The sequence below is a fragment of the Bactrocera dorsalis genome, chromosome 3, assembly GCF_023373825.1.
Source record: "Bactrocera dorsalis isolate Fly_Bdor chromosome 3, ASM2337382v1, whole genome shotgun sequence".
Taxonomy (NCBI): domain Eukaryota; kingdom Metazoa; phylum Arthropoda; class Insecta; order Diptera; family Tephritidae; genus Bactrocera; species Bactrocera dorsalis.
In genome coordinates, this window is record NC_064305.1 from 29,315,103 (window position 1) to 29,459,281 (window position 144,179).

Genomic DNA, 144,179 nt, shown 5'->3' on the forward strand with positions numbered 1-144,179 from the left:
AGTCTCCCGGAATTTGACTTTAAATCTTTCAGTTGAAGTCAAAAACATCGGTATTTTTGGCAGCTAACATTGCACGTGCACTTAAGGAATCGTAGTTACGATAATTCGGCCAATGTCCGAACATTTGTGATGAGTTCATCTTTCGTGAATTGATAAAGGGAAGATGGAATTGATATCAAACCACCGGAAGTATCAACCGTTATTGTACCATTTCCAATTTTTTAGCGAAGACGATGTAGAATGTCTTTGGCAATGTCGATGTTTATATCGAAAAGTATGCGAACGTCATTTTCATTCCAGTGATTAACGTGTTCCAGCATTTGTAATTGCAGGATTACTTCTCCAAAACTTTAACATATTACCATATACCATTCACAGTAAACAATGACTCAAATAAATTTGAACCGCGTACATTAATCAATAGCTAACGAAGATAGAAACAATGGTCGTTTTTCGGGTGGATTGTGTAAATTCGTCCTAATGCATTAGTTGATAAGACACCTGCAGGTCAATCTACTGGTTGGCCTTGCTTTCTGCGTAACTATTCGACGATGCATTCCATGTATAATACCAAGGTATTTTCGAATAGAGCAATGTTCTCACAAACGAATCACTGACGAAAGTTGAGAAAAAACTCGTCAATGTTAATTTTGTTGCTCTCGATGTTTTCCACTGGCTATACTGTATTCTCTGGGTTGAAATACACTCTTTGGCCATTCTCCAAATTAACTGCGAGACGCACAACAGTCGGAAAACGTTCATGAATTGTAAAAGTAAATATCCTACAAAGCGCTTTATTGCCGTTCACGTATCGACCGTATCGTTCAAGACCAATAATCGCCATGTTGCTTCCCTTGGTGAATGTATTTTATAGATTACACCAAACTGCAATACTAAACATTGATATGAGTTTTGAATGTGAATTAGACAACAGTGGAGAATATAGTACGATCCATGTGTTGTCAACTTCGATACTCCCGCCTCTTAATTGAATGCTAAATGTTCTGCCGTTGTCGTCTGGTGAGCGACATCGATAGAGTGGATATCCATCATTTCTAGTTTGTGTTTCCGAAAGAAAAATACGTGGATACTGTTTCGTGCATTTATTGACATGAATCTTATTGGTTTTCATCACTTCGTATAATACTGGATCTTTCTTTGCATCAGGAATTGCCGCATGATTGAATGATTTCATCAATTTGATCTGATGTAATCACCTTCCACCATCCAGAGAAGAATGTGTGCGTGCGGCAAACCTCTCTTTTGCCACTCAACAGGGTACATCTAGCATCTAACAGCACCATAGTACATGCGTTGCTTCAAGTTAATGTCCATCGAAGCTGTTGCTTGAAAAGTCTTGCTGTGACATCGTGACGATCGCTTTTTGATTGATCGCGACCCATAATACCGTACGAATGTCATCGCATCCTGGGAGCACTCGTTCATGTGCCTTGGGCTGCTAGTGTGTTGATGCCAAAAAGAACGCCGACCGATATTAGCGCGACCTCTTCATGGCATCGTGACATATTTCAATCTATAATTGATCACTTTATGTGAAAAACACATAACATTTCACTGTATAATTTTAAAAATTTTTGAAGCAAACGCCAAATTTGAAAGATTTAAATAATTGAAAACCAAAACAAAAAAATTGAATAAAAAATTTGTATGGAAAAAATTAACTTTTTGGAATTGTTCAATTTTCCGACTTTTCCTCATGAATGACATACAGGTTTTTTTATTTCTAAACCTTCCCCAAACCACGCAGAACATTCTCTGCAAATTTCATCAAGATTGGTTCAGTCGTTCCCTTAGCGTTGCTAATAAACAAACATCCATTCGTTTCTATGGGAAAAAGAAAAGGGCCGCTTTTAGGGATTTTCCGGCAATTTTTCGAGTTTTTTTCTCCGCATAAACCATCCCTGAACCTCAACGAACATTTTAAAAAAAGAATTATCAAATTTGGTTCAGTCGTATGAAAGTGATGCGCGTACATACATTTTGGCGATTCATTTTTATTTATATAGATACGTCAGTAACCACATTAATATTGAATACGAAATAAATACAGGAAGAGATATTGACGAAAGTATAAGAGAAGTCAATGATATAATAACCAGCGCAGCTGTCTTAGCAACACCAAACAAAAGCTATAAGCCGCTTGGTTTCAGAAAAATCTCTAATAGAGAAATAGAAATGCTTGTAAATGTAAAAAGGCGTGCAAGACGTGAATGGCAGATAAATCGTTCCCCTTCCACTCAGCTTCAATTAAAATATGCTGTACGTAAATTAAAAAACGCGCTTAAACGTGAGGAAGAATTGAACACCGAAATGTATATAAAGAAGCTGTGTCCGAATTCAAACAAGCAAAATTCCCTTTGGAAAGCCCAAAAGTCCGTGAAGCCACTAACTGACTCCAACATGCCTATACGAGACTTGGGAGGAAATTGGGCTCGAAGTGACGAGGAAAAGGCTAATTGCTTTGCAAATCACCTAGAAAAGGTATTTCAACCCAATTTGCCAAAGAACAACTTTAAGCTGTCAATCTTACCCAACACAGCTAAAGAGTCGCTCGAGCCTCTTATGACTTCACCTTCTGAAATCATTGGTATCATCAAAGAACTTAATCCAAAAAAGTCGCCGGGACATGATAAAATTTTCCCAAAAATGCTAATTGAGTTACCAATTATTGCTGTAGAGGTGCTCTCTTTGCTCTTCAATACAATTAGTTTCGGATACTATCCAATTTCATGGAAAAAGTCGCAGATTATCTTGATAGATAAACCTGGGAAAGAATTAACACAGCCGTCTTCATCAGTCTTCTACCCTGTCTTTCAAAAGTTTTTGAAAAAGTATTACTATCAAAGATGTCTCCTTTCCTCCACGAAAATAACACAATACCAATGCATCAATTCGGATTTCGTAACGAAACATGGCACAAAAGAACAAGTAAATAGAATTACGAACGAGATAAGGAAAGCATTTGAGCACAGGGAGTACTACCCAGCAATATTTCTAGATGTAGTTCAGGCGTTTGATAAGGTATGGCATGAGGGCCTTTTATATAAGATTAAAAATATTCTACCTTCAGAATTATATAAAACATTGGAATCGTATTTAAAAAATAGAAAATTTATGGTAAAAGTGGGAGATTTCATATCTGATGAACGTCAGATAAGGGCTGGTGTACCCCAGGGCAGTGTTTTAGGCCCAACACTATACATCATATATACAGCAGATCTTCCAACAGCTAACAATGTATTAACTTCAACTTTTGCGGACGATACAGCAATAGTGAGCCGTAACAAATGCCACATTTTAGCATCAAGAATATTAACGGAGCATTTAAGTTCTGTCGAAGAATGGCTAGCGAACTGGCGTATAAATGTGAATGAACAGAAGTGTAAGCATGTTACATTTTCGCTTAGACCAAAGATGTGCCCGGCAGTAAAAATAAACAATATCTTAGTACCCCAAGCGAACGAAGTAACATATCTTGGTATTCACCTAGATAGAAGGCTCACGTGGAGAAAACACGTATCTAGTAGAATAACATGTATGAAGATTAGAGCTGCAAATTTAAATTGGCTTTTAAATAAAAACTCCAAACTTAGCCTAGACAACAAAGTGCTCTTATATAATGCGGTCATAAAGCCGATTTGGATGTATGGCATTCAACTGTGGGGTACGACCTGTGCAACTAATATTGATCTAATACAAAGGTTCCAATCAAAAATGCTTAGAACAATCACGTGTTCACCATGGTACATGCGTAACGAAAATATCCATAAAGACCTTGGTATTCCTATGGTAAAAAAAGAAGTAGAAGACAGCAGAATTAAATATATATCTAAACTCCGAGATCACCCAAACCCTTTGGCTAATGCTTTGGTACATTCCTGCGATCAAACACGACTTAAAAGAAGAGATATGCCTGCGTATTAAAGAGCGACGTAACACCAAAACAGCTCAATCACTTGCTTGAGTCTGTCTAGTTTTTAAATAGATTTAAGATTTCATTACTTATTCTTAGGCTTTAAGAAAAAGCAGATTCAATAAATAAAATAATTTTTGGAAAAAAAAAAAAAAGAAAAAAACTACCGAACAGCGACTGACGAATTAACAAGGCTGGTCTGAATACCCCTATTATACATGGAATGCATCGTCGAAGAAATAGTTACGCAGAAAGCAAGGCCAACCAGTAGATTGACATCCAGGTGTCTTATCAACTAATGCATTAGGACGAATTTACACAATCCACCCGAAAAACGACGATTGTTTCTACCTTCGGTTGCTATTGATTAATGTACGCGGTTCATTGCTTACTCTGAATGGTTCGATGTGTGCAAGTTTTGGAGAAGTAAGCCAGCAATTACAATTGCTGGAACACGTTAATCACTGGAATGAAAATGAAGTTCGCATACTTTTCGATATAAACATCGACATTGCCAAAGACATTCTACATCGTCTTCACTAAAAATTGGAAATGGTACAATTTCGGTTGATACTTCCGGTGGTTCGGTATGAATTCCATCTTCCCTTTATCAATTCGCGAAAGATGAACTCATCATAAATTTTCGGACATTGGCCATATTATCGTAACTACGATTCCTTAAGTGCACGCGCAATGTTAGCTGCCAAAAATACCGATGTTGTTGACTTAAACTGGAAGATTCAAAGTCAAATTCCGGGAGACTTGCGCTCATACAAATCGATCGATCATCTTGACAATGAAGAAACGCCGTGAATTATCCACTGGAATTTCTAAATTCTTTGGAGAGGATTGGTATGCCATCGCATTATTTGCGTCTCAAAGTTGGATCTATCGTTATTGTGTTTCGCAGTCTTCATGTGCCGAAACTGTGTAATGGAACCCTACACATTGTGATGCACCTATCGAATACCAGGGGGAGAATGCTTGATTCTACGAACTCCTTTGATGTCTAATGATTTCTCATTTAAGTTCAAACGTATTCCATTTCCAGTGAAAATTGCATTTGAAATGTCAATCAACAGGACCTAAAGATAGTCGCATAGTGTGAGGTATAAATTAGGAAATGCTATGTTTTTCACACGGCCGTGGCGTGCTCAGGAGTTGGAAAACCATTCTTTCTGTACATTCTTTTTGTACACATATTATGAACATTTGAATAAGTTTTCGGTGTGCTCTTTTGACTCTATTTTTTGATACTAGTTACCTCAGTTATTCATCACCTATCAGCCGTTTATTTTGGCTCTACTTTTATCCCTTTAATGAAGTTTTAATTTTATTGGGATTTCTAAATCTCGTAAATATGATCTCTCTTTTCTATAATTCCATGCGGTAATATAATTTCAGAACTATGTAAGTCTCTCTTTGGCTCAACATGGGCTATAATTTGTTTAATTGACAAAGTCTGGCGCTTTATCTCATGCTTTTCATCTAAGAAAGGGAAAACCTATCATCGGGTTTTAGAGAAATATTTCGAAGTAATTGCTTGTTTATGAACTGATTAGAAAAGTTTTTTTTATCGTTTACAATGTTATTTCAAAAACAAAGCCAAATTTTCTCATTTCTTGTTTAACGAGTTTGGTAAAAGGGTGCACTTAAGTTTTTGTGAAGCCATAAACTAGAATTTACGATCTTGTGTTTATTAACACTGTGAGGTATTTTTAAAGTGTTTCAAAAACTTTGAATTCCGACTCTGAATTATAATAACTCTATTTCTGCCCAAATAGTATAGTTTTATCACCAGAACACCAGAAAATGGTAAAGCTTTTCTTCATAACCAAATTCCTTAGTGTATTTCCTCCACCTGTTTTATGCAGTTAAAGAGTTATCATACATTTTTTATCCCACATTTTCTGTGTAATTTTTGATATTTCCGGTTTCATTGTATACCCTTTCTTTTTCTTTGCAACATACTTGTATATATTGAAAGTTACATCTTTTTAAATGAAAGGTATGTATGAGTTCCTTAAGGGTTGCAAAACCTGTTAAACTGCTCATCGGAAACGTGTATTCAGCATGCCTTCAGAAAAGTTAGGTCGGTCGGCAGTGAGCTTTTTCATGGATGAATCGCAAGTAAAAAAAAAAAGATCAGGTGGTGAAGTCCCCCATATGTACTGTAGCATATTTAAAGTAGATGTACTGCCTCGAATTGCAGCTTCCTTCAAAGATGTGTGCGTTGACTATATTTAGAGAGGGCCTATATGAAAAGGTGTCATGAGATACCTGTACCAGTCGGTTCTACGTCACCTATAGACCTTTAAGGTCTTACGCTATTTGAATGATCTGGGATAGCTTAAAGGAATTGTGATTCCAGCTGCCTCCTAGTGAGCCAAATCAGCTGCCTTTTTTACTTCTTTCTATTCCTATGTGACCGGGTATCCAAATAATATTAGCCGAGTTACCTTCTCAGAGTCTATTGATTGCCTACTTGCACAAGCTAACGAAAGAGACTTAGCAGTGGCGCTACCTTTTGCTATGCCCATAATTTTGGCCTGTTGAACTGAATTGTAATAATTTAAGAACGCGCTCCTGTTGCTAATTCACCCTTTGATCCGTCCGTGAATGTGTCAGTTTCTCCGTTGGAACAGTCGATTACAAAGCATTATTTTATATTGGGAATGAAACTTCATGTTAAATTACACATTGATTTCCTTTTCTTGGTCACATTGCCAATTTTTCAATAAAAAAATCAAGTATAATACCATGCCCGTTGTGCCACCACGTCTAGCTACAATGATCTAATATCTTGAGCTGGACGTAAGAATTGCCTCATAGTTCACTTGTAAGCATATTGACCGGATGTCGAGGATAACCTCCAAAGCCTTTGTTGACGCAGCAGGCCGGGCCAATGCACCTGTTTCAGGGGCTTAATACGATAATTTTTCGATAATGTCACCATCATACCCCCGCTTCATGCAATAGTATCGGTCTCTGACGTTTCCTTTTGGATGCTACAAAATTCTTAGCAAGCTTAATGTTCAGTTCATTCAACAATACGAGTAGAAGAATTACCATCAAAGCAACATGATACAATATTTGTTTCAGCTAAAGAATACTAGATAGGTTGTCGTACAACAAGATATATATTTTATAGCCTTTGTTTATTAAAGTATGTTTTGCACTTTAAGCTCATTATATTGGCTCTCGTCACTATTTCCGCACTATTAAAAATTTCGGCTCAAACTCGAACAGAGAGCAACCCGACTCAAACTCTCTTACAAATCTTAGCAAGTGTCTTATTCAATAAAATTCGAAGAAAATGTGAATCTAGAATTAAAGTATTTCTATCTATCACACTGAAACGCCTCAGCCGATTAAACCATTTGTTAACACAAAAAACTAAATCCAAATCATGAAAACTCGAAGAGACCGAAGGAAATTCAAGTTTAAAAACAAAACAAAAAAAATCAAACTGAAATTTGAGACCAGCAAGTGAAAGAGTGTGCTTAGAGCTTCAATTGTATAAAAAGAGATATATGATAGATATGTACGTGTGTGTGTGTCTGTTCACTTCATTTGTAATTTTAGATGCCAAGTGAGCAATGCAAGTGTAAACTTTGAATGGATTGGCCGAGGCGAACGCATGGAAAGGATAAGCAAACATTGGCGAGACGGGCGTGTGCGAGAGTGTTTGGCGCTTTGTCGAATTTGAGCGTTAACGCTAGCTTAAAAATTTATTGAAACTGGTAGCGAAAACTAATATTTATACAAAAAAAAGAGCGGAAAAAATTCAAAATGAATGATAAGAAAACAACCAAAGCGAGCAAAAATGAAAAGTCAGACATTTGAAAAGGAAAGAATGAATTATATTGGCAGGATATAGACCAAATGATGGAGCATACGCACGCATTCACACATACACAAATACGTAGCGGCCTCAACATCCAAAGAAATAGCAAACAAGATAAATAACACACGCAAACAATCAAACAAACAACAATACAAATACAAAAGCAACTGTGTAAATGGACGTGCGAAAAGCAGCAACAGATAGAGCGTGTTGCAAGTACAAGGTAAGGATGCAAACAATTCGGGCGAAAATCCACATTGTGGCTAAGCTAAAGCTTAGAGAGGCGGAAGAAGAATTAAATTCATAAAAAACAAGAAAAAAGGTTGACTTTGGTTGTAATCGAAGCAATACTCTTGACAAATACAAAAGTTGCCATACAAAAACTTTTTTTTCGCCCAATTTGTATTGCAGACTATGCTATAATGATTCGATCTGAACTATTTCTTTGGCGATTTTGCCGGTGTCTTGGGTAAAAATCAGTGCCAAATTTCGTGAAGTTATCTCATCAAATAAAAAAGTTTTAAATACAAGTATTTTATTCCGATCGTTCCTTTTGTATGGTAGCTATATCCTATAGCTAATCAATCTGAACCATTTCTTCAGAAATTGCACCTTTGTTTTAGATAATTACCCAAAATTTGCGAGTCTTCAAATGAAAATGTTTTCCCTGTAACCGGAGAACTTTGAGGCTCGTTTCCTGGAAATTAACTTTTTTCATCCGGCCGTCTGACTTGTAATCTTAGTCAAATTTCGTGAAAATATCTTTGCAAATAAAAAAGTTTGGTTTACAAGATATGGATTTTAATCGATCAATGTACTAAAGTGGTCTGATATGAACAACTGTCTTCTAAAACAATCTGTGCCAAATTTCGTAAAGATAATTTCTAAAAAAACATTTCCATACAAGGTAGTAGATGAAATATCAAAATTATATAAATATATTAAGTCATTTTTGAAGTTCGCAAAACGCGTTGATGTCCTATGATGTTACTAAGGTTTATGTACAGCGTGACATCCGGGCAGCATAACCTAACCTAACCTAATACATCTACCACAACAAACCGATAATACCTCAATATTAAATATTTCTCTGGTAGAAAAAAAGAAGAAAAGGATAGGCAGTTAAGTTAGAAGTACTACTCGTAGCAAGCTAGTTTAGCTAGTAAATAAGAGTAGATAAGAGTCGTTTGGTCGAGGGTCTTGTGTAAATATGCACTCTTTGATTGAGCATATTATTATGTGAGTTCATGAATAATTGAAGAATTGATAACTTAAGCGTTTCATTGACCCTTATGGTGTGAGGAATTGCCTGCAATTTACTTGTATATGCTGATGACGGACGGCTGTTGTGCAAGCGACTCTTAAGAGCTGAAAAATGGGGGAGAGGAAAATATGTTCCTATTTAAAAAATTGTTAAACCAAGTTGCAGAAATTTAAGTAGTCATGCTGTTTTGGTCGTGGTATTTCATTCAGACTTGCAGTGCTGTTGAGCAGAGCTCGTTTCGCCTTGCTTTATACGATACAACTCAAGTGAAGTGCGTACTTAAAATTAATAACACTCGGAAATATTTTTTCTTTAGTCAAAGACACAAGACATGTCGCTCGGTAAACACATACTCACCGCTAATTTCAGAAAACGCTCTATTTTCGTCAAAAGTTCTGTTGTAATTTCATTCGAAGCATCGCTGGGAATAAAGACACAACTCAGCATTTCTGCTTTCTTTTATTTGCTTTTCTTAAACGCTGGTTGTCAAATCAAATTAATCAAAGGGAATGTTACTAGTTATACTCTTGCAACCAACTGCTACAAAGTATTATAGTTTTGTGCACCTAACGGTTGTACACATCATCTATAAATAATCGATCGAATCGAGTTATATAGCATATATACATATATATAAGTGATCAGGATGACGAGAAAAGTTTAAATCCGCTTGACTGTCTGACTACCAGTCCGTCAGTTCGTACAGCCTGTAACTTGAGCGAAAATTGAGATATTTTGATAAAACTTGGTATGCGGTTCCATAGTACAAAACAAAATCGAGTTCGTAGATGAGCGAAATCGAACTACTGCCACGTCTACAAACCGTCGTAAACCGAAAACATATTAAAGGCCATAACTAAGCACGAAATTAAGATATTGGGTTGTCAAAAAAGTCTTGCGCTTTTTTTTGTTAGTTGGCGCTGAGAGCGCGTAGTTCTAGTTTTATTCCTCGCATCGGGTCATGCTATACCTTTTTGGAAAGCTCATTTCACGCGCTAACACGTGTTTGATTGATTGTCGTTTCTTTTAAGTCGTTCGTGAGTTATAGCGTCGCAAACATGGAGCAAAATAAAGAGAAAATACGGCATATTTTACAGTACTATTACGATAAAGGCAAAAATGCATCTCAAGCCGCCAATAAAATTTGTGCAGTTTATGGACCCGATACAGTTTCCATTTCCACCGCACAACGATGGTTTCAACGTTTTCGTACTGGTGTAGAGGTGGTCGAAGATGCGCCACGCTCCGGAAGGCCTGTCGTCGAAAATTGCGATAAAATCGGTGAATTGGTCGAAAGAGACCGGCATAGTAGTCATCAAACCGTTATAAACCATTTTAGGAAGCTTGGAGTCACTAAGAAGCTCGATGTCTGAGTGCCATACTAATTGATTCAATAAAAATACCGCAAAACTTTTTTGACAACCCAATATAAGACTGTAATTCAGCACAGTGTGCTTTAGTATGTGGTATTTCTATTTCCCATTATAAAGATAGACGAAATCCGACAACAACCACCCCTACTTCAGTTCAGTTTCCAGTACACAAATCAAAAAGAAATTAATATGGGTAAACGATGTTTTCACATGGCAGTGTATCTTTGTGTAGCAAAATTTTCAAACATCCGGCTAACTTTACTCTATATGATTGGTTTTACACCGAAAGGTATTTCCCTGCATATAATTCTCACAAGTTGCAAGAGCATAAAATGTTCGACTTGGACCCGAACTTAGCCCTTGTTTTAAGTATAACCTTTTGTACTATTGTTGAAACCTCTAGTATCAGTATTGTGTGCTATTGGAAAAAAATTTGTTAAACTGAATTAAATATTAAATGTTTGTAAATGAAATTTCGATTTCGGCAGAATTGTCAAATAAAATATCATCACAACCTAATGTTTTCGAATAAATAGTACATTTGTTTGTATTCGCCTTAGTTATAGGCTGGAAATATTATCAGATTAGGAAACAAATCGACTGGATAATATTTATATGAATATTAAAAGAAGAGAATAAGATTGCTCCGTCAGAATCGGAGAGGACTTCTCCGAGCCGTTCGATATCAAACGAGGTTTCAGACAAGGCTACGCTCTTTCGTGGGACTTCAAACCAAAAAAAGTTTCTATTTTTTCAATGGTTGATTTGGTTGTGCAAATAACTTAAATCATTTTTTTTTGCAGAATGAACATTATTGTACAAAAAAAAATTTATAAGTTGTGCAACGAGTTCGAGGAGGACCGAGATCGCGTTGAGGACAAACCGTGCTCTGGACGATCAACGATCTTTACTGACGAGGGCCACTCTAAAAAAATTCAATACTTGGTGCTTGACAACTAGAAACCTCACTGATAGTGACAAAATTACGTTATTGCACCAAGTCATACGGAATTGGTTCTTCGCGACTTTTTTTTACCAAAACCTGTATTCGCCTGAATTGGCTCCGTGCGATTTCTACTTTCGATTGTCGATAAAATCTGAATCCAAAATGACGGAAAACGACTATTCCGACTATTTGGAGGACTGAAACACGCGTTTTAGCGGACGAGGATTACTTTCAAGGAAATGAAATTGATTCGAAAGGACAAATAAAGAATTTACATTTCATAAACAAATTCACGTTACTTTTTTGTCTCATTGGTATGTGGAAATGAGGAGCTGTGGCGAAGTTCTCAAGATTATTATTTGAAAAAAAAGTCGATTTTTCTGCACTAAAGTGGTGCGCTAATGACTAGAAATGGTCAATGAAAAAATCAGCCAAGGGAGCGCGCGCGCCAGCAAAGAAGAGCCGTGACGACAATTGGGCGCTGATATGGTTGCCAATGACAGTAATTAACCCAGAAACGACCAAGTGGCGCAAACGAAGCAACGGATGCAGCAACACAGTGTGCATACCCAAAACACGGTGATCACAATGCATACATATATTTGCTTGCTTGCAACAGTGGCAACAACAATAAAAAACTAGTAATAAAAACGGGCTGCTAATGAAAAAAGTGAGAGAGTGATCAAAAACTACAACAAAAAGTAAAAAAAAAAATTTCATAAAAACTGTAGATGTTTGCGAAAAGTTAAACAAAAGCCAAGTTAACTGTTAATAACAACAACAAAAGTGCGTTTAAACAATGTGCGACAACAACAAGAGCAACAATCGAAGCGCAGCAAAGAATTCTTAACTGAAAAACCATGCAAAAAACTTGACAATAATATCAGCATATAGTAACTACAACACCAACAACAAAGGCATTAGCAACAATATCAGCCAATGAGTTGATAACACAAGGTGAACGAGCGAGTACCCCCATTCACACTGCCGCGTCAAAGAGTCCTCCGCAAGTTACTATTGCATACACTTAGGCGCATATGCCCCGGCACTTCGCTGGTGACTTCGTTACAGCTTAAGCGCGTCTGCATAAAAGCTGCATACACACTCAATCTTTGTAGTTGCATAAAAAGCACTAATTTCATTAACAATGCCTTTGTTTCACTACAACAAAACAATTTTAATTAGTTAATCACTTTAGACCGTTATTTAAGCCCTGGCATTGTTGGGTTGCAAGGAACGATTGCAAAAGTTCACGGATGTCAGTGTGTTAATATAGAATACAACAACCATTGACCGTTGTCTTTGTTCCCAAATCGCTCTTGAACGGAAAGGCTGGAGTCTCATTTGAGTTACACTAATACCAGAAGGTTAAGTCTATAACATGTCGAAACCACACCATTCGCTCGGATTTCGAAATTATGACAAGTTAATCGCTAATCTAAGACAAATTTTAAAATAGAAACACACTTCTCTCTATTTTCGGTTATTAGAAAAGCTTTTTAGCCAATCGTTTGAACTTCTACTAGTTATATTACTCAAGAGATTGGAAGGACAGAGTTGAGGCTACCGGCTTCTCTATATTTCCAAACAGGTGAGTGTTCGCTATCCCTTCCTTACCTCTCACCAAAAGTTCCTCGCCTCAATTCTCACTTAACTGACTCAATACTAAAAACCTAGCATGGCAAACAGCTACGCCAAACCGCCGCAAAATTGCTTGGAGTGCTTGGTGTCTCAATTTCATGCAACATGTTGCAATCTGTTGCATGTTTACACATACACATATCTACACATGTGGCTATTATATATATATACTTCAGTAAGCAGTCTCGTTGGTGTTTTTTAAATATTCTTTCTCTTACTATTTTTCGGTATTTTTTTTTTATAACAACCTTTTTTTGTTGGCACAATTTTGTGGTATTCTGCTGTAGCTGGTAGCGCCACCAGCGTTGGTTGTGATTGTTATGTACATTTCGACGAAAAATTCATGAAATGTTTTTCGCGGTATATCTATATGCATATATGCAGAATAACAACAAAAAATTTGTAACAAACAACAACAAAATGTGACAACAAAAACAATGTTATGGCGGGGCTACATTTCTCTGTTGTTGTACCTTTTTGCATGTCTTTTGTTGTTGTGCATAGTTAATGAACGAAATATATCGTAAAAGCAAAAACAAAGTTGGGAAAAAGCGTGGCTATAAAGAAATCGGGTAAAGTATCAGTTGACACAAAGAAGCATGTGATGAAAAAGTTGTTAAACGCTGCAAGTTGTCAGGGAGCGAATGCTCGTCGAGCCACAAGGGGATTCGAGTGATTACAGAGGCGAGTTGACACACACATAAAATAGATTACCGTTTAACAGTTACTTTCGGTTGCACAAAATTGAGCTGTGTGCACCCAAATTGGTGGAGTGGCAAAGGGGGGCGACGTTAACGCATAAAATTTAAAAATCTGTTCCATAACGAGTCCGCAAGTAATGGTAAGAACAATGCTCTCATGGTTTTGAAATGCAATCTAAAATTCTTGTTATGTTTTAAAGAAGACTGTAGACTGGAAAAAAGTCTTGCATACACGACTTAAGATCTATTGCGCCCTCCCCTATGTAATCACGACTGGCATAGGTCCAGGACACTAAAAATTCCCGAATCTTGCTGAATGCTATTGAGGCCAGTGATTCCTATTCAAATGCATAGATCCAAAGGCATTGATCCTGCGTCTACAGATTACCATGCAGTTTAGCATCAGGTGCTTGGGCGTTAACGCCGCCATGTCGCAGAATCGGCAGTTTGCACAAGACTCTAGGCCCTTATAAAATAGGTCCGAATTTGTCACTCGGAAGTTTACTATCACTGATTTTGCTTGGCGCATGCCTGGACACACCGACTTATAACAAAAGCTTCTGCATGGAAAATGCTTTGAAAACGTCCCATAAGTATGGAAAGTTTGGTACGCGATTCTGCGATCCCTGTACCATTCCTTTCGAAGTTATCGAGCCGTCGGTATACCACTAAAGAGTGCTATCCCTAACCAATAAATCAATCATAGAGTCATTTCATTCATTCTTACTGCCATGGGTAACTTTAAACTTCTTTATGAAGTTTACCTTTAGGTAATGCTGTCCCTCGTGTGAAAAGCCAGTGGTATGGTATCACTTAGGGCCTTCATTTGTTGGGACGAGAAAACCTTCCCTCTGTCAAACTCTACTGCTGTCATTTGAAGCAAAGCCTTATTAGATCAATAATTAAATATATATTCTTTGCCCCCCCACTTGGTCGGGGTAGCTTATTTAGGTGTGAGTCTCCTGGCACAACTCTGTCCAAGCTCCAACTAATACAATATCAAAACAATATTTAATTAATGTTTGCATTCTACTTTTTGCGGTTTTAATCTGCTATTAGATCAGCGTTGGTTGCTTGTGTAATTATTTAATAATTAATATTAATATTGTAAAATAAAAGAGGGTCGCTAACTTTATACTAAGAGCTCTTAGGTTCTTGTTATTTTTACTTTTTCTTTGCTGATAAAACCCTCGTACTTTTGACGTTATTGACAACATTTTTAGGCTTGGTAATTACCTTTTCCCTAACGAAACCGCAACAAACAAAAAACTAATGACGATGAAAGGCAGAACTGAAGACTAAAGGGCAATGAGGAGTAAATTAATTAAATCGAAGGCGAGATGGTGACAAGAAGCCGACAAGCGATAGGAAAAACATGTTGGAAGGGAAATGCAAATTAATGAAAAAAGGAGAGATGGAAAGAGCGAAGAAGACTGCTATTGAGAGCGTGAGAGAGCATGTCAGCAACAAGAGTTGTAGAGAAACACAAACCATAGTACCAGAAGTGACAATATTTACGTCGAATGAGCTGACAGCTGGCTACCTGCCCTTGACGTAACAACACTTTAGCGACCACTAATGCTGAAGCAACTTGCAACTTGACTTCATGCTGCTGCCACTTAGAACTGTGGAACTATCTGCCACTTTTTAGTGACAACTACTTTGAAACTTTAAACGCGTGCAGCTGTTGGCGTAACGATGCACCGATAAAGCAGGAAGGAGTTGCAAATACTACGACATAGGGACGCCATGCTGATTGACAACGTTTTGTCGCTATTTTTCAACAACAAAATTGTTGTTGTTTTGTTGTTGCCTGGGTACGTTGTTGCCGTCGTTGCAAGGCAATATAGGTTTGATTAAGTTAGCCAGATTAAAATTTGTGTGGCAAGTAACAAAAACAAAGCAGCTGTGGTAATGAGTGCGAAAGGGTATAGTTAAGGGGGAGCTTTTACTCCAGTACAACAGGAATAATAATAACGGAGAGTTTAACTAATCTATACCGTATGGAGAAAACAAAGCTACTTTTCTAAACTGGAGGTCATTCAACTGTAACTATGTCTTTGAACCATGTGCAACAGCTTTCCTATGCTGATCTGTGATCTTGCGGAATCAAAAAAACCCATGAGAACATGGTAGCACTGGTATTAGTTTTTTGAGCGTACAGTGCCGTTACAGGTAGGTCTGCATCCGTTTTATTTACATGACTCGGCTGTATAACTCAACGCAAAAATTTCCTATTAAACTCTCGAAACCTTCAACATATTCACTATATGTATTTTTTTCTTAAAATTTTAAAGAGAACAGATTTCGTTTCCAGCTGACACCTTTTTTCATGGCCAACTTTATTTACTTAAGCCAAATACGTCTTAAGAGTCAATTATCAAAACTCAAAAGCGTAAATTACCTTGACGAATTTGGTAAAAGGAAGAAAATACTTGCTCCAATACTATTTAGCTAAACCCTTTGTATAGATAAATATAAAGCCGAGTTCCCAGTTGGTTCTATCTTGCACATGAAGAGCCCGCCTGGAAAGGAAGTGAACAAAGAGCTTTTGTTACTTTTCTGATCTTTTTTAGCAGTTATTGATATACTGCTGAGTTACGTTGTAGGGATTATTATAGAACATATTTTTCTGAGATCTCAACTTCAGAAACTAAGTAAGGTAGCAAGATAGAAGCTATTGATGTTCAGCTATTCGAATAAACTCGGAAATTTCTCATGCAGCTTGGTACCGTTTTAAACCTCGCTCCACCACAATATATTCATTGCCTTCTGCTACAGCAGCCACCTAAAGTCATGACCATAGCAACCACATCAAACATCGAAATCAACAAAAAAACAGCACTTCGTCAACAATAGTGTGCAACTGTGCAACTAAATGGCAAACAAGCAACAAGAACTGGCAGTTGTCATCCAACGGCCAACTGTGAGCCATCAGCCATTAAACGACTACCGACAAGCGCCAGCTGCTAGTCGTCAGCGTCCGAACAGCGAAACTTTAAACTTCGTCAACGTTACTCTACACTATCCCTAAGTTCACTAAATACTCGTGATATTCTTTCTTTGTTTGCCACTTGCAGCCAATTGCAAGTGTTCGGCAATAGTTTCCAGGCGACTCAAGTTCCTCTTTGGGGATATTAACTTTTGTTGACGCGCTTGAATGTTGGTGCAGTAAGCAGTGAGCGTGTGGGTAAAATGAACAGCAGGTGAATGGTTTGAGAAATGCAAGATCGGGTAAGGGATGTTAAAATGTTAATAATTTTGTTATGGTGAAGGAAGGAAGCATTGGAAGAACTTTGTCAGAAATTCGGAAAAGATCGACGTTTAGTTTTTTATTTTACCTACAGTTAACGCATAAATAGAGAGCCGTCTTAGTTGATCTTTTTTCTCATGCGCTTTTAGTGCGAAGCTTATTAGCTACCATCCGAATACCGTCCAATCTTAAAGAGACTGGAAGTGTTTCCGCTATGTCATTGCTTTAGATAAAGAAAATATCTCGGTCTTCAAATGAAAACTATGTTTACTTCAGTTCCCTTTCGTGACTGAAACTCGTATTGAAAGTAGCCTCACTACGAAAATCAAAATTCGATTTCAGCAGCGTGAGCAAGGAGAGTGTTCTTCGATTAAAAGTAAGGTTCTCGAGTTGTCTTTGTAAGTGCAGGGAGCTCAACTTATGCAAGTTTTATTACAACCCATGCCTAACGTCTCCACGCAAATATCACTTGCACTTTCACTAGTATAAATTACACCTCTTATTTCCTAGCCATACCAAAATCTTAAAGTGTCCCAATAAGACCACTTCATTCCATTCCATCTCCAAATTTTCCAATTGCGCTTTACTGTGCCATTTTCTCGCGTCGTTAGCGCCCGCCACCATTGTCACGTGATTTCCGCTACTGTGGTAAATCATTGTTATAGAAAGTTATTGCTACTGTGTTTGCGCATTTAAGCACGAACGACCAACGAAGTGCGCACTTTACAAAGTGTTAATGTTATTTTCAGAGTGCGAGTGTGGATTTTCGCCAGTGACCAGTAAAAGTTTGCGAAAGATTCTCTACAAATTTCATTACAATTAATAATTAAGAAAACAACAACTTTTTGGGGAAAAGTGCGGCTAATTTTTGATGACGTTGGCGAAGAAGTTGCAATAGAGAATATAAAGTTTAAACTTGTAAAGTAAATTTTTTGAGAACACCTCAAGTTCTAACACACTTGGTCTTTGCTTTAAAAAAAGGAAAGTTTTAAGCTTCGTTGCATCGCGCAAATATAGTTTCGACGTATTTAAAATATTCTTCCTATATATGCCTATAAATTCGGGCTCCCGTATGATAGCTACGGATATCTTTTATCCTTATTATTATCTCGAATATTCTTTTCAAGATCTAGCCAACGACCCTGATTATACCACTGGAAGAAACTTAACTTTATTGATTGATATTCATTAAAGTTTCAAAATGTGGATCTATTTAATGTGAGAAACTTTTAAAACTAACTCGTTTTCCATCGAAAGATCGTCATAGTATAAGCCGACTATTACTATGATTATAGTTTTAAGCAGAATGATTACCTCGCGTCCACCTTCTTCAATATAATGCTGGAAAACATGATACACTCCGCTAATCTGGAGATCAAGTGCAAATTAAATCATGCCAATAGATGCTACTTGTAAAATGGTAAGCAATTGAAAAGCATACTCTGTTCTACAGTATCAAAAATTACGCCCTATAAGTCTCTTACCATTCCCGTTCTGTTGTGCGGAAAAAAACTTGGTGGATTCGAGAGAACTTCTCTCGGTAAGGCCTTTGGAGACGTCCGCGTAATCGATGAGTAACGAAGAAGATGGAATCTCGAATTGTATGAGCTCTACTGCTACGTGGATTTAGAAAAAACAATGCTGGTTAGACCATGTTAAATGCATTTCGATTCGGGAGCCAACTGATGCAATTGTAATGGACAATCCACGTTACCTCGGAAAGAATAGAGACGACTGGCTATATTTTGTGTTCTCAGCCCAGACCTACCCACGGTTGTTGCCAAAAAACAAATTTAGTTATATTATTGATTGTACACTATTCATCATTTTCGCATCATTGAAAACTTAGGATTTTTTCAAGCTGAAACTCTAACAGGTATCCTGGCGCTGTATGCTGAAATTATTTCTCTCTCCCTGCTCTCTCAAGCTCGCATATCAAAGTCACTTCTTACACTCATCTTAATACTTTGGCTTGTCTGGATTCTCTAAGTAATTATTTTTAATTGGAAGTAAGAAAAACGTGCCAACATCGGTCTTTTATCGGGCAGGTGAACTTCTAATGAGCCCAGCGAGCAACTGTCAGTGCTATGAATGTTCAATTAAGCCATGCTCATACACACTTATTTCTAAAAAAAATCGGTTTTTCTAAGATTTTTTTTTGCGAAGGCGGGATTTTTTAATAATAATTGAACACTGTTGATATGTTTATATATGTTTAAAGTTGTTTAATTTAATTTTTCAGTTAAAAATGTGCCCATTTATTGGCACTACAACTGTTGTGTCGATACACTTTTTTTCTGTGACGCTTTGCGGTGAGCATGATAAGTAGGTAATGGTTCATCTGCAATCAAATAAAAGAAGAGTTTTCTTTAGCTTATATTATAACGCCGTACTTGAACGAAGGATTTGGCGAAATAAACATTTTTACGCAAGTGGTGATGATTTTACTGAAAAGATCGATTTTTGTGTGTCTAAAAATTCATTTTTTTCATTCCCAAAAAAAAACTCTTGTTTCAAATAAAAAATCCTTCGTTCAAGTACGAGATATTGTAGTTTTCAAGTAGCTAGCAAAAAATTAGACCGATAGGTCGCATGGTTCTTTAGAAACCTTGCTCACCGCAACGGTACTTTTTAAAAAACATCATTTCGAGATAATCGCGTTTAAAGTTTTGGCACGTACTTGGGGGCATATGGGAGGAGCGCGCTGTTGACAGCTGTAACTTTGGTTCTAGTGCTCAGATCTCTATGAAATTTACAAGAAATAATCTTAAAGGGATATACTTTAAGAAAATGCAATAAAAAAAATATCGATTTTTCCAGCCAACACAAGTGTATATAACCCCTTAAGCCATGCTCAGACAATCCGCTGCCTTTGCGTATGGAACTTAGCGTTGCTCCGAGATCTTCTTCTTCTGCAATGTAACGGGTGATTTTTTTGAGGTTAGGATTTTCATGCATTAGTATTTGACAGATCACGTGGGATTTCAGACATGGTGTCAAAGAGAAAGATGCTCAGTATGCTTTGACATTTCATCATGAATAGACTTACTAACGAGCAACGCTTGCAAATCATTGAATTTTATTACCAAAATCAGTGTTCGGTTCGAAATGTGTTTCGCGCGCGTGTTTTGTTCAGCGATGAGGCTCATTTCTGGTTGAATGGCTACGTAAATAAGCAAAATTGCCGCATTTGGGGTGAAGAGCAACCAGAAGCCGTTCAAGAACTGCCCATGCATCCCGAAAAATGCACTGTTTGGTGTGGTTTGTACGCTGGTGGAATCATTGGACCGTATTTTTTCAAAGATGCTGTTGGACGCAACGTTACGGTGAATGGCGATCGCTATCGTTCGATGCTAACAAACTTTTTGTTGCCAAAAATGGAAGAACTGAACTTGGTTGACATGTGGTTTCAACAAGATGGCGCTACATGCCACACAGCTCGCGATTCTATGGCCATTTTGAGGGAAAACTTCGGACAACAATTCATCTCAAGAAATGGACCCGTAAGTTGGCCACCAAGATCATGCGATTTAACGCCTTTAGACTATTTTTTGTGGGGCTACGTCAAGTCTAAAGTCTACAGAAATAAGCCAGCAACTATTCCAGCTTTGGAAGACAACATTTCCGAAGAAATTCGGGCTATTCCGGCCGAAATGCTCGAAAAAGTTGCCCAAAATTGGACTTTCCGAATGGACCACCTAAGACGCAGCCGCGGTCAACATTTAAATGAAATTATCTTCAAAAAGTAAATGTCATGAACCAATCTAACGTTTCAAATAAAGAACCGATGAGATTTTGCAAATTTTATGCATTTTTTTTTTAAAAAAGTTATCAAGCTCTTAAAAAATCACCCTTTACAAATTTGTATTACCAATACTATACTAGGTCTCCCTCGATTTCAGCTTAAGTACATTGAAATAAGTTTTCCATTACCTTAGATAAAAGAACTTTATTGAAATTTTAATTATAAGCAAATAGCCTTCAATACAACTTAAGTGTATACGCTTTAAGAATACTTAATTAAAATAGCCTTCTTAAGCTCAAAAGCCCCATTTAAGTTCATGTTCCTTTAATATTTAATTTACCTACATTTTCATACTATATGTATCGCCACATATACCCCTGTGACTAACAAATTTATACATATGTATATTAGGGTGATTCAAAAAAAAAATTTTTTTGTTTTTTTTTATTGGTACTCGGAAAAATGGGTTCCTAGACACCTCTAAGAAATCATCTCCAAATATGAGTTTTTAATTGTAACGGGAAGGTCCTCCGCCTAACGGTTTTCTATTTTTTCTTATTATCAGATAGAAAAATTTATATCTCGCTTCCAACTACTTGAAAAAATATCTTGTTAATTAGGTTTTGTAGGAAATTGAATGCTCTAAAATATGGTCTCTTATGATTTTTTCGTAAACCCAACCGTTTAAAAGATATTAACGGTTGAAATTTGACTATTTTTGGAAAAATTCTTTATTTCTTATTTATGTTTTATAACTCAATGAAAAAAAATTATTATGAATGATGAAACACATAGTTTTGTAGGAAATTTACTGCTCTATAAAAATGGTCTACTATGATTTTTCGATTAAGTTAAGCGTTTACGAGATATTCATCGTCAAACATCAATGCATATTAGGGTGGATCAAAAAAAAAAAATTTTTTTTTCGTTTGGTTCTGTGAAAAATAGGTTCCTAAGCACCTCTAAGAAATCCTCTCCAAAAACCTATTCATAATAATTTTTTTTCATTGAGTTATAAAATTAATAAGAAATAAAGAATTTTTCCAAAAATAGTCAAATTTCAACCGTTAATATCTTTTAAACGGTTGGGTTTACGAAAAAATCATAAGAGACCATATTTTAGAGCATTCAATTTCCTACAAAACCTAATTAACAAGATATTTTTTCAAGTAGTTGGAAGCGAGATATAAATTTTTCTATCTGATAATAAGAAAAAATAGAAAACCGTTAGGCGGAGGACCTTCCCGTTACAATTAAAAACTCATATTTGGAGAGGATTTCTTAGAGGTGTCTAGGAACCCATTTTTCCGAGTACCAATAAAAAAAAACAAAAAATTTTTTTTTTGAATCACCCTAATGTATATACATTCCGTTATCTTTAAATGATATGACCCTCATGCATCGCTTAATCCAGCACAGCCAATGCCTACGCGGTAAAAGTAATTAGACTTTATGGGCCAACAATGAGGCAAAAACACGACAAAGAGTTAAATGGGAAAAGATAAACAAGCAAATAGTTAAGGGAAATTATTGGAAAATTGAGGTAAAGCGTAAAAACCAATAAAATTGCTGCGGCGCTTTAAGGTAGACTAAGATGGACAGCTGTTTGTTGGTTAGTGTGTAGTATAAGACTGAGCGCATGGCGGTGCAGAGAGATCAGTGGTTAGTTGGCTGATAAATGAAGGCAAATTCAATACACTAAAAAAACTTATGAAGCAAGAAGAAAATATTGAGGGTCCATCCAAGACAAATTTAAAATTTTGTAATAAGAAACTAAGCGCCGCTTTCATTAGTATAATAAATTACGTCGGAAAACTGTTGTTACTGCGACAGAAAGCATCTAGATACAATTAGGAATACTTCTTTGAAAAAAGAAACGATAGTTTTTATTATTATTGTTGTATTATTGTTAGAATATGCCAAAATTGCTAGGAAAAAATGGGCCTGTGCTCTAGGAACTAGCTCAGTTAGCCTCAGCTGAGACAATCCTGGCAGCGACGTCCATTTCCCAATTAATATGGAGGATGTATTTACAAAAGATTTCCGCCAAAAGGACTGCCTCAGTTAAAATAAACAACAATCAGTAATATGAAGGACAGTTATGGAAAAATAGCCGCAAGACGGTTAAAGGTTTCATCGAGTTTTTGTAAAAACGCAAAAAAACTTAAGCTGAAAGTTAATCACATAAATAAATGTATGGTTAAAATGTTATTGCAGAACCATGAGCTTTAAAGCTAGCTTCTAATGAACCATAAGAATTATGCATGGTCTTTTCTAATTAAAAAAATGCTCCGAACTTTACTGTTGGCTACCAAACAGCGAATCGCTTAGGAAAAACATTGTTCCAATCCGCCACATATCTTCATTGCTAACATCCTAACAGCTTTAATAGCTTAATATTGAAGGCATTTTATGTACTAAAGTTTTACCATTGGAAATCGATGGCTCATTAAATAAACACGAGTTTCACAGCGATATGCACGTGCACAATCGCACAAAGGACGCAGCAAGCACGCATAAGTGCTGCGAGAGCAAAGCAGAAGGCTCGTGTGTCTTACGCCAAACTCTTCAAGGTGCAATAAATAATCAGCAAATCGTTTGGCAGAGTCTATGAGACCGAAGGCAAGATGGGTTTGCAAAAGTAAAATGCGCGCATGTACTATGTGTGTGGTTAAGTAAATCGTACCTTAAAGAGTTATCTCGACGTACAAAACCAATTTCAGGAATTGATTTGGAAATGAAGAAAGGTTTATAGAATTGCGAAAATGAAGATGAAAAGAGGAAACGTGGTTCAATGGTAAGATCAAAAGAAACAAGAAAGACGTAACAGGAATAAATCAAAATGTTACAATATGAATCTTCAAAGTATTACCCAACTGAAATTTGAACATTTCTCCGACTTCCTGACAATATGTGGACTCTATCCCAAAAAAACCTTGTCTGCCAAGAAAGATTGAAGTCAATTTTTTACATCTGTTTGATTTTGCTTAAGGCTGGGCCTCTTTTTTGCGAACCGGTTTTAACCGGTTCTGCAAAAAGAGACTGAGAGTTGACATGATGTAAAATTATTTTAATTTGATTAATTGTTATCGGTTCCCTATTTCCCATTAATGGATTCATCCGGTTTTAAATGCATTCCCTTCTGAATTCACCAATTATAGAATATTATCAGACGTCATGGATTATCGGCTTTGTCTTATTTTGGCTGATTGTCCACAAATGATTTTTTGCCTCTGGAGTTATCGTAATGGATTCATATTTCATTACCAGTCACAGTCCAATGCAAACACGACTTCGTTTTGTAGCGTACAACGGCATTCTGACTTGTCTTCTTTTCTTATATTATTATGGCATCTATTTTCTTTGCTTTTGAATTAATCCGGCTACTTTTGAACGCATTGAAAAGCTGCTTGCAGTAACTCCTATTCATCTATTTTTTGCCGCCGAGTACGTTCCTTATCTTCTAATTAGTTAGTCACCACTTATAGCGCGTGCAAACCACTTTTAACATGTTCACCTTCAGTAGGTGTGTCTTCACTCTAACTTTCAACAAATTACGATGACTTGTGACATAGGTTCTTCCCATTTTAAAATAAATAAGAATATTCCCTCAAAAATATTTTTTCAGACACAAAACTCGCTATTTTTGAGTGAAAAATTATAGCTGTTCATATTTCAAATCAATTACGTAAGTATACTGAAAACGAACAATGGAATAATAATCAATTAAGACATCTTTTGGAAAAACACAAAAGCACAATCATAGTTCCAAAAGGTAAGGAAGGTAGAAACTGTGTATAGATTATACAATTTTTCTTCATGATTACAGTTAAGAATTTTCAATAGAAAATGTTTTCGAAGCAGTTGCCAAAGTGAAGCACCGCCTTTTTATTTTTCATTAATCATATATTTAACAGATTCCAACTTATACGGCAAATCACCTGATGTAGGCTCTCATAGAAAATGTAATTCATATGCCAAGTTGTAATTTACTGCTCACAGTAAATATCATTCATCGCACTACACATTTTAAAAATGTTGGATTATCACTAATTTTAAGTATTGAAAATAATAAAAATCGGTGCAATTTTTATTAAAATTTAGTATATTCAAAGGTACAGTGATTGTTTTTCAATGGTTGCAAGTAAACATGGAAACTTTCCTCCAGTTTTCTTTCGACATTTTATGAAACAACATTGATAGAAAATTAAAAAATAATAAAGCAAAACTATTTTAGTTTTGTTTCAAAAGCTCGATTTATTTTGAATATTATTATCACTCACAGACGCAACTTTTGTTAAATGTATGTAACTCATACGCCACGTTACACTTACATCGTACAATATGAAAATATAACTCATACGGCAAATAGATGCATATTTCACATTATCGGCAATTGGTCTAATACGCCATGTTACACATCCCACTTTGAACACACATCTCTACGCAGGCAACTGGAAACTTCATAAAAGGATTATACTACAAATGAAGGCCAAATAAAACGAACATTAGAGTGGTAAAATTCTTGAAATACATTTACTGTTGTTGTTCGTGTGGTTCAAATTACTTGTGTTTTTGTAGTTGCCTGAAGTCAATTTTAGGAGGCTCATTAGTCCTTTATCCTTTTTACTGCGTCTTCAGCTTCTACTTTTGTCATTGGTTGCTGTTTCTGCTCACATCACCCACTATATTGTAGTTGTTTGGATTTTAATGACACAATGACGCGCCAACATTATTAAGCCGAAGACAGTGTTGCCATCAAAGCAGTTGTTCTTGTTGTTTGCTGTAATGACAACTTTACCGAGCCCCAGCTATCCACTGGGTTCACGTACTAAGTGCAAAAAGGTCCTTTACAAAAAAAGGGATATGTAGTAATAAAGTAAGCACACTCAAGTGGAATTATGGCCAACTAAATGGATAACGTTCTCATATATTATATGTATACATGTGTTAGTGTTGTTGTTACGGTTACTTAAAGACAATGAGGACCGCTTGAAGATTGCGTGAAACCTGTAGATAAGGCATTGCAAAACGAATAAGTACTGAAGAATTGATTGATGTTTATGTTCAGAATTAGGATTGGATCAAAAAAGCGGGGCTAGTGGCACGATTACACTTGTAGAAACCCAGATCAATATTTTAGATATTCATAAAATAATACATATTTTTCCACAGCTCACAATAGATACTATATACTATAATTTTTAAATAGAACGGTCACATTAAAATTGTTTCCTCTCCACATCATTTTTTAACGTTCGAAGATATTAAAGCAGAACAGCTGCGAACGCTGATCCTTTGTGTTACTAAACTAATAAAGGAAAAAGTGTCAAGTGATTCCATCTTGCGATCCTGCATTCTTCTGTGGCCTAACTCGTACGAAAGCATGTCGTATTTAGCCATAACGCGTGTAGGCCTGAACAGTGTCCAGACAGGAAACTAAGTTAGGCAAATTGCTAAAAGTAAGCAGTTCTGAGCACCTTTTAAGTTCCACTCTGGTTCAGAACGATGATACAATCACATAAGGTCTTAGATTCATTTCCAGAGTGTAAAAGTGCAATGGAGTACCGGAGATTGAAATGAGATTATGAGTTACGGTGAAATGAAGAACAAAGAACAAAGTGGAGTGTATAAAATTTGTTTAGGAAGAAAGATGCAAGTTTGGTTACAAAGCAGAGAGACCTATTCAAGTTTTCAACGAATACGTTATGCAATAGATTCCAAAGAGACATAGAGGGCGCTTAAACGTCTACTAATAAGAAAAGTATAAATAATCGTAAAACGGCCGGGTATAAAACCAGATGCCGTTCGACTAAGAGGTTATGCTTCCCATGTTCAAAGATTGTCAGTTCTCAACTATAGTTCGAAATTTTATCTTCGTCTAATGACTAATTTGAATTTGGATGGACCCTGGGCTGTGGATATACCAAGGTATTCCGTTACGTAGAGGTGACACTCTGCAGAAATTGTTGGTGTACTCATACTATGTCTGCCTTTGTTGAAATTTTAGGAGTTCTCGAAGTACACTCCCCTTTCGTATTTTTTAAGTTGGCGTGGCAGGTGATGGCAGGTGAATAGACTACAAAGAGATGACGATAATCTTAACCAGGATTCTCTTGGACGAAACGGCATACATTTTCTTTTCCATTTCTCCACTCACCGTCTCCAGGGAGAGATAGAGAAAGTAATATCACCTAGAAGATTATTTATATTCAATTTCCAATATAAATTTTCAGATTCGCAGTCTCCTTTTAATAAAAATCATTCGCCAAAGCGAAACTAACAAAATACAATCCACTGCCTCTGCAATAATTATTTTTTAAATATTCCTCTCGTTATTGTTGTTGTTGACACAAATTAAACGCACTTAAAAACTTTGTTGTGAGTGAAGCTGCAGCAGCCATTTCGCACACCTTACATAAATGAGCAAGTCAAGGAATAGAAGAATTGGAGCGTGATGCTCAGCGTAAACATACATGCGTGTTTGTGTGTTTGCATGCTAGCACTGGAACGTGACAGAAATTTTTAATTAAGTTTATTACTCGGATGTACGTACTCCAAATCGAAAAAGTTTTAGCCACTACGCAAGAGCGGATAGGAGGCAGGGACGTGGGGTTTGGATGAATACAGCGAAAATAAAAGTAGGAAAAGTAGAATCTTTTGTTTTTATGTTTGTTGTAATATAGCGCCTATAAGGTAGTGAATTCTAAAAGAATGTGGCAACTGGTCATAATAATCATGCGAACTTAACAGGATGTGTCTACAAGTTGTACCAAAAATGAATGCCGGTGCGCCATTATTGACAATTTTGTGGAAAGATAAATTGATAAAAATTATCGGAAAGGTTTGTTGAAGTATAGAAAAAGGTAGATATAAGGATAACAAATCAAGATCCGAAATCGGAAATTTATACTTTATTATTACGTACATATCTCATAAAAGTCCAGAGATGGGGTTTATCTCATCAAAGAAACACCGAAAGTTTATATATTTTGTTCTTCGCTCAGAGCTCTGAAAGTTAAGATTTAAGTACATTGAACTTCCTTGAGTAAACAATGAATCCCAGAATCACAATTTGTACCGTCAATTTGAACTTGTCGAATCCATTTAATTGTCAGTCGACCCTGATGATTCCTTATTGTGAAATACAAATTTCTTTTAAAAAATTATCAGTTCTCGGCTGAGGACATAGAACTTCAGGGGTTATCTATGAAATAAAGAATCACAAAATTATAATTTTAGCCATTAATTTTACTTGGGTTCTCAAAGTTTGAAGTTTCTCATTCGATCCTGACAGTTCATCATATATAATATTATTTTATACTCCAAATTGCCTACATTTGGTTAGTCTAAAAAGCAAAGAACAGCTGTGGTCTTATGTGTGAATAGTCTAAAAACGAGGAACGACCAATCTGGTTCATTATTTTCCAAGAAGGTATCAGAACATTATTTTGGTCGAAAAACAAAATAGTGGAAAAAGTCGAAACGAATACGATATCGTTGCCACAAATTATTTACATTCGTTTTTCTTCCGTAAGAAAAAATAAATATTTGAAATTCAGAATTATGTGGTCTCATTTTAAACATACTCGTTTCTCGAATATATTTGCTAAGCAAAGCTAAACTAAATGTATATCGAATGTCTTTTATCAGGATCTCCACACTTTTATTTTGAAACCAAATAAGGAAACTTTTGAGTCGAACTCTTCCGAGAAACCCCGAACCACGATATTGAAAGACTTAGAAGGCTAAACGAGTTTCTCTGTTTTCTGTCTCACTCCTTTTTTGAGGATAGAAAATTCCCTTCCCTACACTCTTACCGCTGTTATGTTTTGTGAAATGCCGCGTTTGGAAAACAGCCATCTGCAGATTGTAGATACGATGAAGTATTTAGGGGTGAATAAGAGCCTTTGAAAAGTGTCACCGGCTATGACTTTATACTGGGGAGAATAGCAGCGGAGAGTGACAATGAGCTTCTTTATGGATCAGTCAAAGCGTGTGCTGAAACGTTTGTGGGGGGATATATTGTCAGATGCTCTCTATCAACTTCAGTTTCACACTTCCTTACTCTTTAGTGTTTTTAAGTTATAGGTTGCTGCCAGCAGCAAATTTGTATGTGCCACTGGTCACTGTCCTCACATATAATTTCGAATTAAAAGAGTGAAGGTATAAGGCTTCACACCTATGCAGTCTGTTTCCAAGTGCGACCTTTTCGTCAATCGTGAACATAACCTAACATATGCTGCTGATAATATCTAAGATTTCTCTTAAATCGCATCTTCATCTACGGTTTCAACTACATGTACTTTTCCGATCCAGTCTCATGGTCTGCTGCACTAAGTATAATAACTATTATTAAATGCATATAAGACAATGACTCTATCCTGTTTCTTTACAAAAAGTTCTGCTTATATCCGTCCTTCAAATGCTCTCAGCTAAATCACAAAGCACGGGCACGTCCCAAAACAGACACTGCGTGCGAGTTGGAGCAAATATTCATCGTCATTACAAAACACAACATTCACAAATGACATCCCGACAAATTACGAGAAAAAGACTGAGCTGCTGTTCGAAGCGCTACGGCTATTTATTTACAACCTCCGGAGGCGGCAAGCGTACGCGGGCACCAGGGACGTGATGTGATATGCAGAAAAAATTTATTTAATTCATTGAAGAAAAAGAACGTGTTTCGGGTATGGCCAGGAAACAGAGAATAGACATAGGCGGTGTAAAGAAGCCGATGATTGAGATAAATGAATGCAAACGAGTGCATGTGAGACATAGCGAATAGGAAATGTATAAAAGTGCAGGCATACTCGTACATTTATCGCTCATGGTGCTTACTAGCTAGAAGTGAATCTGTGACATACGGTACAGTGGGCTGAAATAAGGAAAATGTTGAAAATGTGTAATAACTGTGCGCCTTGTGTAATAACAAAATCCAACTCAGCCAATTTAGTGACAGCTGTGCTCCTTACAATGGAATTGATTAAGCTGCTGTTGCTTCAGACATTTCTCTCACTCTCTTCCTCTCTGGTGACTTTTTCTGCCTCAACTGTCACTGTTGAGAGTTGACATTTAGTAGCATAAGTCTAATACTCGTAGGAAATTAAATTATTTATTTATGAAGTCAATGCCGAGACGGACGAAAGAACAAACAAGTGAGTTTATTAAAATGTAAGCAAGCGATGTCGACTAAAAAAGATGACAAATCGTAGCAATCAAAAAATGTAGATAAAAGGGAGTAGACGGAATACTACTACTGACGGTATACAGTAGCGGTCAAATATCAGTGGCCAAACAAACACCAATAACTAAATGTAGTTATCCTAATAAAATATATGTATTAAAGCAGTTAACAATGTTACGATAAATAAAGTATTTATAAATAAGTGGCAACGCTGTAATTTCGTTTTAGTTTTTCTGAATAATTATGAAAGCAGTTTTTGTGGAAAATTAGAGTGAACAGATTTAACCAAAATAGTATGCAATTTTTGTAAAAAAATATATGGCTATACTATTAAAATATTTCTAAATAATTAAACTATAATCTTTTCCGCATCAATATTTAAACATTTAAATAGTTAAAAATTATTTACTTTCCAAAAATACGACTGAATTTTCTAATTTCTCTGGTTAACAACATCTTAATATTATTTGCAAAATTAGTGTGTAAATCTCGGACAAAAATAGTAAGATTGTTTTGTAAAAAAAATATGGCGACACTATTTTTCTTCACTTAACTTTAATCTTTTGTTTGCCACATTAATTTTTTAACAGTCAATTATTAAAATGATTTTAATTAAAAATATGATTTGGCAACTCTAAAATTTTAATTAATGAGTTTAATTCGCGACTATATTTGGAGGGTGTTAGATGTAAGGGGTCTAAGAGAAAGACGATGTACAAGAAAGACAAGAAAGTCCCTCGAAAAACAGAAGGATTCATGTCTCGGTTAATAAGCCCACTCTCTGAAACCTGGAGACTGCTTTTGATCGTTAGTGTATACCCGCCACACACTGAAATTATGTGGAACAGTCGCTGACTCTGTGTATAAAATGTAAATCAGCGACCAAAAATATCCTCATAAACTTTTTGTCAACAATTCCGCCCGCTTGCTTAAACATGATTTTCTTACTGGTCTTTTTGTGATTATTTTTTTACTACAATTCTTCTTACTTTCTTTGCTTACTTTTTCTTTGCCTTCACCTCAATCACTCATTTGTATGTTGTTTGCGCTTCGGGGCTTTGGTCAGCGATGTAGAGTAGTCGGTTTGTTAGATCGAACGGACAGCAATTTTTTGCTGACATCGCGAAAAGTATGCCACCAACAGTGCGGAGAGCAGCTGGCGAGGAGTTAATTGTAAGGCATCAAATCTGGTAAAATATTACGTGCCTGAATTAATGCAACGTCGCAGAAAATGAATAATTTGTATTGCAAATAAGTGTGGCTGTGAAAATTAGATAATAAAATATTCTGTAAGCAAGTAAGAAATAAGAAGACAGGAAAGTGAAGAATATATGTCAAGCTTATTAGATTTGCGCCCAAGGGACTAATTTTCAGAAATTGTACTCTCTCTATTTTATATTTGTCTGCGCTGAAGGTTACGCTAAAAGCTTTTGTGCCGCGTTCACTGTAGTGAAAGACTAATTGTAAGTGGTTTGCTAGTATAAATTCTGATTATAGAGTGGTGTGTTGGACATTTCTTTGAATATGTTTACGTTTGAATGCAGATGATTCTCTGAATTCTTCAAAAAGTAATTTCCGTTGCGAGTGTGTTCTTCATAGGAATTCCTGATAGTTGACATATGACACAAAGGTGCCTTAGCTGATTAACTATTCGGGATGGTAGGTTCGAAACTCGATTGTAACACATTCTCGTAAGAACACTTTCTACGCGAAATAGCCAAAGTCTCGAATATAATTCAAATGATGAAAAGATAGATTTTAATGAAATATCTAAAATCGCAAATATGTTTCTTATATGTTTGTCATCAAGTCAATTTCTTTGCTTCATAGAACGTCTCCGAGATAATCATTACTTCTTTTTCGAAATGATGTGCAAGCTAGTATCAATACCTGATCCTGGGCCGTCTCATAACATTCGTCTCACTTGAAGCTGCTGAGCAGATCTGGTTGAGTGGATATATGCCGTCTTTGTGATCAGATGAGTTCTGCACGTTGACCTCAAAAAGTATCTAGGAACTTTACACAATTTTGTTTCGAAAGTAACGCGACGTCTATCGATTGCAAATAAGTCTATGCATTTAACAGTATTTTCATTGAACAATTTTTTTAAGTTATTGGTACCCAAGGAGTATCGACGAGAGTTCCCCGTTTAATTCAAAACAATCTTCTTATAGCGAAACTTAAAACTCCCTGGCAGACAAATATCAGGAATATGTACAAAATGCCCGATTTTTGGCGGTCTTCTATATGTTGTTCTTCCCTGATGTTATTGTAAAGTTGATCTAGTTATTATCCAGATTATATGGACAAATCGACTTTGAAATTTTACTCTACATTGTCCAAACTTCTGACTTCATAGCATAATTTTTTAGAGCGCTATGCAACACATTTTAGAGCGAGGCTTAACTGTTATCAAAGAACTTTCGTCGAGCTCTTGATATTGTGCTTCAAATTACGATCTTTAATCAAGTTTTTATCATGTATTCTAACGCGCTTGAATGAGTATGGTGTGAGTGAAGTTTTTTCTCGATCAGTCAGATGTAAAGAAAATTATTATTGTAATTGTAAGCAGGGCGGGGACAAAAAATCTAAATATTTAAAATTTTATAAACTCCGAATTTGATCAAGTGTTGCATCATCGCACTACCGACAGCAACACCATTGGATTCTACTTCTCCTCCCTGCTTAACTTCAACTACCTTGCTAGTGCCAGCCCTTGCATTTCAAACTCCTTACAAACACTGCTTTTTCTTGGAACAACTAGTCCCTCCAGCTTTTTTACAGAAGTTGAATTACGGTAAATTCGGACTCCTTTAATACTTTTTTCTTTGTTGCAGTTTTGATTCATATGTTGCATCCGCGCACGAGTGGTTACAGAGTTATTACGGAGGACGTAAGATATTCATAAGCTCTGTGCGAGACTGGGATCTTTCAGACGGTCGCATGCTATCTTTGTTCAGACCTTTCTGTGTAGGACGACTCACTATCTGATTGTTGTAATATTAATGAGTAATGAACACGCAGAAAAAAAGTCAGACCTTAGCTCGATACCTCCCAATGGAAACAGATGTAAACTGTTACCAGCTCGTCCCTGCCTTCGTCGTGATATAATGGTATCTCTTACCGGTCGGCATCCTTGGGGAAGGTTCAGCTGGGGATTTTTGATTGTTCTAAAGAGAAGCAAGAAAGAGACGAAAAGTCTTTTAGAAGAAGAGATTTTGACTCAACTTAAGTCAATTGTAAACATGGCCAGCACATATTAATATTTATTCATTTTAATAATTTCGAAGAAAAAAATCCATCCAATTTTAAAATGTCATTGAAAATCAACACCATATTGTTAATGAGCAGCGATAATGGCACTTTAACGTCTGATTTATTTTAATTAATACTGCTTTTTCATCCTTGTCAAATTTATAGCGAGATTTCGTAACAAACAAAAACTTTATTCACGCAGACCAACAAAGACACTCACTCACATTATTTTAATAAACTGACCACAAATATAATGAATTCGCTACTAAGGCGGCGGTTGCACACAACAACATAACCATAACTAAATAATGAAACAATGGAAAAAAAATTAATTGCAATAAAATACATTTGACTAATAAATAGCCAATTGAATTGGTGAGAGCCAGAGCGACAGAGCAAGGACGGAGTGTGGCTAGCTTTTTGAACAGTGTTCAAATTTAAATAAAATTTGGAATACGCGAATATTGTATTAAAAGCTTTGAATAAAAGGTTTTTTAATATGATTCAAAAAGAACATATTAGATGTGGAGAAAGTTCTAAGAGAGATTCTAGATGCCATATTGATGTTCCAATAAGGGAGAGCCGGAGATTCAAATCAACCTCAGAATAAACTAGAGCAGTAAAGGTTCTTCAAATAAACCTGCATAAGCGCAAACTTGCTTCTGCCGAGCTCCTCCTAAATTTAGAGAGGATCGACAAGGATGCGATTTTAGTTCAAGAACCGTGGATACCCTCAAAAGACATGGTATCTGGATTAAAACCAAACATATTACAATACATAATTACCGAGTGAGAAAAACAAGGTAAATATCTTTTCAGACAATCTGACCATAGTTGCTATAAAGGATGGCAAGGCTAAAACGTTACTTTTTAAATACTATTACATACTTCATAATGGTACAGCGCCACAAATATAACTTATGAAGTTGATAGCCACGGTGAATAAAGCGAAAGAAAGCCTGGCGGTAGGTGCACACGCCAATGTTCACAACACGGTATAGGGCAGCGGAGATACCAAGGGAAGGGGTTATTCTTTACTAAACTTTAATAAAAAGTAATCTAGCTAGGTTTAAAGATCGAAGCATACTCTTCTAGAACCCCCAAAGGTGATCTAGTCACCGATGCCCAGAGCATACTTAAATTAAGAAGCGAACACTTCTCTAGCCTACTGAATGGTAATGAACGTACAACGCCAGGAGAAGGCGAACCAGATTCCCCAATCGATGACGACGGAGCAGACTTTCCATCGCCCGACCTTGAAGAAGTTCAAATAGCAATCGCCTGAAGAACAACAAAGCGGCGGGGGCCGATGGACTGTCGGCCGAGCTATTCAAACACGGCGGCGAAGAACTGTAGTTCGAGCTACAGAACTAAATAGAGAAGGTACCATCCACTAAATAGAGAAGGTACCATTTTGAGATGACCTTTGCTAGGTGCAAATTGTTCCCTCATTCTCTTACATTCCACTCTGGGGGTGAAAAAAAATATAAAAACGCAAAATTGAGTTAGAATAGATTGCAGAAATCGAATTATGAAAGTAAAGCTCAGTTAATCGAAAACTAAATTTTCTAAAATATGCTGAAGTGACATCTTGATCTTTATCGGCGCGGATAGAGACATGGTATTTCAAATTAACTGAAAGTTCCAGCGTCATCTGCTTAACTAGAGCTTTAAACTCTTAAGATGTCACTACTATGTTTCAAGCTTGAGCTTTTCTGGCGATTCTGCAATCGCCATTCAATCATAGAAGAGCTCTAGCTCTCATTTTTTAACATTATCTTAAAATCTGAGTGCTCACATTTTCTAATCTGCATCTAAGCGGTTCGTCCTCTCTCGACGAACAAAAACCAAACTCTATAAGTCGCTCATAATTCCCGTCCTGTTATATGGTGCAGAGGCTTGGACGATCACAACAACCGATGAGTCGACGTTGCGAGTTTTCGAGAGAAAAGTTTTGCGAAAGATTTATGGCCCTCCGCGCGTTGGCCACGACCAATATCGCATTCGATGGAACGATGAGCTGTACGAGATATATGACGACATTGACATAGTTCAGCGAATTAAAAAACAGCGGCTACGCTGGCTAGGCCATGTGGTCTAGATGGATGAAAACACTCCAGCTCTGAAAGTATTCGACGCAGTACCCGCCGGGGGAAGCAGAGGAAGAGGAAGACCTCCACTCCGTTGGAATGACCAAGAAGAGCAGTACCTCGCTTCGCTTGGAATATCCAATTGGTGCTACGTAGCGAAAAGAAGAAACGACTGGCGCACTGTTGTTAACTCGGCTATTATAGGGTAAGCGGTGTATACGCCAGTAAAGGAGAAGAATCTAGCTAAAGCTGACCCGGGAAGAAACCAAATTTGTTGCCCCTACAGAATGTACATTGTATCAACAGTATTGTCATCTTTCCTTACCAAAATACACGAAATAGGCGAGGGTCGTAGTCATATCGAAGGCGGCCAAAGGAATCCCCATTTATTCGGCAGAATATAAACTGGTAGGTCTAACTTAATTCTTTCTGAAGGTATTTGAAAAATTCTAGACGCCTATTTCCCTTTCTGCAGCCCATTTCCTTTCAGTTATAATTTTATTCGCATATTTTCTTCTGTTGCGTACATTTCGGCAAATTCACTATATACTCGTACTATATACATATTTTTAAGGTAATCAAGTTTAAAGTACAAAATTTATAAGATCAATTTCATTTTATCTAATTGAATAAAAGTGATGTAAATATTAGATTACAGTTTCTTAACTTCTAGATCTTTGACAATAATTTTTATAAAGCCTTTAGTAGAAAATTAAATTCCTTATATAGCGAGTTTGGTTCCAAAATATAAATTAAGACTATAATAACACAATAAGGAGCAAAGGAGCCCGAATTTTCTGCAAAAAGCCGAAGAGGACAAGTTGTAGAGGGCTGAGCTTGTAACGAGCTCCAAAATGCCAGTACAAAGACAGGTATTGAAGCAAGGCCTGGCACTAACACTGGAGTTGAAACTAAGCTTAGTTCCAGGAAGACAACAACACTAGCGGCAGCCGGAACCAAATCCTACAGCCAAAGTATAGCTATAAAGCAGAAAGGAAAATGAAATGCCAACAGTGTTGGCGATATTAGTGCGTCTGCCAGGGAATGATCTAATTTTAAGGTCGATGCCCAGGAAAGATGCAAAAGCCAATAAATGAGGAGCTTAGAAAGAACTATTTAGACTTCTTAAAGCGACCTTATTTTAGATAGAATGCGGAAGAGATGTTATTGTTTTTAAATTAACCCCAAGCTACATAATGCCCCAAGTTTTAATTAGAGGCTCAACGGTTTTTTACACTTCCTTCTGTCAGCTGCTCGAACCACTGTAGCATCCATCTGTTCGTAATATGTCATTTGGTTTCAATTAACTTAATTGACATTAACTGCACACATTTAATTTTTTTCTTAATTCAAATGCATAATAAAAGTTGACTAATGATAGACTAAACAATCGGTTGTTGATTTTTACATCGAAAAACATGTGAATTTATGCTAGGGAGCTTGAAAAAACTCATTTGAAATAATTTAATGTTTATAAATAAATCTATATCACCTCAAGTATTATCATATTCTCGCAAATATTATAAAGTGAACTTAGTGTGCTATAGTTAATTAAAAGTGTAAAGTGTTTAATTATGGAATCTTCTACGAAAAAAAATCTCCGACATATATAAAATTGATTAAAGAGATAAGAAAATAGCTTACCCTGTTAGGAGTTAGGGGTTAAATCAGCTCAAGCTGGGGCGAAAGCATAAGCGAGGACAAGCTAGGCGAAACCGGTCTACAACCACGCCCACTTATAACACAAATTGCCAGATTATTTTCCTTTAGAAAAGCTAAATCAAACAGAAATGATATGGTATGCATGAATATGTTAACTCTGAATTAAAAATTTTCAAAATGTGATTAAAAGATTTCAAGTTCATAGCTACCGAACATTATGACCCTATGGTCCACGAACGAAAATATCGGTTAATTAATTAATTTAAATTAATTAAGAAAGTGGAAAACTTATAGTAAGTCGCTAAATTTTAAAAAATCAATCCAATATCGACTGATAGAAAAAAATTTAGTGTAGTGTTGCCGACTAGATAAAAATTTTTTTCAATAAAATATATAAGGAAAATATTTTATTTCATAATAATTAAACTTCAGTGATTGAGGAAAACAAAAACTTATTTGTGAGAGTTGCCACGTGTTTCGAATATTTAAGTAAATTAATTTTACAAGGAAAATTATTTACTACAAAATGAGTATAAAATCAGATGGCTTGAAAACTTACATTATTATTTTTGAACAAGGTGGCTGTTTAACAAATTTTGTTTTCTATAAAATATAGATATGTTCATAACATATTATCCATATTGTACTGATAAAGCGGTTTGAAAAAAATTGCCTTAAATTTATTGTTTGGCAAAATTATCATTTTTTCAAAATTTAAATTCAAACATTTTTTTTTAAATAAATATTGTTTTTACAACAAGTGCTTCAAATTAACGAAGACCGAATAAAGTTTAGAGAACGAATGTTTTCGGTCGAGTTAGTAATAAAAGTAAAAAATTTAATAATTTTAAACATGACTTTTGTGACAATGGAAAAAAATCTGTAGTGACGTTTTATTTTTGTTTTTTTTTATTTCTGCGTTGTTATGGTGAAAAAATATTTCTTCAAAAAAATCGATTGTAATTAAAAATTATTTGCTCATTTCTCTCATGACCCCGAGTAGGAAAAATAAAATTTAATAAAATATTATAATTGTGGCAAACCTTACCACATAAAAGAGTGAAAAGCGCAACAAACAATTTGTTTTTTTTTTTGTTTTTTACTAAACAAACAATTTTTAAGAAAAAAGTTGCTGTGTTTCGAATACATTAAGTAATTATCTGGCTTGTGCGCCACAAAGTTTGCGTTTTTTTCGCTGTATTTATGAGAGTTGTGAGTTGAAAAAAATTACACTGAAATATGTTTGGTGAACCATTTTTTTCTGCATGTCATACGTTTTTTTTTCTGGTTCGAATTTTTTTATAATTTTCTTTTGCTTGACTTTTCTTTAGTATTTTGTCTGAAATTTTCTTTTTGGGGGGGTTTTTGTTTGAATGATAGTATATTATATTTTTCTACTGTGAAATTTTTCTCACTTGCAGATGTAGTATGTCTTTTCATAATTATTTCTCGCTTACTTTTGCTGCGTGATATTTATTGAATTTTTGTCGCACCGCAATTACATGAAAATACCATTTTCCGCTCAAAATCTCGGCGCGCTCACAATTATTTGCATAAATATAGACACTGCGGCGTTGTTTTTGTCACCAACAGTTATACAAACACCAGCCCTTTTGTTGTTGTTGTTGTTATAGGATATAAAAATAATTTCAAAATAATTGACAAAATAGCGAACGCAAAATATTATTCAAATGCCAATGACCCACAATTACAAGCGGGTAGGCACAAACACCTCTATACCTACACCTGCATGCATAAACATGCATATATGAATTTGTGAAAATTAATTTTGGTTCCAATAACAATAATGTTCAATAACAATAATGTTGAATGTGGAATTTTGTCAGGCATCAGTGGGCAAACATGCTCCCACACAGCCAAACATACGAGCATACACTCAAAATCGAATAAATACTAAACACATACACAGTTACGGTGGCAAAAAAACGCAACACTAAAGTTTGTAAATCACATTTAATCGCAGAAAACTAAATAATAACCACAAACAAATACTCGCACACTCACACACACCCGCGCGCACTCATATTCATTTGCGCACTCAATAAAGCTCTTTGTTTAAATGCATAGCCATGTAATGAATAACAAATGTTGCCACAATTATATCCGCTGTTAATGAAAGTCAAACGCGTATTAATGCGCAAGAGCGGCATAATAAGGGATATTAGCGGTAATACATTTATGCTGGCAGAAAATGCGCGATAAATGAAAGCGGCAGGAGGGGAAAAAACACTAACAAAAAAGTTAAATGTTATAAGAAAAACACAAAAAATTGCATTCAATAAAACAAACTAAAAAATAATTTCAAAAAATTTATAAAAAATAACCAACAAAATAAAATTTAACTAAATTAAAGTATACTTAAAAAATTAGAAAAAATAAATAAAATAAAATTTTAATATAATAAGAAACAAGAAGTAATAACTTTCAAAAAATAATCTCTTTCCTCTTGCGTTTTAATAATTGGGGATGGATGCTAAGAAAGGTTTACGAGGATTATCGTCAATACATGACCTTTATTAACTCTACACTAACTCAATGCCAAATCGAATATTCGTACTTATATAATAAAATATTAGAAAAAAAGCGAAATTTGTTTCTTTCCTTTTTTCATGGGGAGAAAAGCTGTCTTTATAGCAAGTACCTTTAAAAAAACTGTTTTTATAGAATTGTTAGAGTTACCATAGAGTGTTAAAATAAAATCATTCGAACACATTTTTTTATTAGATTATTTAAAAAACTAAAAATTAAATATACAATTTCTTTCAATTACAAATTAAATGAAAGCAAATTAAAAAGAAGTTAATAAAATGAATATCGAATAAACGAGGTATTATTTATAGAAATTTGTATTTGGTGGAAATTTGAACTAATAAGCATGAAAATTAAAATTTGCTAAGAATTATTTTTTTTTATAAATAGTTTATTTATGTTGCTTAATATTGCCACAATTGTGGTTTTTAACTGCACACAGAAACGGTTAAATTACTCATACGCAGCGTACAACTCAAATGAGCGCGCTACTGGCTGGAGTTGCACAATTTTTTTTGTTTGATATGAGATCAATTGCAAGCGTTATATTTTTTAATAGTGCCATTACATGTTTAACAATATAAGAACCTTGCTGTTTGGGCGCAAAAAATATTTCAAAGAAATTAAGGAAATAAATAATAAAAGCACAGAAATAAGAAACAAATATGTTATTTTTTATTCTTGTAATGGTTATCTGAGATATGTGTATATATATTTTCTTTTTCTTTTTTATATATGCAAAAATATATGAACCCTTACCAGCCTCGGTTTCAACGTTTCAAAGGCTGGGATAAATACTCATACTATATAATATATAATACTATACTTATTTATAATATAACTTTCAGACTATATCCATTTTGATAAGGACTGGAGGCTTTGGATTTCACAATATCACAATATACAATAAATGAGATGGTACCAGAGGAGTCTAATAGGACAATATAACTTGGATTTAGATTGGCTCGAATCGCAAAACATTTTCCATAAAACACTTAACTCTCAATTACAATTTATCCGAACTTGGTCTTCGAGGTTTTTCTCAAGCTCGGAAGAAAGCGAACTGTCCAGCTGCCTTATCAAACAAGAATAATGACTAATTCATTCATGACCAACCCTATGACAGAGAGAACTGCTCTGAAGGTGTCCAACATAGATACTCTTATCGCTTGCAGCCAGGAGACAATTAAAAATGCTCCCGAATATACCAGTTGTACCCTTTTGAAGGTGGTCGCCTTGTCGCGCCGGAGGGGCTTAAGTAAGAGTAAAGTGTGCATCCCAAAGGAAACGCACTCTAATCTTACGAACTAAGAGAGACACCTCATAATTCCCACAATAGTGATATGGATGAATAAACCCTAGGTTTTACGTATAGCGGTAGATACAGCAGTGAAAACCTCAGATATAAGGGAGGAAGCGTCCACCTCCAAGGCTGCCACGAGCACCAACCAAAGTGCACTAGCGGCTAAAGGAGAGAGCAAAAATAAGTGCAAGAAATTCCCGAATCAGCTGAGGAAAAATCGGTACCAGAGGGCAGTCTTCATACCAGACCTGTTAAATAATGATTATTAATCTTAATCATTGATAATCAAATTAAATTTTTTGTTATTTTTGTAATAATTGATTAATTATGATAATCGAACACTTTTATAATAATTAATCGATTAGGATTAAATTTTGTGTTCGATTAATGAGCATTAATGAGGATTTATTTCGTTTTCAAATTTAATCCTACGATTAATCAAATTAATCAAAATTTCAATTTGATTAAAGTTTCTGATTAATTGCGATTAACGAGGATTAATAACAAATTTTAAATATTTCAACATTTAATATACATAAACTTAATAAATAAAAACAATAATAATAACAATTAATTATTAAATTTTACATTGGCTTTGAGTAAGACCATTGTCTTTGAGTAAGACGTGTGGTTTCCGATCAATTTTATGCGTACGTCAGTGATGTTTCTGACGGACCAGATGTTTGGGAGAGATGTCCCTTATTAAAGCAAGCATCAATATTTTTCAATACACCTCTAACTTCGTCAGCACCGGTAGAAAGACTCTTGTCTTTTGCCGGAATAGTAAATACTCCACGCCGTGGATCTTCGAAAGGCAATTTCTTCGAAAAGTTAATTGTTATTATTATTGTTTTTATTTATTAAGTTTATGTATATTAAATGTTGAAATATTTAAAATTTGTTATTAATCTTCGTTAATCGCAATTAATCAGAAACTTTAATCAAATTGAAATTTCGATTAATTTGATTAATCGTAGGATTAAATTTGAAAACGAAATAAATCCTTATTAATCCTCATTAATCGAATAATTTAATCCTAATCGATTAATTATTATAAAAATGTTCGGTTATCATAATTAATCAATTGAATTAATAGAGCAGTTTAATATAATTGATTTTTAATTTTAATCCAGATTTAACAGGTCTGCTTCATACTAGGGAAGATAGCCAAAGACCAGGCAGCCGCTACTCAGTTGATGAGGCTGAAACAAAGTGCCTCAAATCTATAGTAGAGGAAAATGAAAGCTGCCTGAAAAGGAAGCAATCACAACCTCAAGAAGAGAGCAAAAGAGAGAGCACTTCTCAGAAAAGAAATCGCTCCATCACAGAAGTACCAGGAACTCCTCCCAAAAAACCGAGGCGGAGTGAAGTTGAGCACAGCAGCACAACAACGGCATGGCATTTCTGCGACGTATCCAGAGATAGCCTGCAGGTGGCCATAATAGATGGAAATTCCTCCTCTCCGAGCACTATACAGGAGAGATGGGTGGAGATCGACGTCAGATTGTCGAGTATGGTGCTAAGCTATGTACTCGACAATCCTGCGGATCCTCACTCGGAGTTTGACTTCTCTGAGACCTTCAGGGGCTACAAGGTCATCAAATGCGCGGACCAGGCCTCGCTAGACTTCCTGACGGGTGGCGTTGCTAAAATCAACAACGCCTTTGTAGGCCTCCAATTGAGGCTTTTACCCGCCAGGGACATTCCGAAAAGACCTCGTGCTCGCATTTGGCTACCCCCTCTAGAAGAGCCAGGCGAAAAACTCCTGACGTGCATTAAGCTGCAGAACAAATCTATACCTGGTATAGATGAGTGGCAACTAATCAAGGAGGAAAAACCGAATAAAGCAAGCAAGCCAATACTAGTGACCATTTGTAATGAGTCTATTGAGGCTCTGAAGAAGACTGACTACAAAATCAGCTTCGGAATCCGCAAGGCCAGACTAAAAATCTTCCAAGGCGACAAAGCGGCTGACGAAGACGACACGGAAGAGGTCGACGACGCCAGCCAGTTGCTAAGGAATGTGGGCATTGAAGAACCCCAAAATGCCCAATAACAACAACATAAGATGCGTTCAGATTAACGTGCAGCACTCGAAGAGTGCTACAGCGAATCTGACAACCCTCATGAACGAGAGGGGCATCGACATCAGCCTAGTACAGGAGCCCTGGGTCAATGAAGATACCATAGAAGGGCTAAACAGCAGCAACTATAACCTTTTTTACACACGGAACAAAGGTAAACCTAGGGCATCTTCTTATCAATAAAAGTACGAGTATAAATGCTTTTCTTTGTCCTAATTACAGCACAGCAGATGTCACAGTGGTAATGGTGGAACCGAAGGAAAAGCCCTTCTTCTTGGTCTCAGCCTACTTGGCCCATGACGAAGACATACAACCGACCCCGCTCACCAGACTAGTAGAGGAGAACAGGATGTCCTAATAGGGTGTGATGCAAACGCAAGGCACACCGTATGGGGTAGCTCCAGCATTAACACCAGAGGTGAGTCACTATTGCAATATATTCTTAATAGTAATTTAAGCATATTCAACAAGGGCGATAAGCCATTTTTTATTTTTCTATGCTCTGATAGGTTTCCGGGGTGGGAGGAAGTGCTTGACCTCACGCTATCAACAGACAGTCTAGTTGTGGATAACTGGAGGATATCCGATGAGCCTTCCATGTCGGATCACTCCTGGATACTCTTCAGCATCCGCGAGAAATATAGTGCCCCTCTCACATACCGGAACCCTAAAAAACAGCATGGGAAAAATTTCCCAGTATAGCAACAAAATGCCTCGAAAAGGGAGACAATAAGAGTATTAGAAATCCTCAGGAACTAGATTCAGAAGTAGAGAAGTTGTAAAAAATATTAACCACAACTTTCAATAAATCTACTCCGCTAACAGTTTTGAAAAAGAGAAAGTCTCTTCCTTGGTGGAACAGTGAATTCAAGAATTTGAGAATACAACTCAGGAAAGCTTTCAATGAAAGTTTTAGAACCAAAATCTGGCAGCCATATAAAGATATTATCAAAAGATACAAAAAAGCAAGCAGTCCGGAAAGCTAAAAACGACTCATAGCGATCTTTCTGCACATCTATAAAAAGTTGCATAGAAACCGCTAGGCTGAACAAAATGCTACCCAAAGATCACATTAATACTGCCTACAATAAGGGGAAAGGAAAGTGATTGGACCTCCTCGGCAAAAGAGTTTCTGGAGGTGGTAATTACAACACACTTCCCCGGGAGTCAGCAAACATCGTCAACGAGGGTTCAATCAGAACCACCGTTGAACGCAGCTGATTATCAAAGCCAAATAGTAGACAAAATTAAATATGCCATACATAGTTTTTCACCATTTAAGGCAGCAGGTCCAGACGGGACTATGCCTATAATGTTGCAAAAACTGGTAGAACCAATGGTTCAAAGGCTTGAAAATATATATAAAGCTGGCATTCAACTATCTTACATCCCACGAAGTTGGAAAAGAAGTAAAGTTGTGTTCCTTCCAAAACCAGGCAGAAGAACACACGAGAACGCCAAGGATTTTAAACCTATAAGCCTTACCTCCTTTATGCTGAAGGTACTGGAAAGGCTAATAGATCTACAAGTAAAAACAATAATGGCGGAGAAGTTGTCGAAGTCCCAACATGCTTATATAAAGGGCCGATCAACCGAAACTGCCCTTCACGAGGTGATAAGTCTAATTGAAAAATCACTACATCACAAACAATACACCATGTCTGCTTTTCTAAACATAGAGGACGCCTTTAAGAACATAGAAGTAGATGCGATAATTAATTCTCTGGCGCATGGTGGCATAGATGACACTGTGTGCATATGGATACTATCGATGCTTATAGCTTCAAACGGCGCTGCAACACAAACAAGTTATGTGAGTAGAGGGACGTCTCAAGGGGGAGTCTTCTCTCCACTTCTATGGGTTGTAGCGCTGAACGAAATACTCCTCCAACTAAACGGTGGAGGAGTGAAAGCAGTAGCGTATGCAGACGATATAGTGTTGTTGTTCACTCTATCCCCCACAGCTAAATACCTGGGGGTGGAGATTGACACCAAACTGTCCTGGAAAATAAATATAGCAAAAAGAATAAACAAAGCATACATGATCTACTATACTTGTAAGAGAATCGTCAACAAGAATTGGGGCCTTAAACCAAGTATTGTATAATCATGTGGATGTATGGGGCTGTCATAAGACCTACACTTATAACGGGTGATTTTTTTGAGGTTAGGATTTTCATGCATTAGTATTTGACAGATCACGTGGGATTTCAGACATGGTGTCAAAGAGAAAGATGCTCAGTATGCTTTGACATTTCATCATGAATAGACTTACTAACGAGCAACGCTTGCAAATCATTGAATTTTATTACCAAAATCAGTGTTCGGTTCGAAAATTTTTTATCGACAAATTTTGTTCAGCGATGAGGCTCATTTCTGGTTGAATGGCTACGTAAATAAGCAAAATTGCCGCATTTGGGGTGAAGAGCAACCAGAAGCCGTTCAAGAACTGCCCATGCATCCCGAAAAATGCACTGTTTGGTGTGGTTTGTACGCTGGTGGAATCATTGGACCGTATTTTTTCAAAGATGCTGTTGGACGCAACGTTACGGTGAATGGCGATCGCTATCGTTCGATGCTAACAAACTTTTTGTTGCCAAAAATGGAAGAACTGAACTTGGTTGACATGTGGTTTCAACAAGATGGCGCTACATGCCACACAGCTCGCGATTCTATGGCCATTTTGAGGGAAAACTTCGGACAACAATTCATCTCAAGAAATGGACCCGTAAGTTGGCCACCAAGATCATGCGATTTAACGCCTTTAGACTATTTTTTGTGGGGCTACGTCAAGTCTAAAGTCTACAGAAATAAGCCAGCAACTATTCCAGCTTTGGAAGACAACATTTCCGAAGAAATTCGGGCTATTCCGGCCGAAATGCTCGAAAAAGTTGCCCAAAATTGGACTTTCCGAATGGACCACCTAAGACGCAGCCGCGGTCAACATTTAAATGAAATTATCTTCAAAAAGTAAATGTCATGAACCAATCTAACGTTTCAAATAAAGAACCGATGAGATTTTGCAAATTTTATGCGTTTTTTTAAAAAAAAAGTTATCAAGCTCTTAAAAAATCACCCTTTACATATATGGAGCTCTGGTATGGTGGCCAGCGCTAAACAAACAATACAACATTAAAAAACTAAATGGTAGACAAAGAGCAGCATGTGCGCGTGAAACTGGTGCAATCAGGTCATGTCCGACTGATGCGCTCAATGTGATCCTGCATCAACTACCAATGGACATTTTTATTCACAAAACAGCAGCTATTGCCGCGATAAGAATAAAAGAATTAAGAGGTTGGAATCAGCAGAACTACGGACATAGTGTAATCTTAAACAAGCTCACCATTGATAAATCAGACACTTCCAGATGAGGATACCATCTAGACGAGAATGAAGAAGAGGTTCAATAGGAGAGGAGGATACCATCTCAGACTATACTGACGGGTCCAAAATGAACTGCGGAGTAGGCACGGGGGTATTCTCTGCTGATCTAAGCATATCTCCCTCTACACGTCTACCGAACTCGGCTAGCATCTTCCAAGCGGAACTACTAGGCATAGAAAAAGCCTGCGAAGCTCTATTAGAAAACCACGGGAATATAAATAAAGCAACTATATTTACGGATAGCCAGGTGGCGCTGCACCGTTGACAAATTCCAGCGTAGTACACAACTGCAAGAGAGCACTAAGCTCAATAAAAGACAAGCTCCAACTAAACTTGAACACAGGAACATTTTCGGTAATGAAAAAGCAGACGAGTTGGCAAAGGCAGGAGCTTTCCTCAACGAATCCGAGGCGGAGCTAATACCAAGCCCGCTAGGATCGATCAAAGGAGAGATCAAGAAGAAATTTCAACATGTTGCAAATAACAGGTAGAAAAACATTACAAAATGCGTCATAACTAAACAATTATGGCCAACATATGACAGGAAAAGAACCAATGACTTACTAAATAGGTCAAGAAAAAGTATTTACAGAGTAACAGCTACCACAACAGAGCACTAGCCATTTGGGGAACACGCATCTAGTATGCCCTACAACGAGATCTGCCGTGGCTGCGGAGTAGTAGGGAACAAGGAAACAATCTTCCACTTTCTCTGCGAATGCCCAACTCTAGCACATATCCGACACAAAACACTTGGAATCCATTAAGCACCAAACCTTGAATAGATTTCCACTAAAAGCATATCGGACATAAGTAATTTCATCGAAACCTCAAAATGGTTTGAGAGAGAAAGTGAAACGTAATAGCAGATACAGGAGGTTATACGAACAGTGTATCAAAATGGCATATCAAGTACTAATTGAGCCCGATAGGGTTGCACTCCTACCTACCTACCATACCAGCTGTAGTATACTGCTGACATATTTGATCTAACGTTATCGACTGAAATAGATTGCCCGGTCGTCGATGACTGGAGGGTGAGGGTGAGCGATGAGCTATATACTTGTACATATGTACGTATGTCGGATCACTCCTTAATACTCTTCAACATTCGTGAGAAATCCAATATACCACTCCATTATCGAAACCCTTAAAGAAAAGTATCAGATAAATTTGACAAAGTAGCACAAAAAAAGCTAGAAAATAAAAAATATAAGAAAAAAGTAATAATTTTCCGGAATTAGATGAATATGTGGTAATAACCTATATGGGACTATAATGCGGTATCTTCTGCTGTAACAAACTGGCTAAAAAAATAAATAGAGCAACAAAATTCTAAAATAACAACATTTTCAAAAATATGCAATGAATAGATCGCATCGCAACAAACCGAATATATAGTAGGCTACGGATATTTGAAAAACATGAAGTACTTTAAATAGTCAAGCAGCAAGCTTAAAGAAGTCAATAAAAATAATGCTTAAATTTCCTTTGAAACTAGTTTATTTATTTCGCAATTAAAATCAAAATAGAATTCATACCGCAAAAGTTTTTTAACCCATCTATGTTCTGGATCTTTTTTTGCTGCTCTTAATTTACATTGCCGCTTTGTGGTAATACACAAGGAATGATAGTCAAAATTCCGATAGTTTGAGATGATGTTGTGTTGTTGTTTTTGTTCCTCAACACGATGTGCCCTTTGCTGTAACTGCAACTACTGCGAATTGCAATATCCTGTCATTATCTTTTTGGCAAACTATTTTACCGCAAACATTTCTCCTTTTCCCCTTTTTTCTCTTGTGCACAGCAGATCGACGTTGACATGCATCTGTCGACAAACAGAAAAGGTGCGCATAAGCCTTTGACTGAGAGAGAATGTATGTTTGTGGAAGGCGCTTGAGCAGCATCCGGCTTTGCAGACCACAAGCACCGTCTGCCTATGGAGTTTCCTCCAGAGCTCAGCCAACGTGCGCTGCTTACCTGCGACACAAACGCCTGCGTTTATTTGCAACATTTGCCGTTTGTGACAGCCGCATCTGCAGCGCAAGTGAGAGTAAATTTAAAACAAGCACCTCATTAAATTGAAAAAGTGCGCCACAATTCAACTGCTCCGGCGGTCGCATGCGTCAGACCATTGCCAGCACTTTGCGTTTCCTGACACAAGTGGTGGTACAGGTGCTGGCTGGTCAGTGCTAGTGCCGCTGTCAATGTTGCAAGTGTGGCTTCTCCTGCTGCGATAGACGAGTACTGAGCTGCTGCACAGATAACAGCACTCTATTGATATGCAACGAAGCGTGTGACTGTAATTGGTACCCCAAACGAATAAAGGAAATGTGGTGATTGCTGAGTGGCGGAGACTGGGTAAGAACTGAGAGGTTGGTGGTGAACATCAATGCTTAGTTGCTAATTTGTTGCAATGAACAAAATATTGTGGCTCCATTAACCTCAAATGTAAATACTGCAAAGTCATTCGAAAGTTTTGAGGACGGTAATGATAGACCTAGATTTAGTTCCTTATTACCAGTGTTATCTATGTCCGAAAATTTCAACAGCACATAAGCTAATAATAAGCTATTAATATCGATACAGAAAGTCACTGAAGAACCTCGGTTTTACTGAATGTTGTCGAGAAAAGAAGACTTTGCTTAATTTGGGTAAATAGGCTGATTAGTCTTGAGGTAACGAATGATCCCACATTGTCTACTATAGACGCTTGTTACGAACCCCTATATGTGGAAAAAAACCGTCGCATATCGACAGAATGCCTAGAGCTAGCCAATTTGCCGAGTACGTAAAAAGTATAGCAACCTTAGTCTAGGGGAAAGGTGGACAGTGGAGGAGAAATATTTGCAATTCACTTTTATGCTCACCGCGTGCCAATGGGATAGTATCCTGTTAGGAGCCCCATCATTCTGGACCACAAGTGCTTCTTGCTGACCAATGCTTGCTCAGCATACATGTACCATAAAGATCCAACGCCCGAGTGCACGAAGATAGGACCCTGCTTGCTCCCAACTTGACGGAATTTTGATACGGGTCATCAGGTGTGGCTAGTGTTTCCTATTCCAAGTTGCAGAACCGGCAGTTTCCGCAAAAGACTATGCTCATGTTGGACAAGTGCTTCCTGAGCCTGCAGTGCTCTGTGTAGAGCGCGACGAGGAGGCAGGGTTTGTCATGGGGAAGGTTAATTATTTCCTTAAGCCTAAAGAGGTTGTCCCCTCCTAGAAGCAGCTTGGCATGGCGCAGTCCTGATGCCTGCTGGATGTTCTGTTCTCTCTCTACTCTCTCCTCCGTGCGGAGCAGAAGGTAAAAAGGTGAAACCTCCCGTCTCGAGGGTTGTGCGTTGAGTTTGGGACCCGCCACAGAATGAAAACAGCCTCGTATGAGAGACCCCGCTTTTGATGACGGCCACTGCAAATATTTTAAGGATTACGATTTAAGGGCATGCACCTGAAATGTCCGATCCCTTAATTAAGAAGAGTCGTCGCACTCACGACTAGGCTCTCTCGTCACTGTTGACAGTCATAACTTCGAAATCGTAGATAATTTTGTCTATCTTGGAACCAGAATTAACAGCAACATTAGTTTCAGCCTCGAATTCTAACGCAGAATAAATCTTGCCATCAGGCGCTACTTCTCTCGATGAACAAAAACAAAACTCTGTAAGTCACTCATTATTCCCGTCCTGCTATATGGTGCATAGACATGGTCGACGTTACAAGTTTTCGAGGGAAAGGTTCTGCAGAAGACTTATGGTCCTTTGCGCATTGGCCAAGGCGAATACCGCATTCGATGTATCGGTGAGTTGTATGAGATATTGACATAGTTCAGCGAATTAAAAAAAAGCAGGATGGAGTCCTGTGTAGAAGTTCACGCAAGTGAGGAAAGTTCTCTGATTTCCATTCATTTGGGAGTGGCCAGAAACGATTCCTTTACATATGACTCAAACAGCTCACGACTTCCGGTTTCTGGGTAGCCAGAAAAAATCCGTTTGAAGGCGAGTTAAAGTGAGAAGGCGTTACACATAAAAACACTACGAATGAAAAGTACAAAACAGCCTAGGAAGAGATCTCGATTCACGTCACCAAATATTCACTGAAATTGGTTCGAAATAGTCTGTAGACTTCTTAAAGGACCAGCATACTTTTTTTTAAATTCCGAATTATAACTGGTGTTAAACACTGACTAACAAAATGAGGGTCAATATATTTCAAATTTTTCGTCACTAGTGAATTGCTAACTAGCACTTAGGTGAGCCCTATTAAAGTCTACGGCTTGTGATGAAATTCCTTTTAAAGAAAGAAAAATAATCTAATACATCTTAGGGTATCTATGAGGGCATCTATGGGCCTTAGTATTTTTTGGTATATATCCATGTAATTAGTTTAGAAGGCTGTCCAGAGGAGAATGAAGTAATAAATTGTGGTAATTTTGGTTACATAGCCTGGACGGAGGATAATTCGTGATGTCAGGAGGAGAAGAAGCCCTTGAAGGGAGAGTTGTGCATACCTTGTGTTGGGCTAAGATACCTATGTTGATCTTTTATGATTTGTAAAGCTTTTCTGTAAAGATCTTCATTTGAACAAGCCCTTTTAAGATATAAACTGGTATATAGGGATATATTAAAAATTATGTTCTAAGTAATGTAAAGTTTTATAATTTTTGGTTTTTGTTTTTTTCGCTCTAAATCTTAACCAAATTCCAAAATTGCTTCTGTGTTGCAAATCTTTGTTTACATACCAGTTGAATAGGCTCTTGTGTGTATTGTGTCCTTGTGCCTTTTAGAGTAAAAGGGGGGTATTCACGTCGTGTCTCACTAGGCTCTTTTTGATCCCTAACAACATTACGCCCTCTCGTTCGCGGTGACTCTCTTGAAACTAACCTTGTTTATAATTACTTTGCTGTTAATTCAGCAGAGATACAAGTATATTCTTGGGAGGAAGCTTTTTAGTCGTTCCGGAAACTATGTTATTGCAAATTTTATTGATGTTTTACAATGTGGTTTCGGTGTTAACTTAACAGACTGGGATTTGACGTAATTTCTGCAGGGCTAGATACCAATCAAAGAACTAGCATGAGCAAGTACAATTTTACAAATAGACTCTGGAAGAAAAGGAATTAATATGGCCCTGGGTATTTAAATTGAAAAAATTTTATAAATAAAGCAGAGTCTCAGTGGAATCAATCCCTGACTTCCTCGAAAAATAGGCAAACGTGACATGAATGGAATATGGGCCACACATGTCGTCTATTAAAATTTAAAAGGAATAATATAAGAACTTTAGAAGGATTGCCAAGAGGTCACTGTAATGAGCAGACATGCCAGTAGACAAGGAACGCTATATAAAGACTATTGTAAACGCTGTAAGGAAGTAGAAGAGGATTTGTAAAATTATACACAGGAAAAGAATATCAACTATCGATCAAGGGTATCTTGGCGATATTGCCTTAGTTGCGCAGATAAAACTATTCGTACTGACGTACTTCATCAGAAGCACGGAGTGGTTCAGAAAGGAACCAACAGGGTGAGGAAACGTGAGTCTCAGTGGTAATGGGCATCCTTAAGTCCTATGTGTCTCGTTAGACAGCCACTTTACCTACCATATGCTAGGTAGGGTATTCAGACCAGCCTTATTAATTCGTTAGTCGTTATTAGGTAGTTTTTTACATGTATTTTGTTTTTGTAAAATTAACAGACTATCGTTCTACAGAGTAACGAACTATTCATCTGGCAAGCTTGATAATTGTTTAGTTACTCGGTAATATCACATCAGCTATTCTCCTGCTCCTCTGTACATCGATTTACTTAAAGTACTTACCAGTAATAAATTTGATCTGCTTTACATAATTTTCAATTAAATGACTGACAATTTTTGATTTTGCACTAGGTATCTTGAGGCATTTTTACTCTTTAATAAAATTGAATCAGCTGTTTCGGAATAAAATTTACCATACTACAGAGGCAGAACAAAAAGTATGTTCATAGTTAAGCCTTTTAACGAAGTATCAACTAACGAATTACCAAATTAACAGGCTTCGGTCTGAACACCCCTAATGTTTTTGAAATCTAATAGTAAAATAATTCGATTGAATGAGCATTATTTAAAATAAAGTAATTTATTCTATGTATGTGTGCCTTCGATCACATACGTACACATAGAAACTACTATGCAACATCGGCCACGAACGCGCATTTAAACATTAAAGCCACCTAATTGGGTGTCACAAAATGTTGCCAAGTTGTTGCATGGCACCACTTTAACCACCGCAACAGTGCCAAATTGCTCCAACGGTATTTTAACAGCATATTTAAGTTTGCATTGGGTCTGCGCGTATACATATACGGCTATGTGCTAATGAGACGAATATTAGTTTCAGTTGCCACACTTTTGCCGCACACCGCAACCATCACACACAAATGAGTCTGCGTATATGAATGTGGTTTTCGTTTAAACGGCAACAGAGCACTGAAGGGATTGAAAATTTGCTGCAGTTGTTGCATATCGAGGGTCACACTGCATCACACAAAGCCTCACGTTCATAATTGTAAATGCTCACCGTCAGCTACATTCATTCACATGGTGCTCTCGAATCAAGCGCCTGCTTGCATGTGTGTGTGTGTTCCTGGAGTCTGCCTCGCTGATTTATTTATTTAGCGTAATATTTGTAACTTGCCACAGTGGCCCAATTAGCAACGCTTTGTGGCTACGCGCATTGATCTATTACCTTCACCACGTCCACCCAAGTGCCAAGCTGCTTTGACAAGCTGTGGTCGTCCGTTGTTGGGTATCGACTGTGTGCATGGTTGGTGTCTTATGGTCTTTTCGGACAGTCATACCAATACTATGCACCGATTGTGGCATGCATGTGGGATGAGTGGCGAGTAAGATGTGCGTTGGGTTCGAATTAATTGTATTAATTTAAGTTCTTTCAAGGTTAGCTCCTTAATTGTTTTGCTCACAAAATTAATTATGGTAGTGCTTTGGTCAAAATAAATTCGTCTGTGTCAGTGTTTATCGATGGTATCGTAAATTCAATCGATGTCGTAGATCAGTCCAGGATGAATTCGGTTAAGGTCGTCAAAATCAGTAGACGCTCCGGAACCAATTGATGTTGTTCCCAAACTAATATTGTAAGAATGTCATTTGGCCTGTATGAGATTAAGACCACCATAGGCATTTGTGGGACAACCTATATTCGATATTTCATGAAATCAGGAAATGCAACTACCGAATAGTCTTAACCGATCACTCTTCATTACGACAATGCGAGCTCTCACACATCGACGGAAACAACTGCATTTTTTAGCACTCAGAACATCGTTTTGGTTTGTCATCATCCGTATAGTCCCGACCTGGCAACGAATAAGTTTTTATGATTCTCATATAAAAGGTAACACTCGTAAATATTATATCATATAAGCTGACCCAATTTATTGACAAACAAAACCTTATTCTGGTATTATTATAAGCAAAACGTTATTAACGCCTTCAATTAAATTTTCCATACACTTGTTCTTAGCTTCGACTGGGTTGACCTTCAGTGCTTTCACCGAATTACTTTTATTGCATTTAATGGCGCGTTCTCCGAAGCAGATACAATTCACTGGTTTTCTCAACTTCGACTAATTTTTGGAACGCCATTCGCTAGATTGTTTGGTAGTTCCGACGTTATGTTCATAAATCTTCGTTTCGTCACCAGTAAAGATGCGTTTGATGAAAGCTTTAGTTAAGCTTTCTTAATTACTTAATCAGTTGGGCAGCCATTTGCAATAGTTAAATTAGTTTTAATTTCGCTTACAGCATCTTAAACTGAACAGAAATATGCACATTTGGTACACATATACATGCAATGCTCCTGCGAAAATTTTCATTATTGCCTTCTGGCTGTTTACCTCGCGCCAATTCGACCTCCGCTCGACGCGCAAACGCAACAGTTCGCACCAACCTGACTGAGCGAATGCAGCTGCGAGTGAGGTAATGTGTTATTGCTGCTGTGGCCCAAATCGAAATGCGTGGCATGCCGCAGAAACTCTAAATCAGTTGATGTGACACAGCTGGCACGGTAAGCAAATGAACGTTGAGGACATTAATAAAAGCGACAAAAACAAACAGTTACAACAACGGTGGCAAAAATATTTCGGCAAAAATTGCGAATCGTGAATCATAAATCGGTGGCTCTCCAGATACACAAACACACGTGGAAATGCGCGGGTACGAGTTTAAGCGCGACGATGCTGGGTCCGGTGCCACACAGCGTAATGTGACGTGATGATGGATTTGCTGGCGGCGACAATGCGGTAGCCGCGGAAGTATAGCGAGAAAAGAAACAACAACGCACAAACATTGTTAAAAATTCGACAATTTGCTTACCCGCTGCAACAACAAGAAAAGGGTATACGCAAAACTAACAACAACATATGTATATGTATGCGTTAACAGCTGTTGCAACATGTATATCAGCGCTTGCTTGCCTCAAATGATTTCCGTACATACGTATGTTTAGGCACCGCGAAAAATCATTGTATGTCATATGTATGTACATATGTACGTATGTATGACAGTGCCGCCGGTAGCTGTTGCATAGCCGCGGGTAGCCATGCACGATTGCAAGGTAATGTCAGCCATGCCACAAGCAACACAAATTCTCACTTCCAATGCAGCATGCGAAATATACATATGCAGCTGATAAATTGGTGGAATATGTCCAGGTGTATGTATGTTTGCTGAAGTCTCCAGTTATGCTTTAATACTTTAAAATTTACGATTACTTTGGCTGAGTTTGGAAAAGCAGCAACATCAAAAGCAAGTGGCAGAAACACGGAATTGTTGCACTTCGACTTTAATGTCATTGAGAAGAGCACTTTTTTTGTAATGTAAATCACACAGGTGCCTTGTTGAATGCATTCAAGATGCAATTTTGTACCTTATATTCTGCTTACCACAAAGAATTATTCTCGCTTTAGGTTTTAAAGTTTAATAAATAGTAATGATCATACGAAGACTCATCCTCAGACAACTATTTCGAGTATATGTTATATGTCGTTTATGTTAAATTTTGTCATTATTGTAATAGTAACGAACAGCATTCCAACTCTGAAGTGTTTTTGAATTTTGTGGTAATTTTGTGGTTAAGAATAAACGAGAAAAACCCTTAACTTTGGTTGTACTAAAACTATAATATCCCTCACATAGAATTGTTTATAGCAGTGATCCGATCTGAACAATATGTTTGAAAATTATACTAAAGCCTTGCTAGCTATATGTTATCCTTTTTCCAATCTACACGATTTATTCGGAGAGGTTATGCAGGAAACTGTATGGCTGATTTTCTCACTCAGTTAGGTATTTCAGTAAGGCGAACTATAGAGAATAGGAACGGTTTTCCAATTCACTACTGAATGGTCGACCCTGAGACGGGCTCGGCAAGCTCCGGTATTTTCTAGCTAGGATGCAATCGCATGATCTTTTTATCGAGAGCAAATAGTAAGATGTCTGGTGAGCTTTTGCACTCAGCTAAGTTTGCTCTTCAATAGCTGCAGGAGTTTTAATTGGACACGGCCGATCCTTGTTCATGCATTGAGATTGAATACTTTACTGGATGCCAGTTGCATGAGCTTCTTGGAAAAAAATTATATAGTCATATCAAGACTTCCTTCTCATCCTTCCAGCTTTTTCTACGTCTACGCTAAAATAACTCGGATGCCTTATTTTCAGATATCCGTGTGAAGTAGTTGAAATGGAAATAAATCATCTGCGCAGATTAGTACTGGGCTCAAGCCCAAACTATTCCAGAAATCAATGAAATTCTTTATTCCTGTGAAAGTACATTCAATGCCATTATGTATCGAATGCGTTTGCATGCCCTTCATGTGCACGCTTGCAGAAGTCCAGACGCTGAACCCGATTTTGGACGGCTTTCAAGCATAAATCGGCTGATACTACTGCAATTTCCCGTTCGACATTCGTACGAAGTTCATCAATCGTCGCTGGCTTGTTGGAATAGATCTTAGATTTGACGTCGTCCCACAGTCTAATGGTTGAGGCAGCCAATTGCTGGGCCATTTCGTAAAATAACACGTTTACCAAACTTGGTTTTCAATAAATCGAGAGTAACATTCTCTGTGCGGCTTATGGCGCCGTCCTATTGGAATCACATGTTTTCCAAGTCCATATCATCCTATTCAGGCCAAAAATATTCGGTTATAATTGAGGTTTAGCGATTCTCATTCACAGTAACTTGTCGTTCTTGATCAACACGGAAGAAGTCCCGTCGATCTACTTTTGTACGTCACTATTGGGAAACTCGTTATTTCAAAATCCCGGTCCGGACATTCAAGGTATACTGATGGATTCTCAACTACCTCCAATTGCGTTGCCAAACAACATCATTATGTGACAAACGCCCAGCGGGCCCTTACTCTCAGAGTTACCACTATTTTACCACAATACTAACAACCCTTACAATTTAACGGTATTGGACTTCAGAGCAAGATCGAGGAAATAGTCAATTTTATGAGAAGGAAAAACATATCGATAGCGATACAAGAAACCTAACCAAATAGTTGCTCAGATGTTCTAAGAACTGCAGTCTTTCGCAAAAATCAAGGTGGCGATGTCGTCATCGATTTCCATCGACCGCTGGGATATTGCACTAGAATGTTAGGACATATCTATCCGGTGAAGTGTTGTCGAGGTCGAAAAATATAATATATAAATGCTAGAAGTGGTCTCATAAATAAAAACATAAGGCTGATAGGGCTACCTGTAAATATTCGCATTTTTTATCATCTCGTGATTATAGAATTCTGTATCATCTCTATGCCTAGTACTTTCGGTTGGAAGATGCTAGCTGGGTTTGGGAGAGGGAAAGATGGCGACACGGAAAGATAGAGAGACGGAAAAAGGAAGAATTATCAGAATCCTCGGAATGTACATACATCGCAGTCCATTTTGGATACGTCGGTATATTGTGTGATGAATTCACATCTAAAAGGTACACTCTTCTGAAGGTAACTAATGAAATCTAACCTTGGCAGATCATAGTATGATTTATTTATATTAGTATCGAATTGATTCAGAATTTCGCTATATCCATGACACTTTCAGTTCTATCCACTAACCTTCTTAATTCTTATAGCAGAAAATGTTGACATTTCCGTATGGAAACTTCTAAAGAAAGTTTTTTAAAGTAAGCCGTATGAAAACGTCTATGAGCAGTTGATGCAGGAGCATATAAAACGAATCATTTGGACTTGACTTAATCGTCCTGATAACTCCTACACAAGCTGTCCAAAGAAAAAAAGTGTTTAAGTTATTTAAAGTTCCAAGTCAAAAAATTTACCAAAAAGTAAGCTGCACTAAAAACTATTAGGTTTAAGGTAAGCACTTTAAGAAGTGGCAGACAAGGTGATGCTTCATTATTTTGCTGAAAATTAACAAACTTATAACTTTTCATTCAGTAAAGCGACTTTTGTTTCTATTTTTCCCTTCACTTGCGAGAATTTTTTCAACTCTCGAGTGCAGTCAAGCAAACTCTCATTGTTTACCCCGCTTTGCTTCCAACAGTGGATGCACATCTTATTTTTATAGCACAAGGATTTCTCCAATTTCCTTCGCGCTCTCCCGCGCTAAGCCGCTGCTCTCACCGCTTTAATGAACTCACCAAAAATGTTTTCATTGTTTCTTACACTCCAAGCTTACTTAAAGTATTTGTATGCGATTAATTTTTGCACTCTACTCCTAGTATTTCTTCCATTTTTTCTCGTAATAATGAGCGCGCATAAGCCAAAAATTAGTCTCACAGGGAAACTGTGAAAGCGCAAAGTGTGAACCGCCTACTAATAGCGGCGTCAGTGGAGCGGTGTGCTTTCAGAAGAAAGGATAAACCCTCATAATTATGCACAAAACAAAATAAAATAGTGCAACATATTTTAAAAAGGAGTTGAAGAACGGATCACAAAAAATTTCGCAATTTCTTCTAAACTCAACAAAAGCGCCAATTTAAAAGAGAGTTAGGTGGACAGAACTTAGTCTCTTTAAACAACTCTCTGCTTTTGTTTCTGAAATTGTGATGTCGGCAAAGGTGTGCGTCTGAAATATCAAACACTTTTAGCAGGGACACCCACCCTAATTATCGCTGATTGAAATCTGAGCTGTAGAAAATTTTTTAATAACAAAATCTAGTAAAAAGAAGTCCTCAGCGTTTACATTGAGTGAAAACATAGTTAGAATGTTTTGATTTAGATCAAATACTTGTATGTAATGTTGTTTTTGATAACTTGTTGCCATTTCGACTGTATATTATTTTATAAAGCCACTCTCATAGAAACCAATTGGCAAAAAACTCAGACTGTCAACTTTTATAAGCTTCGCTTGAGATGAATTTCTCAACAGAAAAATCTTTCGCCATAAAAAATAGGTAGTAATCATTTAGAATGAGCACCGGACTATAGATGGATGTATAGAACTATCAACCAAGCCAAAGGCACGAGCATTCAAGTAATGTGCTCAAAAGTTTACCAGAAAAAATGGGATATACACAAGTATGTCTTCGATTTTCTAGGTCGGCAAATATTCTTTCCAAATTGTGAACACAAACTGCATAGTTAAGCTTCCAAATTCGTAGAAACCTGAAATGGTTTTATCGCGTTTCACTATTTTTTTTTAGCTCAGAGTCTCTTTAGACCTGGATTAATGCGATGTATATCCAGATTCCACATTCCTTGTAAGTTCAGTAGTTTGAAATACTAACTGCTTAAGTAGTGGAAAGATTCATACTGAGAATCAAAATGATGTTTTTGCAAAACTACCAAGTTAACTTCGAAACTTAGATCTGAGTGAGCTTTTGCCACGTCCTATAATTTTCCTGATTTTAGCTAGTTCATATAAAAATGATAACGGTAACGACAATTAATGCAAAAGACTAAAATGAGGTAACTTTATTTCCACATTCCTCTTTAATATATGAAGAACTGCTATGCACAAAAGCCGAAACTCAACAAATCTGCACGTCGCGGAAGATTCTGGCGAACATCCCGCACATCTTCAGAGAAGAAAAATTATGAAACTTTCAAATTAATGAAGAACTGTATCAACTAAAGAGCTCCTGCTCTTAGTAAGAAAACTCTTTCAATCAAAAATTACTACTTAGCTCGAATTCGATAAAATACTTTTAAAATTGCTAGTAAATCCCGTAAACTACTTCAAATAATGACCTCTATGCTTGGATAGCCTTTGCACTACAGTTAAGCACCACAGGAGGATATACGGCTGGGCTACACAATGCATTCGAAGATTAATGTCTACTTATTAGTGTACACGAATGCATTTGCTTGCGGAATGTATAACCCTATAACCCTCGGCAATTAAAGTGCTGCCATATTAACCGTTTAACGCTTGACTGTAGCGCTAAATGAAAAAGGAAGTAAATGAAAGAGAAAGAGTCAGAAATCGTATGAATTCGAACGAGAAATTTATAGTAAGAAAAGAAAAACAAAAAAAAAAAATGTTAACTTCGGTGCACCGAAGCTAAATACCCTCACAGGTGCATTTCTGTTAGTAACTATGTGTTCAGTTTGTATAAAAGCTATATGCTATAGTAATTCGTTCTGAACAATTTTTTCGGAGATTATATTGTTACCTTAAGCAGAAATCCATGCCAAATTTCGTGAAGATACCACGTCAAATGCGAAAGTTTTCAACACAAGCCCTTGATTCCGATCGTTCGGTTTGTGTGGCAGCTATATGCTATAGTTATCCGATCTGAACAATTTCTTCGGAGATTACATTGTTGCCTTAAAAATAATCTATACCAAATTTCGCGAATATATCTTGTGAAATGTGAAAATTTTCTATACAAAAACTTAATTCCGATCATTCATCATTCATTCATATATGTTACACATAGTGGTCCAATATCAGCAGTTCCGACAAATGAGCAGCTTCTTGAAGAGAAAATGACGTTTGCAAAATTTCAAAACTATATCTTAAAAACTGAGGGACTAGTTCGTATATATACAGACAGACGGACGAACGGGCAGACAGACGGACCTGGTTCCTCCCCGATCGTTACGTTGATCATTTATATATGGGGTATTCCATACCAAATCGACCATTTTTGAACCCGACCCCTTTAGACCACCGTCAATAGAAGTAAAGTTTACGGAAAAAAAATTTTTTCATGTTTGAAAATTTGACAATTTTTTTTTTAATAAATAAAAAAAAAATATAAAAAAAATCGGCCCACTCCGGGATTAGCAGGGATAGTTGTCAAATTAATTGAAGTTTTTTCTGAGAAAAAAAAAAAACGAAAAAAAAAAATGGCGAAATTTCAAAAAAATGGTGAACTTCCAAAAAATGACGAAAAAATCGATTATTTTATATAATTGATGGTGTTAAATTTTTTCGTGTATTTTCCGAAAAGTTCATTCAAAAACAAAAATTAAAAAAAAAAATGGGCCCCAAAAAGTCAATTTCTACAAAAGTTATGGCTATTTGAAAATAAAAAAGCCATTTTTTTGAAAAATTCATAACTTTTTTGAAGTTGGACAAAAAATTTTGAAAAAATTCTCAAAAATGTTTTTCAAAGTGTAGAAAAGGATGGATAAGCTTTAGCAAAATCTAAAGGGGTCGGGTTCAAGAGTGGTCGATTTGGTATGGAATACCCCATATATGCTTTGTAGAACCTCCGACTTTTTCTACTGGGGGTTCCTCCTTGCTTCTTGTGTAGGGTATAGTTTGTTGTATATTGTAATAATTTGGGACCATAAAGCGAAAATATACATTACTGTATATATGTAACTGTATATATGTAAATATTTCCATTTAATTTCAACCGCACTCTAGCTTACTGGCAAAAAAATTTGTTAAACCAAAAGTCTTTACGCAATATAACGGTTCTTCACACCATAATGTCAGTATTACGAAGTAAGCCGTAAGCGAATTAATTATTATCAGCGTCGGCATCAAGCGTATGCCGCGTCGCATTATGAGCGCATTACCACATATGCATATATATAATATTTATATGTATATGTATATATAGCAATGACAGCAATGCCACAGCTGCATTCGCACCATCTGACAGTGTGCATCTTATTGCTACTGCCACAAACAGCTTCAAGTCACATCTGTCCATTACTACTCGCCATATGTTTGTGCGGCGTTGTATTGAAAGTCGCCGCATTTCATCGCGCATCAGCACTTCGGCTGCATATGTTTCATTCTGTTTGGTGTTGTGGCTGTTGCTACGACTGCTTTTATTAAATGCCCATGAGAATAATTAAAACATGAAAAGAAATGAGGAGAAAAGCAGTGGAGCCAAATGAAAAGTACAGAGAGAGAGATGCAAGCCATGAAAACAAAAGCGAAATCAGTCTTGCCAACAGGTGCTACTTTGGACTGAGAGCAATTCCAAATCGAAACTTACGTGTATAACTACATACCACCGGATCAAATTGGACCGCGAAACTGATTTATTGATTACATAAATTAAACTTTGTAGAACTTGTCTTGCAATTGTCCTTCCGTCGCTGCTGCCTACTTCGGCATCTGTCTTCACTCCTCGAGGTGTGAAGTAGTTACGCATGACAAGCAGTGTGCTGCTAACATTACATGACGACCAGATTTTGAGATCGATCTGAAATTTTCAACGCGCAATTTTCCTCGAAACAAGGTGCCAGTGTGTTGAAACTAGCGATGTTGGAACTCTAATGGATATGAACTGCCGCATAATCTGACCGATCCAAATCAGGTTGATCATATGGAAATTTTTTTTGCAAGATATCTTCACAGTAGATTTTATCCCTTATTAAGTAACCTTAATGCAGCCAAAGTAACGGTTTATTCATATATTTTTGTACCTCCTTGCTTACCGCACGCATTTTTTTTCACCTTCTAACTGACTCGGCAGTCAATTGTCTTAGCCGTCAGTTGTTGTTTGTTCGGTTTTGTCGGCCATCAGCACGTCCATTTGCCAGCCTAATGATCGCATTTTGTATGGCTGCTGATGGCAGCGTTAATTATTATGAATATTATTGTTGTTGCTAGGCGCCCGTTTCGCGACAAAGGCACTAATCTGCATTGTAACTGTTCATATTGTTATTTTTGCGGGTTTGTTGTCCATTTCTTTCTTACATTTTGCAGCATATGCAAATGAGCATTATTTGTTGCCAAGCAAAACAAAAAATTTTGCCTTTGTGGCCTTCATTTCATGGCATTCCAACGAACGGTACAATATGACAGTGGCTGCTTTTCGAAGAAAAGTTCAAGCACCACGCTTGTGGTTATCTTTATCTATTCACATTTCATTTTCTTGCGCACGTGTTCTCACTTTTTGTTATTGTTTTTGGTAGTACGCGCTGGACCCAGTGGTACTTAATTTCCCTACTTAGCACCGTCAAGGCGACGACTTGGCCGAGTGTCATTAATAAAGCGGTATTAGGTGAGAAATTGCTCACCGTTGACGCGTCTCTCAACTTGTAAGTGTTTTTTATTTATTTTAATTTTCATCACTTATTGTCTGCAACCATGTTGCTTTCAGCAACAAACTGCTAAGTAGGAACAAAAATATTCGTTAGATTTAGTCGCGCTGACCTCTCTGAATGCATATCCGCCTGCAGCTTGATGAGGTTATTACTTTGCAAATAAACAATAGCCGACATAACTGATGATTAGCAAAATGATAAGTTAAGCCAAAATGAAATCAGTAGTAATGGATTTCATTTCGACTAAGCCAAAAAAATGAGACCAAAATAAGAGAAAAAGAAATTCGTAATTCCTGAAAGTGACTAGAAGTTTTTGAACCGAATTCGGAACAATATTCGGTTGGGGAAATAAATAGTCGAAATACATGAGGCAAAAAAAATTATAAATACTTCTAGGAGAACACAGTGGTGCCGCTTCAAAAAATAGAAGGAATCGAGGTTGAATATTTGGGTGACCAACTTAGTGAGGAATACAAATCACTGTATTGAGATGTTTCGATTTGCACCCGCACTCGCGCTAGCATTTAAAATGAAAAAGCAGTGTATTTAGGCATAGTACAATATATTTGGAATTATCCTTTATTTCACATTTCACATTTACATAAAGTTGTGGTATTATTAAATTAATGTCCAATGTGTTGGATCGCTGCAAGTCGGCACGGGCGGAACGCTGTCAATCGGAACCAAAAGTAAAGTTGACACGGCGCAGCATCGAATCGAAAGAAAGTTAAACAGCGATAATCCTATCCTTTTGATAGTTGACATCTACTATGGTGAAATCCAATGTGTTCCCAGGTGTGGTGTATTGGTGTTGTGTCTAGCTAGGGTGCGCCAGTTTTCCCGGGTAGAGTGGGTGTAGGCTTAACTCATTTAAACATCCTGGGCCCCCTAGGCGAATATTTTGCCTAGAATTACGTATGTATATGCTGTTACATGTATTTCGGCGTACTGCTGGTAGAGTAGCTGAGGGCGCAGAACAGATGCTATAAATGTTGAAAACTTTGGCTTTTGATTTAAACATACTTAGTATATGGTATGTACATATGTTCGCTTTTGCGTTTTATGATTTTGTAGCTGCTTTTCAAGTTATAATATTTGTGGTTGTTTCTTTGATCGGTTTATTATTGTGGTTTTATTTAAAATTCCTTTACCATCGGCTTGGTAAAATAGCTGTTTATTAGTTGCCTTTTCTGTGTTATCGGCTTATGAAGGATTGTAACTCCACGCCTGGCTCAGATGTGGCCAGAATGGGTACTCCTTAGCCCTAGATTTAGGACTATGAAATTAGAGGGATCTTGCGAGAGAGTAGCCGGTAATTGCGAACGGCTTCATTTAGAATTATATTTTTTTTTTAAGTGGGGTGTTCAAGTTGTACGAAGTTGTACCTATGTGGAGCGCTTATGTAGGGACGATAAGAGCGACCTCTGCTTTTGTTAGTTTTTTTTTTTTTATTTACTCCATTTGATGCGTATGCTAATTTGGTTTTTAGTAGCCCGCCACCGCTCAAGGATTTATTCAGGATTGTTTTTTTTTCCATTATTGGCGAAAGCCATCCTGCGGGGTCGAAAGGTAACATATATTTGAATTTTTAATATTGTTAGAACGAAATCTTACTTTGTTTTTTCTACCAATATGTGAGGTATTGGAATATTGTGGCTCTAGTGGTAGTCGTACGACGTACCGGCCATTATTTGATCGAGTAGTTGTAGCTTTAGAGAAGTCTTCACAATACTGATCTTCTAGAGTTTGAAATTTCCTTAATTGTGAATTAAGGTATTTATTTGCATTGTACTCAACTTGAGTTGGTATGGTTGTAACTAGTTCGGTAACTAGTCCATTTTGTATTTCGCTGTGTAGCGTTTGAACTTTTTGAACTTTTTGAGCCTTTGAGCAACATGGTGTCTCTTGGCTATTTTTAGAATTTTCTTTTTCGGGATTTGCTTTTGCAATTAAACCCGTGGTTCTTGATTTATAAGCGCTTTTATGGGGTGGGATGTTATATGTGCTATAATGAAGCATTGTATGATGTCGTTTATGACAATATAAGCAGTTAAATTTGCTTTTGCAATTTTTAAGCTTATGTGTATGGGAAAAGCAGTTTGTACAGAGTCTTTTTGATCTGACAAAGTTGTTCCTTTCGTTAATGTTTAATTTTTAAACTTCTCGCAAGTTTTAAGCTTATGCCCTCTTGTGCATAGTTCGCATGACGTATGTATTCGTTGTTCGGATGTGAACGATTGTATTTTGTTAAAAATTATGTTTGATTTATTTTTGCTTCTAGCTTGGGGTCTATGTAAGCTTCCATTTTGGCCGTGTTTAATGTTCTTAGTTTTGATTTTTTCTTCTAGCCTTTCCGCAATTTCATATTGGGTGGTGAGAAAATCTTTCATTTGTTGCCACGTTGGGCACTTTTTCCGTGATGAGAGCGATTGCTCCCATAGAAGTAACGACTTTTCTGGTAATGCGGCGATGCAAATGTTTACCAGAATGGGGTCCCAGCTGTCTGTGGGAATATTTAGTGTCGATAGAACCGACAAACAATTTGAAACAGTGGATTGTAGTCTCACAAATTCTTCACTTGTTTCTTTCTTGATTTTAGGCAAGTTTAATAGTGTCGTTACTTGCTTATCGACCAGTATTCTGTCATTTTCGTATCTTGCTTTTAGAGCTTCCCAAGCCAAATTGAAATTGTCGTCATTAAGAGCGAACTGTTTAACTATTTCGCCTGCTTGACCTTTTGTTTTGTATCGGAGGTGATACAGTTTTCGTGCCTTTGATAGTTGTGGATGGTTGATGTAAACGGCTGTGAACATGTCCCGGAAGGACGGCCATTCTGCATAACCTCCGTAAAAGGTTTCTGTGTCACATGGCGGCAACTCGAGGTGGATGCCGGAACTTGCCTCTTGATTGTCTATTTGTGGCAGCTCTACTCTACTGTGGGGAGTAGGAGCAATTGCTTTTATTAGCTTTAATTGATCGGAGATCATAGCTTTCGTTTCTTCATACTGGTCTAAGCAGTTTTCATATATTGCGTAAGCCGAGGATTTAAAATTATGTGGCAAGTCTGAATCGTCAGATTCTAATATGGCGTCATGAGCCGCTTGGAGGCGAGTCCAAAAGTTTTTAAGATTTTGGCCTTTTACTTCTAATAACGATTCCGAGTTTTCGTGAATCGGTGAAGCGGCAAATCTAGTGCAGTATCTTGATAAACTGTCACTTTCTGAAATAAATCTTGCAACCTGTTTTGAGCGTGTAGCTCCAGGTGTACTTTGATTTTTGTTATTGTTCATTGTTTTTACTGTATAGTAAAATATTGGTCAAAATGAGTTAAATTTTTCTCTGTAAACCGAATTCTCTTTTTAATAAATAAGAGCTTATTTCGTATAAAACGGATTCTTTATTTTTTATTATTACCGTTTTTTGTTTTTTTTTTTACTTGCTATAGAATTAATTTTATTGATTTTTTTTTTTAATTAATTTATATTTTTTATGTCCTAATGTTGTGTACTTAGGCACACCCTAATACGTGTACTTGTATTATATGCGTATATATGTACTTATGTTTTGTGCGATTGAGAGCTCGTTGAAGAGATCAATGCGCTATGTACATAAGTATGCACGAATTCTTTGTGTGTTTCTGATTATTCTTATATTCTTAAGCGATTGAGAGCTCGTTCGAGAGATCAATTCGCTGTTTTGCCTGCAATCCTGCTTGTTTTTGTTTTCCAAAGAACAAGAGGTATTGCTGAATAATTGGACTTTGAATATGTGTATATGTGCGTGCGCAATTTTTGTTTAACTGCGATTTGTTTTTTGTTTTGTACTTTTAAATATCCATATAGATTATGCACTTATGCCGGAAAATATGGGAAGTAAATTGAATTTTGTTTTGGTATGCAATATGTGTATTTTAATACACGACCGTAAGCTAGTACGAGTACATAGGCAACGAAAAATTTAATAATTGTATTTATGTATGTATGCATACGTGTATGTACATATGTATAAACTAAACAGTTTTCGGATTTCCCGGTAAATTAAATCCAAAAATTAACCGTTTGGTAAGCGCTTTAAATTGTTAAATGGACTTGTCATAGGTTTTATATTCCAACATATACATACATATGTATGTTCATATAATATATTAAAGGACTTGATACGCTCACTTGGTAAATATATTGGTATGATATGGTTTGCTGGGTATATGTACAGATGTTGCGCTAATGCGTTTTGTTCCTTTTTCTTTGCTCCAGCTGGCTGTCTCCTTGTGCTGTTATTTTGTTGGTATGTAAGTTTATTTGTTTTACTAATCGCGCCCGTTTCTTTCGTTTTTTGTTTGTCTTATTGTTTAGGTGCTTTAACTTTTCGCGCGCGATTAATTTTTTTTTGTGTTTGTAAAGTCTTGTGTATTTTGTTTTTGTAAGTTAATGTTTTTGTCTCCGCAGCTTAGCATATATGCATATATTTTTGACGAGTCACCGAATTGTTTTTGTTTTGCTCCACTATACTTTTTTATTGTTTGCATCAGTTTTTGTTTTTTAATGTATGCACTAATTTTGCATTATATGTGTTTTTGTTTGTGTGACACCTCTTTTTATTTTATTTTATTTTTTTTTATTTATTTTATTTTCTTTTGTTTGTTTGGTTTTTTTTTTTGTTCTGTTTGAGTCACTGCACTTTATATTTTGCATTGCACACTTTTATTTGGCTGTTTTTTGTTTGCAAAACTAAATATGCACAATTTATCTTTAAGATATTTCGGAAATCAAAATATCAACCGATTTGTATTTTTCCTACTAGTGTTGTTAATAAGTTGCACGCATCTGTATGTACCAATTGCTTTTTTTGTTGTTTTTGTACTGCACTTTGTTTTGTTTTATAGTATGTTTTGGGGTTTTTTTTGTTTTAATTGTTTGCGCATTTTTAGATTTCCCGCCCGATTTATTTGTTTTTATTTATGTTTTGTTGGAACTGTTTTGTATATTTTGATTTTTCATGTAATTTCGTTCTGTGTTTGTCACTTCATCTCAATGTTTTCTATCACCTCACTGTTATATGCATATTCATAGGCATATAGGTTGTTATATACGTATGTATATATGGGTATTGTATCTAGTTTTTTTTTTGTTTTTTGTTCTGGCTGGTCACTGCACTGTTTTGTTTTTGCACTGCACACTTTTGTGGAAATTTGTTTGTACATATGTATATTTATTTTACCACTGTACAGCACTTTTATAATCAACACTTATTATTTTTTATAAATGAGCTTAGTCGCTTTTATTTTTATATTATTTTTAAATCCATAGTGCCTGTCACTATGGCTCGAAGGACCATGAATATTTGGGTGACCAACTTAGTGAGGAATACAAATCACTGTATTGAGATGTTTCGATTTGCACCCGCACTCGCGCTAGCATTTAAAATGAAAAAGCAGTGTATTTAGGCATAGTACAATATATTTGGAATTATCCTTTATTTCACATTTCACATTTACATAAAGTTGTGGTATTATTAAATTAATGTCCAATGTGTTGGATCGCTGCAAGTCGGCACGGGCGGAACGCTGTCAATCGGAACCAAAAGTAAAGTTGACACGGCGCAGCATCGAATCGAAAGAAAGTTAAACAGCGATAATCCTATCCTTTTGATAGTTGACATCTACTATGGTGAAATCCAATGTGTTCCCAGGTGTGGTGTATTGGTGTTGTGTCTAGCTAGGGTGCGCCAGTTTTCCCGGGTAGAGTGGGTGTAGGCTTAACTCATTTAAACAGAGGTAGAAATTTCGCACACATCTCTCATATTGCCAAATTAGATGAAAAAAAAAATTTGTTGAAATCCGCCCACAACCACGCCGCTCTTTTACAATCAAGGTGTAATGGGCACAGACAGATTTTCGTTCTTTTGTTATTTTACATTTCCTCTATGATATGTGAACGTTAAAATGACTCTCGTTCATGCCCACTTTTTTAATAAATGGATTAAACTCAGACATTTCAACATTTCCAAAACATGGGACCATTTCACGAGTTCAAGGTTAGTAGACGCAGAAAGTGTTTTATTTATTTTTATTCCACACTTCCTCATTGGAATTCTCACTAAGAACATCTCAGCTGATTTGGTTAGATTTTTAAACTTTGTGTGTTTGACTTGACTTTCCACCCTCTGTTGACTTCAAACCAGATGTCCAACCACTGATCGCCGACTGAACACGATCAGCTCACATGCAGAAAGGAAACGTCTAATAAGTCATGGAGATCACTACATATCTACCCTTTTAGTATGTGAAACCTAGACATTTCAAAGATTATCTCGAATCTTGGTTACAAACGAACGGACCAGTCCGCGAGCGCAAGGTTAATGGACACAGACAAAGCATTTGACCACTTAGTAAGGTTGTAACATTCCCTTTCCTAACTGTAACCTATATTTGAACTATAGAAATACACGAAATGAGACGAAATATTGACATATACCGATAAACATTCTCAGATTGTATCATCACAGTTCCAAATCAAATCAAAACACCATCTTTAATTCAATATTTTTCGGAGACCGGAGTTCAGAGACGTGATTTTTCGATTTTGGAACTGAAAAACTTATATTAGAAAGGCTTATTGTTATACCGAATTGACGCTTTCTATATCACAATGGATGCTTTTCTGAACTTCGACATCTATAGTTTGAGTTTATTGTAATTTTTTTACTGATTTGATTTCCAAGTCGTTGGAATATAATCTTGCCATAAGTTTGCTTGTAAGATTTACATACATACGTTTGAAATAAACTGGTCATAACTGCTAAGTTTTGTATTATCCTAACCCATTGAAAGTGGACAAAGCATCTGGAAATTTTGACTGTGGTCGTTATTTCGCATTCTAGTTATTGTCGATCATGCCAGGCTGGAGCCGGAAGAGATGAACATTGTCAACACAACACAAATATGTAACAGCAAAAATAAAATAAAATAAAAAAGAGGTAAAATGTACGACGAGTGGTTGTAAAAATAGTGTCGCGTTGAGGAGCTGCCACCTTAACTACAATAAACTCCTTTAGATTGCAACAATTTCGCCAAAATCTCTGCGTGCCGACAAAGAATGCAGCACAGAAAAAAGTGAATGTTTAGTTGTGCCGAGCCGCAAGTAACCCAACGGTAATAAAAAAGTATAAGCTAGAAAAATGTGCTGACAAATACTGGCAGACACGATGAACAAGCCAGCGCATATTTTGGATGTGAAACAAGTATAGTGGGATCCTTTAGGAAACGTTAGCACTAAATTTATGGTTTCTGAGCTTCAGTCCTAATCAGATTAGCTGACGAAAGCTCTTTAATAGATGTAAGGTCTGTTTCGAGTTTTCGTAAAATCACACCTTAATGGAAACTTCTATACACTTTCTCCGTCCAAACGTTTCTATCTCATCGTCCTCCCTGCAGATTTAACAAGTTGTGTTCTCTACAATATATGGCCTTACCGTGTGAAAAATAATGGATAGGGTCTAGTTAGGACACCTTTTATTGCGGCTCTGTGAACCTTGCTATGCGTGAATAGTTCAGTGGACCTTTTGCGTTCCACTCCAAGCCAGAATGCTTTCGCAAACCCACAAGACCAACGTTTACTGAACTCGCCAGTATTGCAAATTTTTTACGATCAGAAAACATTCCGCGAATAGTGTTCAGGAGGGCAAGTAAGATTTAGTTCAGGAAGTTTTTGTACAAACGAATCCAATTGTTGTGGAATCTGGACGATACCTCAAATATTTTTACCTTATATTTTCCTTACAGACTTACAGCCCAAACCAGCCCCAATTCCAACAAACTCAGTTCCCATTTCGGACATAAGTTTTCTAAATGGGTCTGTACTAAACCTAGCATCTCTCGACAAATATATTGCATGCGTGCATTTGGCATTTCCCAAACTATACGCCGCAACCAGCAAAGCTACTGCCGCTGCTGCTCAGGCTCCAGCCGCTGACTGCCTCCAACACTTTTTGGCACTACATAAAACACTTCCGCTTCGCATTGTGTTGATGTGACTGCTCCAAAGCTGCTAAAGTGTGTGACGCTTGAAAAAAGGAAAGTGGTACACAGCCCCTCCAAAGTGGCTAGCAAAATCATCAACTTACTGCTGTCACAACAAAAATAGTGCCACAGAAGTATCATAACAGTCACAATTCAAGTGCGCAGGCATGAAATGCATAAAAATGAAACACCAAAAAAAAATAACTGGGCATCCTCATGAGTACAACTGCTAAGTATGCAACTGATGAGTAAGTAATGATTGTGAACTAAATATATTTTGTATTCGAAAAGTGCATAAAACTTGGAAAAATAAGAAGTATTACGTAGAACACAATAGCAGTTAGGAGGAGCAAGTGAAGTTTTACACTTTTTGGTTATTGCTGTTGTTATGGTATTTTTAGTTCTTGCTAATTTCCTAGTCCACCACGACTTTGCGAAGTACTCAAAAAGCGGAGTAAGAAAATAATGGCATCGAGTATAAAAAATGGCAATAAAAAGAGTTAAGTCTCACATGTTAAGAACGAGGCGACAGCAGCTTTGGCGGCCGTAAAGTTAGGTTAGGATGGTGACGCAAGTGACTGCTAAAATTGATTTGAATAACCCAACCTTCACCCACAGCTTCACTAAGCTTGGCAGTACTTATAGTAATTTGCAGCTTTCTATCACTGTTGAGAATTGTTCAAATTCAAAATTATTGTAGTTGAAAGGAAAGTGAATGGGATCGTGGGCTAAAATTTGTACAACATCTGAAACGAAATATTAGATTAACCCGAAATAACCCACGCGTACCATATGGTAACGCAAAATGTCATGTTACATTTTCATAAATAACTTGAAAGCTACACTACAAAACTACAAACTACAAACCGTTTTCTTATGCGAAAAATTTGCAGCTTTCCAGAATTGTGAAATTTGAATTATTGGGAGTTCAATTCGAGTATTTATCGTATCTGGAAATAAGTTGACGAAAGCAAAGGTAAAAAATCTTGTTTTTCGATATGGCATGTCGGTAAGTGCTTTTATATAATGCTTATATTTCGACAGACTTTAGACTTTAATAGTACCAATCGATAGCTAAATAAATAAACCATAAAATGTGAATTCAGTTTGGTCAAAAAATAGTTGGTTTTTACTATTTTTTTACATTTTACCTTAGGCGTTACCATATGGTAACCGTGGGTCGCCTAGGGGACAGGTTTTTTATTCGTGTTTCATTTAATTTTTTGTGATTTTCTTTGCATTTTGGATCGCGTACGAAGTATTTTTATGCTTTTATTAAACAAATGTCTGAATATGTTCTTGTTTTTTATATGATTTATTTTGCTTAGAGGTTTATCGTTGCAACAAATGCTTGATTTTATTGAAGAGCTTGACGAAGCAGGTGATCAAGATGATGTACCAGCTACTATTTATATTGAACCTCCTGTGGATGGCAATATATCTGGTGAAGATGATGCGGAAGACGAATCTGGGGGAATACCAGATAATGTTTGTCCCGCTCAGCTTAAAAGCGGATGTGAAGTTGTAATGGCTAGTGCAAATCTCATCGTTATTTGACACGTTAGATTGGTTCATGACATTTACTTTTTGAAGATAATTTCATTTAAATGTTGACCGCGGCTGCGTCTTAGGTGGTCCATTCGGAAAGTCCAATTTTGGGCAACTTTTTCGAGCATTTCGGAATAGCCCGAATTTCTTCGGAAATGTTGTCTTCCAAAGCTGGAATAGTTGCTGGCTTATTTCTGTAGACTTTAGACTTGACGTAGCCCCACAAAAAATAGTCTAAAGGCGTTAAATCGCATGATCTTGGTGGCCAACTTACGGGTCCATTTCTTGAGATGAATTGTTGTCCGAAGTTTTCCCTCAAAATGGCCATAGAATCGCGAGCTGTGTGGCATGTAGCGCCATCTTGTTGAAACCACATGTCAACCAAGTTCAGTTCTTCCATTTTTGGCAACAAAAAGTTTGTTAGCATCGAACGATAGCGATCGCCATTCACCGTAACGTTGCGTCCAACAGCATCTTTGAAAAAATACGGTCCAATGATTCCACCAGCGTACAAACCACACCAAACAGTGCATTTTTCGGGATGCATGGGCAGTTCTTGAACGGCTTCTGGTTGCTCTTCACCCCAAATGCGGCAATTTTGCTTATTTACGTAGCCATTCAACCAGAAATGAGCCTCATCGCTCAACAAAATTTGTCGGACGTAAAGCGCGAAACACATTTCGAACCGAACACTGATTTTGGTAATAAAATTCAATGATTTGCAAGCGTTGCTCGTTAGTAAGTCTATTCATGATGAAATGTCAAAGCATACTGAGCATCTTTCTCTTTGACACCATGTCTGAAATCCCACGTGATCTGTCAAATACTAATGCATGAAAATCCTAACCTCAAAAAATCACCGTTATTTGCATAATAATAATTATCTTGAATTCTTTAGCTCCAAATATCGAAGATTTTCCCGTCGTTATTGTTGAAAAAGAATATAAAAGTATGGATTTTAATGGTTAACCTTCAGCATCCAATTGTACATCACCAGATAGAAAGCGGTTACGTAGAGTGACACCAAAATCTTCAAATGTTTCACTGCCACAAAGTAATAAACAGCCACATTTCAATGGATAAAAGATGATGCGTCATCTCTTATTCCCATTTTCCCAGATGCAAATTACGAGGATTGTCGTTATTTACTACCGCATCAGCAATTTGAAAAGTTTTTCGATGATGAATTATTGGGACACATTTGCGAACAAAGTGCAATGTATGCGATCGGACAGAATAGACCTAACCCAAGCATAACAGTCGGCGAACTTCGAGCATTTATTGGTATATTGGGCATTACGGGATACAATTACCACGCCAATTTCAGAAATTTATGGAGTCAAGATGAAGATATTCGCAACAGCTTAGTGAGTAACACAATACGTCGAAATAGATTTCAGGAAATTTTGCAAAATCTTCACTTCGAAGACAACTCTAATGCTTCTTCAAAAAACGGCGACGCCAATCCCGAAAAAATGTGGAAATTGCGACCATTGACTAAATGATCAGTCTTGATTGATCATTTTCATGCCGAACAAAATCTATCCTTTCACGAAAGTATGATTTCCTACTTTGGCAGACACGGATGTAAGCAGTTTATCAAGGGCAAACCATTACGTTTTGGGTATAAAGTTTGGTCCCTTTGCACTCCTTCGGGCTATATGGTGAACTTCGAAATTTACCAAGGAAAGAATCCTGATGCAAACGAAGATTATGAAGCGAAGTTTGGAAAATGTGCTGCTCCTTTGGTCAGTATAGTTGACGATTTTCCTGATTCATTGAAAGTGTTGCCATTTTCGTTTTATTTCGACAACCTTTTCACTAGTTATCCTTTGTTAGCTTTTCTGAAAAGATGTGGATATAATGCCACTGGAACAATCCGTGAAAACCGCATTCCCGCAAGCTGTCCTCTGATGCTCTGATCGGAATCAATTGTTATGAAAAGTACTGGTATTCGTTTGGTGAAATGGAAAGATAATAATGTTGTCTGCTTATTGTCTACCACTTTTGGTGAAAATCCTAAGTCAATGGCACAACGTTATTCAAAGCAGAGTAAATCCCGAATAAACGTACCCCGTCCTTGTGCGATCACTGAATATAACAAATATATGTGTGGAGTAGATCGTTTCGATCAAAACTTGGCCCAGTACCGCATCGCATACAGGGGAAAAAAGTGGTGGTCTAGCATATTTACCTGGCTGATAGATGCTTCTATTCAAAATGCTTGGCAGCTTCATCGAAAAGAGCAACCAAAAATGACGCAACTTGAATTTCGACGACAACTGGCCGTATACTATTGCAGACATTATGGTACCAAAGCCAAATCGCTTGGTCCCATGACTTCTCACAGATATGCCCAGCAACTAAGTTGCGTTGAACACACTCTCCGGTACGATCAAACTGGGCACTTTGTAGTGCCATCAAATCGTAGACGTTGTGCGAGTGAAAATTGTAGCGTTAACGGACGAACAGCATGTGGAAAATGTAACGTTGGACTTTGCGTCAAGTGTTTTGCAGACTATCATACCAAACCATAACTGTATTGTCATAAAATTTATTTTTTCTTACTTAAAATTTCAATAAAAATGCATAAAACAAGATTTTTTGAAGATTTTATTTCAAAAAGGAAGAGCAAAAAACCTGTACCCTAGGCGACCCACGGTTACCATGTGGCAACGCTGGTTTTTCGCATTTTCCGGAAAAGTTATATAGTGAATCGTAAAACGGACATCAATTTCGTGCTGAGGAGGTCAAAATACATAAGTCTACTTAATTTCAGCAAAATCTGAAAGAAAAAAAGTTCTGAGCAGTACCGGGTTAAGTTAGGTCGAAAGGTTGATCCAAAATAAAATAAACCAACAAGCAAAACATAGTAAGATTTTGTTCATAATTTTAGTATTCTTAATTTGTTTTTTTTTAAAACTATGTCGACACCGTAAAAGTAAACCTTATTGGTCTCAATAAACCAGTCTTCAAAACAGTTGTTAAAGTAAATTTCCGGAATAATCTTCAATGAGCGTAGCGATTTAACTGACCTAATAAACCCAGAACGGTCGTATAACTTTTCTGAATAGCCAGAAGTCACATGGAGCTAAACGGTTTTGGTTGAAAACTGACGAAAAATTCACGAGGAATTAATGCAATTTGCGATGTTACATTATCGTGTTGCAAAAAACAAAGAGTTGTCGGGTCACAATTCCCTTTCTATGAATAGCTTCCCGAAAACGACGCATAACACTCAAATATAACTCCTTTTTGACAGTTTAGCCGATCGGAAGGAATTCGGAGTGCACCATACCTCAACAATCGAATAAAATTGTCGAAAGAACCTTAATTTTCGACTAGCATTGATGTGGAGATTTTTTTCACAATATTTGGTCGATTGGTCTCTGTTTCCGGACCATAAGCATAGATCCAAGACTCATCGCTTGACATCCTGGTAGTCGGAAAACATTGTTTCACAGACGTTAATGCGACGCTGTTTTCTTTCGAAAAAATGCGTGATTTTGGTACCAATCGTAATTTCACTTTCCTTGGGCCCAAATGATTTTTGAAAATGGTGTCGATATTCCAACGATGCTAGTAAGATCTCTCACTATTAATCGATGATTCTCAAACACCAATTCCTTTATTTTATTGACGTGTTTATCATCAGTTGATATTGATGGCCTTTTCCGATACTCTGAAAGTTTCGGCACAAAAAATAATATTTCGTATACAAAAACTAATGGAACCTCTTTATTGAGTAATTTCTCTCATCGTAAAAATTGTCGAATGCACTTTATGTACTTCAGAAAGACAAGCGTGTAGTAAATACTTATAATTATTTCGATGTAACATTTGGAACAACTGTCACTGACAGGCATACCAACCTAGAAAAAAATATTTCGACAAATGGGTTTTCGCGCGAAATTGAACTTAAAAAGTCTTACCACACAGTTGTATTTGGGCAGGTATTCATCCTTACAGTAACACATGAACTAATAATAGTATGTCATCAGATCATAGATCGACGAACCATTTTGAGTTTGCCACAAATTTAATAAGGCGGTTAATATCAATCACAGACACTTCTGTCTTCTGTCTATCGCACTTTTTCAATCTCTAATAGGATCTATTGCTAATGAGATCTTTCATAACTTGACTAGTCAGCGAGCTGGTAGACCGAAACTAGAGTAGATGGAGAGCTCCCAACAAAATTCTCTACCACCTGTTTTCCTTATCAGTCACCATGAAATACAAGGACTTTGCAGCAAAAAGATTAGGACTTCCACAGGTTTTGTACAATCTAAGGATAATAGTAACATATAAAGTCTATAAATCGCCAACACCGGCCAAATAAAGGTATAAAATATAGGTGTGTTAGCTACAAAAACCCCAAACTTCATAACTCATACTAATATACAACTTTTGTCATTTCACATTTTGTTTTTGGAGGTTTGCCACCTACGTAACTTTGCTTAATACTAGTATGAAGTACATTGCCGCTAGTGTCAGCACTCGTCTTAGTTGATATATAAAATTATGTACTATGAAAGCATTCTTCGTGTACAAGTTTCTTATGAATAAATCTAAAATGAAATTTGAATGCAAAATTGAATTTTATTGAAAAGTTCGGCGACGACACAACTCACAGCAAAGACAACAACGGTAACAAGAACAATAATACTATCATTCGTGTCACAAGAACGAGCAGCATCCAAATTTCAAGAAATACTTTTATAGAGAAGCAGCACTCGCACACAGTCACTTGCGCGAGTTAATTTTTACCAGAAGTAAAAATGAGTCAAAAGAATATATTTTGAGCTGCACCGAAATTTGTACTCTTTATATATACTGTTAAGACTAACTTATTACATCGTTCTTACTTCTATTTATACTAACTAGTATGTTTACTTATTACTAAATAGTTGATAGTTTGTCCAGATACAGATTAATTATTTGTTTAGGTTTGTTTACAAATATATTGTTTGCTGAGATACATTTTCTTTGTTTTAAGACAGGGTTGTTGTTGTATTCAAACTCAATGTTGTTTTGATACTTCTTTGTTTAGGGTTGTTTGTTATAGTGATAGTGCATTTCAATTGTTCCAACTCAAGGTTGTTTTGATGCATTCTATTTACTGAAACAAAATATTGTTTTGTTGTTTGTTACTATTATAAGGAATACGTTCCTTAACTCTTCCCTCTGTTAAAATGAAATGTCCTCATTTCAAAACATCTAGGCTTGAGTCGGCTTATAATAATTAATTATTGTATATGTTTAATTAATTTTTTGTGTTTATTATTTATACTTTTTTATATTATATATTAAATTATTATTTTTGCATGTTTTTTATGATGCTTTATTTTGTATTATAATTTAGTTTTTAATTAGCGTCAATTTTCTACAATTCAACAATAATTTTCCTTTTTGGCTTGCCTTGTTTTCGGTCCCTTTTTTTGGAATTATTGGCTGTGTTTGTGAACATTTTTCCTTTCGTTTGTGTTTGATTTTTTTATGTTTATAATTAATACATTTCTATATTATATACTTAAATATTTTTTTCTTGTTTTATATGATGTTTTCTTTTAGTTAGTTTTGAATTAGCTTTATTTTTTTAGAATTCTACAACAATTTACCTTTTTGGCTTCCTTATTTTCGGTGCTTTTTTTGTATAATTGGTGTTGCTTCTGGAAATTTTCACATTTCGATTGAGGATAATCTTTGTCTAAATTCCTCTTGTTGCTTGTTTATAATTACCATCAATGTAGTTACTTGTGCTTGGAGTTGGGCCATCTTTGCTTCTTCCTAACTGCTAATTAACTGTCCAATGATTCACGATTTTTCAGGATTCAACGTTGTCCGCTTTTCAGGGTCTATTTCGAATCTTGGTGAAAGTACTATCCATTATTTCAGGACCTATGCTTTTTTACCTTGTTCCACTTTTTCAGGAATTGTCGCTGGCCGCTGTTCCAGGGTCTGTTGTGAACCTTGCTGATTTCGTCGCTGTCCCTTTCTTAGGGATCTGCTTGTGATTCATTGTGGAAGTATTGTCCGCAGTTACAGGACTTTTACTTTATTCATTGCCATTTGTTTCTGCACTTTTTTCAGGCATTTAGTGCTAGAAGTCCTACTTCCTGTGGAATTTTTTGATTTAGCCCTTTCGGAAAAAGATCTGGCTTTTTGGACAGCAAATAAATTTGCCATCCCGGTTGAGCCTCCAGTTAATTTTCACCAGAAGTAAAAATGAGTCAAAAGAATATATTTTGAGCTGCACCGAAATGTGTACTCTTTATATATACTCTTAAGACTAACTTATTACATCGTTCTTACTTCTATTTATACTAACTAGTATGTTTACTTATTACTAAATAGTTGATAGTTTGTCCAGATACAGATTAATTATTTGTTTAGGTTTGTTTACATATATATTGTTTGCTGAGATACATTTTCTTTATTTTAAGACAGGGTTGTTGTTGTATTCAAACTCAATGTTGTTTTGATACTTCTTTGTTTAGGGTTGTTTGTTATAGTGATAGTGCATTTCAATTGTTCCAACTCAAGGTTGTTTTGATGCATTCTATTTGCTGAAACAAAATATTGTTTTGCTGTTTATTACTACATATTATAAAGTATATGTTCCTTAACTCGCGCAAACAAAGCACATATGCATAGAAAATGAAAAATAAAAAGAAGAAGGGAAGCAGTTGCTGGCATAGAGTAACCTGCTGCTAAAAATTTACTTTAGTTTATTTAAGAATACATAGAAGGAACACCATTACCGCGCAGTAGAGCAAACAAGCAGCGCCGCTTAAAGACAAAGACAAAGTGGAACAAAAGAGAGCGAAGTGGCGCTGATGAACACACACACGGACTTTCATAAACTCCTCACTCACACTCCCATACAGATACCGCAATGCAGATTTGTGTATTTGAAATTAATATTTTTGCAGTATTGCTGGTTTTTCGCATAACAATTTAAATGAAATTAAATAGTAAGGAGATGAGAAGATAAGTGTGAGAAATTATATTAAAGTTTGCAATATACTTATTAATCTATAATCTTAAATATACTCAGGCCAAATACTCCATAGAAATAGATAATTTACTTTGAAGCGTAGAAAACTGAAAGTATTTAAGCCAGTTGAAGCTCTCAACAATCCAACTGAGTGATTACATAACACCTGTTCGTTCTATTTTCGAATTCCCAGAAGCCTTCGAAGGTTTTTAAAATCTGTGAGATAACTATTTTTATGATTCTATAAGAGTGCAGCTATCTCTGGCTAGACGAGTTCTGCAAATAAAAGCCCATTTATATGGGACGTATTGAGCACAAATAAGTTTTTGTAGAGCACTTTTACAAGGAATTGTACGAGGGCTGCTATATATATTTCTGGCTTAATAATGAAAATAGGCATATTTATCAGCGAAAATGTTTTTTTTTCATTGGATTTGGCTCGTCTTGAAAGACCCACAAGACGATAAACGTCTTTTGAAGCACCGCGATCGTATTTTTTCAGCATTTCTTTACACCAATCCACACGAGCCTTTTTTTGAGCGATTGTCAAATTGTGCGGGATCCAACGAGAACAAACCTTTTTACGGCCAGGTGTTCATGAAATATCGAATGTATGCTGGTGGGAGAAATGCATAGGCATGCCTCTATCTGAAGGTATGTTACATGACGGTCTAGCATTATCAGTTCACGTACGGCATCGATGTTTTCTGGCACAACGGCTGTTTTTGGACGACCTTCACGGAATTCGTCTTTGAGCGAGCGTCGACCACTATTGAATTCGTTGTACCAGTTTTCCACAGTGCTATAGGATGGTGCTTCATAGCCATCCAAAGATTTTAGTTCATCGATGCACTCTTGTCGTGATAATCCACGTCGAAAGTTGTGAAAAATTATCGCACGAAAATGTTCACAAGTTAATTCCATTTTTTGGCCGAGATGATTTTTTTAATTCCCTGTAAATAAAACAATTCACTATTAAATGACAAAACGTTCTGAGTGATGTTATGCTAAAAAATGTCAAACTTTCCAATGGAAATGTCAGATTGCACCTGGCAACACTTAGTGTTGCCTGGTCCAGAAATATAAATAGCAGCCTATGTATTAAAGACACTTTTGTCGAAGATTATATACTATTCCGAAGTGTACTTCTGTGATCAAATTGAAAGGTGAATTTTGTCCATTTCATCTCCTTCAAAGTAATCCCCTCCCGCTGAAATACACTTATACCAACGAATTCACCAGTCATCATAACATTTGAAAAAATCCTCCGTCGTGATAGCCATTAGAACCTTCTTCGATTCAGCTTTTATTTCCTCAATTGAGTCAAAATGTGAATTTGATGAATAGCCAGAACTTACACGAAGGTAAATCAGGCAAATGCGGTGGTGCGGCAAGATATTAGTAGAAAATGTAGCAAAGTGATCACGAATAACCAGTGCAGTATGAGGAGGTGCATTATGGCACTTTTTTGTTCAATAAATTCAGACATATTTACTAAGTAAAAATCTAAGAATTCACTTCAGAGCCGAGTATCTCAAATACGATTGAATATTTTGACGTGAAATTTAGCATAGATGTGAATAACAGTACTACCAACTTACAGAAAAAAAAAACTTACAGAAAGAAAAAATTCCGATCGGAAAAAAATGCGAAGTATAAATTAAAAATTCACCTTTCAATATGATCACCGTATTAAATTCAGAAACAAAACGCATAATTTTGATAACAAAGTAATTCCTTATGAAATGGCTATATTAAATAAAAAATTTTTGATTCAGTTTTTTGAAATTTAAATTTTTTTAATATAATATTTTGGCACAGAAATTTTAATGAAATGGATCTGATAATACCCAACTGAAAGCTGTCTTTCCAAAAACATTCAAAAAAGTTTAAAAAATGTCAAAGCTTTCCAAAAGCTTTTAGAGCTAGCCAAAAACTCTTTGAAGATGAGGCGGGCAGAAAAATGTGAGAACGAACAGCTCGAGATGCTGGCTAACATGAGTGCAGCCCGAAAATTTTATCAGAAGGCAAGTCTATCATAGACCATATTTTCACAATTTGTTAGATCGAGTTGATAAACAAATCAACACCCATCACATTTTTGACGATTTCAAAGCCGCTTTCGACAGCATTGACAAAAACTACCTATTTTGCACCATTTCTTAATTTGATATCTCTGCAAATTCGTACGGTTATAGAGAAAACTGTACTCAACATTTTTCTTATCAGCTCCGTCAAGCTCGTAAAGAGCCTCGCCTAAACGTTCAATATCAGGCAAGATTTAAGACAGGGGATTTCATCTTGTGCGCCTTCTTCAATAAAATGCATGCCGCTTATCTGAACCGCTGTGAGACTGCCTTCTTTGAAAGTACCATGCTACTGGGGTGAGCAGTTAGTATTAAGATCGTTGGCCTTAACAACGGAGCCTTCACCGCAGCCTTTTTCAACTTAAAGAAAAAAGCGAAAAAGGTTGGTTTTGTGGTGAATGAAAGCAAGACAAAGTTCCTGGAAGGCACACACAAATACCGTATTCTTCGCGTCTGAGGTACTACGACACTTTTGGCAGCTATAAATTTGAAAACGTTAATTTTTTTAAATAACTTGGAACCAGCATAAATACCACCAATAATCTAAGACAAGGACGGAATAATTCTTGCTAGCAAGCTCTACTTTGGGATCAATAGGTCCTCTCGACGATTTAAAATTTCGCTCTGCCTCATTATACACATCTAATTATACCGCCCAGAAGCATGGGCGATGCAGAAACGCAATGAAAAATCACTTAGAGCATTTCTGAGAACTGCTCTTCGCAAGTTCATTTACTTAAAATGCGCGATACTACTTATTTTTACAATGATTACAAATTCATATAATTTTAGAGCGCAATGAAAATTTCCGAATAAACACAAGGGCCAATAATTACAATCAGCGTAGCAGAGCATAGTCAAATTAATTATTTCCTCCGAAAATCGTAGCATACTTTGTGGCGCGTGTAGCCGGTTTTACTTATTCAACGTACAGCTCGCTGCCAAACAACAACACCACACATACATTTTGTCCCGGCGCGGCATATTGAATGCAGCATAATATGCTTTACACTAACAAACATACGCATGCGCACATATGCATGCCCATGCTCAACGAATTACTTTACATTTAATATTTAATTACAGCGCGATGCAACAGCCACACGTTGTTCCAGCGGCGGTGCGCTGCGCAACTCAAGCGTGCCACAAACATATTAAGTATTTTTTTTTTTTTTTTTTTTTTTTTTTTTTTTTTTTTGGAGGGGGAATCTTCGAAAGATACCGTCATTTTTCCGGACGGTATGCACGATTCGTATTGGTCACTTAAACGGAGACCAGTACGCCTACGTACTAAACCCTTAACTCCATTGTCTTTGCTTGTTTATTTGCCCCACGGAACTGCCGTTAAGCATTACATCGTGAGGCCAAGCTTAGCCATTCGGCTCATCATTCACGCCATTCCGGCCTACTCCTCATTCATCCTCCTTCTAGTTTCACTGCGTTGCCATTCATTCCTTCTTAGCTCTTTCAGAACTATAGCACACCATGCTCTCACACTATCCCACACTTGTTTCGAATCTATCATAAATCGCACTATGTTATCCGGTGTCACTCGTTCCGTTGTCAGTTTCTCTATATCGGCTCTCTCCTTTTCATACCGTCGGCAGAAAAAGAAGATGTGCAGCGCATTTTCTCCGCTGCTGTCACAGAAGGAACAATTCGTCCCGTCGTCATGTCCATATTTATAGAGATATTCTCTAAAACACCCGTGTCCCGTCAAAAATTGCGTCAGGTAGAAATCCGTTTCTCCGTGTTTCCTTTCTACCCATTCTTGTACCTTTCTAATTAGCGTATGTGTCCATCTCCCCGTCGTAGCTAAATCCCATCGCTTTTGCCACTCATTGAGGCTTGTTTGCCTCTCATCCTTCCGTTCTTCAGCCGTTAGCCGCCTGCCAAGTCTCGTAGATCTTTCGTATACTCGTTTGAGTTCCATGGCCATTACCTCTGGTGGCATGATGCCCGCTAATATCCCAACCGCTTCGTAGGATACCGTACGAAATGCACATGTCACCCTAATGGCACTAAGCCGCATTGCTACCTTCGCTTTCTTAGCATACGTTTTTTGCTGCAATGCTGGTCCCCATATGGGCGCCGCGTACATCAGAATTGATTGGCTTACCTTGGCCAGTAGCGCACGCCTATTTTGGCTTGGTCCACCAATGTTGGCCATTATTCTCGCTAGTGCGGCCGTGGCACGTGCTGCTTTCTCACATGCCTTTTCAATGTGCGTCTTGTAGTTGAGTCTATTGTCTATCAGTACTCCTAGATACTTCAGCGACTTCTGTGTCATGATACTATGACCGTCTATGTTTAGTTTGATGTTTGCGGGTTTTTTTCTACTTGTGATCAGCACAGCTTCGGTTTTTTGTCCAGCGAGTTGGAGGTTTGTTGCCGTGAGCCAATCTTTAATCATCGTCGCCGCATGATTGCAGAGGTTTTCAATTTGGCGAAGTTTTTTGCCACTACGTTAATGGCAATATCATCCGCATATCCGATGATCTGCACCTGTTTCGGGAGTGGGAGACGCAACACCCCGTCATACAGTACGTTCCACAACAATGGGCCAAGCACAGAACCTTGCGGAACTCCGCCCGTTACCACATACTTCTTTTGCCCGTCATCCGTATCGTACAGCAACAGCCGGTCCGACAGGTAGCTGGATACAATCTTAATCAAGTATGCCGGGGTTTCGCAACGTTCTAGTGCTCTGATAATATGAGGCCAGTATGCCGAGTTAAACGCATTTTTGACGTCAAAGGTGACTACTGCGCAGTATTCCTTTGTGCCATACAGCCATCTGGTACCCTCTATTGCCTTGTTGGCTATGTCCGTAAGCTTCTTGATCGCATCAGTGGTTGATCTCTGCTTGCGGAATCCATACTGGTTGTCGGACAAACCTTTCTTATCTTGGTTTTCTAAATGCAGCTCTATTCGTGCACAGATTATCCTCTCTAGAATATTGCCAGTCGTATCCAGCATGCAGAGTGGTCGATATGAGCTGGGCTCTCCGGCTGGCTTATTAGGCTTCTGCAGCAAGACCAGCCTCTGCTTTTTCCAAGATTTTGGGAATACTCCTTTTTGTAAACACCGCGTGAACAGTTCCGTGAAAGGTCTCGTATTGTGCTTAATGGCAATCTTTAGGGCTTTATTTGGAATACCATCCACGCCTGGTGCTTTGGCATTACCAAATCTTTCTGCCGTTTCTAAAACCTCCACTTCAGTGACTGTGGGGTTTTCTGTTTCAGCTGGTTCCTGTATGTTAACCGTTCGGTTCTCCAGAGGCTGCGCAGGGAATAGAGTCTCCACAACTGTTTTCAGTAGCGCTGGGCACGTTGGTGCTTGCCCTTTACCACCTCTTATTTTTGCCATTACCAGCTTGTACGCATCACCCCATGGGTTTTCGTCGATTTTTGCGCAGAGTTCTTTAAAGCAGCAGGATTTACTCTTTTTAATAGCTTTTTTAAGATCGCTTCGTTTGATTTTAAAGTATGCACGTAGTTGCATTTGTTCCGTGAGTCCCCGACTCCTTTGACACCTCCTTCTCGCTTTGTGGCATTCTTTCCTTAATTTGTCGATCTCCTCACTCCACCAGTAAACAGGCTTTCTATGGGCGCCATTTTTTTTCCTACACATTGAAGCGTCGCATGCTTTACTAATGTGCCTCATTAGGATCTCCGCTTGCCGATCTATGTTTTCCTGAAATGTTAGGTTACCGTCTAACAGGAGCTTAAAAAGTTCTACGTCAAGAGTTTCTATTTTCCACCCTTTCCTTTGTACCGTCTTATCGGACATACTCCTTCGGTTGATCGCTGAGTGTTCAATTTCGAACATAATTGCATGATGGTCACTATGTGTGTAAAGGTCGCACACCTGCCAATCTGTTGTCCGCGCCAGTGAGCTGCTAACGAAGGTTATATCAATAACGGAGCCCCGGCCGTTTTTCTCGAAGGTGTTCTGATTTCCGGTGTTCAGTAACACAATGTCAAGCGACGAGAATGCCTTTAGTAGGGCATCTCCACGCCTATTTGTACAGATGCTACCCCACTCCATCGCCCAAGCATTGAAATCGCCTGCGACCACATTCCTCGTAGTTGATGAAATTTCTCTAGCCAGCTCGTCCAGGATTTTATCAAAATCACTCTGCGATATGCTTGGTGGTACGTAACAACTGTAAAAATTTATCCCAGAGATTTTCGCTCGTGTGTAGAAGGATTTCCCCAATAGCGGTTCGTCTTGTAACATTTTGCCTCCACATATCCATATGGCAGCTTTGTTCGTATTGTCAGATATCCATGAAGCGTCGCTTATATTTTTATATTGTTCACTTAGTATAGCTATATCGACCTTTTCCTCATAAACCGTCTGCTTGAGAAGCTCTTGTGCAGCCTCACAGTGATTGAGGTTGAGTTGCATGACTCTCATTTTTTGGTGATTTTACATGCTTCTATATATAACGGACACTTTTTACTACCAATTTGGTGATCGGTGTTTTCCCTGCCCTTTTTCTTACATGCACTACACGACGGGTTCTTATCGCATGCCTTCGCAAAGTATGAGCAGGCGAATTACATGTGGCACGGTGGATGTGGCACGCCGCTGTTGTTTCCAGATACACGTATCAGGTATGCTGCACTCATGCTACCGTAGACGCGTCAGCTGGATTTGTTTTGCAAGCAACATCGCGTTTTAGCTGTACGCAGGCGTGTGGAAAATGTTGCTGAAAATTTATTAAATTTTGGCAAAAATTTCGCTGAAATGAGGAAATTTGTAGTCGAAATGTGCATTAGGTGAAATAAAATGAAAAAAATTAGTAAATTAAAGTTTTCGCCCACGCAGTCCAAATTTATTTGAAAGCAATTTTATTTATTGAATTTATAATTAGTTTTGGAATATGAACCTCGAAGTAAGAAAATACGTTAAATTCGACTCCACTGAAGCTATAACACCCTTAACAAATATAAAAGATTAGTTACCAGCACTTTATTCCGATAGTTCAGTGCTAATTCAATCTAAATTTCTTCGGAGATTGCATGCTAAATTTCGCTAAAATATCTCGTCAAATCAAAAAGCTATTCAATTTATTTTATTTATTGAATTTATAATTAGTTTTGGAATATGAACCTCGAAGTAAGAAAATACGTTAAATTCGACTCCACTGAAGCTATAGCCCCCTTAACAAATATAAAAGATTAGTTACCAGCACTTTATTCCGATAGTTCAGTGCTAATTCAATCTAAATTTCTTCGGAGATTGCATGCTAAATTTCGCTAAAATATCTCGTCAAATCAAAAATTTATTAAATTTATTTTATTTATTGAATTTCTTATTAGTTTTGGAATATGAACCTCGAAGTAAGAAAATACGTTAAATTCGACTCCACTGCTGCTATAACACCCTTAACAAATATAAAAGATTAGTTACCAGCACTTTATTCCGATAGTTCAGTGCTAATTCAATCTAAATTTCTTCGGAGATTGCATGCTAAATTTCGCTAAAATATTTCGTCAAATCAAAACGTTTTTCATGCAAGCATACCGATCGTTTAGTTTATGTATATGGCAGCTTCATACTATAGTAGTCCGATATCGGTGATTCCGAAAAATGAGCAAAAAGAAAACGCGCCAAGTTTCAGATCCATATTTCGAAAGTGGAGAACTAGTATGTTCATCCAGCACACAATGAAGACAATATAGCAGCCGTAGCTGAGAGTGTACACGAAGACCGTGGAGAGTCGATATGGTGTCGCTCGATATTTGAGACGAAGAGCAACCTGAAAAGATTCAAGAGCTGCCATTTCACCCCGAAAAATCAAAGTTTGGTGTGGTTTGTGAGCAGGTGGAATCATCGGTCAATATTTACTCAAAAATAATGCAAGTGAGAACGCAACCGTCAATGAAGACTGTTATCGTAGCATGATAACCAAATATTTGATGCCTGAAATAGAAGCCCGTGATCTCGGCGAAATTTGGTTTCACCAAGCAGGCGCTGATATTGGTGTCATGGGTCTGAACACCCGCGTCGTTAGTTCTGCTTTCCGCAGACTGCAAAAGGAATCGAAGAAAATGGATCTGGCAGTAAACCAGGGCAAGACGAAATATCTCCTGTCATCAAACAAACAGTCGTCGCACTCGCGACTTGGCTCCCACGTCACTGTTGACAGTCATAACTTTGAAGTTGTAGATAATTTCGTCTATTTAGGAACCAGCATTAACACCACCAACAATATCAGCCTGGAAATCCAACGCAGGATTACTCTTGCCAACAGATGCTACTTCGGACTGAGTAGGCAATTGAGAAACAAAGTCCTCTCTCGACGAACAAAAACCAAACTCTATAAGTCGCTCATAATTCCCGTCCTGCTATATGGTGCAGAAGCCTGGACGATGACAACAACTGATGAGTCGACGTTGCGAGCTTTCGAGAAAAAAGTTCTGCGAAAGATTTATGGTCCTTGCACGTTGGCCACGGCGAATATCGCATTCGATGGAACGACGAGCTGTACGAGATATACGACGACATTGACATAGTTCAACGAATTAAAAGACAGCGGCTACGCTGGCTAGGTCATGTTGTCCGAATGGACGAAAACACTCCAGCTCTGAAAGTATTCGACGCAGTACCCGCCGGGGGAAGAAGAGGAAGATGAAGACCTCCACTCTGTTGGAAGAACCAAGTGGAGAGGACCTGTCTTCGCTAGGAATATCCAATTGGCTCCACGAAGCCAAAAGAAGAAAGGACTGGCACGCTGTTGTTAACCCGGCTATAATCGCGTAAGCGGTGTCTACGCCAGTAAAGAAGAAGAAGAAGGCGCCACTTCCCGCACATCGCATCAATCAATAAGATTACCGAGAGAACTCACTCCTCTGGCCATGCGAAAAGTCTAATGTCTATGCGGAAAATGCCGTTTCGATTCAGGCCTTAAAGCAAAATATTACGCGTGTTATTTTCCAATTACCAGACGAAATGCTCAAACGAGTCATAAAATAAATGTCAATGAATGATCTCTCAAGCGATAATAAACACTCCTCACTATACGACATAGACTGCAAAGATTCACAAAGCATGCAACGGCAAGATTGGTCTACGTATGTCACTTGAAAATGTGATCGACCGCGGTAAATCGATGAATTATCTCAACGATTGGTTGGAATAATCTACACTAGGAACTATTGTAGGAACATGATTGGAATACTCACTGATGAGAATGGTGGTGGCACACGCCTACAGAAAGAACCGCAGGAAATATCTTGCGCCGCATTAGTAAAGCACACTTTATAAAATTGGGGGCTCTGCGTTGTGAGACTCCACGATGTGAGATGCTGGAAGAGAAATCATAAGTAAGGTCGCAGCACCTAAAAGAACTAGATGCTTTCTGATCCCGTTTCATTGGAATTCACTAAATGCTTTCGGATAATAACCGAAATAAACTTGAGAAATGAAATCATATAAAACAACGTTCCCACTTTTAACCATTGCTACAGAATAAAATTCATCTCTGGTGGCTAGGAACATGTAGTTGACAGAAACTCAAAAGTCTGTTGTGCTAGCCATACACCATTTATTTAACGGGAAACCATTCTTATCACGAAAATCATAAGCTAAGAAGTTTCAGGCTTAGTATGGACTATACTCGTATTGAGCCAATGGTAACGGCTACTCTTTCATTCAATTCTTCAGTTTGGTTATTTCGATATTTTATAAAGGGACACTATCAAAAACAGATTATTCGAAAAACTATCCCACTTCAGTTCGATCCGCGTCGACGAAGTAACTTCAACTTTTATTGAAAAATCACTGTCGAAATTAAAAATAACTTAATTGCCTTGTTCATTACGAAAAGGGCAATTTATCAAAGCGATAAATGATTGTGCAATGAATATTGTGAGACAGCATGTTGCCACATGCCACAGCATGCTGCATGCAACAAGCGCCGCATGAATTCATAAATTCTTATGCATGATGCATGGTGATATCGGTGAGGTGCTGGTAAAACCAATGAAGGACGACAAGCAAAATATGCACCGAAGAGATATAGGAGTAAGCAAGGTGCAGAGACGAGTCGAAGCAGTCAAGGTGTGAAGCAAGAGTGGAGGCTACGTCGACATGGGGCTGCTTACAGAAAATCTAATTGCCAACAGTGAAAACTCGTCGCTCCCAGGCAAATGGAAACGCAAAAAGTTCAGAGACGCGGAAAAAGCTAGATGTTGCTGGTGAGGAAGAAGAATCGAAGAACATTGCCAGCGTCTGTGAACAGCTCACTGCAGGCGCAATTCACATAGAGCGCGTAAAGACAGAGTTGCTAGGAATGGTATTGGGTCAAACCACGTGAAGTGGTCCATAAAAATTTCAAAAAATCACCGATTTTGAAAATGAGAAGTTCATTAGAAAGGAGACCAGGCGCATACCCAGTGATATAAATATTTCGTCAAAATTATTTTCTTTTGTTAAAGTTATTGCAGTTGAAATTAAGAGCATGATAAAATTGTAAAATTTTTTTCTCATAAACTACTGGAGATAAATCAATGAAATTTTGTGAAGTCAAAGAAAATGGTCGTGCTATATTATAGATATTTTTTCACGATCCATTTGTTTAAATACTAATATTTTACATAATTGAAAAATTGAATTTGAAATTTTTTAAGTGTTCTTCACGCCAAAAAAATTTAAAAGTATGTGACACAACGCGGAAAATATTCACCTTTAATAATCTGCAAAAGATTATTATTCATTCATACCGTTCCAAAGATATTGAGTTTTTTGTCCCTCTACCGCTCTTAAAATGAATGGCACATCGATCGTTGCGCAGTGTGCTCTTAGCTCCCAACATCTGTGCCGCAAGAAAAGCATTAGCACAAAATCAAATTATACAAAATTTCATCGATTTATCTCTAATAATTTATGAAAAAATAATTTTAAAATCTGTTCTTTCAGTATTTACCGCTTCCAATTTCCAACATTTCAATGCAGTTAAACCGTCTAATGAATCCAGGAGATCAGAGTCTGACTTCACTCTAACCTCAAAAAATGCAAGCTTACGAATTAGGCCCGACGCCGACAACTGTAGTGGAGAACGTCTATGGCAAACAGAGCTGTTAAAAAGGGATTAAAATTAATAATCAATTGAATTAATATAGTTTTTTAATTAATTCGATTATTAATTTTTTTCACCATTCGTTGATTAATTAATGATTGAAAATTAATTTAATCAAAATTTAATCATGATTAAAGGGAATTAATATATTTCTAAAAATTTATTTACAGATTAAAAAAATTTAATCAAAAACTTAGATTAAAAATTTTGATTAATTTGGATTAAAGTGGATTAAAAAGCAATTAATATTCCATTAATTTTTAAATTTATTGTTATTTATAAATCATATGGTGAATTTAATAATACCATAAATAAATAAATAATAACAAAATATAGTCATTACAATAATTCAACAAAAATTTAAACAAACAAATTTAACAATATTTCAATAATTTCAACCATAAAGATAAAAAAGATTCAATTATTTGCTTTTAACAATACTAATTTTTCAAATGAAAAATCGTTCAAAGCATTTCTTCTGGCGCTATTGATAATTCCTGCGAAAGAGAACAATCTCTCCACAGGCGCTGAGGATGTCAGAGGCGTATTAAAATAGAGCGAAGCTTGTTTTAACAAGTCATACTTCTGCCATACTGCGCAATTTTTTATTGAGTCCGCAAGATATGAGTACAACTGCTCCCTGATAATGCTTTCAAGCTCTACTTTACTATAGCCCAAGCTCTGTGAAGTTGTCGTTTCCTCGTCTGCATCTGTAATAATAGAAACTAGTAATTTTTAACGAAAGTAACTAATTTATATAAATTTACTAATCTCTTCCAAATCAAAAAAGGCGATTTCATCCTCATGGTTAGAACAACTCTGCTTTGTTGGAACTAGTTTTTCAGCAACAGCGAATTTTAAAATGCATTCTAAAGCTCGGGTGATGATAATTTCAGTGGTCACATTGGGAGAAGTCCTTTTCAGAACGGAAAGCCAATTCAGTTTGACATTTGGAGTTAGTATAGCCGCTGTGACTGCGGTATCTGCCTCTGGAGCGAGATCAAAATATTTGGAAAACCTCTTCCGTAATTTTTCATCGAGCTCAACTGCCATGCTATTCAAAGCGAATTCGTTATTTTGGCTCAACTTTTGCAGTTTATTGCTTAATGTCATATACGCGGGTAAGAGAAATCCAAATTTAATATTTTTCTCTCCTTGGAGGAAGTCCAAAGTTTCGGCTATTGGTTCCACCAGCATTTTATAGGACTCTAAATACTGGATATCCCCTGCTGTGAAACTCGGAAGACTTAACTTTTCGCTAAGGTCATTTAAGACATCTTTGTGCTGTAATAACTTTACGACGGCATCATATAATGAGTTCCATCTAGTTATTACAGGCAGAACCAATGATGAACCAAGGGTACTCACTATTACCTCCGACGATTTAGGCCAACTGGATTTCTTCCACAGGTTATTACATTTTTCAAATATCTGTAAATATGATACAGTGTTTAATTTTAAATTAGGGAAATAACGCATATACATGCAGATTACCATTTTATGCCTTATGTATGCTGGCTCATCACGTTTTAAAATCGATATAAGATCTGTTGTTGCCAACAAATTCAATGTGTGGCTCGAGCATCTGTGATGTTTCGATAACAGTGTACTTTCAAATGAAATTACCTCATCATTGTCATCCTCCATATGGTCACAATTTTCTACGCCATGATCTTTGAAAGTTTTAACAAAGTTCGACCCATTGTCGGTCACTGTCATCACAATATTGGTGGCACTAAGGCCAAAGTCACTATTTATATCACGTATTGTGTCATAGATCCGATCAGCGGTATGTTTTCCAAAAAGCCGTTTGCACGCTAATGCCGCTGATTTCCGTTCGAAGTCCTGTGTTAACCAATGGCAAGTGTAACCAAAAAAGCTTTTGTGGTTTCCAGACCAAATATCCGCAGTTGTACAAAAGTGTTTGCATGATTGTATATCTGCTTTTATTTTGGTCAGCATGTTTTCATAACGTGTTTCCAATTTTTTCATTGCAGTTTGCCTGCACATAATTTTTCTACCAGTGCCTTCAAACATACGTTCAAAGGATGGTCTGTCCACAACAGAAACAGGCGATGCTGAATCAACAATGAAATCTAAAACGCTGTCGTCAAACTTATTTTTGGGCGAGCCTTGATAGTCTGACTTCAAAATTTTAAACTTAGTGTAAATGTCCGCATGTTTCAATTTAAGATGCGTAATGAAATTGGAAGACACATTTTCAAAACCACGAATTCTTTTGCCACAGGTTACACATTTACCAATAGTTATTTGTTTTTTACCGTCATTTACCTGATAAAAGAAGCAATGATTGTAAAAAGTTGGAAGTTTTTGTGGCTACGAACAAATAACACAAATCAAGGAACTACTTACACTCACGCCTTTTACTGAACCAATACATACATAAATAAATCAAAACAATACAAACTTTTTCGATATCAACGTAGAAGCTTGGCTGGAAAATTGTCTTATTCAAGTACGCGGCTTCTATACAAGCTTTCTTCACAGGCGAACCATCTTCAAATACTTTACGCTTCGAAGTTTTCCTAGCGGGGGTATAAGTAACATCCTTAAAAATGTCGTCACTTGAGAAGTCATCACTACTAAAGAGTTCCTCATCATCCATTGTGTCAGCATATGCGAAATGTTAGGTTATACTTTCTTCAGTTGTTCATTTCATTGTATACTGTTTTTATAATTCTTATAAAAATACTCACACTTAATTAAGAAAGTCAACAGTCGATGATAAAATGTCTTTAAACAATCAAACAAGACTTAATACAAAATGCGTTTCCTCAACAAAACAAAAAACAAAACAAAAAAAAACACTCGCAAGCACACGTGTATAAATAAGCAATATCCATTGGCGAACATATGTTTACTACTAGTAAACAAACAACAGTAGAATTGCTAAATATTATTAATATTGCTTAGACTCATAATATAAAATATAATAACTTCTTCTTCTTCTTAATTGGCGTAGACACCGCTTATGCGATTATAGCCGAGTTAATAACCGCGCGCCAGTCGTTTCTTCTTTTCGCAACGTGGCGCCAATTGGATATTCCAAGCGAGGCCAGGTCCTTCTCCACTTGGTCCTTCCAACGGAGTGGAGGTCTTCCTCTTCCTCTGCTTCACGCGGCGGGTACGGCGTCGAATACTTTCAGAGCCGGAGTGTTTTCATCCATCCGGACAACATGACCTAGCCAGCGTAGCCGCTGTCTTTTAATTCGCTGAACTATGTTAATGTCGTCGTATATCTCGTACAGCTCATCGTTCCATCGAATGCGATATTCACCGTGGCCAACGCGCAAAGGACCAAAGGAAATCTTTCGCAGAACTTTTCTCTCGAAAACTCGCAACGTCGACTTATCGGTTGTTGTCATCGTCCAAGCCTCTGCACCATATAGCAGGACGGGAATTATGAGCGACTTATAGAGTTTGGCTTTTGTTCGTCGAGAGAGGACTTTACTTTTCAATTGCCTACTCAGTCCGAAGTAGCACCTGTTGGCAAGAGAAATCCTGCGTGGATTTCCAGGCTGACACTGTTGGTGGTGTTAATACTGGTTCCTAAATAGACGAAATTATCTACAACTTCAAAGTTATGACTGTCAACAGTGACGTGGGAGCCAAGTCGCGAGTGCGACGACTGTTTGTTTGATGACAGGACATATTTCGTCTTGCCCTCGTTCACTGCCAGACTCATTTGCGTTGCTTCCTTGTTCAGTCTGGAGAAAGCAGAACTAACGGCGCGGGTGTTGAGACCGATGATATCAATATCGTCGGCATACGCCAGCAGCTGTACACTCTTATAAAAGATTGTACCTGCTCGATTCAGTTCTGCAGCTCGAATAATTTTCTCCAGCAGCAGATTGAAGAAGTCGCACGATAGGGAGTCGCCTTGTCTGAAACCTCGTTTGGTATCGAACGGCTCGGAGAGGTCCTTCCCGATCCTGACGGAGCTTTTCGTGTTGCTCAACGTCAGTTTACACAGCCGTATTAGTTTTGCGGGGATACCAAATTCAGACATCGGGCCATAAAGGCAGCTCCTTTTCGTGCTGTCGAAAGCAGCTTTGAAATCGACGAAGAGGTGGTGTGTGTCGATTCTCCTTTCACGGGTCTTTTCCAAGATTTGGCGCATGGTGAATATCTGGTCGTTTGTTGATTTACCAGGTCTAAAGCCACACTGAGAAGGTCCAATCAGCTTGTTGACGGTGGGCTTTAATCTTTCACACAATACGCTCGACAGAACCTTATATGCGATGTTGAGGAGGCTAATCCCACGGTAGTTGGCGCAGATTGTGGGGTCTCCTTTTTTATGGATTGGGCATAGCACACTTAAATTCCAATAGTTGGGCATACTTTCGTCTGACCATATTTTGCAAAGAAGCTGATGCATGCACCTTGTCAGCTCTTCGCCGCCGTATTTGAATAGCTCGGCCGGCAATCCATCGGCCCCTGCCGCTTTGTTGTTTTTCAGGCGGGCAATTGCTATTCGAACTTCTTCATGGTCGGGCAATGGAACGCCTGCTCCATCGTCATCGATTGGGGTATCCGGTTCGCCTTCTCTTGGTGTTGTGCGTACACTATCATTCAGCAGGCTGGAGAAGTGTTCCCTCCATTATTTAAGTATGCTCTGGGCATTGGTGTCTAGAGCATCTTGGGGGGTTCTACAAGAGTATGCTTCGGTCTTGAAACCTTCTGTAAGTCGCCGCATCTTTTCGTAGAATTTTCGAGCATTACCCCTGTCGGCCAGCTTATCAAGCTGTTCGTACTCACAAATTTCGGCCTCTTTCTTCTTCTGTCTGCAAATGCGTCTCGCTTCCTTCTTCAAGTCTCGGTATCTACCCCATCCCGCACGTGTTGTGGTCGATCGTAACGTTGCGAGGTAGGCAGCCTGTTTTCTCTCCGCTGCGACACGGCACTCCTCGTCGTACCAGCTGTTCTTTTGCACTTTCCGAAAACCAATGTTCGGTTGCAGCTGCACGTAAGGAGTTTGAAATGCCGTCCCACAGTTCCCTTATACCGAGTTGTTGACGAGTGCTCTCAGAGAGCAGGAGTGCAAGATGAGTAGAAAATCGTTCGGCTGTCTGTTGTGATTGCACTTTTTCAACCTCGAACCTTCCTTGTGTTTGTTGGCGTGCGTTTTTTGCTGCACAGAGACGGGTGCGAATTTTGGCTGCAACAATATAGTGGTCCGAGTCGATATTAGGTCCTCGGAGCGCACGCACGCGATCGATCTGGTTGGAGGTTTTTCGATCCGGAGACAGCCAGGTAGCTTGATGTATCTTCTTATGCTGGAATCTAGTACTACAGATAACCATGTTTCGAGCCCCGGAGAAGTCGATCAGCCTCAACCCATTTGGGGATGTTTCCTCGTGGAGGCTGAATTTATCGACCGTAGTGCCAAAGATACCTTCTTTGCCCACCCTGGCGTTGAAGTCGCCAAGCACGATTTTGACATCGTGGCGGGGGCATCTCTCATAAGTGCGCTCCAAGCACTCATAAAAGGCATCTTTGGTCACATCGTCCTTCTCGTCCGTCGGGTCGTGCGCGCAAATCAGCGATATGTTGAAGAACCTCGCTTTGATGCGGATTGTGGCTAGACGTTCATTCTCCGGAGTGAATGATAGTACTCGGCGACGGAGTCTGTCTCCCACCACGAATCCAACACCAAACTTGCGCTCCTTTATATGGCCACTGTAGTAGATGTCACAAGGACCTACTCGTCTCTGTCCTTGTCCCGTCCATCGCATTTCTTGGACGGCGGTGATGTCAGCCTTTATTTTCACGAGGTCATCTACCAGCTGGGCAGCGGCACCTTCCCAATTAAGGGACCGGACATTCCAGGTGCATGCCCACACGCAATTACAACAACAAAATGTTCAAGAATAAAAGATGCGTGATTCCATGATGAATTTAATTGCAGCTGTGCGGACTGAAAATGCGGCGGTAAGCAAGAAGTGGAACGAAAGCTCACTCCACCGAATCGTCCATTTAACCGTCGCCTACCCGTTTTCCAGCTTTTCATAATAAAATAGCGTTAAACGTTTCTCCAACAATGTTTTCATTATGGGTTTTTGTTTTTGTATTTACGTTTCGTTGCAATTCAGCACATTCTTGTGGCCCCACCTCAGTGTGCAGTACGTATGTACTGTGTGTGCAAGATGAGTAAACTGATGAAATGGTATGTCAGCAGTCTGTTGACAGCTTCAATTGAGGAAGCGCCGCTATTCATCAATCTGCTATTGCTAAGCCGACAGTTGTTGTTGCTTTTGTCGATATTGTTGCAAGTGTCACTCGAGTGTTTGTGTGGTGCATGAATATAATGAGTAGTATTCCATGAATGGGCAGCAAAACACTTGTGAATGTTTATGTATATAGGTATGGATAAAACTTACTCACACACATACACGAGTATATGCGCCAGCACGTGCTTTTAACACGGCACATGCTCAATGTTAATTAAGTTCTCTGCGCAGCAGTCAACCTAACCACTGATTGCTACTCACTTCTCTTTCGCTCTGTTCACTACCCACTCTGCGCCAAACACTTTAACAACTCATTTTCTCACCTCACTCTCTTTATCCTTACACTCACTTGAGCAGCTCAAGCACCATGGTAGTGTACAGACACACATAAAAGCCCTTGAAGACACCCTAGAATAACACAAACAAAAAGCCGGAGGACACTCACCGAAAATTAAGTGTCATAGTGATGTTTACTATCAACACCTACTATAGCGCGCACGCACTTATCAATGCACACATGAACCCATATACATATACATATATGAGGATTAATATGTTCATTAACGGATCGAGAGCGCTGTGAAGCCGCGTGAACTATTCTTAACGTGCCAAAGTGTCAATCTTTTTGTATGAAAAATGCAGAATGTCAGTGAAGCTACGAAGCCCTTCACAAATGCAAAAGATTCCTTACAAGAACTTTCATCGGGCAGTTTGTATAGCAACTATAAGCTATAGTGGTTCGATATGAACAATTATTCGAAATCTATATTTACAGTATTTAATACCTTAAAGTACTCACTTTTCACGGTCACCGGTGCGTATACGCAACATATATTACATCTTAAAATTGGGGACACTACCGCGTATGAGCAACACGAATTACAAAGGGCAAGGCGCGCGTTTGAATAAATTCGTACAGAATTTCCATTCAGAAACTATTTACCAGCAGGAGTGAGCTATTTTAAGAAGTCTAAAAGAGATCCCCCTGAAGCATAAAACCGATACCAAACCAAATTTAAATCATTAATAACAGACCCTTTGGAGAAACTAACTGATTATAAATCGTTAACAGCATAAAAACAAGTAAGGAAGGGCTAAGTTCGGATCTCACCGAACATTTTATACTCTCGCACGATAAAGTGATAATCGAGATTTCATTATCCGTCATTTACATATATTTTTTTGTTTTGCTGTAACATTAATTAGAATTAAATTCTGAGAGATTTACCGTTATTTTCGGTGAAAAATTAGGTTAGGTTAAGTTAGGCACTGAGTTCTTCGTATTCGATATCAGGGACCTTGAAAAGTTATAGTCCGATCACGACAATTTTTCCACAAGGGATACCTCAGCTCAAATGCCGTGGTTGTGTAAAGTTTTATTCCGCTATCATCATTGGTTCCTAATGTATATATTATAAAGAGAAGGCATCAGATGGAATTCAAAATAGCGTTATATTGGAAGAAGGCGTGGTTGTGAACCGATTTCACCCATATTTCGTACATGTCATCAGGGTGTTAAGGAAATATTATATACCGAATTTCATTGAAATCGGTAGAGTGGTTCCTGAGATATGGTTTTTGGTCCATAAGTGGGCGACGCCACGCCCATTTTCAATTTTTAAAAAAAGCCTGGATGCAGCTTCCTTCTGCCATTTCTTCCGTAAAATCAAGTGTTTCTGACGTTTTTTGTTAGTCGGTTAACGCACTTTTAGTGATTTTCAACCTAACCTTTGTATGGGAGGTGGGCGTTGTTATTATCCGATTTCTTCCATTTTTGAACTGTATATGGAGATGCCTGAAGGAAACGATTCTGTAGAGCTTGGTTGAAATAGCTATAGTAGTTTCCGATATATGTACAAAAAACTTAGTAGGGGGCGGGGTCACGCCCACTTTTCCAAAAAAATTAGGTCTAAATATGTCCCTCCCTAATGCGATCCTTTGTGCCAAATTTCACTTTAATATCTTTATTTATGGCTTAGTTATAACACTTTATAAGTTTTCGGTTTCCGCCATTTTGTTGCCGTGGCAGTAGGCCGATTTTGCCCATCTTCGAACTTAACCTTCTTATGGAGCCAATAAATACGTGTACCAAGTTTCATCATGATATCTCAATTTTTACTCAAGTTACAGCTTGCACGGACGGACGGACGGACGGACAGACAGACATCCGCATTTCAACCCTACTCGTCACCCTGATCACTTTGGTATATATAACCCTTTATCTGACGCTTTTAGTTTTAGGACTTAAAAACAACCGTTATGTGAACAAAACTATAATACTCTCTTTAGCAACTTTGTTGTATAGGGATTTTTTAAGAGCTTGATAACTTTTAAAAAAAAAAAAACGCATAAAATTTGCAAAATCTCATCGGCTCTTTATTTGAAACGTTAGATTGGTTCATGACATTTACTTTTTGAAGATAATTTCATTTAAATGTTGACCGCGGCTGCGTCTTAGGTGGTCCATTCGGAAAGTCCAATTTTGGGCAACTTTTTCGAGCATTTCGGCCGGAATAGCCCGAATTTCTTCGGAAATGTTGTCTTCCAAAGCTGGAATAGTTGCTGGCTTATTTCTGTAGACTTTAGACTTGACGTAGCCCCACAAAAAATAGTCTAAAGGCGTTAAATCGCATGATCTTGGTGGCCAACTTACGGGTCCATTTCTTGAGATGAATTGTTGTCCGAAGTTTTCCCTCAAAATGGCCATAGAATCGCGAGCTGTGTGGCATGTAGCGCCATCTTGTTGAAACCACATGTCAACCAAGTTCAGTTCTTCCATTTTTGGCAACAAAAAGTTTGTTAGCATCGAACGATAGCGATCGCCATTCACCGTAACGTTGCGTCCAACAGCATCTTTGAAAAAATACGGTCCAATGATTCCACCAGCGTACAAACCACACCAAACAGTGCATTTTTCGGGATGCATGGGCAGTTCTTGAACGGCTTCTGGTTGCTCTTCACCCCAAATGCGGCAATTTTGCTTATTTACGTAGCCATTCAACCAGAAATGAGCCTCATCGCTGAACAAAATTTGTCGGACGTAAAGCGCGAAACACATTTCGAACCGAACACTGATTTTGGTAATAAAATTCAATGATTTGCAAGCGTTGCTCGTTAGTAAGTCTATTCATGATGAAATGTCAAAGCATACTGAGCATCTTCTCTTTCTGAAATCCCACGTGATCTGTCAAATACTAATGCATGAAAATCCTAACCTCAAAAAAAATCACCCGTTATAAAAATTATAACTTAATTTTCATCTGATTCATAAGAAGTATTTTATAAATCAGTTCACAGCTAGTTCCTTAGAGACTAATTCACAAATTAAACAGCAAAAGAATAAATAAGTTAGTTATGCTTGACACTAGTTTAATTCACAACTAACGCTTAATAAACTAGTTTTTAACTAGATACATAAAGACTAGTTCACAATATAATCAACAAAATAACAAATAATTCAAGGTCTAATTAATTAATTTATTTTCAACATATTTGAATATAATATATTATAAACCAGTTCACAACTAGTTAATTAAAGCCTAGTTTACAAAATAAACAATAAATTGCTTTATTTTCAACTTGTTTGCAACTTTTATAAATCAGTTAAGAACTAGTTCCGTAGAGGACAATTAAAGCAAAAGTACAAAATAGTTATTCCATTCATAGTCAAAAAATGTGTTTATTTTCAACTCAATTGCAACTAGTATTTTATTTACCAGTTCACAACTGTTTACTAACAAATCCGATTCACACTAGCTTTCAAATTAACAAATTTTAATTTTTATTTTAATTCTAAGTAATTTACACAATCAATTTTAGTTATAAATTGTATTCGATAGATTTTATTTGATATAAGCTACAACCCACTCTCTCTCTCACATACTTTCAGTCCACACACATATACTCACATCTTAAACTTCACGTGGGCATTAATTTGTAGACAAGTAACAGCTTGAGGCTTAAGACATCATTATTGTAATTATTGTAATCGAGTGCATCCGAAAATAATAAAAAAAAAATGTAAGTGGTTGTACATTTACTCGCATGCACTCACGCACACATACGCGTGTCTATCCGCACCATAACATTTATTATCAGCATCATTCCCCAGCATATCGAAGATATTCTTGCCAGCAACATATTGTGCAACAACAACAAGAACATGTAGTGGGGAAAAAGTCATTTTCTCAAACGGTAAGCATTGCGCGATAAATGTTTGTAAGTCGTTTCCCACAACAGTGTATTAATATGTAATATTAAGTTCAAAGTGTCGTTACCTTAAAGTTAATGGAAAGCAAAATCAATTTAATTGGTCTTCTTCCTTTTCCACTCTCATTTAGCGAATGCAACATTTTACACTAATTTGCGGTAATTAAACGATTGCTCTTACGGTAAGTGTGTGCAATAAATTTCAATCAATATTAGTGAACCGCTAACGAGTGAGTGAAAAATGACAGTTGAAAAAACTTGTATTTGGTGTCGAATGCATTAAGATTAAACAAAAATTAATTTCTGTGGGGAATTCCGTGAAACATAAGTTTTTGGAGGCTCTTTCACTAGTTATTTAGTTTATAGGAGACCAGCAAAGAATCAAAATCTTCAACAAAATATCAAAAATTTTTAAGGAAGCTTTCGTGAAATGTGATATCAAAGTTTTTTTAAATGTTTAAAAAAAAAATTAAAAAATTTGTTAAAGCTTTTACAGAAGATTTTTCAAAATCTTTTTAAAAGCAACCTTTAAAGATTTTGTTATAACAAATTTAATAAAAGCCTTTAAAAAGGGCAATTTTTTAATCGATTTTGACACAAAATCTTTCATAAACACTCTCGGAAATGCTTTGAAAGAACTAGGCGTAGGCGATAGTTTTCACAAAAGCTTACAAAAGCGTTCACGACAATTTGTTAAAAAGCTTCTACGGTAACTTTTCAAAAAGTGTTCAAATATTTTTCACAAACGTTTTCAGAAAACTTTCTAAAAAGTTTCCAAACAGCTTAGCAAAATGCTTTCAAAAATATTTCTCAAAGACCTTATACAAAAATCTTGAAAAAAGTGTTCAAATGCTCGTTACAAAAATCGCCTCCAAAATCGTTCTGGACAACTTTTACGAAAGCTTCTACGGTAACAGTTTTCAAAACAGTGTTCAAGTATTAAAAAAAAATTTCTAAAAAATTCTCTCAAAAGTACTCAAAACCTTCCGCATGCCTTTAACAAAATCTTCCAATAATTCCATAACTTATTAAAACTGAGACCTTGTAATGTAATTTAAAAAAATAAAAGAATATTACTCGCCTAGAATATATTTAGAAATCTTCCAGAAAATGTTGATAGATTTTCTCTAAACATATTTCTTTAAGCTTACCAATGACAACTTCTCCCATTTCTTCTCTTATTGCCAGCAAACCGATATTTAATGACTGCATTAAAATAGGAAGTCTGGCTTCAGCAATAATAAACTGTGCCTTCATTATAGCAACAGCTGGCATTGTAAGCTATAATTGCTCGGCAACTAAATTCAGCGACTAAAAGCTGTTTTACTAGCTGGCAGGCTACAGGTCAATGCCTTCTACTCCAAGCGCTCTTTACAACTCCGCCTTAATATCCCAAAACTTCGCACCAGTTCGTGTAGCCGCTTTATTCAATTAAAGTTCCATGAACTGCCGACTGTCGGTGCCATAAAAATGTTAGTGCCGTAAAGCGAAATTTATGTCTTAGCGACACTTCCACAAATACCAACATACACAAAAATGGTGTATTACAAAGGTGTATAGATAAACGTGCGCTGCCACTTTTAGTGCAGAAATCATAAATCAAAGCCTAAGTCCCTAAGTGCCTAAGTATAGTCCGCTTTTCCACTATACAATATAGCTCAGGATTAAGCAACGAAAAGCATGCTACACCATGCATCAGCAAAGTAGTTTGAGTGAACCAGCGCGTGCTTATTACAATAAAATTATGCTGAAGTTTAATTACGCCAAAGGCAAACAAAAAAAACAAAAATTAAACTGGAAATACGTACATGTGTTTATTTGTGTATGACCCATATTTGTGTATATGTATGTGTACAAAACTACTGCGTTTTGTTACCCTCTAACCGAAACGAACTTTTGCAATTTTTTAGCTTTCTCGCCCAGCTTTATTAGACATCCTTTGGCGCTAATTAAATGTCCTTTGTTCTTACTACATATTGCAGGTACTTCTATGTTTATAGGTATATGCGAACAGTATGTAATTCTTATGTGAATACATACTATACATACATAACGTTTCGCTTGAATAGGAATTCTCTCGTTGTTATTCGTTATAATCAATTTTCTTCCTCTCCACATACGCCTCCCGTGCTGCGACTTTCTTAAGTCTACTTTGCCGTCTTTTTGTCCTGACTTCGCTTTCATGCGACTTGTAAATATTCCCACTTTCATTAAGATTCTCCCCTTTCCTCAGTAATCTACCCTTCTTCTATGGCTAGGCTGCTTGTTGCAGCCTAATTAAAATTATCGATGTGTTATAGTGACAGCCATGAAATTAAATTGTTGTAGTGTCACTTTCATATTAATAAATTTACTCAACTGCGCTTTAACCAGTGGAAAAAAATACTAACAGGCAGCAAAGCTTTATTGCGTCAGAGATAATATTCAGGCGGCGCGTAGCTCATCGTGGCGGCCGTATATTGTTATTAATCTAGTAGTGTCACTTTTTGCTATTTGCTTTTGTGTTTAAGCAAAAAACAAATATTTAATTGTTTTGCTTGTAGCTGTAATAAATGAGGCGCCTGAATATAGGCTACATGAATTGGTATTAACGGAAAATAACAGACTGAAAGTTTACTACATACACATTTGTGAAATTTTTTTAAACAACTTCTGCTTTTTAGTTATCACGTATTGCATAATTTTATGAAAGAAAGTTTTGTTTTTTTCGTAATCTGGAATATGCTCTCATTAAGATTTCCGGCTTTAAATATTGGATTGCATTACACTCTATATATGACATTTATAATTTACAGACCAGCATATCTTAAGCATAAAAAATTTTGAATGAATCCATACTAGCAAATTTTCGACGTCAACACTGCGTATGCGTAATAAATCCCGGTCCAAATTTGATTAAGGTATCTTCTTAAGGCTTCTAAAATTCTGGATCCCATCTTTTATAAATGATTGAAATTTTCAGCTGAATTTAGACCTAATTTATACTCCAATATGTTTTTCCAGCAAAATTCAAACTTTTCAAAGCACTGTTCCTTTGGCTATCACTATACCCTTTAAGGTAAACTTGAATGAATATTTAACAAATTAATTAAAAATATTTCCTGGCAGTTATTTTTATTAACTGTTCAGCCAAAGCGCAAGGAAGCTTCGGGCTGCAGGGAATTGTGGAAATAAGTACATATATGTTAATTTTAAATAATACACTTTTTAATTCAATTTCATGCACAATAAAGCAAAGAGTCTAATGGTCCATGGGAAGAGTTATAGTATTTCAGGGATAAAACATACATAAAAATGCAAATACAAAGTAAATTTATTAATAAGTATATCAAATCAACTAAAATATGTGACTTATAAAGTACAAATGAATTTTATGTTCAGCGATAACGGTAAATACATTTTGAGTAAAAAGACATTTTGCGCAACGGCAGTGCATCTCAGTAGACAACGTGGTCAGCTGTAATTTTCATTATGATTGTGAGAGGATTCATTGCTCAAATATATAATGCAGTTATAGATGGTTCTGTATGGTGATATATATAATGGTTGTAAGCTACTAGAGAGAAATAAGCCTACAATATAATTTACCTACCTCGCCCCAAATAAATATAAGCCACGCGTGATTTTTGCCCACAAATTTTTTTCAAAAACGATTGATCCGTTCTCGAGTTTCTGAAGGCTAATGCTCAATATTATCGTTTTGAGATTGTTTGTATGCAGTTTGTTGCAATATTACTATTATAACGGGTGATTTTTTTGAGGTTAGGATTTTCATGCATTAGTATTTGACAGATCACGTGGGATTTCAGACATGGTGTCAAAGAGAAAGATGCTCAGTATGCTTTGACATTTCATCATGAATAGACTTACTAACGAGCAACGCTTGCAAATCATTGAATTTTATTACCAAAATCAGTGTTCGGTTCGAATATTTTTTATCGACAAATTTTGTTCAGCGATGAGGCTCATTTCTGGTTGAATGGCTACGTAAATAAGCAAAATTGCCGCATTTGGGGTGAAGAGCAACCAGAAGCCGTTCAAGAACTGCCCATGCATCCCGAAAAATGCACTGTTTGGTGTGGTTTGTACGCTGGTGGAATCATTGGACCGTATTTTTTCAAAGATGCTGTTGGACGCAACGTTACGGTGAATGGCGATCGCTATCGTTCGATGCTAACAAACTTTTGTTGCCAAAAATGGAAGACTGAACTTGGTTGACATGTGGTTTCAACAAGATGGCGCTACATGCCACACAGCTCGCGCGATTCTATGGCCATTTTGAGGGAAAAACTTCGGACAACAATTCATCTCAAGAAATGGACCCGTAAGTTGGCCACCAAGATCATGCGATTTAACGCCTTTAGACTATTTTTTGTGGGGCTACGTCAAGTCTAAAGTCTACAGAAATAAGCCAGCAACTATTCCAGCTTTGGAAGACAACATTTCCGAAGAAATTCGGGCTATTCCGGCCGAAATGCTCGAAAAAGTTGCCCAAAATTGGACTTTCCGAATGGACCACCTAAGACGCAGCCGCGGTCAACATTTAAATGAAATTATCTTCAAAAAGTAAATGTCATGAACCAATCTAACGTTTCAAATAAAGAACCGATGAGATTTTGCAAATTTTATGCACTTTTTTTTAAAAAAAAGTTATCAAGCTCTTAAAAAATCACCCTATATATCAGAAAAGCAACTTAAAATGAGAGAAATATAGACTAATTTATTAATAAATTACAAATCTTATATACCCAGTATTAATCTAATCCTGCTTCAGGTTAACCTTTGATCAGACATATCCGTCAGAGCACAATTAATAGAATTATATTTTAATTTAACACCAAATGCAGCTTAATTATTAACTATTACAGCGCTGTCTATTCCTTATATTATAAATATAAACCAATCAAAGATCTCATACACAAAATCTCACCAAAATCTATAGTCATCTCTATATTTTTTGGGCAGATAAAAGGTTTTAATGGCTTGTTTATTTTCGTAAGAAATATTACGTGGTCCCTGAGAAGGAATAATGAAAAATTTCGACCCAATCTTTTCACATCGCACTGCTTCTTCAGAGGGCCTTTTGGCAAAACATTCACATTCACATTTTCACGTACAAACATAGTTTCGATCAGAAATTCACTGTGATAAATATATTAGCACATTAATCCTCTTATCTTCACTAATCTTATTTATTTTATGTATATAATCATACTGCCTCATAATAGCAATGCATTTATATGCTATTTCTTCTTCATTGACTCTACTTACTTAATTCTTATTTATTCTAAGTTCATCGCACCTAAGCTGCCATACATAGACTTAGTAACTTTCAAATGCTGTTATAATCGCATTAATGGCTCGTTACCTTGAGAAAACACATATGTATGGGTATGTGTGTATATATTTATGTACATAGGAATATATGTGCGATACACACTACAAATAGCTTTGTAGTTATAAATACATATAAGATATGCTCACGTATATACGTATACATGTGAATGTGTGCGTATACAATCTCAAAGTGGACTTTATTTTAACAAACTCGCAACAAATAATGCGTCTTCGTAGTCAATAGTTTTATAGGTGTTTGTCGCAAATCTCTTTATATATTTGTAGTATATAAAATATATGTAAGTTAAGTGTATACGAGTATATGCACCATATATAAATACTTGCTTATAATTTTATAGGTATTTTCCTAAAGTTCATATATGCTTTTATGTACACATAAATGCACAAAAAAAATTTAAAAGCAATTCTTAAGAATAAAGCTTTATTACCTGCAGCAGCTTACATCCAAGAATAATGAAGTTATATAATAATGGCAACCGCAAGAATATTGGGCTGAGTATACAGTAAGTTTCCATGAAAGTTAAAGTCAACAATCGCGATGAACGAAACTTTTGCAAAAATTACTTATATAAATAAATGTAACATAGTAAGAACAATACAGCACAAACACCAAAGATCTCTAGCCACGTTAATGGGCTATGACAGTGTGACACTCTCAAAAAATCGATTTTTGTTTTTTTTTTGCTTTTCGATAGTTTATAGAACAGTTTTTGAATGCCAAGGTTCTAAAGAGCGACTGTTCGGAGGTATATGTAAATCGGATAGTTGAAACTTCTAAAGCGTTTTTTTCAAAACAACATTTTTCAAAATTGCTGACATCATAACTCTACGAGAAATGGACAGATCAACTTCAAATTGAAACTAGGTATTTTTCAATATATGTATTTACTATACATACAATAACCTATGATCTTTCCAATTGGTTTAAAACTGTCATCTTGGCAAAAAAAACGATGCATTTTTCTGAACTACGCCATTTTGTTAATTTTTGATATTTTTTAAAAATCGTAAGTCATTGTATTGTTGTCAGCAGTTGGGGACGTTTTTTTTGGCACCTCCGAAGACAACACATAACTCGGTTATTTTTCAATATTTTTGTAAACATAATCTTAAAATATAGCTGAAAATACACCATATTTTGTAAAAAAAAAACTTAAAAACATCCATTCTGTTTGTCAAGCTCTTCATACTCACGCATTTCGGCGTCTTTCTTTGTCTGTCTGCAAATGCGTCCCGTGTCCCTCTTCAACTCAAGGTATCTATCCTATCCCGCACGTATTGTCGATCGTAACGTTGTGTGGTAGGCAGTCTGTTTTCTCTCCGCTGCGACACGGCACTCCTCGTCGTACCAGCAGTTCTTTTGCATTTTCCGAAAACCAATGTTTTCGGTTGCAGCTGTACGTAAGTAGTTTGAAATGCCGTCTCACAGTTCCCTTATATAGAGTTGTTGACGAGTGCTCTCAAAAAGCTGGAGTGCAAGCCGAGTAGAAAATCATTCGGCTATCTGTTGTGATTGCAGCTTCTCGACTTAGAATCTTGCTTGTGCTTGTTGACGTGTTTTCCTGCACAGAGGCGGGTGCGAATTTTGGCTGCAACAAGATAGTGGCCCGAGTGTTAGGACCTCGCAGGGTACGCACGTCTAGAACAATGGAGACGTGTCTTCCGTCTACCACAACATGATCGATCTGGTCTGGATCTTTTCCATCCGGAGGCAGCCAGGTAGCTTGATGTATTTTTTGTGCTGGAATCTAGTACTACAGATAACCATATTTCAGGCCCCGGCGAAGTCGATCAGCCTCGATCCATTTGGGGATATTTCCTTGTCTAGGCTGAATTTACTGACTGTTGCGACAAAGTTACCTTCTTTGCCCATCCTGGCGTTAAAGTCGTCAAGCACGATTTTGACATCGTGACGGGCTTTACTGTATCATTTCTACTTTTCCAATAATAGCAACTCTACTCTAAGTAAAATATATTTTTTGCGTCTTAAATCAAATGTATTTAATTACAGCAAACAGCATGCAACTTAAGCGCACTCTGCAACAAGGAGCGTTCCAAAGTAAACAGGACTTTAAAAAAAAATAGAACAAATGTGCTTTTTCGGCAAAATCAATTTATTTTATTCAAAATGGTCTCCTTTTTCTTCAATACAGCTTTTTTCACGGTCCAAAAGCATATTGAACGAGTGTTTTAGGTCGTTGGGCGGTATGGCCGCCAGTATGCCGGTGCAAGCCTTTTGAATGGCCTCTACGTCTGTATAACGCTTTCCTTTCGTGGGCAAATCCATATCAGGTGAACACGGGGAGTAGTTAATGGTTAAAATGTGTGATTTTTGGTCAAATAACCGGTCATAAGCGTCGATGTACATATGTATGTTGGATTCTGAGCAATTTTTGCTCGTCAGTCAATTTGTGCGGAACAAACTGTGCACACACCTTTCGTCGGCCCATATGTTCGGTCAAAATGCGATAAAACTCAAAAATAAATTTGGAAAATAACGGACACCCTAATGTAGTATTAGCAAAAGTAGACAAAAGCGGGTCGATATTACTTCCAAATCGCATATTTTACATATTTAATGACTTTGGCATTTTTATTTATTGATTTATCGCGCTTTTAATAGTTTATAACAGTACCGTTTTATGGGACTCTCTTTCGATTTCGCTCATTTTCATACCATCGGCAGGAGTTATTATAATATTTGCCCCCGGCGAATTTTGTGTTTGTAGTTTTAGTGAATTAGTAGATATGTATATTAAACTTATTAGAGGGAAGGACCACGCTCACTTTTTAATATTTTTTGCTCACAGGTGTCCCTTTCTACTGCGATCACGCGTGTCAAATAAGAGTTTTATGTCTTGATTTAGTACATAGTTATGTTTCTCTATGCGTTCCCGATTAATGATGTTTTGTGGGCGTAGCAGTGTGACGCACATACCACGTTTCATCAGCATATCTCAAACGCAAAAATAAACATGAAGTGCAACCTTACCTGAAAAATTTTTCTACAAATGTCATTGAAAATTATCAGTCCAACCATTTTGAAGAAATTTCCAAGCTACCATGCACTGCGAAAAATTTAATCAAATCCATAGGGAATTTCAATTATTTACCCGGAGAATGTTTCATATACTACTAAATTTAGATTTATTGTGTACACAAGGGAAAAATAAGAAAATATTTGGCGAAGTTTGGCATACAAAGAAGTTAAGAAATAAATAAATGAGGAACAGGAAAAATGAAATTTTTGGAAGTAGGCGGCACAAAGGTCTAAAAAGTGAAGTTTGTTTAAAATAGAGGAAAAGCATGACTGGGTCACACGATAACTAAATATCAGTTCCCTGAGGAGATGGGCGAAGTTTGCTACTTACTTCAGTGTAGCTTATTTGATGTTGCAGTATAATATCAATATTATTGATTGCAGTGAATTGATTTGAATTTTGAAATATATTGAAAGCTTGCTGCACTTCGAATACAAAGTAGGAAGTCAAGAAATTCCTTACGAACACGCGCCAACTAAAATCATAAATAAGGAAGGAATTTAGAAACAAACGGTAAATACATAAATAAATGACAACAAAAACTATTTAATAATAACAAATTTTATAGCTCAACCAACGCAACTAAACTTACATTACGCTGAGCCGGGAACTAGCGTAAAGCGGCGTAAATTTTGGGACAATGAAATTATAAGACTGGCTAAATTCACGAAATGGTAAGTTTTATGAATTAAATAATTTGAGTTTAAGAAATCTTAGAACAATAACTTTATGCAAATAAATAATTGCACAGGGGTAATAAATACTTTTTAGATAAGATATTTCTTGACGATGAAATGTACATGCAAAAACTTCAAAAAAACTACATATATTTTATTAGAGAAAAAAAATTTCGAAATAATTTTGAACATAAACATGTAATGTTGAAAAATAAAAATCAATTTTGGAACCAAAATTTAAAAAAAACAAACAAATTTGCCAAAAAAAAATTATTTTATTGGGACAAATAATTTTTTGACCAAAAAATGCCTATATTAACCTTCACAGGTGAGTTTCTCCAAATATAAAAGTCACAAACAGGCCTTTAACTTCATTTTGTTTGGTTAGTTAGCTATATACAGTAGTTGTCCAATGTGAAAAATTTCTTGAAGATAGTAAACATGTTTTTCACACAAGAGCTAGAGACATGAATTAAGAGCCAAGGAATCAGGATCAGCGGAGTCTCCCAACAGCGCAGCGCTTTTCACCGTCGAAGAGCGACAACTGGCGGCAACGGTTGGCATACCAGCAGAGGTACAGAAGGTAATAGCCAAAAAACGTCCAAAACTGCTACTAGAAATGTTTAATACCGGTCTTACAGCAGGCATCTTCCCAAAAATTTAGAAAAACAAAAGCTCTTCTTTATTAGTAAAAGTTAAGGAAATCCAGACAGCCGGTAACCTTTTCGAAATGTCGCTGCAACCAAGAGTAGAAGAAGCAATCACTAGGGCAGGCGGCTTATCACGACAATACGGTTTCAGACCTGATTAATCAGCGCTTGGAAGAATGGAAAATTTCGTGAGGAGGAAAGGCACACAGAGTATGCAATGAACGGGCAAGATGTAGGGAATACTTTCAACAGCGCTCTTTGCAGAAAAGGTTCAGACGTTAGAAGACAACTTTAAAATATCTACACATCTCAGCCTTATGGTGGGGAGTCACTTGTAACACAGAATCTTGCTGTATAAAAACTTTGAGGGACAACGACACTTAAAGCGAACGTCAGGTGCTGCGAAGGGTTCAATTATCGATATATACCTCAAGAACGTCAGTTATCGCTGCGATAATCACCGCTAGGGACACTGAAAACGCAAATAGGAGATTAAACCAGGTGATGATCAGAGCACAAATTTGGCTTTACGTGTGAAGTCTTACACTTGCCACTGAAAAAATGGGTTAATATTACTAAGGGAGAAGCGTATTCTGACTTTAATAGACACGAGGACACAAACCGTTGTCAACTATCTAGCCTACTGGGCACAAATCCAACACGCTGCGAAAAAAGCGTCTAAACTTAATTTCCAAGTTATCAGGCTGACGGCAAAAGTGTAAGGATCGATACAGCAGAAACGTAAGATTATAAAGTCGACCACATTGAACGTCTTGCTCTATGAAGCAGAGATGTGAGCTGCTTCATTGAGAAAAATAACAGAAGTACAAGTCTATAAAATGTATATAGAACAACTGTTCTAAGAGTAGTATCGGTGCGGTATCAGTTTCAGTCGAAGCTGTTTCTGTATCCCATCGACTTATTACCATTTGAAAGAAAGAACATGTGGACGTTGAAGGTACAATTGTCACCACAACAAAGAATATAAAGAACGATAACTTGGAACAATGGCAAAGCAGGAGCAGGAACGTCATGGCAGTTAACGGCTAGGCTACTCAAAAATATAAAAGAGTGGTCCAGTGGACAAAAAACAAAATAATATGAATTATTATATAATACTACATACGGATATGTTATGAAATATCCATATATAATAGTAAAAGTCGAAAAGCCAACTTTTATGTACAAGGATGTGATCAAGGATGACTCCGAACACACATTTTTCAAATCATACATCGAGACAAACCGAGGCGTAATCCGCTGCATACTTTATTCGGTCCCTGAATGCGGACAACATCATAATTGACATGCTTCAAAACGGAAAGAAAACTGGAAAAACGTGATTCTTCAGTAGAAAAACGGGATCTGAATGCAAGTTCAAAAAATCGATATTGTTTTTTTTCACATTTTATTTGTTACACTCCAATTTCAAAGGCGTTTCAGAGTGCTCGGAAGTGCAAGATAACTAGAAAATCGCTGAATGCGTTACTAAAGTTTACTAATACTAAGTCTTAAAATACATATAAAAGATACCATAATATGTGTACAAATTTTTGGAACAATAACTTTAAAAGTTTTCTCAAAAAATCGCCCTCTTCGGACTTCTAACTGTATATAACACTTTAAGGTCTTAAGACAATTTAACGCGAAAGCGGTCCCAGGGTTATAACTTTCGTCACATAAGTTTGACTTGTTTGCTTTATTAATGGTATAACAAACATAAAATTGAGGCGCATTCGAGACAAGTAATGTAAATCTGTGAATTTGGGACTAAGAAAGACTTGAACTAAAACAATTGAGGCGGAAAAAATGGGGATAGGAAATTGCATATTTCTATCTACCAGATCTGTTGTCATTAGTGCCATCTACTTACCATCCTCAACACTCTTCCTCTCTTTTGCTCTTTCAAATGCTCTCCTCCACTCCTCAGTTGTTCATTTCAATTACTCTCAACTACATAACATTCGAGAGTTCCTCACTGCCGCCACTGCTGCATTTGTATTCGTTTGTTGCTGTTGCCACTTTAGTTGCATGTATTCAGAGTGTAATCTGGCGTCAAGAGCCAGCAGCGAAATCGACATAGAAATTGAACAAATTGAAAAATAGAAAATAATATTGCTCTACTTGGTGGTGTGGCAAGGCCGTTGTGGGGCAGTATGTATGTAGTTAAAAAAAATTTCAACCTTCAAAGCCACTGTAAAGTAGCATTATTTGTGCTTGCTGCTGCTTTAAACATGTAGATTCGAGGTAAATTATGTGACAACATCATTTGTTGCACATGTTCGTGGCATACTAGAAGATCAGCAGCTGCCACACCTGCCACCGCCCACAATAATTCCAATAGCTGGGTCTTTGCCTTTTTAATAAGCAAAAATCGTACATATATTTCATTGCTGCTTGGCATTGCATGTGGCATGTTGCAATATAGTCGGGAGACACTTTTGTATAGTATATAGTTAGCGCTAGGTTGCACACGAAGTCTCTATGTCATAATGTGTTGTCAGTAACAGCATAAACAACAACCACAAATAACTAAAATAACAACAACTGTCTGTCAGCCAGTCAACCAGGCAGCGCATGCAACAAAGCGAAAGTGCATTACAATTTAAGACGTTGCATGTATGATAGTGCGCTACCATGAGTATGCACATGTGTGTTTGTGGCATGCAACCGCTGCTGATGACACACCAGTTGACAGTACGTTAACAGCTGCTGTTGCAACATGGCTATGTGGCGCTAACTCGCCGTTGATTGCTACTGAGTTTTGATATAATTTTTTTTTACGACATACTTTTATTGCTCGCACACTTTCTCTGCCTCTGCTCGCATATTTTCAAGTCACTTACTTATTTGTACGCTTTTAAGCACGACTAAAATTATTTGATGGCTTTCACATTTAATATTTAGTAATATATTCAATGTTGCATGGCACATTTGTTGCAGTGGACAACTTCCCACAGCTATAAAATTTAAAATTTCGGTACTTTCGATAAAAAAAAGTTTATGTGATTTACTGCTTTACTTTGAGCACGCCGCATAGTTTGCGTTATCACATAGATAATGTTGCAACATAATAGGTACTTTGTGTCTTTCAGCTCTTCTACTGCCTTAGTACAGTTTGTTTGTGCAACACTTGCAGCTTTTGTATACAGTATGTACTACAAACTATGCACACCTTTACAACTTGTCATAAAACAAACAGATGCTCTTCGTCTCATGCCACACTCATTTGCTGCTTTGCAATGAAGCAAATTCTTCTGATATGCACCAAACGGATATGCAAACCGCAAACAATACTTCAGCACGCCCATTTTTGTTGTTGTTGTTGAAATAAGTCCAGCTTGCAGCTCCCTGCCTTAACCGCAACGCGCACGTATTCTGCTATAAAGCAACGACACTTTCACCATACACCATCTCCGACACTGGCATCACAAACACTCCAGCTTGTCAGCTACAATGCAACCCTGTTGTTAAGCACAGAAAAGCAATTTGAGACAGGAAGCCCGATACCAGGAGGACAATTGCTTGTTTGGCAATTTTTGGCAACTTCTCCACGTGATTTCTCAACACTACACTGCAATTGTCTATGTTTATGAATATGTATGTGTGTGTGTCGTGTAGCTAAGTGCATTGCGGGTGCTGAAATCAATTAAATTTTCAATTTTATTTAGTTTGAACTGCATTCGAAAGCAGCTTCAATCGAATTAGTATGCGAAGAGCATATTAAATTTGCACTGCATTGTTTAATAATTATGGAATTTTGACTAAAAATATAGTCTCCATACGAGGAGTTGATTTTGTTTGTTACGTTTGTATGGCCATTATATGATATAGCGGTCCGATCTAAGCAATTTCTGTGAAATTTGTACTGTTACTGTTACAATTTATTTAAACATCGCACAAAAATGTTTTTACTCGTAGATTACACCATTGCTTTTAATAATAATACATGCCACATTTCGAGATGTTATATTTTCAAATAAAAAAGTTTTGCAGATGGACTTGATTTGCGACGATCAGCGTTTACGGCACGCATATCATACAAGGTGCTTACCAAAGTAAACAGGACTTAAAAAATAGAACAAATGGGTGTTTAGGCAAAATCAATTTATTTTATTAAAAAAAAAAAAATTATTAAAAATAGTCTTCGAGTGTTTTAGCTCGTTGGCCGGTATGGCCGCCAGTACGCCGGAGCAAGCCTGTTGAATGGCCTCTACGTCTGTATAATGCTTTCCTTTCATGGACAAATGCATTTTTTCGAAAAGGAAGAAGTCGCATGGTGCCATATCAGGTGAAAACGGAGAGTAGTTAATGGTTAAAATGTAATTTTTGGTCAAATAATCATCCTTCGAATGTTGGATTCTGAGCATTTTTTTTTCGTCATTCAATTTGTGCGGAACAAACCGTGCACGCACCTTTCGTAAGCCCAAATGTTGGATCAAAATGCGTTAAATTGATGTTTTGGAGATGCTCAATTCCATTTCCATGAATTTCAATGATAGGCAATTATCGCCATAAACTTGTTTCATCAATTGAAATGTTTCGGTAAAAGTTTTACCAATTTTAAAACAAAATGTAATGTTGGCTCTTTGTTCAAAGCTCATTTTCGCACCGATAACACAAACATACTGACACTTAAAACGCAATAACTTCACCTCCAATCAATGAAATGTCATGAAATTCTCACTGGACAATCGATAGAAACAGCAGATACTGACGCATCAGCCTGCATATAGATGGCGCCACCAGGGGGCGCTAGATTAAAAACGTCTTGTTTACTTTGGAACGATTCTTGCAGTGATCTGATATGGGCGATTATGATAAACGAGCAGCTTTTTAGGAAGAAATGGTTGGAAATAGAAGGAATAGTTCACGTATATACAGAGAGACGGATATGGCTAAATCGAGCTGAGTCGAGTCCAGCTGATCGCTAAACCTTTTACAGGGTCTCCGATGTTTTTTTATCGGTGCTAACTAATCTTATTTCTGACCACTAAGTGTTATCATGTTTACAGATGTCAGTATTCATTGCTGATTATGGAATCATGACTTTACCTTCTGACTAGTAACTACTGCGTGAATTATAAAAGTCGGACTTTAGAATTAATACTAAAGAAGTCAGATTAGTTATTAATAATTACTCTTTATTGGATTGGTACTAATGACAATTGAATTAAGACTGCAATACTTATATTGGATTATTATTGGACTGACGATTACTTGTATTTAATGCGAGTTTTAATTTTTTTAATCAATACAATATACTGACTAGTATAATACCACTAAAGACCAGAAGCTATTGACTACAACAACTTTCTATTTTTGTTTTACTAAATAACAAATTTTATATATTTCAACCAAAGGAAACGCTTCCTTTTAAATTTTTTAGGTAAACACCCACCAAAGCAGTTGGCCAACAAGTCGCCAGCAAACTCAAATGATTCTACCCGCCGCGTTAACAACTGACGTCACCAAATACGCTGTGACTTGAGTGTATTGTTTATATTTAATTTGTTGTTTTTGTAACGTCAAATACATGTAGCCGTAGTTGACAGTTTTGCCTTTCCAGCAATTTTCTTTCGTTTTTATTGTTAATCACATGTTGCCTATTTCCAATCGCAACAAACACCGGCGTCTACAAGTCGCGGCACATTCACATTGCTACTGTCAGCTGTCTTCGGACTTTCCTAAGTTACGGTATCACCCACTATTCCGCTACTAATGCTTTGGCAGCGGTGCTCGCCAAGACTTATTGGCGCTGGTCAATACAAGTTTATTTATATATATTTAATATCTTTGTGCTTCAGTTCTTGTAATATTGATTCTTGTTGTTATAATTTTAACTTAGCTTTTTTTCACGGTTGCCAAATTTATTGCATGAAAGAAGTGCATGCAATTATTCAGATTATAATTTGTTTCCATATCTAAGTCCAAAATTAGCAAATCATTATTTTGTTAATTACAATATTGTAAGAAATGCTAAAGACTTCATAGTTTATACAAACAGATGCTTTAGTTTTAATGGTCAACAGTGATTGATTAATTGTCATTAGTTCATTGTCGACTTACAACGAAACTTTCATACCTAATAATTGTCTTAGCAATCCTAAATTGTAAAAAAGTCTATATTGAATGGTGGCAGACTTTAAATCAAAGAAAAAGGTCTTTAGTCAGTATACGATTTAATTACACTGTCCAACAGCATTTTTGGAACAGAATAGCGACCCTATAATTCTGAAAGGGTATGTTGAGTAGATCATTTTTGTAGAACAAACTTATGGTTCAGCACGTCTGAGTTTTTTTTCACAGTGGGTCAAAGTTTTCATTTTTTGGTCGAAGGGAGCATTATACTATATGAAAAAAATTTTGTAAGTTAATGTCTGAGAGAATTCTTATGGTCAGAGTTGTATTGTGGAATTGTATGAGGATTATTTTTGTGGAAGATCTTAACCTTCTAAGTGGTCTCTTTATGGGTCAATTTGACCCTTTTTTCGAGAAAATCAAAAAATATCCTTTAAAAAAGGACATTTAAGGATTAAAATATTCTACGAAAATGTTTGGCTGAAAATTTCAGTGGGGGTCACCAAAGACACCATTGTTGTAAATAAAAAATTGATAAAAAATTACACGCGAACATATACAAAGTAGGTGAAAGTAGGTCGTCAAGTTCGGTCCAGCCAAACACTGAGTTCTCGCGTCTAGTCAACCGTCACTTAAAAATCGGGTGTGATAAAATTAAGCATAATTGACTTACTAAACAGTACATATCGGGTGTGATTTTTACTAAAATTAATATAAAAAAAGAACAATTAAAGCTTAAATAAGCATGGCGGATTCTGTTTGCAAATTAAGAGATTGGTTTTGTTTCATTTGTCGACATTTTACACACCTTCAAAGCAGAAGAAAGATATTCCCTACAATTGAAGAACCATATTTTCTTTTCTTTCGAATACGATTTTTATGTGAAGCTTGGATACCAAAAACTGTATGTAATACTTGCGAACGTGGTCTTTTGACCTGGTACAAAGGCGGTACTAAGGCGCTGCCATTTTCTGCGCCTATTACATGGATTGAACCTGAAAATCACAAATCAGATACATGCTATTTCTGCGTAAATTACAAATTTGGTAGAAGCCAAAGGCACTACGTGATAATGACATACGAAACAACAAATAATGTCATTTTACCAGAAGAGCGCTGTGAAGGTGTTCCGGTGCCTCAACCGCCTACACATACATTTTCGGCCAATATGACATACGCCAATACAGAAATAACAGCGGCGGTTGAAAACATATCAGATTTAACTTGCCTCCTGGTGGTTTAAAAATATGTCCTAATTTGATAGACCAAGCTTATTTTAAAGATCTAGTAAGAGATTTAGGACTAACAAAAGAGAAAGCTGAAATATTATGTTCCAGATTGAAAAACAAGAATTTGATAAAAGCCGATGTAAAAGTTAAATCGCCAAGAAAAAGACACGCCGATTTGGAAAGTTATTTTAAAAAATCAGAAGAACTTGTATACTGTTGCAGTATTGAAGAGGTTCTAAAATATCTAAAGCTTCCACTGGACTCTTCCGCTTGGCGACTATTTATAGATAGTTCAAAACACAGCTTAAAAGCAGTTTTACTGCACAATGGAAATCAGCATCCATCAATACCGGTTGCGTATTCCACAAAAAAGGAGGAAACATACGCAAATATTTCAAATCTCTTAAATAAAATTGAATACTATAAATATAAATGGGAAGTATGCGCAGACTTCAAAATGATTGCAATATTGACTGGAATGCAAACAGGGTACACAAAATATATGTGCGTTCTTTGTAAATGGGATTCACGTGCTACCAGCAGCCATATTGATGACTTAAATGTAATCCATGAATCTCTTGTCACAAAAGATAAGGTCATACTTCCACCGCTGCATATTAAGTTGGGCGTGGTGAAAAATTTTATTAAAAGCTTAAATACACAAGGATATGCTTTCAAACGCATTCAAACAATTTTCCCCAGATTATCTGCAGCAAAATTAAAAGAAGGTAAAATACGGTTTTAAGAAATAATTTATTTCATTTAATGTAAACTACCTTTTCTAGGAATGCTCGTTGGACCCGATATAAGAAAATTACTACAAGATGAAGAATTTTATGGTCATCTGTCGGATATGCAAAAGACAGCATTTGACTTTATGCAGCTGGTTACATCAGAATTCCTTGGAAACTCAAAAGCACAAAACTATGCAGAAAATATTGAAAGCATGCTAATAGGTTTCAGATGAACACGGTGAGAAACCAGGAGAAATCAGGATATAAAGGTATTGGAAGAAAGATTCAGAGGAAAATCCCAAAGTGTAATGCTTGCTGAATACGTATGGGGCTTGCACAGAAACCTTGACACATCGGAACATTCACGTCAAGCTAAATACAGGAAAGCATATTTAGTTTAATCTTTAATCCATTGTCCTACTACTGCTGAAGCAAAAAAATAAATATGTACATACTATAATAAACCACTATTAAAACAAAATTTTAATTTTTCCCCCACTGAAATTTTCCGCCAAACATTTTCGTAGAATATTTTAATCCTTAAATGTCCTTTTTTAAAGGATATTTTTTGATTTTCTCGAAAAAAGGGTCAAATTGACCCATAAATAAACCACTTAGAAGGTTAAGATCTTCCACAAAAATAATCCTCATACATTACCACGATACAACTCTGACCATAAGAATTCTCTCAGACATTAACTTACAATATTTTTTTCATATAGTATAATGCTCCCTTCGACCAAAAAATGAAAACTTTGACCCACTGTGAAAAAAACTCAGACGTGCTGAACCATAAGTTTGTTCTACAAAAATGATCTACTCAACATACCCTTTCAGAATTATAGGGTCGCTATTCTGTTCCATTCAAAAAGTCTTCATTTGTTGGACAGTGTTATTGACCGTTGGCGTTAAACCATTTTTTTGTTATATTAATTTTAAATTATGAAAAGTCCATACTTAATAGTTTGATTACAAAATCAAGTCAACTGTTTATAATCTAAAGCGAACGGTCATTAGTCAGCATGCAATTTCTTAAATAGTCCCAAGTGAACATTTTACATTTACATTAACATTTATTTAAGTGGGCATTTTAGTTTTTAAGAGACAAATAAATTGATTTTGCTGAAAAAAACATTTGTTCTGCTGTTTGTATATAAATATACATAGCAAGTAAGCCCAACTTAAGGTGGTAAAATCCAATTCGGGATCTGCTCAACCAATTTCAACCAAATTTCGTATACAATACTAACTAAACATTTTTATGTTCCAGTGCGAAAATGTTCGAGATTGCACGAATAATGCCTTTTAAATATACCATTTAAATGAAGATATCAAAATAAAAATCTGGTAAAAAACAACATGTATCGAAATCTAACTATTTATAACAATTATGCACCTTAAAAATATGATGATCTCAGCTGCGGTGACTGAGTTTTATTCCAAAAACCCGATCAAAATTTAGGATATTTTTATGTAAATAAGTATCTTTCTCTGAAAGCAATACGGTCTGGTATTAAAATTAGATAAAATCGATTCAAGACTAGCCTCGGTCCTCATGCATCTATTTTCTGACTTTTCAAGTATAAACTGCTGTGAGCATAAAATAGTAAAACTTTTTAATTTAAAATTTGCGCAAAAACTCTTCGCCGAAATATTTTTTTTTTTTCTCTATAAGACTGTCAGTGACATAAATGCCAAATGCCACATCAAAATAGTCATTAGTGTTAAGTATACGCTTTCCTATCTGAAGTACATTTTAGGATGAGCGAAATTACTCAACATAGAAGTTCTATTAAATTCTGTGTACGGAATCAAATTTCTGGTGCCGAAACATTCAAAATATTGGGAAAGGCCTTCGGTGATAATTGTTTGTTGCAAGCAAGGTTTTTTATTTAATATAAATTATTCAAAGAGGATCAAGAATGCGTGGACGACAAACCACGTCCAGGACGGCCATCAACATTATCTAATGATCAACACGTCGATAAAATAAAGGATTAGGTGCTTGAGAATCAAGGATTTACAGACAGAGATCTTACTGGCATCGTTTGAATATCAGAAGGATTAGTGAACAGCATTTTAAAAGATAATTTTGGGCCTAAGAAAAGTGAAAGCACGATTGGTTCCAAAATCACTAAATTTTTTGGAAAAAAGCAGCAAAACGTATTATGACTGCCGATGTGTCTTAGATCTAAGCAGTCAAAAATCAGAGTAATGTTGATAGTTTTCTTTGATTAGCGAAGTGTGGTTTTAGAACAATCTTCTATATGCAAGTCTGTATGTCAGATACCTAGAACACATACCGGAAATACATAATAAACTCCATTTTATTTTTTAGCCACCATTATATTTTTAGCTAATTCCCGTTATTATTGTAAATGCCTAACAATCACCAACGATTTTTGATACTTTCCAACGATTATTACAACAACGCCTAACAAATGCGCCAGACATACATATATTTATATTAGTTTGAGAGAGTGCGTATGTGTAGTAACTAAGTAACACTTGTAAAGTAACCCTATGCGAAATATTACTTCCTATCTGAGTGGCATCACCGGCACATCAAAAGCAACAGTTGATTTTCAACCGCCAAAGTGAACGCAGTCTCCCGTGCTAATATTATCTCATTTTTTTCAAATAAACTTTGTGAACTACAATTTAATTATTCATTTTATATATAAATAAAACAACCATCCTGTGAACAATTAGAAAGGTTCCGATTAAAATTTACCTTTTCAAAACAGAAGTGGGATTACTTCACGCGTACAAACGTCAAATGTGTACTAATACGTTTACCTGTACACAATTTTGAAAACGGTTTCGCGATGATTTAGTGATCAAATATGTAGGGAAATTAATAAACGGAAAATGTGCTAAACGTTAATCTGTACATTTTCAAACGACATTATTTCTACCATACTTGTATAACGAAAGGAACATACGGTTCTTGGTGAAACGCATTTACGTACATACGTGTGAAATACTGCAAAACGTTAACCTGCAGATTTCATAAACCTAAAGTGTATTATAAAAAAACGGAAATTTTTAAGATATAACTTAACCTACAATTTAAACGTGTAAAAAAGTGGGCATGATATCGATCATTCGATATACGGGTAACGGTGCATCGTCTTGAACATTCGATTTAACGGCGCGTGTGTGTATGCAAAAACGAAGTACATAATATACATATAACGAAGTACATACATTTTGAGTTATAAAAATGAGAGCTATTGCATCATTGAGTGTAGTGCAACTAAAACGCCAGTTGTCAGAACGAGATTGCTCAACGTCAGGTACAAAGGCAACACTCATAAGTCGTTTGAGTGAAACGATCGGGTCGGATGAAATCGAAGTCGAAGAGGACGAAAACGAACAAGTTACGGGTGATGATAGTGAACAGTGTGATGACGGAACACACAAATCGTTACAAAGACAAATGGACGAAATGCGCGGAATTCTGGAAAATGTGTTGTCATATATGCAAAATAATTCCCAACCTCGAAGTGTGCCAATTGAAAACACAAGCAACTGTGAAAATCGAGACGTTAATAACATTTCCCCTTTTGCAAATTCGAATGCAACTGTAACGCGAAACAATTATTCGGTGCGTGAAATAGCAGAAACAATACCAGACTTTGATCCAACAAATGACTGTTCGTTGTCATCAGAACAGTTCGTTGAACGAGTAAATAGTGTTATCCGTGCGTATGTATGGGACGAAAAGTGTCCATTGCTTGCCGTGTATAGTAAAATGAAAGGAGCAGCAAGATTGTGGCTCGATGCGACAGAAAGACTACATTCAAATTGGAACGATTTCGCGAAAGACTTAAAAATGAATTTGGTAATTATCCCGATGAAGCAGAAATACATTTTGAAATACAAAGTGCCGTACTGTTTTCGTGTTTGTGCGCTTGGGCGACGATTTAAATTGAGTGAAACAGCGATAGTTAAATACGCGAGAGAAGGACTACGAAATCGTGAACTACAAGTGGCAATAGCGGCTCGACGAATAAATACAATGAAAGAACTAAGAGAAACCTTAAACGAATATAAAAGAAACGTGCCAATAAATTCACACCGAAGTGTAACGAAAGTCGAAATAAAAGAATATGAAAATAAGAATGTAAACAAAAACGAAAATTCTAATAAAAAGTTTGAAGCAAGAAGTGTAAAGTACTATAATTGTGATGAATTTTTACACATATCGGAAATTGCCAAAAACCTCAACGTAAACAAAGATGTGAAAAATCTCATAAAGTGTATTCAAGGTAAATTTTCAGTGTAAATCCGAAGCGAAAATACGAAATACATTTTGTGTAAACGATGAACTTTTTAAAGTTTACGCATTATTAAACGGCCAGAATTTAAAAGCATTTATTTATACGGGTGCTCAGTGTAGCATGATTCGGAAATCGGTATGTGAAAAACTTAATTGCAAATACGTGTGATTTAAAAATCAGAGGATTATATGGTGGTAGTCGACATGCAAGAAAATCAGTGAAAACAATTTTAACAATCGATGGCATTACTATACCAGTTATCTTGTACTTGGTGGACGATCAATTATTACCTAGTGACATTTTATTAGGGCAAGAAAACTTTATAAATAATTTGCGGTTAAATATTCAAAACGGAAAAATAAAAATAGAACGCGAACACGAACAAGATATTAAAGTTGAAGAAATAAAATGTTACGTTAATGAAAATGAAATTATATGTGAAATAAACGATAATGCGTAAAAACAACGTTAATGAAAATTATAAACGATAATAGAAACGTTTTTGCAAACAACTTAAATGAACTCGGAAAAACTAGTTTGGTGAAAATGACAATTGAATTAAATTCAATTGAAATTGTGTCTCAATCTCCATATCGTGTACCAGAACCAAAAAAACAAATTGTCTCTGAAATGATAAACGATTTATAAAAAAACGACATAATACAAAGTTCAGAATCACAATATGCAAGTCCAGTTGTGATTGTTAAAAAGAAAAACGGTAACGATAGATTGTGTATTGATTATCGACGTTTAAACAAATTAATTATCAAAGAAATATTTCCATTTCCAAATATTGAAGAGTGTCTTCAGGAAGCAGCACGTTATAAATACTTCACAACGCTTGATTTGAATAGTGGGTACTATCAAATTGAAATCGAACCAGAAAGCCGTAAGTATACATCTTTTGTTACTACCGACGGCTTATACGAATTTAAAAGAATGCCATTTGGACTGAAGAACGCTCCAATAGTATTTCAACGTTTAATGTCTAAAATCCAATAAAAAGCAACGAAAGATAATATGATTCATTATATGGACGACATACTTATCTGCAGTAATACCTACGAAGAAATGTTTTACAAACTTACAACAGTCTTAAAAGTTTTAAAAGAAGCTAATTTGACATTGAATATTTCAAAATGTGAGTTTTTGAAAACGACAATAAATTTTCTTGGACATCAAATATCACCGAATGGATTAACTCCAGGCCAAGCTAAAACGAACGCAATACAGAATTATGAACGACCAACAAATGTTACAGAAGTTAGAAGATTTCTAGGGTTGAGTGGATATTTTCGAAAATTCATTCCACGTTACGCAATAATATCTGAACCTATTCGAAAACTGTTACGTAAAAATAAAATCTTTGATTGGAATTACGACCAAGATAAAGCCTTTAACGAATTAAAGCAAAAACTGACGTCAAAACCTCTACTAGTTGCATATCGAGTAGTTGGAAATCACGAAATTCATACAGACGCTAGTTCAGTTGGTTTAGCGGGTGTATTGTTACAGAACGAATGCGATGGATTAAAACCAGTCGCGTATTATAGTAGATCGACGAGCGATATTGAAAGAAGTTTCCACAGTTACGGACTTGAAACTTTAGCTGTAGTTGAAACCCTATAACGATTCCGATACTACATCGACGGTAAAACAGTAAAAATTTTAACCGATTGTAGCGCTGTTAAAACTGCTATGAGTAAGAGGGAGCTTATTCCACGAATTGCTCGATGGTGGTTAAGGATACAAGAATTTGATATCGATATTGTACATCGTCAGGGTAGACGCATGGAACATATCGATGCATTAAGTCGCTCTCCAAACGAAAGTGCTAAAGAAACAGATGTAGCAACTTTACGAGTAGATAAGGTATCGATTACATCAGACGATTCGTTGCTTAGTATGCAGTTACAAGACGACAATATAAAACAGATCGTCGAAAAGATTAAAAATTAAGATAAACAAGTTTTGAGAGAATTTTGTATTGAGAAAGATAGACTATTTAGAATTGAAAAAGAAAAGAAATTATGGGTTGTTCCGAAAGCGTTAAGACATAAAATGTGAGAAGAATGCCACGATAAAAATGGTCACTTGGGTTTCGAAAAAACCATTAACAAAATGAAAACGTACATATGGTTTCCATGAATGCGTAACTTCGTTAAATCATATTTAAAAGCATGTGTTGAATGCGCATATAACAAACGTCAAGGTGGTAAAATTGAAGGACAGTACCATTTCGATAACATAAATAGTTCCAATACCCTTTAAAACCGTTCATATGGATCATTTAGGACCATTTCTCAAGAGTTCGAAAAGAAACGAACACATATTAGTCATAGTTGACGCTTTTACGAAGATATACAAAAACTACGAGAAGCAACTTGTGAAGCAGTAAACCAGAAACGATAACAAGCTAAGAAGCGATACTGATCATCGCCAAAATCAACAAAATTCCACGTTAATGACTTAGTGCTAGTCGAAAATGAACCTTCTAGTACTGGGACGTCCAGAAAGCTGGAGCCACGTTACAAAGGCCCCTTTATAATTAAGCAAGTGCTTGGTAAAGATCGTTATTTACTTGAAGACTTGCCAGAAGCAGACCGAACGTCACGTCACTATACTTCAATCTACGCATCCGACGAAGTCATGGTGTCAACTTCCTCCCAATTTTGAAGACAACAGCGATGAAGCCGATGATGAAAGCGACGAGCATAGCGAGGGCGCTATACATTGCCAGGATAGCCGACTGTAAAGTAACCCTATGCAAAATATTACTTCCTATCTGAGTGGCATCACCGGCACATCAAAAGCAACACTTGATTTTCAACCGCCAAAGTGAACGCAGCCTTCCGTGCTAATATTATCTCATTTTTATACCCTGAACAGGGTATATTAAGTTTGTCACGATGTTTGTAACACCCAGAAGGAAGCATCGGAGACCCTATAAAGTATATATATAAATGATCAGTATGTTGAGCTGAGTCGATTTAGCCATGTCCGTCTGTCTGTCCGTCCGTCTGTATATATACGAACTAGTCTCTCAGTTTTTAATATATCCTTTTTAAATTTTGCAAACGTCATTTTCTCTTCAAGAAGCTGCCGATATCGGACCACTTAACATATAGCTGCCATATAAACTGAACGATCGGAATCAAGTTCCTGTATGGAAAACTTTGACATTTGACAATGTATCTTCACCAAATTTGGAATAGATTATTTTCTAGGACAACAATTTATTCTCCGAAGAAATTGTTCAGATCGGTTAACTATAGCTGCCATACAAACTGAACCATCGGAATCAAGTTCTTGTATGGAAAACTTTCACATTTGACAAGATATATTCACAAAATTTGGTATAGATTATTTTCTAAGGCAACTATGTCATTTCCGAAGAAATTGTTCAGATCGGATTGGTATAGCATATAGCTGCCATACAAACTGAACAGATAGTTACTAACAGAAATGCACCTGTGAAGGGTATTTAACTTCGGTGCAACCGAAGTTAACGTTTTTTCTTGTTTCAAATAAACTTTGTGAACTACAATTTAATTATTCATTTTATATATAAATAAAACGACCATCCTGTGAACAATTAGAAAGTGTCCGATTATCTTAAAATTTTTCTTTTCACACTTTTGAAGCCACCTTCCGTGCCGCACGATTGCCCGTTTTCAATTCGTGTCGCAAATGTGACATATCACAACGGAAAGAACAATTGCTGACTGTTGGCAGACAGTGGGGACCCGACGTCGCAACTGCTGTCTGCAAGCCTAAGTGGAACAAAATAAAAAAAAATCCGCCAATTGGCAGATATCCGGCAAGCACGCCGGAAAGTGATTCCATTCGATTTGTTGCAAGTTTACTTTGCTGTTGATTGTTCGAGTGACTTCGTATACACGTTTGGGTGTGTGTGTGTCTCAATGTTTGCATGTATCAGCTTGTTCACCGGCATTTCTATTTATATTTGGGATGTCCTCTAGCTGCAGCTGTTTCTAATACTCTGTTATTAATGTGTACATTGAAAATTGTGAAATCGAGTTCGAAATACATTCGCCAAAACGAAATGAAATTCTTCGCAAAGAAAATTGCCGAGGCGTCGATTGATAAGTGAATTTAGGAAATATTGAATGTTGCAACAACAACAACTAAAACAATAACAATGACATTGACAACAATAACGATTTCCACAACAACAAAATCATTACAAAAACAACAAGTCATTACAAAAGCAACAACCATCTACATTTAACACTGCTAGTATGCAATGACAACAATAACAACAACAACTCACCAGCATTTACATCAACAATAACCAGGTCACCGATGTACGCTTTCATGCCTTGAGGAATAACAGCAATAACAATCGGAAGCACACACACGTCGACACCAAGCCAGCGCAATAACAACAACAACGGCGGCAACGGCGACAACCAAAACAGCTTGGCAAATACTAGCTGCTAGCAACAACACGACAAGCGGGCAGAAAAAAGCACAAACATCGCTTGGCACAATAATAACAAAAAGTTCTAAAACAACAACTACAACTACAAAAACCACAACTACAACTATAATAGCAGTAAGCATGATGGTTAGGGTGGTTTTTCAAAATAAATTTTCAATTTTTGGAAGTGCTCACTTCCAGAAATGTGCCATTTAGTGTAAAAATACAATTGTGACAGTTTCAGCTCAATCGGATTTTGCCTTCCCGTGCCGAAAAGGCCTTGAAGTTTGATAAAATTGCCATTTTTCGCGAAAAAGCGTTTTTTTCGACTTTAACTTATGACTGATTCCACCTATTACAATAAATTTATTGTCAAATGAAAGGTAATTTTGTTGAAATTAAAGTCTATTATAATACATTTTCTTTAGAAATGCATGGCTTGGAAGAAATGCTTTAGTATAGTTCTTCGCAGTAACACTCGAGGTTCTCCACGATTTTTGAAACTATCCTTACCTTAACCATAAACAATGTATACACTGAAGTCCTTTATTTTATTATAATAGAAAAAGCTAGAAATTAGTAAAATCTTTTAGTTATGTATTCTATTTTCAGTTTTCGTACATTAATTGGTACAATATTTAACAAAAAGATAAGACGATGGGAACAAATCTATTTAAAAAATAAACATATAGAAAAGAAAATTCATACTAAAAACAAAAATTATAAAAAAAATTTATCAATTTATTTATATATTATTATTTCCAATATCATTCATCAGATAAGGGTAGAGAAAGGGTACTTTTGGAAGTATCAGGGTAAAGCCGACGACAATCCGCTACCACCTGAAGCAGGAATTGTTTTTGCTCCTCATCTTTTGTAAGAATACTATTGAAGTCTTGAATTAACTTAACCCCTCTTAACTAATCCCTCAAAACTTTGAAGTTTCAAAAAGTCTTCATTTTCGGACCATTTCTTGGGGTCCTCTGTCAAAAAATCAGTTTTGACTTTGAAATATTCGAAAAAGGCCAGGCTTTGATCCGAAACAAAGTTCTGAATAGGTTTACAGCTTTATTTTAAGAAACTTGCACCCTCATTATCCTTGAAGACCGTTCTTCTTCTGTTAAATTCCTGTACGATAAAATCTTTTTTGCCATTTTTTTTTTATTTCATTTGAAACATTTTTGTCAAATAAGCTAAGGCAAATCAGTTCCGGGTTCAGATACCACAGGTGAAGTAATTACTTCTTTATAACCACGATTGTATTTCCTTTTTTTACTCGCTGTCTCCGCTCTGCTGGTTTTTTCATCATCGGTAAATACTTCGTTCGAGGTGATTTCTTCCACTTCTGATTCAGAAGACAATGAGATGTCTCGTACATTTTCTGTTGCAATGAAAAAAGGAAAGAAAATGTATGGATTTTGGGAGAAAAATACTATTGATGTTGGTAACAAATAGGAACGAATAAAGGCTATAGCTTCTAAGAGCCAGCATTTTATTACCTATTTAAGTATGGGTTTGAGTATCTAATTTTTAAGTAAAATTGGGCAAATATACTATAAACTTACCAGCGCTTACTGGTGAAATCTGTCGCCATCGCCACTCTTCTGATTTTGCTTTTCTTGCTTCTCTTCTTTGTTCAGCTAGAGCTGTATTCACATTGATATCTTCCATATGGCCTGGACGTCCTTTCATTCTCTGATATGTCAAAAATTTAATATCTTCCTGATTAGACATTTTTGAAATGGCATCTTCCACTGCTACATCAAAAAGATCGGACAGTTTGGATGTGAATGCAAGATTTTTTTCCTCTTGACGTTTTGTCTTCAATCTTGAACACTTCTGAAGTGCCCTCCATTCGTTATATAATTTTTAGACTTTGCGAACAGCATTTTTTTGTAATTGATAAGGTATTCTAGCTTTCTCCCAGAACACAAGAACTTCCGTCAGAGTGAGTTTTGCAGCATCACTAAAAGGTAATCCAACTTCACGAATGTTGTAAAACAATGACTTTAACACTTAATGATTAGATGGCAGTTTACTCCCGATTATTTGATGAGATGAATACCAAATTAAATAAATTAGGGTTTTAGATCGAACACGAACATTAGATGAGGTGGTAGCCATTTGAATTTAATTATATAACTACACTAGCTGACCCCGCAGTCGTTGTCCTGCGTGAAATTATGTGTTTTAAAATTAAAAGAAAGTTGAACTTATCATTTAATTTTTTTTGTTTTCAATGTAACGCAGCTTGATAAACAATATTTTTTGGTTTCTGTTCCGGTGTACAAAAAGATATTTTTGCAACTCGAAAAACATAGCATATCCAAATTTATGCCACCCACTATGCGACTATCCTTGTGTCCTGTTGATTGTCATCTCAAATGCAATTTTCGCTGGAAACCGAATACGTTGGAACTGAAATGGTAAATCGTTGAACTCAAAGGAATTCGTAGCATAAAGCATTCTGCCCCTTTGTATTCGATAGCTGTGGCACTATCAGTAGCGGTCCATTACACAGATTCGGCGCATGAAGTTTGCGAAACATAATAACTACAGATCCAACTTTGAGGCGCAAATTATGCGGTGGCATACCAAGCCTCTCCAAAGAATTTAGAAATTCCTCTGGATAATTCACGGCGTCGTCTTCATTTTCAAGACGATCGATCGATTTGTATGAGCGCAAGTCTCCCGGAATTTGACTTTGAATTTTCCAGTTTAAGTCCTCAACATCGGTATTTTGGCAGCTACCATTGCACATACACTGAAGGAATAGTAGTTACGATAATTTAGCCAATATTCGGATAAACATTCGTGATGAATTCATCTTTCGTTAGTCTATAAACGGCAAATGAAATTGATATCAAACCACCGGAAGTATCAACCGGAATTGATCAATTTCCAATTTTTAGCGAAGACGATGTAAAATGTCTTCGGCAATGTCATTTTTGTTCTTATCCCATAATAGACGCAGATTGGAAGGCTGATATGTCGAAATGATTATCGCGAAAAGCGTGCGAATTTCATTTGCATTCCAGTGGTTATCATTTTCCAGCAAATGTAATTGCTGGTTTGCTTCTCGAAAAGTTGCACGGTGTGACTCAAATGAAGTTGAATCGCGTACATTTATCAATGGCAACTGAAGGTAGAAACAACGTCGTTTTTCGGGTGGATTGTGCAAATTTGTATTAATGCATTACTTGAGAACACACCTGGATGTCCATCTACTGGTTGGCCTTGCTTTCTGCGTAATTATTTCTTCGACGATGCATTCCATGTATAATATCAAGGTATTTCCGAATGTCCTCGCAAACGGATCACTGTCGGAAGTTAAGCAAAAACTCGAAAATGTTAATTTTGTCGTTGGCGGTGTTTCCACTGGCTGTACTGTATTCTCTGGGTTGAAATACACTCTTTGACCATTCTCCAAATGAACTGCGAGACGCACAACAGACGGAAAACCTTCAAAAATTACAAAAGTAAATATCCTACAAAGCGCCTTATTACAGTCAAGACCGATAACCACCACGTTGCTTCCTTTGGTGACGTAATTACAAACGTATTTTATCGATTACACCAAACTGCAATACTCAACCTTGATATGAGTTTTAAATGTGAATTAGACAATAGTGGTGAATATAGTATGATCTATGAGTTGTCAACTTCGATATTCATTCTTCTAATTTAAATGCTGAAATTTCTGCCATTGTCGTCTGGTGAGCGACACCGATAGAGGGGATATCCATCATCTTTAGTTTGTGTTTCCGAAACAAAAGCACGTGAATACTGTTTCGTGCATTTGTTGTCAGACATATGTACAAACCGAAGTGGGATTGTGATGTCCGCAAGGTCCATGAACCTCATTGGTTTTCATCAATTCCTATAATACTGGATCTTTCTTTGCATCAGGAATTTCCGGAGAAATGATTTCATCAATTTGATCTGGTGTAACCATCATTTAAAGAAGAATGTGTTCGTGCGGCAAACCTCTCTTTTGCCACTCAACAGAGTACATCTAGCATCTAACAGCACCATATACACGTTGAAAAGTTTTGCTGTGACATCATGACGATCGCTTGCTGATTCACCGCGATCCATAACACCGCACGTATGTCATCGCATCCTGGGAGTACTCAGTCATGTGCCTGGGGCTGCTAATGTACTCGTATGTTGATGCCAAAAAGAACTCCGACCGATATTAGCGCGACCTCTTCATGGCATCGTAACAAATTTCAATCTGAAATTGATCACTTTGTTTGCAACACACATAACATTTTCACTGAATAATTTTCAAAAAATTTTGAAGAAAACGACAAATTTGAATGATTCAAATAATTGAAAGACAAAACAAAAAAAATTTGAAAAAAAAAAATTGTATGGAAAACATTAACTTTTTGGAATCGTCCGATTTTCCGACTTTTCCTAACGAAAAGCATACATTTTTTTTCTAAACTTTCCCCAATTCATACAGAACATTCTCTGAAAATTTCATAAAGATTGATTCGATTCTTCCCTTAGCGTTACTAACAAACAAACATTCATTCGTTTGTATGGAAAGAAGAAAAGGGCTGTTTTTAGGGGTTTTCCGGCAATTATTCGAATTTTTCTTGCCATAAAAACCTTCCTTGAACCTCAAAGAGCATTTTAAAAAAAGAATTGGCAAAATTGGTCCAAGCGTTGTTCATTTTTATATACATATGTACTAGCTGACCCGGCGAACTTTGTACCGCCTAACAGTCAATGAATGAACTTTATGATTTTTTGAAAGCAATACAATGAATACATATAATATTTATAAAGCTACGTATAAAGTGAAATATTAAATCAAACTCATTTATAAAAAAAAAATATATATTTAATTATTTGCTAGCTATCCAAAACATTTGGATAAACAAATTTTTTTTTTTTTCATTGTTGCGTCAAGCGACAAGATATAAAGGGTGATTTTTTAAGAGCTTGATAACTTTTTTTAAAAAAAAAAACGCATAAAATTTGCAAAATCTCATCGGTTCTTTATTTGAAACGTTAGATTGGTTCATGACATTTACTTTTTGAAGATAATTTCATTTAAATGTTGACCGCGGCTGCGTCTTAGGTGGTCCATTCGGAAAGTCCAATTTTGGGCAACTTTTTCGAGCATTTCGGCCGGAATAGCCCGAATTTCTTCGGAAATGTTGTCTTCCAAAGCTGGAATAGTTGCTGGCTTATTTCTGTAGACTTTAGACTTGACGTAGCCCCACAAAAAATAGTCTAAAGGCGTTAAATCGCATGATCTTGGTGGCCAACTTACGGGTCCATTTCTTGAGATGAATTGTTGTCCGAAGTTTTCCCTCAAAATGGCCATAGAATCGCGAGCTGTGTGGCATGTAGCGCCATCTTGTTGAAACCACATGTCAACCAAGTTCAGTTCTTCCATTTTTGGCAACAAAAAGTTTGTTAGCATCGAACGATAGCGATCGCCATTCACCGTAACGTTGCGTCCAACAGCATCTTTGAAAAAATACGGTCCAATGATTCCACCAGCGTACAAACCACAGTGCATTTTTCGGGATGCATGGGCAGTTCTTGAACGGCTTCTGGTTGCTCTTCACCCCAAATGCGGCAATTTTGCTTATTTACGTAGCCATTCAACCAGAAATGAGCCTCATCGCTGAACAAAATTTGTCGATAAAAAAGCGGATTTTCACATTTCGAACCGAACACTGATTTTGGTAATAAAATTCAATGATTTGCAAGCGTTGCTCGTTAGTAAGTCTATTCATGATGAAATGTCAAAGCATACTGAGCATCTTTCTCTTTGACACCATGTCTGAAATCCCACGTGATCTGTCAAATACTAATGCATGAAAATCCTAACCTCAAAAAAATCACCCGTTATATGTAGATCTAAACCTGAAATTAAAATTAAGAAAAATGAATTGTAAAAAATTATAAAATATTGAATTATTTAAATTATTGTATACTTACCTTAATTATGCATTCATACTACTAATCTACTACTTACCTTAATACTTACCATAATCTATTACAATAGTGAACGGAAAGTTGAAGATAATTATATTTACCCCTTTTTTATACATATGAACATTACCACTAGTTTAAGCCGTTAGTTTAAGATTTAGGCTAAGCAACTAAATGAAATTAAATAAAGAAGTATTGTATTAAGAACCATAGAACCGAGCGCACGCGTCTTAATTTTTTATCGCATTTAATTATCGTGACAGGCAATTAGGCTTCTTAATTTTATTCGCGCATTCCCAAGTTTATATTTTCGCATCTCAAAAACGCTTGAGATTTTTCATGGCGCCCGAGCAGGGACTAAGTGCGTGAACTTAGTATACATTTATTTTCTTTCGTTTTCGTTTATTAACTAATTATCGTTTCTAATTGCCTGTCAATCGGTTCGGTTTTCGGTCTTCAGTAAAGTGAAGTGGGAATAATCACCTAAAACAATAAAATAAAGACAACAAAAAGACAATAAAATACAATAACATACATATAGTGGAAGTGACCAAGCAGTGATAGTGATACCTAAATAAGGAAAAAATTACAAAACATAAAATATAAAATATAAAACACAAAACTAAAGTGAAAATAAAAAGAAAAAGTGGCGAGAAATGTTTTAATACTAACGTGAATACTTGACAAAAACAAATATACAGTGGCCAAATATAAACGCAAATATACATATATGTGAAACAGAAAAAAAAAATTTAAACATAATATAAAAAACAAAAAGAATACATATATACATACGTGACGAGTGGAAATCTGTAAAAAATAATATACATATTTACATACATACATACAGTGTAAAGTGCAGTGCTGAAATAACGGGTGATTTTTTTGAGGTTAGGATTTTCATGCATTAGTATTTGACAGATCACGTGGGATTTCAGACATGGTGTCAAAGAGAAAGATGCTCAGTATGCTTTGACATTTCATCATGAATAGACTTACTAACGAGCAACGCTTGCAAATCATTGAATTTTATTACCAAAATCAGTGTTCGGTTCGAAATGTGTTTCGCACGCGTGTTTTGTTCAGCGATGAGGCTCATTTCTGGTTGAATGGCTACGTAAATAAGCAAAATTGCCGCATTTGGGGTGAAGAGCAACCAGAAGCCGTTCAAGAACTGCCCATGCATCCCGAAAAATGCACTGTTTGGTGTGGTTTGTACGCTGGTGGAATCATTGGACCGTATTTTTTCAAAGATGCTGTTGGACGCAACGTTACGGTGAATGGCGATCGCTATCGTTCGATGCTAACAAACTTTTTGTTGCCAAAAATGGAAGAACTGAACTTGGTTGACATGTGATTTCAACAAGATGGCGCTACATGCCACACAGCTCGCGATTCTATGGCCATTTTGAGGGAAAACTTCGGACAACAATTCATCTCAAGAAATGGACCCGTAAGTTGGCCACCAAGATCATGCGATTTAACGCCTTTAGACTATTTTTTGTGGGGCTACGTCAAGTCTAAAGTCTACAGAAATAAGCCAGCAACTATTCCAGCTTTGGAAGACAACATTTCCGAAGAAATTCGGGCTATTCCGGCCGAAATGCTCGAAAAAGTTGCCCAAAATTGGACTTTCCGAATGGACCACCTAAGACGCAGCCGCGGTCAACATTTAAATGAAATTATCTTCAAAAAGTAAATGTCATGAACCAATCTAACGTTTCAAATAAAGAACCGATGAGATTTTGCAAATTTTATGCGTTTTTTTTTTAAAAAAAAAGTTATCAAGCTCTTAAAAAATCACCCTTTACTTACCCGTATACTTACCTCAGTGTAAAAATCAAAAAAAAAAAGAAAAGAAAAGGGAAGTATTGTGGAGTGTGTGCGAATACGTATACATAGTGTAAAGTGAGAAATAACTAAAGAATATAAAAAGTTACAAGTGCACGAGGTGAATTAGTTATGCGGTACAGTGGTGGGCGCAAATAAAAGAACAAAAAGTTTCTGCCCTAACAAAAATATATATACATATATATACATATATATATACTTATATATATATTGAGTGACAGTTTTAAAAACAGTTTTCTAAACTGTTTAGAGTGCCGTAAAATTAAAAAACCGGTAAGCCCAAAAACCGTTGCTATCATCCGTTGCTGCCAATCCGTTGCTGCGGTAATTACTTTGTTGCCATCACTTCGCTGTTTTCGCACCGCTGCTGCCATCGTCGCCGCTACCCTCAAGCCGCTGCCACCATCACGCCGCTGCGGCCATCAATCGCTGCTGACACAACGTCGCTACCATCAAGTCGCTGCTGCCATCATTCGCTGCTACAAACACTTCGCTGACATCAACCGCCGCTGCCATCGTCGTCGCTGCCATCACTCGCTGCTGCCATCACGTCGCTGCTGCCCTCACTCGCTGCTGCCGTCAAACCGCCGCTGCCATCAAACCGCCGCTGCCGTCGTGGGAATGAGCTGCCGCTGCATCCTGTGCCAAAGGGACGTAAGCGCCGGCAAACAGCCGACGCACCAGGTAACGAGTGCGATTTACTGAAAGCAGTGCAAAAGAAAAAAAGCAAACATCAAACAAGTGCACTTTCAGTTTTTGGCTCTCCCTTTTCACTTTATACATATTATATTTTATTACTAGTATATATATATGGTTATACTCGTACATATATATACATACTTATTATTGCGTATATTGTGATTTACATATACGAATTCAAAGTGAACAAGGGATTCTGGGATCTTGCGGTAGCCCTTTATTTTGAAATAAAGGTGAAAAAATTATTCATTGCAAAATTAAAGTATCTCGTTTTTCGCAATTTTTTCGATCCGCGTTTGCAATTATCGGTCGTTTTTTCGCAATTTTTGTCGATTTTCGTTCGGACATTTTCCGATTAAATTACTTTTTTGTGCTATTGCTCATTTTGCGCATTTATCGGTTTGGCTTTCGTATACTTGGGAATCGATATTATTTATTTCTCGTTTTCGTCACCGATTCCAAATATATTTGTTGCCAGCTTTTATTGCTATTAGTTTGGCTTTCGTATATTTGGGAATCGACATACATATATCTTTTCGTTTTCGTTATCGATTCTGGGTATATCTGTTGCCAACCGTTATAGTCTTTTTTCGGTAATTTAATTTAAACAAGCAAAATGTGCAAGCCAAAGCCAACTCTCGCAAGCCTGTCTCCAAGTAAGGAGTTGACGGACTTAAAATCGTTAAGACGTCAAAGAACGGTTGCGAAGAGTAGTATTTTGCGCATTAAAACGGGCCTTCTTGAAAAGACAATGTCTTTAGATCCAATAGAATTGGAATGCCGTCTCGATATATTAAATTCACATAGTGAAAAATTAATGAAATGCCAATCAAAGATTGAAGAAATTGATGAGGACGACATGGCCCGAGGGGAGTTAGAGGACATAATCGTTGAAACGAAGTCCATAATAAAGTCAATTTTAGCGAAAAATAGAACTTCACTTGCCGAAACATCTTTTGTAGCTTCTCACAGCTCAAGACTCCCTAAAATGAATTTGCCGAAATTCAAGGGAGAATATTCAGAGTTCAAAAATTTTATGAGTTTGTTCGAGAGCTTGGTTCATAACGATCCAAATATCCCAGATATTGAAAAATTTAACCATTTGGTTAATTGTCTATCTGGAGAGGCTCTGGGAACAGTTAAAGCGTTCCAGATGTCGGATGAAAATTATCCGAAAGCGTTGGCAAGTCTCAAAAAAGTTTATGATAATAAATGTTAGATATTTTTCAATACAATATCTAAACCTTTTGAGCTGCCAACAATCCCAAAGCCTTCTGCGCCTTCCCTGCGTTCAATGAGTGACGAAGTGTCAGCGCTATATTATTCACTGCTATCGCTGGGTGATGAAAAACAAATAACGAACGCAATAATTATACACATAGTAATGACAAAGGTTGATTCTGCCACCCGATCTAAATGGGAAGAAGCGCTGGACTACGACAAACTGCCACTGTGGAAGGACTGTGAAGCCACACTAAATAGGAGATACCAGCAGCTATCAGTGGAAGGATCATCATACTCAAGGACGAAGCCCATACCAACAGGCAGTACGAGTCATGGAAAGCAACAACAGGCGGATAGGACCAAATCGGCGCTGGTTGCTGCAAATACGAGGCAGCCTCTTTGCCAACAGTGCAAATCGAGGGATCACCATCTAACTGTCTGCCCTACTTTCAAGGCTCTTCCGGTGCAACACAGATTCGAGTTCGTCAAATCGGTACCCTTATGCATAAATTGCTTGCGTAAGGGACATACCGTTTCGAAATGCAGAGCGGATCGATGTCGTGTGTGCAATCGATCGCATCACACACTGTTGCACCAATATCCAGTCTCTTTCCCCGCTGCACCTCATCCGCAACCATCTACCACACATGCCATGCATACAGCCAGTATGCCGGATCGGGTCATGTTGGCAACAGCAGTAATTCTAGTGAGGACCAGCTGCGGAGATTACCTGCCTGCGAGAGCCTTGCTGGACTCAGGCTCCCAGGTCAACTTTATGACGGAGGACTTGGCACAAAAGTTGCGGATTCGACGTCAGCATAAAACATTAAGTGTATTAGGAATTGGCAATTCCAATACAAAAGTGGGGTCTAAACTAAGCGCGTTTGTCAAGTCGCGGTTAAATAATTTTGAATTTTCGGCGGAATTCTGGGTAATGCGATGCATTTCGGCAAATCATCCAGACCATAACATCAATGTTAATGGCTGGCAAATTCCGCACAATATTGAATTGGCAGACCCAGAATTCCACAAATCTAAAAAAGTGGATATCCTATTGGGTGCTGAAACATTTTTCGATCTTTTGGCTGTTGGTCAAATTAAAAATGGTCCTAACCAACCAACTCTTCAGAAAACCCTTTTAGGATGGATTGTATCTGGCAAATACGCCAGTAATATAAGTTCTCCTCCCAGATTACATAGCACATTATGCCAAGCTGAAGAAGACTTAACGTCAATCGATTCAGTAGTCCAAAAATTTTGGGCTCTAGAAGAATTACCTTCAGAATCAAATGGCATCAAATTCACACCAGAGCAACAACAGTGTGAAAACTTTTTCGTTAATACTACTCAGATATTGCCTTCAGGACGGCTTCAAGTCAGAATGCCCTTTAAAGCTGACCGTAAGTTACTCGGTCACTCATATGAAACCGCAGTTCGGCGGTTTCAGGCCCTGGAGAGAAGGACATTAAAAGATCCAGAACTTCGCAAAATGTATCTGGACTTTATGAATGAATATAGAGCATTGGGTCACATGAGCCCAACGAACAATAAGATCCCGAGTGAGCCACACTACTTCATTCCGCATCAATGCGTTTTAAGGCCCGAGAGCACAACAACCAAATTACGTGTTGTATTTGATGCCTCGAGTCGATCTTCAACTCAAATAGCGTTGAATGAACTTTTGATGGTAGGTCCAACCATCCAAGAAGAATTATATTCAACTCTTCTTCGTTTTCGATTACATAAGTATGCACTAACAGCGGACATTACTAAAATGTACCGTCAAATAATGATGCAAATTCAAATTTTTCGTCTTAACACCGTAACATACGGCACTGCGCCTGCTCCATTTCTCGCAACACGGTGTTTGCAAATGCTCAGTGATGCCAATACAATGAAATACCCACTCGGTTCATTTGCCATCAAAAGAGACTTTTATGTTGATGATTTATTAACAGGGTCCGAAAATTTTGAGTCTCTAGATCTTTTGAGAAGTGAGGTAATTAAAATATTAAACTCGGCAGGATTCTCCTTAACGAAGTGGTTTTCGAACCACCCTAAATTTTTCGACAGTGATTGCACTGAAAAGTCATTAAGCTTCAATGACAAAAGTTCCACTAAAACGTTAGGAATCCATTGGTTGCCGAAAGAGGATTTGTTTCGATTTGTTTTAGATGACAATTTTAATGATCTGCGAGCCACCAAACGAAACATATTGTCAGTTTCTGCTCGCCTTTTCGATCCTCTTGGATTACTAGCCCCACTAGTTACCAAAGCAAAAATCTTATTGCAAGAGCTTTGGATCCAAAAACTAGATTGGGATGAGTCGATTCCATTGCGCCTTGACACTAGCTGGCAGAACTTTAAAGCCAACCTAATGCAGCTCTCATCGATAAGCATTCCTCGTTACGTAAACATTGAGTCGAGTGCCATCTGCCAAATACATGGCTTCTCCGACGCCTCAATAAGGGCATACGGATGCTGCATATACATACGAAGCCAATCTGCTAGTGGTATTAAATGCATGCTGCTTACTGCAAAGTCTAGAGTGGCTCCGCTGAAGACCAAATCTCTTCCGCGTCTTGAGCTCTCGGCAGCACATCTTCTTTCGAAATTATGGTCAAGAGTAGCGCCTATGTTGAGTCGACATTTCGAAAATATTACATTTTGGACAGACTCTGAAATCGTTTTACATTGGATTAAAACACATCCATCTTCACTACAAACCTTCGTCGCAAACAGAGTGTCCGAAATCCAAGAGTTGACTGACAAAGTACATTGGCGACATGTGCCAACGAAACAAAATCCTGCGGATCAAGTGTCTCGGGGTTGTAAAGTGGACGAATTGAATTATTCAATATGGTTTGGCGGTCCACAGTTCCTCCTAGAAGACCCTGCATTATGGCCAATTAATAACCACTTCCAGCTCTCACCAGAAGACGAAGCATTAGAGAAGAAGAAAAATATATTTACATTAATTTCGACTACTGAGAAAAACTCAATATTGGACCTTATTGAAAAATTCTCTTCTCATAAAAAATTGCTTCGTGTGGTCGCATATATATTACGATGGATCAGGCGACCACCAAATTCCTCCAGGGGCCAAGATCTGACCTCAGAAGAGCTAAACTTGAGCTTTCTAAAAATTGCACAGGTGGTCCAACATTGAGAATTTTCGGATGTTATTCAAAAATTGCATAAAGGCACCACCCTACCCGCAAACTTGCAAAAACTTAACCCGTTTTTGCATGAGTACTCGGATATGTCGCTGTCATTCAAATTAATCCGAGTAGGAGGTCGCTTATTAAATGCACCTCTCCCATACGATGCCAAATTTCCGCTTTTATTAAATAAAAGTTCGCACTTCGTTATAACGTACTTACGGTTCCTGCACATTCGAAATCACCACGCTGGGGCAAAAGCGTTGGTTGCGCTTCTTCGAGAACGCATATGGCTAATTAATGCCCGAGAAGCTTGCAGTAGAACCCTAAGAAACTGTATACATTGTTTTCATTACAAGCCGAAGTTGCAAAACCAAATAATGGGAAATTTGCCAGTCGAAAGACTTCGAGCACTACGGCCCTTTCTTATATGTGGCGTAGATTTTTGTGGTCCGATATATACAACTTTAAAAATACGCGGTCGACCACCCGTAAAAACATATATTGCAGTTTTCGTTTGCTTTACGTCCAAAGCAGTACATTTAGAATTAGTTTCAGACCTATCAACTAATTCATTTATTCTCGCCCTAAAAAGGTTCATTGGACGCCGAGGAATCCCGACGAAGATATTCAGCGACAACGCCACCAATTTCGTCGGCGCCGATCGCAAGCTGCGCGAATTGAAGGAGGCGTTTCTGGCAATGGGTCCAGAACTGAAGAGATTCGCAGCAGACGAAGGGTGCAACTTCATCTTTATACCACCGCGGGCGCCGCACTTCGGCGGATTATGGGAAGCCGCGGTAAAGTCCGCCAAACACCACATCGTTCGGGTAACCGGCAGCGCGCTACTCACAGCAGGGGAGTTAGCAAAAGTGTTGGCCGAAGTGGAGGCCATCCTCAACTCTCGCCCCCTAGTACCTCTCAGCCAAGATCCCAACGACGGCGAGGCGTTAACACCAGCGCATCTTCTAATAGGATGCTCCCTGCGGGCACTACCCCCAGAGAAGGTGCCAGTGGACCCAGTTCGTTGTTGCGAGAGATGGCAACTTGTTTGCTGTCTCAAGCAACAGTTCTGGCGACAGTGGTCCAAAGTATACCTGACGGTATACCACACCAAAAACGTTAAGTGTTTGCCCTTGTGCTTTGTTGATAGACATCGCAAATGATAAAAGCACAGGATATTATAATCGTTTGAATTCAAATGGCATATCAGTTGGAATCATAGGGATACGCGGTATTAAACAAACTTCTCCTTTTGATTTACCAGTTAAGATCGTAGCTTCAACAAAATTTGGCAATAAATTTTTCACTGCCAATCTGGTGCCATTACACAGTTTTGGTGGATTAATATTTCGCAATAATATAATAAAAGAACCCACTTTCAGATTCAAGCAATGCGGTGGCATACCAGCCGGTTCTAATGAATTTAAAAATTCAGTTGGATAATTCATTGCCTCATCTTGATTCATAGCACTGTCAATTGTTTTACATGCCGTGACTACGCCTGGGAGTTTTGCTTGAATTTGAAAATTAATGGCATTGATATGAATTTTTTTCGGTGCTAAAATGGCGCGTTCTCTCAACCAATCATGGTTTCTGTAATTCTAAAGAATATTTGGAAAAACACATTCAATCAATTCATCTATCCATTTCGTAATTCTACAAAAATTGTTCGGTACAGTGATCAATCCGTTGGTTCTGTCGATTTGTATTTTGCCATCACCAATTTGTAACAATTGTTTTGAAAACTCATGGGCAGCTGGATCATTTTGTAGGTGAATACGCATAATAATGTTCGGTGTCAATTTTTGTACATATCTCCAAAGAACTGATGACTTCAAACAGGCATTTATTTCATCAGCAGGAGTCGACCGAGGAATGACAGGCAATGTTTGTCGAAAATCCCCTGACAGTAATATCAAAGCACCACCAAAAAGCTGTTGGTTACCACGTAAATCTTGCATTGTTCGATTAAATGCTTCTAGTAATTTTTTATTCGCCATTGTACACTCATCCCATAAAATAATTGACGTTAATCGCAGAACTTTTGCCATAGCAGAATTTCTTGAAATATTGCAAGTTGGAGTTTCAATCACCTGTACATTCAATGGCAATTTTAATGCAGAGTGTGCTGTCCGACCACCTTCTAATAATGTAGCAGCAATTCCCGAAGATGCAAGTTCCAATGCAATTTTCTGTTCCTATCGAATAGTGGCTAAAATCAGTGATATAACGAACGTTTTGCCTGTACCACCAGGTGCATCCAAGAAATATAACCCACCTGCATTATTGGAAATGGTTTGCATGATTGTGTCATGGACATGTTTTTGCTGAATATTCATTTTGGTTTTATTCGATTGTACAAATAAACGCAAATCAGTAGAATTGAATTCCTGCTCACGTTGCAATTCACGATCAAACAGATCATGCATGTCACGATTTGGTGTGGTCATACCCAATTGTACTAATGTTTTATTTGCAATCCGTAGACACATATCTTCAATTATTATCAAAGCTTCGTTGTACATTTCCAAAGTTATCAACAAATCAGGATTTCTTGCATGATGACGCATACGAATTAAAATATCTTCTGCAATATTATGTTTATATTTGTTCCATAATTCAAGTGGATTTGATGGCATACATGTTGATAATATAACGGCAAACAGCATTCGTATTTGTTGAGGATGAGCCGAAATAGATGCATCATGAATCCCAATGAGCATCATCCTCCAACGATTTTGTGATGATCAGAGGGCATACGATCGAGAGCAATTTTGAACAATCGAACTAATGCGTTATGCTGATGGAAAAACCTTTGTAGCTCACAAATAATTTCTCGTCTTGTATTCAAAGCAATTGCACAACGTTGATCCAATTCACGATTTTCATCACCAATAAAATAAATTGGTAAAAATTGATAATCAGCGTCGGGGTATGGCAATAACGAACCAGCTTGATGATAAATTTGGCCCTGAATCTGCAACATGTATGCAATTTTAGGTATATGTTGCATAATAATTTTTAAAACTATAGAATACTTTTATGATTCAGATTGATTGGGACAATCCCGTTTAAGTATTTACCTTAAACGTCGGCATAAATTTATCTCTAATAATGTTAGTAGCACCAAAAGAAGTCATTTGAAATGCCGAATTGTATTGTTGAATATGACTCAAAAAGTGCTTAGAATTTTCAGAAGTCCCAAAAATTAATGAAGACAATGGTTCGGGTGGAGTTTCTAATGGTGGCAATCTCAATTTGCCATTAGCACAACACATGCCGGGCGTTTCACCTGGAAACTTAGCCGCATCACAATGTGGACATATTGCGTCCATTATTCCAATATATCCGTACATACTGTAATTAATCTGACTGTTGTAATTTAAAGCAGCACGCATAATTTCAGGTACAACAGATCTATTTCGTGCATTACGTTCACGCTGCGATGCATTAGCTTGTGCTCGTTCATCTGGAGTCTGTGATCGCCTTTGTAATGCCGTAGCATTTGCATGACGCGTTCGCCGACCTATATATCCTCGTGTGGGTCGTGGCATTTTTCTTTCAATTAAAAAAGAATAAATTAAATTAAAAAAAAATGCCTACATTAATAGTTGTACACCATATGTTTTTTCAAATAAGGAAACACATACATTCGTGTAATTAATTTCAACAGTTCAAAACTTACCGTTTTTTTCTCGGAAATTCGCTTTGCTTTCTTTTCAAAGCCTACTTTGTTTGTCGATCTGCCTGCTACATACATACAGTAAAGGACATAACTGTTCACGAAAATACCAAAATTTTTCTTAAAGCTTAGAAATTTTATTAGACACCTTACACAAAAAAAATAATGTATACATTTAAAAGAG

General features: G+C 36.9%; 1 protein-coding gene across 1 annotated transcript; it reads right to left on the bottom strand.

Annotated features, from left to right (window-relative positions):
• Window positions 1-90,777: 90,777 nt before the first annotated feature.
• Window positions 90,778-91,574, bottom strand: LOC125777272 (uncharacterized). The gene is made up of 2 exons (XM_049451642.1): window positions 91,222-91,574; window positions 90,778-91,164 (listed from the first exon to the last, which is right to left on the bottom strand). Exons 1-2 carry the CDS (start codon window positions 91,565-91,567, stop codon window positions 90,872-90,874), a joined length of 639 nt encoding a protein of 212 aa, XP_049307599.1. The 5' UTR covers window positions 91,568-91,574; the 3' UTR covers window positions 90,778-90,871.
• Between the last annotated feature and the right edge of the window lie 52,605 nt (window positions 91,575-144,179).

Bases quoted from the DNA above. Each gene is read 5' to 3' on its own strand.
- LOC125777272 (XM_049451642.1), bottom strand. From the start codon at position 91,567: ATGACATTAAGCAATAAACTGCAAAAGTTGAGCCAAAATAACGAATTC. The intron at 91,165-91,221 runs GTAAATTTATAT...CTATTATTACAG, and splicing joins TTTTGATTTGGAAGAGATTA to ATGCAGACGAGGAAACGACA.